We start from the raw sequence: 144179 nt of genomic DNA on the forward strand, positions 1-144179 counted from the left end.
TTTAGGAAGAAACTTGAGATGATAAATTTGATAGCCAGAGTAGAAACTCATTTCCGAGCCAAATGGGAGAAAGGCCGCGTGGTATAGAGGAAAGCTGTGAACTTCAGCTTCCAAGGAACTTGGGATCAGAAGCCAGTTCTTCCCATTAAAGTCACATGGTAGTTATGACAGAGCAATGTCTCTGGAACTCAGTTTCCTTATCTCAAACAAAAAGGATGGCATATACCTTGCCAGGATGTTTTCAGGATTGAATAGAATCATGTACAATAAAATTCTGGCCCAGAGTAAGTAGTCAGTAAAGGACAGGTATTATTATTATTATTATTATTATTATTGTTTACATTTTACTAAGAAGAATTATCCTCATGTTTACAGTTTGATATCGTAAAAAACCAAAATGCTGGTTTTTAAATTTTCAACTATCTGTGATCCCGATTAAAATGATCTCATCTCTCTTTGTTTCAGGTGCTTAAACTACAAAATAATGACTTTGGGAAAACTGCTTTAAATCTCTGAAATTGAGATAGAAATTCTAAACTACTGTAGATGTCAACATTTGAATAGTAATCAAGAGTTTAGAAGAATTGGAGCAGACTGATATTACCTTTATGTAGAGAACTTGAAAAATGATTTCTAACTCTATAAATTGTGAAGATAATCTGGATTTGTGGAGAAAAAAATCACTCTAGGAATAAATATGTAAACAAATTTATCACAAGAAAATATTGTGAAGTACTGATTTTTGTGGCCCTCCTATGGGCAGAATGTGAATCACAGTAACCCTTTTAAAATATATATATACAGTATTGTGTTAGAAAGTATCATCTGAGTAGTCTAAGTTTTACCTTATCTGCACCCTTGTTTCAAAAGTTGACCTTTTTTGCCTATAATCTGGAACGTAACAAATTTTTTTCCATATAAGGAATGCTATATACCTATACTGTGGTTTATTTCCCAGTCAGTCCCACAGATTAATACCACAGTTAGACCTCAAATATATAACCCCACAAACAGGACTAGCCCAATTAGCATCATTGACAGTGATTACTTTGGAAATATCAAAAAACAATAGAATTTGGGGATTAGAAGAAATTTGAGCTCTCTATTCTAACTTCCAGTGAAGTATACCAAAAACACACCTTCCCCCAGTTTTGACCATAGCAATAGGAGCCAATAATCCCCTCCCCACCTAAGACAGATGTAGCTATCTTCTCCAATCAGTATTATAGGAACAGCAAGGCATGGGCTGACCTGGGTTCTAATTTCAGTCGTCAGTCTGTTATAGGAGAGGGAGTAGGGGCTGCGGCATAGTCATCCCAAAATCAAAGAGGGTTAAACAAAGGTCTGTTTTGTGCTCACATTAATGACCTTTGCAGGTTGGCTGTAGCTCTGTTCCAAATCTTCATCTGCAGTTCAGGCTATAGTAGCAGCCACTAACAGGGACATGCTCTGAGCAGAGGGGGGAAAAATTGACAAGTTAGATGACTCAATGTCTATATTCAGGGTTACAATGAAGATCAAGTAAGACTGAGTTATATTATATTAAATTATAACATATCATATCATATTTAAATTATATTAATGCTATGATATCTTTTACCAGAGATTCTGTCCAGAGATTTTTTTTAATGCTCCAGAATTGAGAGACACTGGGGGAAGGATAATTCTAGTCCTCTCGTCTGGCTGTGCCTGAAGCTAGCAAAGCCCCAAGACTTTTCGTTTTCCGTTTAGCTATTTGCCATTGGATTTCTGTCACTTGTAACCTAAAGAGTTCCAATTAATAATACACTCCCCTCAGGCATAGTCAGTTTTGTTGTTGTTGTTTGATACATAAAATTTGAAGAAGAACCAGGTTAACCTTGTTCAGAGTACTAGTCTAAAACAATTCATGCCATAACCCTGCAGCCCTTCATGTTGAGGCCTTTCAGTCACCTACAGTTTTTGTGGTACAGACTTCTAAGAAACAAAATCTCTCTTGATGTTCCAGGAAGATAAAAGGAAAACTCCTCCCTCCTATCCCTTTTGTCTATATTCTATTCACTTACTAATATACCCCATAGCTGGGCCCTTTATCTAGCTTCACTTTTCTCAAAGGTTCTTTAGACAGCATCAGCTCTACATGGGAAAATATGCCTTTCATTTAAAAAAAATTAAAAACAAAAATGGAATCTTAGCTAACCTCTGCTTCCATGCCTATAGTGGCAACGGTTGAGATGTAACAGTTCACATTTACAAGTTTTCTCGGTTGTCCTACATCCCTAACTCCTGATAAGTATTAGGTCTTCCAAGGAAGAAAATTACTGCTTTTCTTTGGCCACACACAGAATTTCAGAACTGATGGACCTGGATGCCAAATGTTGCTGTAGAGTTTAATATTTTTTCTTGCTCTAAATTTTAAAATGTCATTATAATATTTAGTTTACTTAGAATTTAACACTATCGTTTTTTAAAAATACATTTTCACTTTTTCAGGATAAAACATTAACACACGATCTCAAAATAGAATTAGTTTTAAGAACTCACTCACATATCCTACAAGTATATCTAATGTATGAATTAAATAATTTGTCCTGTTTTATAGTAACAGCACAAGAACTTCCCCTGTATTGATCATGGATTTTTATTTTCTGTATTTTATGATGCTTTAACATCTTGGGGCCTTGCTGATTATAGAGGGATTGCCCCTCTCAGGGTTAGCTAATTCCTAGAGGCAGCAAACAATTCATCCTAGAGTGCTTTTCAAAACCAACCAATCCAGAGCCTATAGCTTCCTCTATCTCCTTTAATGGACTGCCACATGCTGAGCAAGCCATTATCCCCTGCCCAAATCAGTCCAAGATCAGGTGCCAGACAACTAGAGACCTACCCTACACCCAAGTCCACTGAAATTATTCAAACAAGCTAATTCTAAGCCTGCTTACCCTGTGTTGTTATGCCTTTCCTATGGCTCTTACTTCCTGGCCAACCCTGGTGTGGCCCTGTGTAGAGTGCCATATTTCATGTTTCTAGGAATCTGAGAGTATAAACTTCTTCCTTCATGACAGTCATTTCTGTATCTATAGTTTATCATACCTGATTAAAACAAGTCCTGACTACAATTTAAAACTTTGGCAATTAACTATTCATCAAAATAGCTTCTATTAGTAAATAATATTATTAATCTAATATTTTATTAACTATTAGGGTCCCTCTGTGTGGCCTGTGGGGATCAGGCTGAAACCGTCAGTCCAACATCCCCCAAGAGATGTAGTAGTATGTGAAGCAGCAGGTGGCCGGGTAGGAGCCCAAGCCCAGGCTGGGTGCCATGCCGCTCCCGCTCATCCTGGCCCTGCTGTGCCTGCTGCTACCACTCGATAGGCTTGCTGCAGCTCCACTGCAGTCTTCGAGTGCCCATCCTAGGGCGATACTGGAGTGCCCATGACCGAAATGTGGGCTTGCACCCAGTCAGTTCCAATCCTGGTCCGGATCCAGATCAGTGAGGGGCACACAGGGGGAGTGATCGCAGGAGATGTTCGCACCGCAGCTGCACTTGCCAGGCGTAAGCCCAGCAGCGTCTGGCGCCCATCAGTTAGTTGAACAGGGCTCCCACTGTGGGAGCTCACTGACCACCAGGGGTCAGCTCATGTATTGAGCATCTGCCCCCTGGTGGTCAGTGCGCGTCATAGCGACCAGTCCAACAGTCAAATGGTCGAATGGTCACTTAGGCTTTTATATATACAGATTTGGCAAAATAGCTTTTCTTAGTAAATGTATTATTAATCTAATGTTTGTTTTTATAATATTCAGAGGTTTCCTTGAGATACTTTCTTTTTTAAGCAAGACTTCAGGAAAGAGGAAAATTCAATTCCATTGAGACTATTTAAGAATGAATCACTCCCATATTTTTTTTAGTAACACTTCAGTAATAAAGTTTATAAAGTTGGATTTGTGGTTTAGTAAAGTCTCTATAATCTGTTTTTGATATGGGTATAATACTGTGAGTCATCAAAGGGAAAGTAATTTTCCCTCTGTGGATTAGAAATGATTTCAGAGACCTTTACAAAACTCAAAGGAGAAAGGCATTGATTGCTTCAAACAACTTGACTAATTGTTCATTTAGATCTGTTATTTAATCTTGTTATTTATTTACAGAAGGAGCTATTAACAAACAAGTGGCCCCCACATGTGACTGGCTGATGTTTCCTTGCCTGGAGGAAATTACTCTGGTAACAAGTTATACCTTTTCTTTTAATTGATATTTAAATTAGAATGGAATTGATGGCCTGTTGGTGAACAAAATAGATGTATGAATGTTGGCTGTGTGACTAGGAGATTTTACACATCAGAGCCACAATAATGTAATCTTTAATAATTCATATTATGAAATAAAAACATCATTGTCCATAAGAAGTTATTTATCCTCCACTTAGAAGAGGAACTTTAAAATATTCTGTATATAAAAGCAACTAGGAATAGAGCCAGTGTCCACTACTTTAAGCAATGACCTCAAATTCTAATTTGAATAAAATCATGTGTAGTACTTGTTAAAATTGCATATTTTTGGGTCCTGCTTTCCAGAGATTCTGACTCAGTAGTCTGAAGAGAGGCTCAAGAATCTGCATTTTTAGATGACATGATACTGTACGTAGAAAGCCCTAAAGACTCCATCAAAAATTATACCCTGACCGGTTTGGCTCAGTGGATAGAGCGTCGGCCTGCAGACTGAAGGGTCCCAGTTTCGATTCCGGTCAAAGGCATGTACCCTGGTTGCGGGCACATCCCCAGTGGAGAGTGTGCAGGAGGCAGTTGATCGATGTTTCTCTCTCATCGATGTTTCTAACTCTCTGTCCCTCTCCCTTCCTCTCTGTAAAAAAATCAATAAAATATATTTTAAAAAATTATTAGACTTAATAAATTGATTCAGCAATGTAGCAGGATACAAAATTAATGCCAAGAAATCTATGGCATTTCTATACACCAATGATGAACTTACAGAAAGAGAGACTAAAAGAGTAATCCCATTTATCATCACACCAAAAAAATTAAGAAACCTAGGAATAAACTTGACTAAGGAGGTAAAAGACCTATATGCAGAAAACTACAGGACACTGAAAAAAGAGATAGAGGAAGACATAAACAGATGGGAGAACATACTGTGTTCATGGATTGGTAGAATCAACATCATCAAGATGTCCATACTACCCAAAGCAATCTATAGATTCAATGCACTCCCCATTAAAATACCAACGGCATATTTCACAGACCTAGAACAAACTTTCCAAAAATTCATCTGGAATAAAAAAAGACCCCAAATAGCTGCAGCGATCCTGAAAAAGAAGAACAAAGTAGGTGGGATCTCAATACCAGATATCAAGCAGTATTACAAAGCCACTGTTCTCAAAACAGCATGATACTGGCACAAGAACAGATACATAGATCAATGGAATAGAATAGAGAACGCAGAAATCAACCCAAACCACTATGCTCAATTAATATTTGACAAAGGAGGCATGAACATACAATGGAGTCAAGACAGCCTCTTCAATAAATGGTGTTGGGAAAATTGGACAGAGACATGCAAAAAAATGAAACTAGACCACCAACTTACACCATACACAAAAATAAACTCAAAATGAATAAAGGACTTAAGCATAAGATGGGAAACCATAAAAAGACTAGAGGAATCCACAGGCAGCAAAATCTCAGACATATGCCGAAGCAATTTCTTCACTGATACTGCTCCTAAGGCAATGGAAACTAAGGAGAAAATAAACAAATGGGACTACATCAAAATAAAAAGCTTTTGCACAGCAAAGGAAACCATCAACAAAACAACAAGAAAGCCCACTGCATGGGAGAACATATTTGCAAATGTTATTACTGATAAGGGTTTAATCTCCAACATTTACAGGGAACTCATACAACTTAACAAAAGGAAGATAAACAACCCAATCAAAAAATAGGCAACAGACCTAAATAGATATTTTTCAAAAGAAGACAGAAGAAAGGCCAAAAGACATGAAAACATGCTCAAAGTCACTAATCATCCGAGAGATGCAAATCAAAACGACAATGCGGTACCATCTCACACCTGTCAGAATGGCTATCATCAACAAATCAACAAAGGACAAGTGCTGGTGACGATGTGGATAAAAAGGAACCCTCGTGCACTGCTGGTGGGAATGCAGACTGGTGCATTCACTATTGAGAAAACAGTATGGCGTTTCCTCCAAAAACTAAAAATGGAACTCCCATTTGACCCAGTGATCCCACTTCTAGGAATATAGCCCAAGAAACTAGGAATACCAATTAGAAAGGAAATATGCACCCCTATGTTCATAGCAGCACAATTCACCATAGCTAATATTTGGAAACACCCTAAGTGCCCATCAGTAGATGAGTGGATTAAAAAACTGTGGTACAGCTATACAATGGAATATTATGCTGCTATAAAAAGGAGTTCTTACCATTTGAACAGCATGGTTGGAACTGGAAAGCATTATGCTAAGTGAAATAAGCCAGTCAGAGAAAGGTAAATATCACATGATCTCACTCATTTATGGAATATAATGAACAACATAAACTGATGAACAAAAACAGATTCAGAGACAGAGAAGCATCGATCAGACCGTCAAACCTCAGAGGGAAGGTATGGGAGGGTGGGGGGGAGGGGGAGAGATCAAACAAAGGACTTATATGCAAGCATATAGGCCTAACCAATGGACACGGACAACGGGGATGAGGGCATGAGTGGGGGGGGATGGGGGGTAATGTGGGGATAAGGACACATGTAATCCTATTTAATAAAAGACAAAAAGGGTAATTAACCGTACCTCCGCTACGCTTCCCATTGGCTAATCAGGGAAATATGCAAATTAACTGCCAATGAAGATGGTGGCCGGCAGCCACGCAGCTGAAGTGATTAAGAGGTTTGCTTGCTCCAGTGATGGAGGAAGCCAAGGTTCCCCGCCTGCCACGGCCTGGCTCTGAGTTCCAGAAGCAACAATGTTTCAATTATAGAAGCTGAACAAATCCCAGATACCTGCTTTCAGCCAGCCGCTGCCTCAGAGCTGGGAGCGCCAGTGATGGCAACAGAGTTTCCATTATAGAAGGTAAATAAATCCCAGAATTTTTTTTTAAAAAAAAAAAAAAAGGAGAGGCTGGGAGCTTCAGTTGCAGGCCAGCCTGAAAACGGCCCTCAGCCCCTCACCTAGACAGGCCAGGCACCCCAGTGGGGACCCCCCACCCTGAAGGGGGTGTGGCCAGCCTGAAAACAGCCATCAGCCCCTCATCCAGGCTGGCCAGGCACCCCAGTGGGGACACCGACCCTGAAGGGGGTGTGACCAGCTGCAAACAGCCATCAGCCCCTCACCCAGGCTGGCCAGGCACCCAAGCGGGACCCCCACCCTGATCTGGGACACCCTTCAGGGCAAACCATCTGGCCCCCATCAGTGCACCAGGCCTCTATCCTATATAGTAAAAGGTTAATATGCAAACTGACCCTAACAGCAGAAAGACTGAGAATGACTGGTCACTATGACACACACTGACCACCAGGGGGCAGATGCTCAATGCAGGAGCTGCCCTCTGGTGGTCAGTGCGCTCCTACAGGGGGAGCTCTGCTCAGCCACAAGCCAGGCTGGCGGCTGCCGGTACAGCAGTGGTGGTGGAAGCCTCTCCTGCCTCCTCAGCAGCGCTAAGGGTGTCTGACTGCAGCTTAGGTCTGCACCCTGCTGGCAAGTGGACATCCCCCGAGGGCTGCCAGGCTGCCAGAGGGATGTCTGATTGCCAGCTTAGGCCCAATCCCCCAGGTGGTCATCCCCTGAGGGGTCCTACAGACTGCAAGAGAGCACAGGCTGGGCTGAGGGACCTCCCTCCCCGCTAAAAGTGCACAAATTTTTGTGCACTGGGCCTCTAGTAACTTAATAAAAAATTTTTTTTTAATCTGCATTTTTATTAAGTAGTGGCATCCTAACACAATAATCACAATTTAATAAACACAGAGAAACCAGTGGCCTACTTTCCCTGCTTCTAAAGACTCATTGTTGAGCCATGTGTGCAATCAGCTGTCAGCTTGGGTCCTAAAGTATATCCTAGTAGCAGCTTCTGTCTAAACATTGAGCTGATAATATTAATTTTATATAAATTATATAGATGATAGATAGATAGATAGATATAGATAGGTAGATAGACAGATATCTAGATATATATGTATACTGATTTTTTATTATGATTTCACCCTTTTCAGGTCCAGAAATAAATACGTAAAAATTTCAGGTTAGTCATTAAGTTTAACTTGCCCTATCTTAGCTAGGGCAAGTTAAACACTTTGAATCTCTGTTTCCTCATCTTGAAAATGGGATTACAATGCACCTTCATTGAATTATGGTGAGCATTGAAGGGGCAATGGTATATAATGCATTTAGCCCAATAACTAGCAAAGAGTAAGGGTTAAGTAAATAGTAGGTTTTGTTATTAAAAGATAGGGTAGAAGCACTACAACCCATTGATGCCTTATATTTGTAAGGAAATTGCTATATTGTTTCCAGAGCTCTTTCACACACATCGTTTCATTATATCCTCACTATGTGCATATGAGATAGAGGGTACAGGATATTATCCAGTTTACAAATGAGGTTCAACTTTGTCATTCGCTGTGAGCATTGACTCAGACTATGGGGGGGAAAATGAGCCTCAAAGCAGCTGAGAAGGTAGGAGTTTCTTTCACCTTTGAAACCAAGGAATTCGTGTACCCTAGAATGCTCCTGTAAACTTTAGAGCTCACAGTGGGTTTCAAATTTGTAGAATGGCAGAGTAGTATGGTGGCTAAAAGCAATAGGTTTGGGAGTAAACAAATCTGGCTTTGCCACTATACTGGTTGTCAACTTGACAATAATATTTAAGTTTTTAAGCCTGGATTGCCTCTGCATAATAGTAATACCTAATATTTATTGACTCTTCAATATGATATTTCTCAGATCACAGAAGAGTACTGCTCAGAATAGAGGTAGCAAATAAGAAACCCGCCACCTATACATGCTACAATTACTACTAATGTATGGGAGCTGTTATTACAATGGTTAACTTAAAGAGTAAAGTAATAAATTTTTCCTAATTTGAAGAGATAGCTAGTGGACAAATTATTTGCCACTATTATAATCACTTACATTATTAGGAAACAGAGTAAACATGAAGAGTCTGTGTACCTAGGCCCAGATCACAAAATGACTCCATGGCAGGGTCAAAGTTCTGCTTTGTCCAAGACCTTGTCTTTTCTCCAGAGATCACTGTGATCCTTTCATAGCATTCAAAAGGACTTCCACTTGGGGAATTTCCTTGTAGAGTTCCAAATGCTCTTGGGTCTGGAAAATTACTTTGTATTCTTATGTTTAATATTCTGAGTTTTGTTAAAGATGGAATTTTTGCTGAGTTGAAGGCCCACACAGTTCTTACAGGTTCCAACTTGGAGCCAATCTGAAATCTTTTGTGGCTTTGAGTTAGTCTTGGCAGAACACTTTCAGAGTGGGAGGATTTAATGGGTTTCTTTAAAGAGTCACTTTAAAGCATTCATTTAGGCTCAAACCAAAGTAAACTGACCACTCTATTCCCATGGTTTCAGAGTATTAAGGGTTAGAATTCAGGGGAAATGTGGTAACCAAGCCTATTGAGAATTTGGTTGATACTTTGGACCATAAACAGAAGCAAGTCCATGGTGTCACTAAAAGAAACTTTCTCACAAACACTTTTTTAAAAACTTTGTCCATTGACCAGTTGGGGGAGTTCTTCAGGCAAGGCATCCCCAACAGCTCATGAGTAGCCTTTCTGATGGAGTCCACCATAGGGTTAATAGGATCGACATTCCTTTGATATGTTCCATTCTGAGCCCTGGCTGGTCTTCTCCCAGCTGCTCCCTGCCCCTAGTCACAGCACACCTTATTGTTATGGGTAGGTTGTGAAAGAAATAGGTATCTTTAGTGGCTTCCCACCCAGTTTACCCTTTTCAATCCATTCAAATCGGAATTTTTGCTTCAATGGTGTGCTTGAATTTCTTTGCTGAACTCTTGGACTTCCACAAAGGCTGTGAGTGATTGTATAAATCAGTGTTCTTTGTGGGAGAAATGGTAGAAAGCTACTGTTTCTCCATTATGACCTCTGTCTAACTCTGACTTTGCTTCTTTTTTTTTTAAATAGTGATGTTTTACTCACATCTGGTATTACTTGATATGGCTCATTTGCCCTAAAATGACAAAAATGAAGCAAGTAGTTACATAATTCAAAAGAGGAAAATAGGCCTTATTGAGTTGTAGTCACTGTGCTTAGTATTATATAGTAAGGATTAAATGGCTTGCCCAAAATTATATGTATAATAAGTGGGGAATTCAGAATTTGAATTTAAACAAATTGACTCCAAGAACTGTGATTTCCAGTAAGATAGCCATTAGCCACATGTGGCTTTCTAGATTTAAATTAATTAAATTCTATAAAACTATAAATTTAGTTTCCTCACTAGCCACATTGCACATATTCACTAGATACATATGCCTAGTGGCTACCATTATCAGACAGTACAGAAATATCTGCATTTTTGCAGAAAGTTCTATAGAAGCAAAACTCTTAGCCTCTATACTACATCACTTCCCCTATACTTTTATATAACACTAGAGGCCCGGTGCACAAAAATTTGTGCACTCGGAAGGGCGGGGGTGGGGGGGTCCCTCAGCCCAGCCTGTGCCCTCTCGCAGTCTGGGACCCCTCGGGAGATAACGATCTGCTGGCTTAGGCCTGCTCCCGGGTGGCAGAGGGCAGGCCCAATCCCTAGGTGCAGCCCCTGGTTGGGCTCAGAGCAGGGCCGATTGGGGAGTTGGGGCACCACCCCCTGTCATGCACAGAGCAGGGCGGATTGGGAGGTTGCGATGCCACCCTCAGTCACGCTCAGGGTAGGGCCGATTGGGGGGTTGGGGCACTGCCCCCTGTCACACTCAAGGCAGGGTCGATGGGGAGGTTGTGGCGACACGCCTTGTCAGGCACAGAGCAGGGCCGATCAGGGGGTTGGGGCGCCTTCACCTGTCATGAACAGAGCAGGGCCGATAGGGAGGTTGTGGCCCCATACCCTGTCACACACAGAGCCTCAGGGTGATCAGGGGGTTTGGGTGCTGCCCCCTGTCATGCTGATCCCGGTGCCAGGAGGCCTCTCAGCTCCGCTGATCCGGGTGCTGGGAGGCATATTACCCTTTTACTATATAGAATAGAGGCCTGGTGCATGGGTGGGGCTGGCTGGTTTGCCCTGAAGGGTGTCCTGGATCAGGGTGGGGGTCCCCAATGGGGTGCCTGGCCAGCCTGGATGAGGGGATGATGGCTGTTTGCAGCTGGTCACACACCCTTCAGGGTGGGGGGTCCCCACTGGGGTGCCTGGCCAGTCTGGGTGAGGGGCTGAGGGCTGTTTTCAGGCTGGGACTGAAGCTCCCAACTGCTCCTTTTTTTCTTTTTTTTTATTCTGGGCCAGCTTTAGCTCTGAGGCTCCAGTTCTTAGGTCTCCGCTCCTGAAAGCAGGTATCTGGTTTGTTTAGGTTCTACAATCGAAACTCTGTATCAACTCCAGCTCTGAGATCCCAGCCGGCTGAAAGCTGGTTTCTGGGGTTTTGTTTAACGTCTATATTTGTTACAGTGTTTGAAACTGCAGGCTCAGAGGCCTGCAGCGGCAGGCGGGGAACGTTGGTTTCCTCCGTCACTGAAGCAAGCAAGCCTCATGTTAGTTTCAAGCTGCCTGGCTGCCGGCCGCCATCTTGGCTGACAGTTAATTTGCATATCTTGCTGATTAGCCAATGGGAAGGGTAGCGGTTGTACGCCAATTACCATGTTTCTCTTTTATTAGATAGGATTATTAGATTAGTAAAGCAAGTTTATTCTCAAATTTTTAATTATTCCTTTTGTGCAGGTGACCATTGCAAGCAATTTTCTTAATTATCAGTGCCATATTTTCATCTGTATGCCAGATATGTTCATTTGTACATTCGAATATCAATGCAAACATATATTTTTAAACTGAATGCCACCTTCTCTTCAAAATCAACTTTCTCTCTTAACTTCTCCATTTTCATCTTTGCTACTCCTTTATTTCCAGTTTCTGAAGGTTAGTCATTGAACTTTTTACTTTTTATTTCCTCGTTTTGTCCTCTAAATCTATATCCTGTCAACCTTCCTTTAGAAATATCTCTGAAATATGACTTTCTTACTGCTATCAAACTAGACCATGATGGTCTACCTGAATCTTACCTTTCCCAAATCCTTCCAGCTATTATGACATCAGGTTAATTGTATCAAACACCATTGGCCCTGTCCCTCATTCTCAGAAAATTACAGTAGTTAGAAAAAAAAGTTATGCCTTCTACAATCTTATCTACCTTATCTCTCTCTCCATTTCTGCATGAACTGTTTGTTCTAACCAGACTGGTCTTATTCCTCTATTGTGAGATACTTTACCTTTGCATTCCTGAGATTATGTTCTCATTCTTCTTCCACTCATTTCCACTTACTGAAATGTTAACTATTCTCCAAGGACTAACCTCAGGGCCCTCCTTATCTGTTGGGTGAAACCATTTTAGGTCATAATGTTCTTTTCAGATGCTAGACTAGTCAATCACTCTATGTGCTATTCATCACATAACTTCTTGTCTTGCTAGGTATATTAGACAAGGTTCTCCAGAGAAAGAGAAACAATATATTTATATATCCATATATCCTATTGTGTTTATTTACATCTTTATCTTTATACACTTATATAGATATGAGAGAATGGATAGATAGATAAATCTTGATTGATTGATTATCTTAAGGAATTTGCTCCCATGAGTGTGGTGGCTAGCAAGACCAAAATCCTCAGGGCAGGCTAGAAGGCTGGAAATTCTGGCAAGAAGTTGACATCTTGAGTCCGGAGGCAGAATTTTTTTCCTCATCACAGGACCTCAGTCTTTTCTCTTAAGGCTTTAACTAATTGGATGAGGCCTACCCACATTATGAAGGATAATCTGCCTTACTCAAAATCTATTGATTAAATGTTAATCACATCTAAAAAATTCCTTCACAACAATATGTAGACTGGTGTTTAATCAAACATCTGGGTGTCATTATCTATCCAAATTGATACATAAAATCCACCATCACATTGGGTATAGTATATTTTTAGAGCATATATATATATATATATATATATATACATATATATATATACATATACACACTCTGCAATCGAATAGCTTTATGGAGAAGACAAATAAAAATGTTTATGAAATTTGTCTATACTCAGCAATGATCTTCTTACTATTAGTTTGTTCACTTTGTAGCTTCTATAAAATTTATATCTTTCTTCATCTAATTAAAAAGTCCCATGTTTTCCATCCAACCTGTCTATCTTAACTAGGCATCATATTATTCTTATTAACCATGTTTCAGAATTAATGCCACTCAAAAAATTTCTTCCCAATTTCTCATCTGACTTCCCATCTTGGCACATAAACCCAGAACATTTTTTTAAGCAAGAGCCCTTGTAAACAAAATATCTCTTTCTAAGTTTGTATTTTTTGTATCCTCTATAATATTTGCTATGATAATCTACATAGTTATCAATCAGTAAGGATTGGCAGACTGATAGATTATTTAGGCCAAAAAAGAGTTCTATTCTCACATTACCTACTAACTGTTAGATATTACTACCTGATTATCTCATCAGTATCTCACATTTGACATGTTTCAAACCAAACTTCTTTTTCTTCCAAAACATTGGCTGATCTAGAGGAACAAGAAGTAGCCGTCATTGCCAACCTATATCTTCCTCTGTAATAACGACCTCTTCACTGTCCCATGCTCTTTCATCTTGTGTTCCTTTGTCTCATGCACTTTTATCTCCACCTGCCTGGGATACTCTTCTTGATCTTTATATGTCACTAGAGGACCGGTGCACAAATTTGTGCACAGGTGAGAACCAGCTGCCCCCCTGATGGGGGCCCATTGGACCAGGCTGGTGGGGGGGGGGGTGGGGGGAGGAGGAGGGCAGGGGCCTTGGAAAGTTGGCTGGCCAGCCCTGTCCTTGGTTGGGGTATTGGCGGCTGATTGGGGCCCGGATCAGGCTGGTTGGCTGCTGCAGTGCATGTCATAGCCATTCTGGTCGTTCTGCCGTTCTGGTCACTGGGCTTTTATATATATATATGTATATATTCTCTTTGTAGTTCCACTTTCACCTTAAACACTATCTTCTAGAAGAGGTTTTCCCAGACTGAACAGGAGAATCAAATCTATCTTTTTATTTTTATAAACTAATGGCTTACATATCATATAAGCTCAACACTTTTTCAATGAATTCCTGAAGGAATAGATTAAAGAAATATAATACAGTAACTAGGAATCTATAATAATAAAAGCATAATATGCTAATTAGACTGGACATCCTTCTGGATGAAACCAGGGCTGCGAGGGAAGCCCAGGTCCTGGGTGCCAGAGGGAAACCGGTGTTGGCAGCCAGGGGAAGGAAGGCCTATTCTTGCATGAATTTTATGCATTGGGCCTGTAGTTGTAATATAAGGCACAATGTATCAACGCACGTAATACAGATACGACCAAATCGCAAAAGGAGGTGATTATTTTCAGGTAGCAACAATGAAGTAATTGAATGAATGCCTTATTTACTGCGCCACTGACATATTAAAGGGATTAATTTTAGTTATTATAATTACTAATTCAGCTAACTAAAAATATTATGGGACTAAACAATAGAAAACTGGGCATACATAAACACTACAGATTTTTTTAAAAGAGTGTTTGTTTGGCTCAGTGAATTTTCTTTGCTCACCTTGTTTCCCGAGTGCAGTATGACATGAAGAACACAATGTGCTTTAGCTGGAAATTAACTGCTGTAATCAGATGTTACAGCATGATCAGAAAATAAGCTTTTTAAAGCATAGTTATGAAAGTGTAGTTAGTTATTTGTTGAGAAGAGAAACCACACATGACTTTGATGTAAATGAACGGATCATGCATTTAACACGGTGAGCCTCAGTTGTTTTTATTTCTTTTTTTGAATATGAATCTTATTATATAATTGTTAACTTCCATAAAATGCAAATGATTGATAGAGTATATTTTATTACTTTTCCTACACATATGTCAAAATAATGAAATGATATAAAGTCAGTGTGGTAATTATAAAGATTTCCTATTTGGAGTTATGACTATTGACTTCTAAAAAAGGAAGAGCATGCCTTCTTTCTCAGGCACTTAAAACTGACCCGTTAGGTCTTATTTCTTCATGAATAAACTTACTATTTCAAAGTGTTGGGGTTTTATTTCAGATGTTCGGGTAAGATTTAATTAGTACTTCTACTCTAGAGTTAAAATGCAGTTTCTCCATATTCTGTATAATGATCTCAATACATGAGGTTAACTCAAAACAAATGAGGTTCAGTCAAAACATCTCTATTACATTTGCATTGAGATGATAATTTATGTAAGTAATTTAGATCTTAAGACAAGCTAAGATTCTGAAGTGTCATCCAAAGGAAGATACATTATACTTAATATAATTATAATGATGAGTGGGTTTTCAAACTATTCTATTTTTTAATAACTTAATTTATATATGGCAGAACCTCTAAATTGCTTACATTTGGTGAACTAGAGAGGCCTTCTCCCTCAAACTACTCATAGGCACTTTTGCATTAATTTTTTAAAGAGAAAACTAAGCATATGATAGTTTAAAGTTTTCATCAATTACAATCAAACCAGTGGCAGAATAGAAATAAAATCCAATGTCCTAAAAAACTATGCATTGTCATGGAATTTTACATTCCTTCTTTTTTTCCATTTCTATCATTTTCATTAGCTTTACATCTAAGCCCAAATGAGACAAGCCATAAATTCAGTGATAAAATCTAAAGATACAAAACCAGAAACTTCAGTTGGGGTGGAGGGGTGAAGAGGCAGCATGATTTTTCAGAAGCTGTTAAGGATATAAATAATGCTTTATATCAGCTAAATGATAAAACTTCACATAGTCATGATATATTTGTTGATATTTTATTTCAGAATAATTAAGTTATAAAGAAGATGGCAGATTATGAAAAAACTGAAGAAATGCAAGAAAATTGCCAGAGAAATAGGTAAATTTTGCTCAAATCCTACATAAAAGTGTTCTACAACTTCATATACACCTTATCCTTTTCACAGCTGTAGCAAAAAATAATATAATTTTTTTCCAAAAATAACAATGCTATTTGCATTTTGCTGTGCTTCTACATAATCAGTGTTACAACTGGTTTAATAGTAATTTTAGGAAATGAATAGCTACAGGATTTATTGAGTTAGCACTTCAGATATCACGTCTTTGAATTTCTTGTAGCTTACCAGATACATAGAATTCCATTTTAGTTATCTATGGATCCTTCATTCCACTTGGTACATTTAATAAAATAAAATACTAAGTTTTGATTATTTTTTTTATTGAATGGATGTCTGTGTGTATGTGACTTACAAAATTTTTCTTCACCTATAATCCATTAATTTAGAGATTTAAAGTTGAAATGGTTTAAAATTTATTTCCACCTTTACCATAATAATTGGGTTAAATTTCAATGTATAAACTGTGAGCATCGGGTGGACACCTCTAGATTCTGTGGTTCATTAATGCAGGGCTGCAGTAGCCAGAAAGGAAGCTCCCACCATACCTGTACTCATCTTTACTTTCTTTTTTAAAAATTATTATCATTGTACAATCTTTATTTTTATTGAATTTATTGGGGTGACATTGGTTAAGAAAATTATATAGGTGTACAAGTCTATAATATATCATCTGTATATTGTATTGTGTGTTCACCACCCTAAGTCAAATCTCCTTCTATTACCATTTACCCCCCTATACCCTCTTCTGCCTCCCCACACCTACCTTCCCCTCTGGTAATTACCATACTGCTGTCTGTGTCTATGAATATTTTGTGTTTGTATCTTTGTTGTTTTTTACTTCCTCCCTTCATCTTTTTCACCCAGCCCCACAACAATCCCCCAAACTCCTCAGAAAGCTGTCAGTTTATTCTGTATCTATGAGTCTTCACTTTCAACTCTTGTCTTTTAAAAGACTACCTAAGGCACACCCATTTAGCTCAGTCGCTAAAACATGAGGTTCTTAAAAGACTACCCAACAGCTCCTTTCAAGGCTTTCCATGAAGGTCGATAGAGACAGAAATGTTTTCCTGAAACAAAATTTATCAAAGAGAGCTTACTGGGTCTTAAACTTTAAAGTCTGTGTTTGGAGTTGGTGAAGGTCTTTATGATCTTAAAGCACTTTTTGTCATCTATGAGACATTGCAGAGAAAATTGGCCTGTATATAAGTAAATTAACCTCAGGTGGAATAGAATTAAGTAGCTTCTCATTTATTTTATAATAAAATAAAACAGAAAATAATAAGTATTGGTGACTATGTGAAGAAACCTTGTTCATGATTGGTAGGAATGTAAAATGGTGCAGTTGCTATGGAAAACAGTATGATGGTTCCTTAAGAAGTTAAAAATAGAATTGAAAGCAGAAATTGAAGTTATATTTGTACAGCCATATTCATAGCAGCATTATTCACAGTAGCCAAAAAGTAGAAGTAACCCAAGTGCCCATTGATTAAGGAATGAATGAATTGGTTTAAAAAAAATGTGGTATATACATACAATGGAGTAATATTCAGACATAAAAAGGAGAATTCCAACATTTGCTACAACTTGAATGAACCCTAATGATATGCAAAGTGAAATAAGCCCATGAGAAAAGGACAAAATACTGTAGGATTCCACTTATATGAGGCTCCTAGAGATTCAAGAGACAAAAAGTAGAATGGGTCCACTGGTATGGCTCAGTGTTTGAGCACCAGGAGATCCTCGTTCAATTCCTGGTCAGGGCACTTGCCTGAGTTGATCGATGTTCCTCTCTCATGGATGTTTCTGTCTCCATTTCCCTTCCTATCTCTCTCAAATCAATAAAGACATTTTTAAAAAAAAAAGTAGAATGGTGGTGGGCAGAAGCTGGCAGAGTTTCTGTTTTTCATGATTCATGGTATTCTGTGGATGGTTAGTGGTGATGGTAACACAACAATATGGATGTACTTGATACCACTGAAAAGTACACTTAAAAAGAGTTGAGATGGTAAATTAAATGTTTATGTGTACCTTACCACAATAAAAAAATTCACTCCAGATGTATATCTTCAGTTGTTACTCTAATGTGGACTGCCAGTAACAATTTACTTTTCCAGGGATTATACTAAAAATCTTTGTATTGTCTATGCTTAAATTTGTTTTTAAAATTGCAGTGTTGGTATAATTTGCTACCCTGGGTAAAATTTGACTCTTCAGCACAATTATAACTAGAAAATGTTGCAAATTACATTCACATTGTAATGTTACCTTTTAAACATTTACTTTCCAGAAAACTGCAAGAACAACTGCCCAAAGTAAGAAACCAAGTTGTTGGACCTTTTGAGATAGTAAGTAACATCAGCTAGAAAGTATACATATAAGAAAATTTTAGGGAATTGTCAGTAGTGTATAGAATGTTTGTTTGATAGTTTACAACCCAACAGGTCCACAATAAGGCATGGAAAAAATCAACACAAGAACTAGACAGTAATTCCAATTTTGAGAGGAGGGAGTGTGTGCATGTGTGTATGTGTGATACATAAATGTTATCAGAGGATATTTCTGAGTGGTATCCTCTATAATAAAGGGCTAATATGCTAATTAGACCGAACAGCAGAACAACCATCCGGACGACCTTCCAGACGAAGCCAGGGCTGCGAGGGCCAAGCCCCTTGCACAAATTTCGTGCATCGGGCCTCTAATGGAATTATAAATGAATTTTACTATTTTGTTTACATTTCAGTATTTTCCAGTGATATTGACAAAAGTTGCTTTTATTTTTAAAGTGGTATAAATCCTTTTAAAATAAAAAATAATTATCAAAATATTTTCTAAAGGTTATGTATGCATCAGAGTATGTTTCAGCACAATTCTTCAGCATTATGATTAAGGAAAATTTTCAGAAATGCATTCTCAAAACACCTCCTCCACTTAATCTAATCTCTAAATCAACCTATCAGATCAATATCACTAAAAATACACTTGAAACTACCTATTTTTTCAGAAGTCCATTTTTTAAAAAATCTGGGAAGTAGCAGAACATGAGAAACTTTATCAAGGAGATAACACACTACTCTGGGGATGGTGGAGGAGCAGATACCCTCTTATCTGTAGTAATGAGTACAAAGGTATGGCAGTTAATTCATAAATATTTATTAGTGCATGAATGAAAGGAAAAACATTAAATTTTTTCAGTTTCCACTTATAAAATATGTACTAAGTTCCTGTTATTCAAATCTGATTTTATTTCAATAACATTATACATTTTATTTTGACCTCTCTCAGTAAGATACATAATCCACATTTTCAAGTTCATGTTTTGGCTTTGGAATAATGTTATGGGGACTTGCTATAGAATAGAATGTGAAGCAATCAATATTTGCCTTTCAGTTATTTCTTTCTTCTAAACAGCTTTGCGAATTATTGTAGACCTTAATTTACAGAATAGATGTTGTCCTAAGTAGAAAAAAATCTGAGGAATTTAAAATAAGAATGAAGAATATAATTTATTATATTTGGTGAACTGACTTTTACTAGTTAAGTACTGTTCATTGCACTTAGTTTTCATTGCTATGATGTTGATAAGCCTAGGGAATTGAAGATCATTGTTCATCAATCAAGATATTGTCATTGCAGTCTTTTGAAATATCTCAATTTATTCCAGAATTAACCAAATGGAAGGAAGTTTCTGATTCATATCCACATCTGACCTGACTTGTGTCACAGGTCTACAATTTTTACTGATTTTGCTACTTTATATTTTTCAATATACATTGTAATTCCTTAGAATTGGTGACTATTTTTTTTTTTACTTTATAAATATTTTTCCATTGTTTTATTCTTTTATTTAGTCAATTAATTTATAAAATGACATTTACTTGATGGCAAAAACTGTAGGTTGGGTTTGGGTTTTAATTTTTTACAGCAAAATGCTACCCTCTTATATTTTCCTCAGTTTCGCTTTGCTGAGGGGCTGGATATCACACTCATGATCCTGGGATTACTGGCATCAGTGGTAAATGGAGCATGTCTTCCTGTAATGTCACTGATTTTAGGAGAAATGAGTGATAACCTTCTTAGTGGATGTCTACTCAAAAGCAACACAAGTGAGTACAGTATTTACTTTTCTATATTGCTGGAGACTCAGAGGTGTTAAAACAGTGAGCTCATTATACAGATTATTGTATTGTCATACAATATCTACATGGTATGTATTAAAGTCATTCATTTTTCTATATTGCCAGGGATTAAAGAACAAAAATCTATATTCATCAATATTTTTCAAAGAAACAGAACCAACAGGATGAGTGTGTGTTTGTATACATACATACACACATTATATGTGTGTGTGTGTGTGTGTGTATAGAGACAGAGATACACATATGCACGCACACACACACACACAGGATGTCCCCCCAAAATGTATACATACTTCGAATGATTATAAAATCAGTATTTATTAGCATACAGTTCATTTTCAAAATTTAAAAGAATCTACAGATTTTAATAATTTTCTATCAATGCCTGTTTTCAAATTGATGACCATTTTAGTCCAGGCACTACTGATAACATGAAGCAATGTAATCAATTTATTCAGTATTTGTGCACCCTCAATTCATCAACTGTTGCTGGTTTTGTGCCATAATCTTTATCTTTTATGTATCCCTATAAAAAAAAATGTCTAGTCAAATCAGTTAAACCTGAAAAGGAGTGAAAATTAAGTGAGTTATCAGCTGCTAAAGTGTGTGCATACATTCTGGGGGGCACCCTATCCTATCTAATAAAAGAGAAACATGGTAATTAGCCGTACCTCCACTACCCTTCCCATTGGCTAATCAGGGTGATATGCAAATTAACTGCCAGCCAAGATGGCGGCCGGCAGCCAGGCAGCTTGAAGCGAACATGAGGCTTGTTTGCTTCAGTGACGGAGGACTCCAACGTTCCCCACCTGCTGCTGCTGGCCTCTGAGCTTGCAGTTTGAAACATTGTTACAAATATAGAAGCTAAACAAAACCCCAGAAACCTGCTTTCAGCCAGCTGGGATCTCAGAGCTGGAGTTGAAACAGTGTTTCGATTATAGAACCCAAACAAACCAGATACCTGCTTTCAGCAGCGGAGGCCTAAGAGCTGGAGCCAAGCCTTAGAACTAAAGCTGGCCCAGAATAAAAAAAAAAAAAAAAAAAAAAAAGGAGCGGTTGGGAGCTTCAGTCACCCGCCAGCCTGAAAACAGCCCTCAGCCCCTCACCCAGACTGGCCAGGCACCCCAGTGGGGACTCCCACCCTGAAGGGTGTGTGACCAGCTGAAAACAGCCATCATCCCCTCACCCAGGCTGGCCAGGCACCCCAGTGGGGACCCCAACCCTGATCAAGGACACCCTTCAGGGCAAACCAGCGGGCCCCCACCCGTGCACCAGGCCTCTATCCTATATAGTAAAAGGGTAATACGCCTCCCAGCACCGGGATCAGCGGAGCCACGAGGCCTCCCTGCACCGGGATCAGTGTGACAGGGGGCAGCGCCCAAACCCCCTGATCACCCTGCAGCTCTGTGTGTAACGGGGCGGGGCCACAGCCTCCCTATCTGCCCTGCTCTGTTCATGACAGGGAAAGGCACCCCAACCCCCTGATCAGCCCTGCTCTGTGCCTGATACAGGGGAGCTCCCCAACCCCCTAATCGCTCTGTGTCTCTGTGTGACAGGGTGCGGTGCCCCAACCCCCTGATCGGCCCTGCTCTGTGTGTGACGGGGTAGAGCCATAACCTCCCCATCGGCCCTGCCCTGAGTGGGACAGGGTGCGGTGCCCCAACCCCCTGATCGACCCTGCTCTGTGTGTGACAGGGGGCGGTGCCCCAACTCCCCTATTGGCCCTACTCTGTGAGTGACAGGGGGGAGCTCCCCAACCCCCTGATCGACCCTGCTCTGTGCATGACAGGGTATGGAGCCCCAACCCTCCTGATGGGCCCTGCTCTGTGAGTGACAGGGGGCAGCGCTCCAACCCCCTGATTGGCCCTGCTCTGTGCATGACAGGGGGTGGCGCGGCAACCTCCCCATTGAGCCTGCCTTGAGTGTGATGGGGCGGTGCCCCAACCCCCCAATAGGCCCTATCCTGAGTGTGACTGAGGGTGGCATCGCAACCTCCCAATCCGCCCTGCTCTGTGCATGACAGGGGGCGGCGCCCCAACTCCCCAATCAGCCCTGCTCTGAGCCTGACCAGGGGCTGCACCTAGGGATTGGGCCTGCCCTCTGCCACCCAGGAGCGGGCTTAAGCCAGCAGGTCATTATTTCCCAAGGGGTCCCAGACTGCGTAAGGGCACAGGCCCGGCTGAGGGACCCCCCTCCCCACCGAATGCACAAATTTTTGTGCACCGGGCCTCTAGTCTACACTAATAAAAGACAAACATGCAAACTGACCGTACCTTCGCTATACCTTAAGCCATGCCCACCAGCCAATCAGAGCGACTATATGCAAATTAACCCAACCAAGATGGCGGCCGGCAGCCACGAAGCTGGAGCGAGCTGGAGGCTTGGGTTGCCCCTGGTGATGGAGGAAGCCAAGCTTCCCGCCCCACCCTGGCCGGCTTGGAGCTCCACTCAAGGCTACAAAGTTTCAATTATAGAAGGTAAATAAATCCCAGAATAAAAAAAGAAAAAGAAAAAAAGGAGAGGCTGGGTGCCGGGAGCCGGTCCATGCTTGCTGTTTCAAGGGACCTGGCATATATGGCATACTGTTCTTAATATGTTTGCTCACCTTCTTGGCGCTGTGTTTTAACCAAGCTCACCTCTCCAAGAAAGGTTGAATCCCCAGGTAGGGATTTTCCCCTGAAGTTAGGGAGGGAATAAAACCCCTCAACTAAGTGCCAGGCGGGTAATTAATCACTTTAACTATGAACAATCATGCTTAAGCTACATAATCTTTACTCCCTGGAATGGAGATAAGAAACGCCCTAACCTTTGGAATAGAGATTGATAGGATTGAATCAACTGGTATAAATACAGATGTAACAAGACAGCAAGAGACAGAATTTAGAACACAGAACTTAGGAGACAGGACTTAGGAGACAGGACCAAGAGAGACAGAACCTAGGCACAGAACCTACACGGAACGTTCTCTAGAGACAGAAGGACTTCGCTGGAGAGAACATGGCAAAAGATCCTGGACTGAACCTGACTACAGAAATATGGCAAGAGAACCTCACTAGAACCTAGTGACCGAACCTGACTAGAGATCTCAGACAGAACCTGGCTGGAGAACCTAGTGAGGGAACATGGCCACAGAACCAGGCTGGAGATCCGAAGCAGAACCTCTCTGGAGATCCAGACCAGAACTTGGCTGGAGATCCTGGCTGGAGATCCTGGCTAGGCTGCTGATCAACTGAACACTGTCTCCGTGTCCTTCCTTCTTCGCCGACTCCGTCCACGCCTTTGGGGACCCCTGGACCTGCTGGGGCTGGACCCCGGCAGCTGGGAGCTTCCATCGCCGAGGGGCTTGGCCAGCCTGAAAACGGCCCTCAGCCCCTCACCCAGAATGGCCAGGCACCCCAGTGGGGACCCCCAACCCTAAAGGGGGTGTGGCCAGCCTGCAAACAGCCATCAGCCCCTCACCCAGGCTGGCCAGGCACCCCAGCAGGACCCCCACCCTGATCTGGGACACCCTTCAGGGCAAGCCAGCTGGACCCCACCCATGCACCAGGCCTCTATCCTATATAATAAAAGGGTAATATGCAAATTGACCCTAACAGCAGAGCGACTGGGACTGACTAGTCACTATGAAACACACTGACCTCCAGGGGGCAGATGCTCAATGCAGGAGCTGTCCCCTGGTGGTCAGTGCGCTCCTACAGGGGGAGCTCTGCTCAGCCACAAGCCAGGCTGATGGCTGCCAGCACAGTGGTGGTGGCGGGAGCCTCTCCTGCCTCCTCAGCAGCACTAAGGATGTCCGACTGCAGCTTAGGTCTGCTCCCTGCTTGTAAGTAGACATCCCCTGAGGGCTGCCGGGCTGCCAGAGGGATGTCTGACTGCCAGCTTGGGCCCGATCCCCCAGGGAGCGGGCCTAAGCCAGCAGGTGGACATCCTCCGAGGGGTCCCAGACTGCAAGAGGGCATAGGCTGAGCTGAGGGACCCCCCTCCCCCGAGTCCACAAATTTTTGTGCACCGGGCCTCTAGTATATATATATATACATATATATATATATATATATATATATATATATATATATACACACACACACACATATATATATATATATATATATATATATATATATACTAGATACATATCAACACTAATAAAAGAGAAAAATGGTAATTGGCATACGACGATACCCTTTTCATTGGCTAATCAGGGCTATATGCAAATTAACTGCCAACTAAGATTGGCAGTTAACTACCAACAAGATGGCGGTTAATTTGCATATGTAGGCACAATGCAGGGAGGCGAAAGGGAAAGCAGGAAGAAGCCCCCTGCCACTGACAGTGATCGGAAACCCAGGGGGAGCTAAGAGCTGGGGGGCAGGGCAAAGGCGGCCCTGGGGCCGCCTTTGCCCTGCCCCCCAGCCATGATCGGAGAATAAGGCGCCTTTGCCGCCCTGGCCAGTGCTAGCAGGAAGTAGGGGTGGAGCCAGCGATGGGAGCTGGCAGTCCCAGGAGCTAGGGGTCCCTTGCCTGGGCCTAAAGCGAAGCCCACGATCATGGGGCCGCTGCAGCTGAGGGTCCCCGCTGCCCGGGCCGGACGCCTCAGCCAGAGGCATCAGGCCTGGGCAAGGGGCCGATCCTGCGATTGGAGGGTGATGGGGGTCAACACCTGAGGGCTCCCAGTATGTGAGAGGGGGCAGGCTGGGCTGAGGGACACTCCCCCCCACACACACCCAGTGCACGAATTTCGTGCACCGGGCCCCTAGTATATATATATATATATATATGTGTGTAATAGTATACATATATACTAGATATATATATATACATATATATGTGTGTGTGTGTGTATATATATATATATATATATATATATATAGAGAGAGAGAGAGAGAGAGAGAGAGAGAGAGAGAGAGAGAGATGAGATTTTAAGGAATTGGTTCACTCAATAATGGAATCTGGCAGGTCCAAAATCTTCAGGGTGGGCCTGCAGGCTGGAGACTCATGAGAGAACCAGTGTTGCAGTTCAAGTCCAATGGTCATCTATCTGCTCATCCTATATAATAAAAGCCTAATATGCTAAGTGTCCCTCACCCAGTTGGCCGTTCAACCAAAGTGTAATATGCTAATGATATGTTAAGGCCGCTCAACTGCTTACTGTGACGTGCACTGACCACCAAGGGGCAGACAGTTGACCAGTCACTATGACATGCACTGACCACCAGGGGGCAGATGCTCCGACCAGTAGGTTAGCTTGCTGCTGGGGTCCTGCCGATTGGGACTGAGCAAGACAGGCTGGACATGCCCTGGAACCCTCCTGAGGTCCCTCCCCAGCTGGCTAACCTCCCACGTCTCTCCCCGGCCCCGATTGTGCACCGGTGGGGTCCCTTGGCCTGGCCTACACGCTCTCGCAATCTGGGACCCCTTGGGGGGATGTTGGAGAGCTGATTTCAGCCCAATGGTGGAACGACCGGTCACTATGATGCACACTGACCACCAGGAGGCAGACGCTCAACATAAGAGCTGGCCCCTGGTGGTCAGTGCACTCCCACAGTGGAAGCACCACTCAGCCAAATGTCAGGCTCACAGTTGGCAAGCGCAGTGGCGGTGGCAGGAGCCTCCCACCTTCACAGCAGCACTAAGGATATCTGACTGCTGCCCATGGGGAGCAGGCCTAAGCCATTGGTCAGACATCCCCTGAAAGCTCCCAGACTGCAAGAGGGTGCAGGCCGGGCTGAGGGACACCCTCCTCCTCAGTGCACGCGTTTTGTGCACCAGGCCTCTAGTGATATATAAAAATAATCTGAGACAGGGAGAAGGAGGTCTGGGGGGTGCGGGAACAGACTGGACAAAATCGTACACATATGGACAAGGACAGTGGGGGCGGATAAGGGCAGGGGGGGGGATAAGGTCTACACAGTTAATAATTTTTTGATATTTTAATGGGAACCAGGTGTAGGGGAGCTATGGGTGGAAAAAGAGGAACAACTGTAATAATCTTAACAATAAATATTTATTAAAAAAATAAAAAAAATAAAAGGGAAAAAACAGTGTTGATTATATCAGGATTTAATCAAAGGCTTGAGCCATTCCAGGCTATTTATCTGTAATTCAACCTTTAAAAAGAAAAAAAATCAAGAATGGCTAAGTCTTTTAGAGGTCTATTTAGAGTTTCATTAATAGTATATAGACATACATGGCACTATAGAAATACTATAGCAACGAAGCCGAAAAGAACATGCAGAAAAATTATAGTACTAGAAACAAAAAGCCTGAATAAAGATAGGAGGGGAATCTAGCAATCAGGTGTAGAAAAAGTGTTTTTGTGCTTCCTACAATTATAAATATCCTTCATGTATTGTTACCTTTGTAGCATCCTATTTTAGGTTCATGTACTTCAAGGTGACATTCTTTCGATGTAATTTCTATCAATTCTCCTATGCACCAATATAGTGAATATCCACTTTTTTTAATCTGGTGGATATTATAAACATTAATAATTCCCTGATATGTTTTCCCCAAATTATTCAGTAGGTAGTATCCTAATAGCTATTTATTATAACTAGGATAAATGTCTCATTAAAACCTGACTGTCTTTTAGACATAAGCCTAGTTTTATACAGTATACTTCCCTCTGTGCCCTATTTGACTTTAAATACTAATTATAGCCTCTTGTTTTCCACCTGAAGGCTAATCTTTCTAGTGTCCCAATCTTGTTTGAATGGAGTAAAGCCATTGCTTCTACCTCTGTCTTTGCATGTGATGATCTCCTGTCTACACAGTTAATAATTTTTTGATATTTTAATGATAGAAGCTAAATTAAGGATGTCATCCTGTTTGTTAAACAAAAGAAACAGCCAATTCACTGAGCAAATATTTATTGACTGCCAACTATGTCTCTCTCTCTCTCTCAAAATGAGTGTATGAAGGAGGAAAGGAAGGAAAAACCACGCAACCTAAGGCAGTATCCTTGAGAGTATTTCTTCTGTTAGCGCGACTCGATAATTGATCACCTTACCAACTTTAGATAGGCTAGGCTAGGCCAAACATATTGATATTGCTTGAATTTCAATTGTTGTTTTTGTTTAAGGTTTCTCCAGTTTTTCTGAGTTTCATTGTGGAATATACAGTAAACCTTCTAATATTGATTTTCTTGGGGATAATAGAGGAGGATTATTTGCTCCTACAAATGAAAATATAAATGTAGCTATAATTGATCAGGGACCCATTTTTGTGCCAACACTGAGCTTTTGTACATGCTACCTCTATTAATATAATCTCCAAAATGAGATGATGCCATTTTTATGTGATTCTGGATACCACTTCTAGAAATGTTTATTATTTTTATTAACTGTTAATCTCATTAAAACTTTATCCTAGGTTTTGATACTTCTGTGTCAATTCTGAAATTTGGAATAGCTGCTTTAAAATTGTTTCCTGCCATAACTTTATAAATAGATTGAGAGGAAAATGATTGTTTGCATATAAATAATGATCATAGACAAGCATTATTATATGTGAGATATTTTGGTTATGTAAGTGATGAAGAGTCATGATGTTTGTAATTCACTTTAAATTTTTATTATAGAGGTTTAAGAAAGAATATAATAATAGTAAATATTGACCACTGTTTTGTGCTGTTGATGAAATCATGATCTTGGTATATTAATGTTTGATATCTTTTTTACCAGATGATAGAAATAAAAGTTTATATAGAAAGTTGTAACTCAAGGAGTATTTTAAATACTGTTTTATTATGTTGCTATCCTTGTTATACTCAACATATTTCAATGAACTTTATTTACATTTTTCCCATGACTACTGCTTCTAGAACTACTGCTTCTAGTTCTTGATTTTCTTGGACTTTCTAAATCATTCCTTATGGTATCTCAAACTGAATTCTAAATGCATGTTCTCAGCAATAAAGGAGAGCTTTATTACTATTAATTACACAATTCTTGCCTGAAATCAAAGATGTCCTAAAGAATTCTTTCCAAGTATGAGTTTCATGGTTAATATCAACTCATAATTTTTCACATTGCATGAGCACTTCTTGAGACTAGAGGTAATTATTTCAAATTTTATGTTAAAGTCATTAAGTTTCTTTTCTTAAGAATGCACTATATTTGGTTTGGAGAGTATGGCCAATTATAAATTAATTGCTTTTATAATTTGAAAAACTTTTTTACAGCAAATTATCGGAACTGTACCCAGTCTCAAGACAAGCTGAATAAAGATATGATTGTGTAAGTCAAAAAGAAATGTTAATATCATGGACATTGCATGCTGCTTTATTCAATATTTATGAGGAGAACTGAAAAGTTTGATCATCAACATGACATATAAGGGATTAAAGCAAACATATCCTCTGATTTTGTTAGGCATATAAAATATTATTACATTTTTTTTCTATTTGAAAGTTATGTAGGTTCATATGCTTTAAGTTTTATTTGACAAAATTACCATCAATAGAAAAGTTGTTTTAGTATTTGCATTTTTACACAACTTTTGCCTCCTAGAATGGAAGGTACATATCCTAGAGACTAAAGGACTTGTTTTTCCTTTTTTTAAATTATTTTTCTTAAAGATCTTATAGAAAAAAATGCCACTTCTATAGAGTTTAAAAAACAAAAATAAGTGTGCAAAAAATAGTAAAAATAGTTGTAAAATGGTAAAATTGTATTGACTAATTTTAGAAACTATTTCAGATTATTATAGTTCTTTTTAGACTAAAAATTGTAAAGACTGAAATAAGTAACTTATAAGGACATTTTTTGTTAGTAGTTTTATGTATTAAACAGCATGCTTTCCTCTCTCACATACACGGTGTCCAAAAAGTGTATACACACTTTGAATGATTATAAAGTCAGTGTTTATTAACATATAGTTCATTCTCAATATTTAAAATGCCTGTTTTCAAACTGATGATCATTCTGGTCCAGGCACTGCTGATAACTCAACGCAATGGAATCGTAAACATCAATAATCATTTTGTCTGTATTTGCAAGCCCTCAGTTCATCAACTGTTGCCATAAACTTTATCTTTTATGTATCCCCATAAAAAAAGCCTAGTGGCACTTTAGGATAAATTTTCTTTGCTCAAAGCTTAGTCTGGTTTCATTCATTATTTCAAATCAGTTAAACCTGAAAAGGAATGAAAATTAAGTGAATTATCAGCTGTTAAAATGTGTTTACATTTTTGGGGGGCGGGGGAGACACATCATATTGAGTTTGTTAGTTAAAGAGACACTACTGTACAGGGTATATTCACTGGATTTCAGTAGTATCTCACTAAAACTATGAGTCCTTCCTATATAGACCAAGGTGATTTTTTTCATGTTTTCACCCAAGGGTGAAGCCTCTATGTTGCACGATCCCAGGGGATACCTATCACATCACAGTGACAACCTCTAGGCCATCATTCCTTTTTTTAATTTTTAAAAACATTTTTTTAATGATTTTAGAGAGAGAGGAAGGGAGAGGGATAGAGAGATGGAAACATCAATGAGAGAGAAACTTCATCAATTGGCTGACTCCTCCACACCCCCTACTGGGGATTGAGTTCGAAACCCGGGCTGACCAGGAATTAAGCCAGTGATATCTTGGTTCATGGGTCAATGCTCAACCACTGAGCAACACTGGCCTGGCATGGCTACATCCACGTTAGCTAGGCATGTTATCACTCTATCTCTGTCTCCATCTCTGGAATGCCAGTATAACTTTTTCAAATGAAAGTATTAAACAATTCTGAAAGGAGATATGTTTAAAAATACTAATTTCTGCCCTGGCCAAGGTGGCTCAGTTGATTGGAGCATCATCCTGTGCACCAAAAGTTTGTGGGTTTGATCCCCAGTCAGGGCACATACCTAGGGTGTGGGTTTGATCCTGGGTTAGGGACCTATGGAAGGCAAACAATTGATGTTTCTCTCTCTCTCTCTTTTTTCCTCCCTCCCTTCTTCCCTCCCTCCCTTTCCCTCTCTCTAAAATCAAGAAAACCTATCCTTGGAAGAGGATTTTTAAAAATACTAATTTCTGCTAATAATGTAAGAGCCATACTCTAGATTTCTTATTAGGGAAACCTAAATTTTTACATTTAGTGCACTTCATTTTTTCTCATGGAGGCTTAATTTTGATTATTTTATAGGTTTTAGCAAAAATTCTCTCAGTTGAGAAGCATCAATTAGACCATCAATCCTCAGAGGGAAGGTAGGGGAGGGTGGGGGTAAGGGGGTGAGATCAACCAAAGGACTTGTATGCATACATATAAGCCTAACCAATGGACATAGACACCGGGGGGTGAGGGCATGAGTGGGGGATAAAGACACATGTAATACCTTAATCAATAAAGAAAAAATAAAATAAATTTTCTCAGTCAAATATTGTGATAGGATATATATATATATATATATATATATATATATATATATATATATATATTTTAATTCCAATTTAATAAATTTTGGAAAAGCAAATGTAAAACGACTTGGGCTTATAAAACCAGAATTTGCAATTATCTCTGAATAGTCAAAGACAAATCATAAAACCATTTTGATTACAAATCCAAAGCAATTATAACTGTTACCGAACCACTTTTATTCCCCCAGTGAGATTACAGTTGTTAAATTGTAACCATTCCCACTGTTACTCACACTCCTTCAGCTCCTTCTCCTAAGACAGTGTTTTCACACCCAAGTCATATTGCATAGACCAGGCACATTTTTCCTTTCCCAAAGCTTAGCAAGATCTCTCCTTTTGACTTAGACCAACACCTTCTATTTAAAAATAACTCCTCTTCCCCCAGTGCCTAAATCCACCCAAGTCTTCATCCTCCATAGGTTGTCTCCCCTTAGTCCCAGTTCCAGTAGGACAGGTCCTCCTCTAAAAGCATCAGTGAGGCCCCACCAGTCACACATTGGCTCCTGCCTACACCAATGCCGACTGGGTTCCTAGTTGTCCAGCACCTTTATGCCCAAGAAAGTTATTGTGTTCTCCTCTCTCTCTTCCTCATTTCTTGCCACTATTCTCCTGCCTTTTCATGACATCTATGACAACAAAATATCTGGTTATTCCTAGTCCTTCCTGTCTTGCACAACCCTTCATTGATAACCAAGAGACTGTAACTATCATTGCAATGCTGAAAATCTCTTGGTCTTTTCCCCTCTCAATCTGTATCTACCTCAATGAAACAGAGTCTCTTCTAAGAGTCAGGAGTCTTAAAGCAGTGACTCCTCTCTGCACACGCTCTGCCTCCTAACAGACCTACTTAATAAGAATCTGTAACTTTAAGATGTCCGCTGTTCTGTAAGATCTAGTCAGAACACCACAGCCTCTATCAATTGCAAGCCTGAGGGAAGATGCCAGGCACATCAATTCTCACCAGTCATTTTGGGTTGAATTAAATTAACATAGTACCACACTCTGCTCTTTACTACACTTCTTAACACACATATAACATCCACTTTAGTAGTTTGAGTCCAAAGCTCTTGAGAGCTCTCTTTCCCCCTTCTTTCAATATGCCTAGACACCATCCCACTGGGCCGATGAAGCCTGTGCAGGCCTTCTGAGGATCTCTTAGAACTAAGTATCTAACTGGTTCAGTGTTACCCACAACTAGTTATATTTTATGACCTCCGTATAACATGTGTTGCAGCATCACTCCATTTGCAATCAGTGAAATTTATCAGGGATCTTTGTTCTCTTAAATCTGATTGTAAGTGCTAACCTCTTATTAGCATTAAAAATGCTCCACTTTTAGTATGTCTCTGCTAAATGCTCAATGTAGACATGCTACTGAGAGAAAACATGGAAGATTTCTGTAAGAAAGGAACATGCTTTCCTTTCCAGCACAGCCAATGGGCTGAAGGCCTGTCTCTATTCTCCTCCCCAGTCTTTCAGCACAAATGTGATAGGCTCTTTTTGGTTTGGGGGTGTAGTAAGTAGGTGATGGGGGTTTTTTGGTATCAAGGGAAAAGTTGTTCTTGTGTCTCACTAACATTTCTAATCATCTTTTTTCAGGTTGACCTTATATTATGTTGGAATAGGAGTTACTGCCTTGGTTTTTGGCTACATGCAAATTTCCTTTTGGGTTATGACAGCAGCACGACAGACCAAGAGAATTCGAAAAGAGTTTTTTCATTCCATTTTGGCACAGGACATCAGCTGGTTTGACAGCTGTGACATCAGTGAACTGAACACTCGAATAACTGAGTAAGAGTATTCATGAATAGTATATCAACTTTGTTTTCATATCTGACATATAAACAACTTTGCTGCATTTATTTGTTTCAGTGACATCAACAAAATCAATGATGGTATTGGAGACAAGATTGCTCTGTTGTTTCAAAACCTGTCTACATTTTCTATTGGTCTGGTGATTGGCTTGGTGAAGGGCTGGAAACTCACCCTAGTGACTCTGTCTACATCTCCTCTTATAATTGCTTCAGCAGCCATGTGTTCTAGGGTAGGTAAGATGGCTAATGTGGTGTTGACTAGAAGTGGGAATGTGAATGAGGTGTTTTACTGAGTTTGTCAGAAAGGCATTTCTGTTCATTTTTTATGTCTCAAATAGAAAGGGACAGTATACATCAAAATTACTTTTTATTTTGTTTACAGTTAATCACCATTCTATCCTCAAGTTATTCGGCTATGGTGAGGCTGGTTTTAGTATATTACTAACATTAAAAAATATTCATCTTCACTTAGTAGCCTAATGCAACTTCAGATGATAGCATGGATAAAGTATTGTGCCTGGATACATCAGATGCTGGGAGTGCCTTATCTGTTCTAAATTCCCAGATAAATGTGTTGCAGTTTATTTCACTAGAAAAAAATGATAAAATCCTAAAACAGTAAATATTCAAATACTTTTTTATGTCAACCATTTAAAGTTTAAAATGTTAAGTCTCTACATTATATTTAAAATGTTTGCTAATGCTATTTCTATGTACTATGTAAAGCTCTTTAAATTTTTAATAAATTATGTATGTGCATTTTAAATTATAGTTTTAGCACTGTTACACTGTGAGTATACCACAAGATATTAACCTATTTACAGCCAAATTTTGAAACCAGTGTTATTTGTGAAGTCTAAAAACAACCAATATATCCCTAATAGCTCTCTCCAAATCATGTTTTTGGCAATTCTACCAATGTACATACTCATCTCCTAGATTTGAGGCACAGTGTACTCTTAAGGGATGGATAAAGTTTTTTAATTTTGCAAAGTTAATTCTTTATTATGAAAATCAACACCACAAAATTCACTGAGTGTATTTGCTAGCAATATACAAAGTGAACCACACAAGAATTTTTAGCAATGATAATATTTTGTGGTTGAATAACTCCTTAACAATAGATCCAAGTATTTACACAGCAAATCATTATTTAGTGTGACTTCGAGTGTTGACCTGGTAACCCTTGTCAATATCTTATTGAAATTAGAGCCTCTCAGGAGAAAGATTACCCACAGTATGTTACTAAGATCAAATATTTAACTTAACTGCTCAGGGAAGTGATGTAGACAAGTTGTTTAAAAGGAACAGTAGTGGGGAATCTAAGTTCTGCTATTGTATTAACTGATTATGAAGAGGAAGCAAGTAAAAGTAAAAGTTACTTAATTGACTAAAGAAGTCAGGTGGATAGTTTCTAGCTTCCTTCAATTTAATTTATTTAGCAAATATTTATTAAATCAATATGATACCCAAGGCTTTTTGCTACTTCCCTTCTAGTGATATATTATAGAAATTATAATCTTTTACAGTAATTCATAAAGTAATGGGTATTACTCAGTTTATGCTACCTTCTGAGTTTAACAACTATCCAAGCATGTCTTACATAAAATCAGCTCCAATGATGTGAAATGTACTTTGAAAGTGGATAGATCTGTTATGTGAGTAGGTAGTAGTTAGACTCAGACTCACAGCACAGAGAACAAATTTCGTTGTTCCCTTTCATTGTGCCAATTACTAAATTAAATCCTTTACCAATTAAAGGAGTAATAAGTGCATATAATAGAGAAAAGAGCCCATTCTGATTTTAAAATTTTGAGAAATCACATAAACCTCCCTAATATCACAAAGAGTGAAATTCTCCCCTCTTTGTCTCTAGAATCTCACCTCTTAGTGTTTGGAGATAACAGCATTTTCTAGGAAACATTTTATAGATAACAAATCAAATCAAGTTAAATTAAGCTTATTAATTTCCAGAGTATACCCAAAAGAACTGTATTCCTAATATCCTTCTCCAAATCAAGCCTTTATCAATTGTATTATATAAACACACACTTTCTAAGTTTTTAAAAATACAGAGAAAAAACAGTAAAGCTCTACTAGTAGAAAGCAAAAAGAGAGATTTAGATTCTAGGTTATGTTAGGTTAAGATCTTTCACTACCGTGAGACTTTAAAATTCAATTAAGCCTGGACAGTGTGGCTCAATGGTTGAGTACTGACCAATGAACCAGGAGGTCACTGTTTGATTCCTGGTCGGGGGACATGCCTGGGTTGTGGGATCAATCCTCAGTAGAGGGCATGCAGGAGGCATCCAGTCAATGATTCTCTCTCATCATTGATGTTTCTCTTCCTCTCCCTTCCTCTCTGAAGTCAGTTTTTAAAAATCAGTTAATATATCTGGCCATTGGTTTCCTCATTTGTAAACCAACAAGGTTATATTGATATTAAGTACCTTTGCAATAATCTATATATATAAAAGGCTAATATGCAAAGTGTCCTTTCAGGAGTTTGACTGAGACAACAGGAGTTCAATCGCTTGCTATGACATGAGCTGACCACCAGGGGCAGCGTAGAACATGATGGGCAACCAGCAGTGTCAGGGTGCTGAGGGAATGAGGGAAGGAGGAGGTGGGAAGGTGGGGAGGTGGGGTGGGAACTGTGTGGTGGTGGCAGCGTGCAGGTGGCAAGGGAAGGAGGAGGCGGGGAGGCAGGGAGGTGGTGAACCTGATCGGCCCTGATCGCCGGCCAGGCCTACCCGTGCACGAATTTTATGCACCGGGCTTCTAGTCCTATATAATAAAAGGCTAATATGCAAATCGACAAAACAGCAGAAAGATAGGTCGCCATGATGCACACTGACCACCAGGGGCAGACACTCAATGCAGGAGCTTCCCCCTTGTGGTCAGTGCGCTCCCACAGGAGGAGTGCCATTCAGCCAGAAGCTGGGCTCACAGCTGGCAAGTGCAGCGGTGGTGGCGGAAGCCTCTCTCTCCTCTGCAGCAATGCTAAGGAACTGCAAGCTGGCAGGTGGACATCCCCCAAGGGGTCCCGGACTGCAAGAGGGTGCAGGCCGGGCTGAGGGACCCCCCTCCCCACCCAGTACACAAATTTGGTGCACCAGGCCTCTAATAAAATTATGTTATTCTAGATTCTACCTGAATTAAATGCACTACCCTCGGGTCATTCTTTGGTTAACTGTGGTTATGGTTTATTACAGATAGTCATCTCATTGACTAATAAGGAATTAAATGCCTATTCCAAAGCTGGAGCTGTGGCAGAAGAAGTTTTGTCATCAATCCGAACAGTTGTAGCCTTTGGGGCCCAAGAGAAAGAAATTCAAAGGTCTGTTCCTTTAATTATGACAATATACACTTGGTTTTATTTTTTTACCCAAAGGCTATTATATTATGTTTTGTCTTTTAAAGATATACATACAATCTAAAAGATGCAAAGGATGTTGGCATTAAAAAGACTATAGCTTCAAAACTCTCTCTTGGTGCTGTGTACTTCTTTATGAATGGAACCTATGGACTCACTTTCTGGTATGGAACCTACTTGATTCTGAGTGGAGAACCTGGTTATACCATTGGAACTGTCCTTGCTGTAAGTTGTATGTGAGAACAAAAGTAACTGGCCTAGATACATTTTTTCTTACTTAAGAGTATAGTAAAAATTTCTCTTTGAATAATATTTAATATTCAAATATGAATATCTTTAATAAACATAGGAGTATTTGTTTCCTTCAAATGATTTGTATATATCTTTAAATTTTAGTTATGACTGGCAGGATATATTCATCCAGCCTATCTTCTAAAAGCATCACACTTTTAGAAAAACCATAATTTAATTTTCCACTGGGAGATAGAGTTTTCTTAATCTAGTAGTCAAAAAGGCCAGTGTCTAGTGAGACTTCTTCCTTTCAGTCTTGCTGAGATGGCACTCTAAAATGGCACTCTACATTCACCTTGCTAAATGTCTTCCCTCTGGAAATATTCTATAGATTGGACTCTTCTGTCCTTCTCTGTTCTTTCCACATATAGACATGTTTAAAACAAACTAGTCCCAGCCAGTGGCTCAGTTGGTTAAAGCATTGTCCCGTACACGAAGAAGGTTGCAGTCTCGATTCCCAGTCATAGCACATTCCTAGGTTGTGGTTTGATCCCTAGTTGGGGCGCATATGGGAGGCAACTGATAGATGTTTCTCACTTTGATGTTTCTCTCTCTCTCTAAAATCAATGACTATATCCTGTGAGCATTTAAACAAACAAACAAATAAAATCATACTATATAAATAATTCTAAATTGTCCATATCACAATTTAGAATTATTTAAACTCTTAGGTTTATGCATTAAATTTGAATTTACTCAGTTACCCTCCCAAGTTTCAACAATCAACAGATCATTTCAGGATTAAGAACTATTTGCCTTGCTAACTGAATTGATCTGGCCTATATATTTCAATTTATGTATGGCTCTCCTATTCTATATAGATTTCTATTTTCCTCAGCTAAAATCATCTTCTGAATTTGAGACTTCCATAGTAAAGACTTTAAGCTATTCATTTATTTCATATAAATGAAACTTCAGCATGAAGAATTTATATGTGACTTGGGCAAATGACTTGCTATACCTCAGTTTCCTCATCTATAAGTAGGGAAAATAGTACCTAGCTTGTGGGGTTCTTTCCTTATTTGAATTTTTGCAGAGAGGTGTCTGTCTGAAAATGCACAGGTGTTCAATAAGGCAAGAGTTCATAAGAGTTTGGACAGAAATAGTACAATGTCTCTAAGTTAGTAAAATCAAACACATCCTTCTCTTTAAAGATCAAGGGGTCGACCAACAAGGAGGGGATGCAACTCACCTCCTCACTTAACCAGGTTCAGGTATGGCAGGCACTCCTCTGTAAGCCAGTTTTTCTGCTCAGATTTCCCAGGTAATAATGACAGGACTATGGGACAACCAAAAGTTGTTCCACATCAGGAGAAGGCCAAATATACTTGGATTGACTTGTTTCCTTTATATTTGACAGCAGCTTCTATTCTCTCCTACATATTTTTTCTAATATCTGTCTGAGTCTTAACCAACTATATACTTTATTCTGTTGTCTCTCTTATATAACTGAGGAAAGATAAATATTATTTTTTTTCTTTTAGGTTTTCTTTAGTGTAATTCATAGTAGTTATTGCATTGGAACAGCAGCCCCTAACTTTGAAACCTTCACTATAGCCCGAGGAGCTGCCTTTAATATTTTTCAGGTTATTGACAAGGTAAGACTTCTGATTGCTTTGAATATAACTAGCATTGCTGCAAGAAGGAAACAAAACAAAAAGATGGGGAAAATTCATGTTGGGCAAATGACTATGGAAATTTGTTTTAATTCTTCTACAAGGAGATTATGTTTTATTAAAACCTCCAATGCCTAATCAATGCCCTTCAAGCAAAAAGGAAAACATTATAAAGGGAAATCAACTTTAAACTATACTGTAGAAAGTAGAGATTTGTCAACTTATTCCCTTGAAGATTTATAGCATTCTCTTTGTTTTTCCAAGGAACCTGCTATAGATAATTTTTCAACAACAGGTTATAAACCGGAATGCATAGAAGGAACTGTGGAATTTAAAAATGTTTCTTTCAGTTATCCATCAAGACAATCTGTCAAGGTGGGTTAAAATTAATTACAGAATTGTACAGTTTTCTTATATTACCACCTACTGGCTAAGATCTCCTCTTATAAAATAATCTGGGATCAGTTTGGCCAAGATTAGCCACTTTGTTCAGAGACTTGGAAAGAGAGACAGAGAGAAAGAGGAAAGAGGTAATGGTGGGGAGGAAGGAGAGAACGATCAGTAACGGACAGATAACTCTGGGTGAGCTAGTTACATTTTGCAGCCTCTTTTCTATACTCAGCTGACTAAAGCATTTTCAGCTCCCTGGGATTCCTTCACTCTGGGTTTGAGTGCACACCAAAATATCTTGGATTGATGGTGCCACCTATTGGTGGTCCCTGGATGTTATCCCACCCAGCATAACTCATTTTAATCTACTTTCTAACCTCGGAGAATTATGCACAGGTTGTGCCTTTCACTTTTCCCTTTCCTAGGACTTTTACTGCACCAGCATATGTGCCTCAGTTACTTTCCCGCTCACTTTCACACACACACAAACACACTCATGTGTGCACACGCAGCAGTCTATCCTTCTGTCATTCAGCCTTTGACGCGTTCTTGAGAAAATATGTCTCTTCTATTGTCTTCCTCCTTTCATTTATTGTGTATTTCCCCAAAAAAGTAGTTAAAGAATGCAAAGAGTAACTACTAACAAATACTGTTTCATAGAAAAAGGACATGATTTCAAATGCAATTAATAAAATTGCTTATTATCAAACTATAATGCCTTTTAAAGTATATATACAAATGCCCCCTGTATAATTTGCATCAAAAAAAGATCTACCTACTCCTGTTTCCTTATTTTTCTCTAAGTCTTTGATTGAAATTCTTTTTTCAACGCTCTTTTTTTTTAAATTTCTTCTTACTTAATTACCATTATTACAGTAGTACTGTCTTCTCCCATCTTTCTTAACATAACTAGAAGATTAACTCCATTTTGCAACTATGCTTGGGTTGTCTTCCTGGAAACAAGCACCAACTGTGCTATTATATTGCAGAGTAAAGTGCTCTCTGGGTTTTAAACAACTATTTTTGAAATGAACTTTTGAAACATAGCTCTGTTTGTTAAGCTGGAGAATTTTTAAAAAGAAAAAAGTTCACTTATTTTAAATAAAACACAAACTCTTCTACGGAAAGAACAGAAACCCAGAAACCTACTCTAGAGTAAAAGTGCAGGTGGGGCAGGAGGTCCTCCCACTGGGGGTCCTGATTTCTCACCTCCTTTAAAGAATTTTTCTCTGCTTGGCCCTTTGAAGGTTTTATGTTTGGCTATTTAAAGGGTCTGTTTCTTTACAAATGGGGAGATCAAAGTGAGGGAATCCAAAGAAAGATTCCCATACTTGGGGCTAAATACATACAAATGCAAGCAAAGATAGGTGAGAATTTCTCAACAGGATTGCTATTGTCATTTGGGAGGTTTCTCTCACTTTGCAGGTTCTTGGAACACTAAATACTGGTTTCAACCCCCAGTTGAAAATTTTAAAGTGCTTCCCCTAAGCTGAAATGTCTCCATGGGATCCACCACTAGGAGAAGGAAGGTTTCTATTGGTGGAATCTCATTCAGGGGAGTCCCTAAGAAGTTTCAACAGTTGTTTTACTTTGGAATATATTTTGCAATAATGTTAAATATATTCTAAAAAAGAAATTTCTTAAGTAGCTCACCAAGATATCTGGCAAGATTTCATTCAGTTGTTGCAAATTAAAGGTAAAATTTTCACTAACTTGGTAGTCATGAAATTCATATAAAGTATTTCAGCTGAAAATGTAGTTTGCTGTGGCTATTAATATTTAATAAGTAATCTTAATTTATATTTCTTCTTTATATAGAGAAATGATGAGAGATTCTTTTACTATTATTTTCCAGAATTATGTAGGTTATTATTATATATCTATGTGAAACAAACAAGATCTAAATTTGTTTTTAATAGCTACTGAAGAATTTGTTTTATGTTAAATTACATTAAATTTCTGAAAATATTAAACCATATTTTCATTTAACCTAGTTTTATGGAATTTCTTCCCATACATTCCAATAGATTCTGAAAGGTCTGAATCTCAAGATTAATTCTGGAGAGACAGTAGCCTTGGTTGGCCCCAATGGCAGTGGGAAGAGTACAGCAGTCCAACTTCTGCAGAGGTTATATGATCCCGAAGACGGCTTTGTAAGTGCACCTACCAATATTATGCAGAGTCTGCATAGTGAGATTTGGAAATACCACCTATTACAAAGATCTTATAGCTATGTTAACTTTTAAATTTTAACAGTGGAGCTCCAAGAGAAACAATATTGTTTTCTTTCCTACATATGCATTCATTCAATAAATATTTCTGAGCACTTATTATGTGCCAGTCACTGTTCTAGGTCTTGGGAATACATTGATGAACAAAGCACAAAAACCTCTGCCTTCATCAAGTTTACATTCTAATAAGTAGAGACAGACAATAAATAAAATAAGTTATATAGTAGGTATTAACTGCTGTAGAGAAAAATAGCATAGTACTTTGTAGTACCCAGAACTTACCAAGAATTTCAGTTTCTCAAAACATCCCAGAAGGATGACATCTGTAGAGAATATGCTCTCTCATTTTTTTTCTGTCACCCATAATGTTGCACTTAATTTTCTCACCCTTGTACATGGCATATAGAATGAGACTATGACAGTCACAGAACCATAATTTTTAATGCTTCTATTCAATTTCAACTGTTCTTTTTAAAAGAAAATCTACTCTCCAATAACCTGATTTCATTTAAATTTGACTTCCTAAGTAAGTTTTCATTTGGAGTCTTTAACACCCCACTCATGTATCCATGCTAATGTTGAGTAAATTATTGGATAATCATTCTGTATATAAAGCAGTTGCACAAAATACCCTTGCTTAAACAAAATACCAGAGTTGGTAACAAAGAGAGACTCTATAAGTTATATTTATCAAACATTGGCTTCTGTCATTGGAGTATGTTGTGGTAATAAGTAATGGTACTATCTCTGGAGAAGACAATTTACTATCCTATCTAATAATAGACAAGCATGGTAATTGACTGTACCTTCGCTACGCCTCCCATTGGCTAATCAGCGAGATATGCAAATTAACTGCCAACAAAGATGGTGGTTAATTTGCATATGTAGGTGCGAAGCGGTGGAGCAAAGACTGAAGGTGGCTCCAGCCAGAGCAAAGGCCTGGGTCCTGGGTGCCAGAGGAAAACCAGTGCCGGCAGCCAGGGGAAGGGAAGGCCTATTGCATGAATCTTTTCGTTCAACAGGCCTCTAGTTATTTATAGCAATGGATGGAGTGTTGAAGAGAAGTAAGGAAGGATATTTCCTAGAAAAAAATGAAAGATCACATCAATCTTAAAATAACAAAACTGAAGTTTGTTACATGTATCTACACCGGGGTGGGCAAGCTTTTTGACTCGAGGGCCACAATGGGCTCTTAAACTGGACCGGAGGGCCGGAACAAAAGCATGGATGGAGTGTTTGTGTGAACTAATATAAATTCAAAGTAAACATCATTACATAAAAGGGTACTGTCTTTTTTTTTTTTAGTTTTATTCATTTCAAACGGGCCGGATCCGGCCCGCGGGCCGTAGTTTGCCCACGGCTGATCTACACAATGACAGGGTATATATCTTTATAACACCTAGTTTGTGGATCTTAGAATAAAGATATTTAGATGACATAGCGAGATTTGAAGCCAGTTTTTGTTGTTTTTTAATATTCTGTTTGTTCTTATCTATCAGAACAAGTCTTTTAACAATATAAATGCTATAAATATTTTATCAAAATATAGTCAGTCTTTGACCCCTGAAACCGTGCTTCTCAGCTTATGTTTTGCACTACTTAAAAAAGACTGAAAACAGTGAAGTAAAAGGCATCACCACATGACTCATTCCTTTGGATTGGCAGATCACAGTGGATGGGAATGACATCAGAACTTTAAATGTGCAGCATTATCGAGAACACATTGGAGTGGTCAGCCAAGAGCCTGTTTTATTTGGGACTACCATTAATAACAATATTAAATATGGACGAGAAGGCGTGACTGATGAAGAGATTGAAAAAGCAGCAAAGGAAGCAAATGCTTATGATTTTATAATGGAATTTCCCAATGTAAGTACACTATGTAGCCTGTATCCTTAGCATAGAGCTAAAGCACTATAATATTCCAAAATGAAATGAAAAAGCAGTAACTTCTCCAGAGCAGGAGGATGTGATTAATTTTTGAGTTGTCCTAAATGAAACATCTATAAATGAGAGAGCCTGGTAACAATAAAAAAATGCATAATTGAAAGATAAATTTTAAAAATCATATTTAGTTCTAATTGGTTCTCATTGTAAATGAAAAAAATAAAATAAAGATTATATGAGACAAAGCAGAGAAATTATGTCTCAAAAATGTTGATTTGCAAGGCCATCTTGTGGCTAAAAGTGGGAATGTCACACAAAATGTTCAGATTTGTTCTGTGATTAGGCAAAAGAATAACTATGATTGTTTTTTAGAAGCACATAGAGCTAATATTGGACATAAAATGTGAAATCATACTTGGAAATAGACATAATAAACTAATATCTTGGTATTAGGACATTTCCTAATGGGTATTTAAAACTGATTGCTGTAAAACCACTTATTTGCATTTTCAAAGTATTTGTTCATCAGTATCACTGAAATTGTTTTGGGGAGTACCCTGTGAAATATGAAAGGATAAGATTTGAAATTAAAATACAGACAAAATTCCACCATCCCTGAAGGAAACAATAACAAAAAAGTTCATTTTAATCAATATGTTTTACAAACTGCCCTCCATGAAGCATCATAATTTTGTTCATTTTTTTTAATAAAAATTTGTTTTGCTAGTAAATACTTCCTATCCCCATTACCTAGTATCATAATTAAGACAGAAAACTCATTGAAGACTTGAGGTCATTCTTTGTCTTATGGTTCAGGAAAACACAGATTTCCTTTCTTTGACTTTTTGAGACTTACAATGACTTCCTTTTCTCAAAACACCAGTTATCTTCAGTTTCCCACTTGGAATTAGGGAGCTTTCTGGTGCCTCTGAAATTAAACCCTTAAGTTACTACTGTTTTTTACTAAAAGTCTTATAGTTATACAAAAATGTCCCTTGCTATAAATAGAATAATTCAAAGAACAAATCAAAGATATTGGCTTATGATGATGGAAACTAAATTTCACAGCCATGTTAATCCAGAGAAATAAGGATAAGCACAATAATAAACAAAAATTCCAAAAGTGGTTAATTTAGATAGGTGAAATATTTGAAAAAGCTATGTTCAAAATAAGACCACCTTACTTTTGTGATACCTCTATGATATACATATATTTTTAATTATTATATTAGGATTAACTAATACTTGCTAGCCTTTTCCAATAAACAACCATAAGTCTGGCTAAAACAGGACAATTGTTACCAAGCAGTGGATAAAAGGTAGCATAAAACTGTGATTCCTGAGAGAAAGGAAGCTCATGAATAAAGTCCAGGAATTTGCAGCATTCTGCCTGGGAACAAATTTCTGACCCATCTCTGGGAAGTGGAATCCAGACGGAACATGGTCGTCCCACGGAGCTGAAAGACAGAATTACAGAGCAGCTTACGCAAAGGTAGAGGAAGTGAGAGAGCTGTGGAGTTGAGGTGGGGTCAGAGGTCCATGTAGATATCACTGGGGAATCTTTGAGTATAAGACTATCCAAGGCTTACCAGAGAGAAGCTGATACAAAGCTGAGAGGAGAATGGAGATGCTAGAAGTTGAGCAGGATGGTGGGGATGTTGAAAGCACAACCCAGCCAGAATGGAGAGATCACATTAACACCTTTTAAATACCTCAGGCATGTAGCTGAGACACCAATAAAAGCTACACGTTAGGAGTAAAGACCACACCTTAGAGTAAGGCTGGCTCTAGACCTGCCCTAACAAATTCTAAAACCAAGCCATAACAAGATCCCCAGAGTAGACATAACTTGGAGGTTGGGTCCTGCCAAGTTTCAAGACTTACTACAGATTTACTCCCAACAAATCATAGAACCAAGATTACACACGTTCAGGGTGCTAAGTCAATATCTGAATTACCTACTAGAATGAAAATCAACATTTTTTTCACAAGAAAAAAAATTCAGAGTCTCTCCAACATATGCACAGAATTGAGTACATGTTCTAAAATAACTAGACATGCAAAGAAATAGAAAACTATGATCAACAGGCAAGAAAACATAATTTAAATGTTTGTGCACCTCAGAAAAATTCAAAATGAAGGAGGACAAAAACAGAAAGAAAAAAGATACATCTGAAAGGAGAAATAGACAAATCCACAATTTTAGCTGAAGTCTCTAGTACTTAATAGAACAAATAGGCAAAAGGCAAGGATATAGAATGACTGGAACAATACTGTCAACCAAATAGATCTAACTGACATTTATAGAATACTCTAATAATTATGGAATGCATTCTTCTCAAATGAACATGAAATGTTCACTGAGATAAACAATATTCTGGGTCATTAAAATAAAAATAGCTTTGCAATTTCAAAGAAAATATATAAAAATATGCCCATAAAAGGATTAATAATACAAATCCACAAATATTTGAATTTAAATAGGCCACCTCTAAATAATCTGTAGCTCAAAGAGGAAATTTTTTTTAATATATTTTTTATTGATTAAGATATTACATATGTGTCCTTGTCCCCACGTTACCCTCTACCCGCCCCCCGCCCCCCCCCCCCCCGCTCATGCCCTCACCCCCCCGTTGTCCGTGTCCATTGGTTAGGCCTATATGCTTGCATATAAGTCCTTTGGTTGATCTTTCCCCCTTACCCCCACCCTCCCCTACCTTCCCTCCAAGGCCCGACAGTCCAATCAATGCCTCTCCATCTCTGGATCAGTCCTTGTTCATCAGTTTATGTTGTTCATTATATTCCACAAATGAGTGAGATCCTGTGGTATTTATCCGCTCTCCAGTTCCATCCATGCTGTGGCAAATGGTAAGAGTTCCTTTTTCTTCTTCCTCTTCTTAAAGAATACCTTTCAGCATTTCATATAATGCTGGTTTGGTGGTAATGAACTCCTTTAGCTTTTTCTTATCCGTGAAGCTCTTTATCTGACCTTCTATTCTGAATGATAGCTTTGCTGGATAAAGTAATCTTGGTTGCAGGTTCTTGCTATTCATCACTTTGAATATTTCTTGCCACTCTCTTCTGGCCTGCATGGTTTCTGTTGAGAAATCAGCTGACAGTCGTATGGGTATTCCCTTGTAGGTAACTGACTGTCTTTCTCTTGCTGCTTTTAAGATTCTCTCTTTATCTTTTGCTCTTAGCATTTTAATTATGATGTGTCTTGGTGTGGTCCTCTTTGGATTCCTTTTGTTTGGGGTTCTCTGCGCTTCCTGGACTTGTAAGTCCATTTCTTTCACCAGGTAGGGGAAGTTTTCTGTCATTATTTCTTCAAAAAGGTTTTCAATATCTTGCCCTCTCTCTCCTCCTGGTACCCCTATAATTCTGATGTTGGTACGCTTGAAGTTGTCCCAGAGGTTCCTTACACTATCTTCATATTTTTGGAATCTCTTTTCTTTTTTCTTTTTCAGTGGGGTATTTTTTGTTTCTTTGTATTTCAAATCTTTGACTTGATTCTTGGGATCCTCTTGTCTGCTGTTGGATCTCTGTAAATTATTCTTTATTTCAGTCAGTGTATGCTTAATTTCTAGTTGGTCCTTTTTCATGTCCTCCATGGTCTCATTATACTTATTGAGGGATTCATTAAATTTATCGGCGGTTTCCATAAAATTCTTGAAAAACCTTATAAACGTGGCCTTGAACTCTATATCCAGTCGTTTGCTTTCCTCCATTTCTGCCATTTGTGACCTGTTTCTTTGTCTCCACATTTTGGCTGCTTTCCTGTGTTGATAGAGTGGCCCTGCGCACCAGGTGTCCTGTAGGGCCCAGTGGCTCAGCCTCCCCAGTTACCTGAGGTGGACACTCTTGGTGCACTCTTGGTGCCTTGGTTGTTGTAGGATCACTGGGAGGAATTGACCTCCAGGCCAATTGGCTGTGAGAATCAGCTGTCTGAAGTGGAAGAACTTCTGTGCTGAAGACACCCTTCTGGGGCAAGACTTGCTTCAGTGGGGCTTTGGTGCTCACTGAGTCTGCTCCCTGAGTGTGTCCCTTATGGATCTGAGGAGTTGCAATCTGGATGGTCCCCCTCTGACCACTGGGTACAGTGGCTCCTGGATCTAAGGAGGTGCTAATTCAGCCTCTGCCTGAGGCCACACAGCAGGAGCCATGAAGAGGCTCAGCTGTGAAGCAATGCAAGCCGCTGCAGGGCCTTGGGCCTTCTCTTGGAAGTTCCGGGTCTGCCTGGCTCGGCTGCAGTTAGGTACATTCACATGCAAAAGCCTCTGCCACAGCCTGGGTGGGGCGGGGTCTCAGGGAATCAAAGGGCAGAGCAAGCAGCTATGGCTGATTCTCCGCCCAGCCCTAAGGAGTCGCGTCTCAGTGACCCGATAATTGCTGCAAGCACCTCTGAGGGAAAGCTGCCCTCAAGTTCGCCCGCTGCCCGACAGTCCAGCTTCTCCCTGTATGAGTCCTGGGTCCCCAGAGACTTCCCGGAACCGGAGTTCAGAGCAGTCGGGAGCTTGTGATTCAAAAAGACAGCCGCGTCCTCAGGTGCCACCCCCTTCCCGCGCGCGCGCGCGCGTGAGCCGCCGTACCTCTGCACTTCACCTCCGCAGCTCCTCTGGCTCTCAGTGTGCTTTTCTTTCCTTCTAGTTGTAGAATTTACACTCAGCCAGTCTTCCTGTTGTTCTGGATGATGTCCGCTCTGTCCTTTGCGGTATTTTTCAATTGTTGTGGGAGGCGGCAATTTCCCAGTGTTTATCTATGCCGCCATCTTAGTTTCTCCACTTTGCTCATTCTTCTCAAAGAGGAAATTTAAAGGAAAATTTAAAAAATCTTTTTATCTAAATAAAAATGAAAATGCAGTGTATCAATAGTGGGATACAGTTAAAGCACTGCCTTAGGAGAAACGTAGCATTAAATACTTATTTTATGAAAGAAAAAAAAATCTAAAATCTACAAACTCAGTTTTCACTTGAGAAGCTAGAGTAAAAGAAGCAAGTCAAACCCCAAGCAAGCAGAAGGAGGGAAATAATAAAGATTAGAGCAGCAATTAGTAAAATAAAAAATGGAGAAACATTAGAAGGAATCATTGAAACCAAAAGCTGTTACTATGATAAGATGAATAAAATCAGTAAAACTATAGCAGGGCTGATGAAGAAATAACAAAAAAGAACAGTAACTACCAATCTTGCCAAATTTAATATGTATATACCAAAAAAAAGTAAAAGAAGACCTAAATTGAAAAAAGTTTTGAGGGGAAGTTTATTTTGCAGTAAACCTTTTCATACTCTTTTTCAGAATATCCAGGACAGAGATTGTATGTAATGCATCAAATTGCTAATAAACATTTTTAATAGTAGTTAGGTATGTTTTTGTATTGCATACTTTTAATGTGTTCTTTTAAAGATAGCAACATATTCTAAAAATTACCTAAAAACTTTGAAAATTCAAATTATTAAAAATCCTTGATATATCATATATTCTCATTTCTTTTATCCATAGCCAAATTTTTCTTAGGTCCTCTCTTTACTCGACTTTTTAATTTAATAGTTGTTTATTGTTATAAAGAATAAATCAAAGGTCAAAACCAGCCAGACTGGTTATTAAGCTGGTATTAAAACAACTGATTATTTTTCATTTCCTTTTCTAATCATTTGATCATGCTATCCTCTGTTTCTATACTTTCCTATTTTCCATTAGAAATTTAATACCTTAGTAGGGGAAAAAGGAACTCAAATGAGTGGAGGACAGAAACAGAGAATCGCGATTGCTCGAGCTTTAGTTCGAAACCCAAAGATACTGATCTTAGATGAAGCTACCTCTGCCCTAGATACAGAAAGCGAATCTGTTGTTCAAACTGCACTGGAAAAGGTAAGTGAGCAGACATATTTCTAATTTTTATATTCCTTATTCAGCATTGTTTTTAAATACAAGAAAGTACAGTACCATAGTACACTATTCATTAAGTTTAGTACCCTCCTTAACATATGCATGTAGTTTGTTCACCCCTTTAAACAGTTATGTGATGGTTATAGGAAATGATATGGAGAAGAGAAGAAGATGTTATAATTGGTACTAAAAATATATTTGAGACTGATATCCAAGCAGTCATCCTATATAAATCTTCATTCCAATGGGTCTGCATTTCCACCTCCCCATAGTAACCCCACACCACTACTACCATCATGGTTATAACTATGTTCACCTTTGCCTTTTCCATACACAGCTATGGGATTCTCTCCTCTGACAGCTTTTCTTCTTTAGGGCAGCCCTGGAGTATCATTTTAATTTAATTTCACCTCAAGTAGAGAAGCATACAGTGTGGTTTGACCTGCACTTGAACTATCCTACCCCTACAGTCCTGGGCCCTCAAACCTCATACTGACCTGCTTACTGCAAGCTGCTGCACATGCTTCATGGCCACAGTGCAGTCATGACACTTGACCAAATTGTACTGCATCTGGAAGGGTGGTTGGCGGTGGTGGTATGAAGCCATCAGATACTTTTTCAATGGCCAAACCCTCTTTTTAATCATGGCCTCCAAACCCTTCAGAAGGCTTAATGTCACGTTTTACTTTGACCTTGTTTGAAAATATGCTGGGGTTTTTTTTCTCAAGAAAAGGATAAACTTTTAAAATATTGACTTTGTGGGATCAGAAATGGTTGTTGGCAGCCAGAGTGCTCACTGCTTATTGAAAAATTTATTACTTACTATTATCAACTTGCAAATCAGATTGTATATGTTTTTACCCTTGTTTCCATCACATGATGAGTATGTCACATGTTGCATGTGATATTTTTTATTTTCATAAAATAAACAAGTGATAAGGAAATTCATGTTTATTGTGGACACTTTGCTCATTTGGTTCACTTGGGTGAAGAAGAAACAGTGAGTCCCTCAAGGGCATGACTAATGCTTATTCATTTTTTATACTTATTATCTAGGACAGGACTCTTATCTATAGAATGCACTCAAATTATGTTCAGAATTGTTGATGTTTCATTCCTTAGGGCTTGAATGTACTAAAAAGGATTACACTTAACATAACTATCTCTTAAGTTACATAAGACTTTTTTCCAGGTGTATTGAGGTATAGCTAACATACGTATATAAGATTTTTAAAAACATATTATAATAGGCTCAGGAATTGTTTAAAGCAGTGGTTGGCAAACTGCGGCTCGCGAGCCACATGCGGCTCTTTGGCCCCTTGAGTGTGGCTCTTCCACAAAATACCGACTTCTGCGCATGGGCCACGATGTTTCAATCGCACTGTACGTGCACGCCCGCACGTGGTATTTTGTGGAAGAGCCACAATCAAGGGGCCAAAGAGCCGCAGTTTGCCAACCACTGGTTTAAAGGTTAAATATCTCCATTGTGTTTTCATCCAGTATATTAATCACTTCAGGCAATCAAAACTTATTTAAACTTTAGCCCTGGTCTGTCTGTGTTCTAAGTAGTTAGAGCATCAGCCCTTTAATCAAAGGGCCATGGGTTCAATTCTGGGTCAAGGGCACATCCCTGGGTTGCAGGTTCCATCCCCAGCCCTGGTTGGGGTGTGCAGGAGGCAACCAATTGACATGTCTCACATCAATGTTTCTCTCTTCCTTTTTCTCTCTCTCCCTTCCACTCTCTCTAAAAATCAATGGAAAAAATTTCTTCTGGTGAGGATTTAAAAAACAGCAACACTTGTTTAAACTTTAAAAATAAATAGTTGCTTGGCAACATGATAAACTAATACACAATTTTTTTCCTGGTTAAAATGAAATCTACATCTTAAGTAAAAAGAGAATAATGCAAAATATTTGTAAACTATGATTCCAATTACATAAAAATAGTTGTATAAGTGAATAAAAATGAAGGCAACATATATGAAAGTAATAAAAGTTGTGTGGCAGAATTATGGGTTTTCTTAAGGTTTTAAAAAAATTCATTGCTATTACTGTTTTTTCAGTTTATAAAGCAGAGTATTAAATCAACATTGTAGAGATGTATACATGTGAAACTGCTTTAAGCAGTATTTGTTCTTTTGTGGGGTAATGGTAAATGGTAACAAATGGGGTGATGTAGCACAGTAAATTGGTTTCAATTAATTATATATGCCTCAATTTATTGGAAAATGACTCATGGTGAAGAGGAGAGTTAAAATATAGGTAAGTTAAAATATTTCTTCTTACTGATGGATCTCTCCATGCCCAGCCTTCACATATTCCTCCAAAGCCTTTCTCTCCAGTACCCCATTGTCTTCCTTTTATATGAAGTTCTAGAACCAGTAAAACTAATCTGTAATGACTTTTAAAAATCATATCAATAGTTTCCTGGAGCAGGAGATGGGTTTTGATTAAAAAGGGACATAAGGGAACTATCACTCTAGATCTCACTAGGATTACTGCAATATGTAACTCCCTGCTTCAGCGCATGCCCACTTCAATCTTTTCTCAACACAGAGCCATGTAACGCTATTAATGTGAAAATTTGATCATGACATGCTTCTGCTTCAAATCCTCCAGTGACTTCTTATCTCACTCTTCACTCTAAATAAAAACCTAACTCCTTACAGTAAGCTACTGTAAGTTCTTTGGAATTAGGTACCAAACTCCTTCTGGAATCTCATATCCCTCCACTCTCCCCCACATTGGCTGTTCCTTAAACATGTCATAGCACTTTTCATCAGCTAACATACTGTGCATGTATGTATGTATTTATTTATTTATTTTGTTGTCTCTCTTTCCCCACTGGAATGTCAACTCCCTGGTGGCAAAGGCTTTGATTCATTAACTGTAGTGTCCCCAGCACTAGAACCATGACTGGCCCTTAGTAAATAGGTAATAAATATTTGTTAAAATATTTTGGATGAGTATGATACAGAATAGTTCCAAGACCTGAAGGGCCCTTTTCGGGATTTCTTAATTGCCCAAAACTAGTTTTGATTCATTAATCTTGTTCAAGAAGAGAATCTAGGGCCCATGGATAAAGGTTAATGCCACAGGCTATGGGGTTCCACTCTGCTACTGGTTTGGACCTGGCATGCCAATGCAGCAAGCTTCCAGGCTGTCCCACTGTGAGGAGGCACAGCATGTACATCTTGAGGTCACTAGGGAAGCAGAGGAAGCCCACACTGGTTTTGGAATAAGACCTGTAAAAGCTCTTTGAAATGTTAGAAGTGGAATGCAAATCTAAGGAATAATTATTATTAAGAGAGGTTCAGCTATACCACATCAGTGGAGAACCTTTAAAAAGGCCCTTTACTAATTATGAGCGAAGTGTTTCCATCACGGTTTTATTCTTAGAAGAGATAGAACTGCTTCTATGTAAACTTCTTGGGCTTTTCTTTATCATCACTGTTCTTTTCCATTATGATGCATTTGGTTGGTGTTCCTCCAAGGGCCTTTATATTTATATTACCTGGAGAACTGAACAATAAGAAAACTGGTATATTACAGTAAGCGGTGGGTTACTTTATTAAATTAAGCCCCAAGAAATGGTTATCCAAAGTTAAAATTAGGTTAATTATTGCACACACAGAGAGACATATTTTGGTGTATCTATGTCAGTTACATATCTTGCTATCTATGATATTGAGGATTTTTTTTTCTTTTTTATCTTTTAACCATTTGTAGCAACACTATAGTAATTGGGAACAGAAGGGGATTTCTTCAAGGGAATTTCCTTGGCTGGAATTTAGCCAGGAGAACAAAAGTAATAAAGGAACTACCTCATTCCCAAAGCATCATGGCATATTTTATAAATCTGCTTATTCAAGCTCACATTTGTAAGGCTTGGTGTTAAATTATAGGCCACTAACTTCTTTTAGGGTAGTGCTTCTTCCCTTTTAATAGATCAGTGCCCCATTGAGACTCTTCAGAAAAATCTACAAATGCACTTATACATAAAGATTTACAATAATATCGAAGGGTTCATAGGTTCCCCGAAGCCATTCATATATCATTATTTTAGGTGTAATACAGGAATAAATGGATAATAATAGCTAAGAATCCAATGAGCCCAGTTGGTGTGGCTCAGTGATTGAGTGTTGACCTATGAACCAGGAGGTGACAGTTCGGTTCCCAGTCAGGGTATATGCCCAGGTTGTGGGCTCGATCCCCAGTAGGGGGCATGCAGGGGATAGCCAATAAATGATTCTCTTTCTTTCATCATTGATGTTTCTACCTCCCTCTCCCTCTCCCTCTCTGAGAACAATAAAAATATATTTTATAAAAAGAATCCAATGAGATAGGAACATTTATTCTCCTGCTTTACTGGTGTACACACTGAAGTACATTTGGGCAATAGTGAAGTCAGATCCTGGACCGAGACATTCAGCCTTCATTCACATAACTTCCATGCTGTACTGCATCAAAATTATACATCTGCCAGGGACTGAAGCAAAATCTGAATACAGATCACTGTTCAAAACTAGCCTCTTATTATATACTAGTGGCCTGGTGCACGGATTCGTGCACATTGAGAGGAAATTTATTAGAAGAAATATTTTAATATTGTTATTTGCCCTTTCTCTATAAAAGAAGTGTCAGAGATGAAAGAAAATTAGTAAAATGTATATTAAAATAATATATAAATTGATTAATAAACAATAACATGATATAACAATAACAAAGACATGATATAAAAACAACAAAAACATATAACAACAAAAACATGATATAAAAACAACATTGATAAAAACAATGACTGATAAATTGATTAAACTTATTCTAATAGCTCCCTGTATACCACATTAAGAGTAAAAACACTTTCAGAGTGTTTGACTAATTTACCTTGTGATGAAGAAGTATTTACAACTTTAACGTCACACACTCTTCGAACTCGAGAGAAAGCAACATATAATTGACCATGTCTAAAAACGGGTTCAGGTAGGAATATTCCTACTCTGTCTAGAGTTTGTCCTTGTGATTTATTAATAGTAATCGCAAATGATGGCATCACAGGAAGCTGTCTTCAAATTAATTTAAATGGGAGACCAGTGTCAGACAGAGATAAATCGATTCTTGTAATCAGAACAATCTCTCCTTCTGCAGATCCTGTTAATACTTCAGCTTCGATTATGTTAGGTCATGACCTTTTAATAATAAACCTAGTACCATTACAAAGATCCCATTTACTATGAAGATTTCTCAGTAGCATGATGATGGCACCTACTTTCAATTTTAATTTATGACACAGCATTCCCAAAGGAGTAACACTATTAAGAAATTCGATGGGAAAATTTTCTTTTTCAGTATCATCCATTGAATTGATGGAATCATCACTCAAATAGGTGTGAAAATCTCCACCGAGTATATCCAAAATTTCTCAGAATGTCAACAAAAACAACCAAATTCACGATCAACAATAACAGATCAAAACACACTCGTGTGATTGGTGCCAGCAAGAGCTTTATATGTATTATGCATGTGCGAGTCAACGGTTATTTTTAAATTGTCAGTGCATGTCCTATGTACCAACCAATCAGTCGGTCAGATGCTTGGACCGACGGTCGGTCACTTAGCCTTTTATATATATAGATAGAATTACTATATGAACAACAATTCTTTTTCTGGACATATACCACAAAAAAATTGAAAGTAGTGACTCAAACAGGTATTTGTATAGCAATATTCACAGTAGCATCATTTACAATAGCCAAAAGGTAGTACAAACAACCCAAATGTCCATCAACAGATGAATGGATAAACAAAATTTGGTGTACACATATAATATAATGAAATTCTGACGCATGCTACAACATGGATGGATCTTGAGGGCATTATGCTAATTGAAATAAGAGGGATGAAGAAAAACAAGTTTGTATGATTATACTTAATGAGATAGAATAGTCAAATGTATAGTCAGAAATAAAATAGAGGTTACCAGGGGCTGAGAGAAAGGGGGAATAGAGCGTTATGGTATGAAGGGTACAGAGTTTCAGTAAGGGATGAAGAAAAAGTTCTTAAGATGGTAGTGGTGAATAAACTTAATTATACCCTTAAAAATGGTTAAAATTTTATGTTATGTGTATTTTACTACAGGAAAAAAAAATAGCTATCTAAGCCTGAGTATAAAAGAAAAGTGATACAAAAGAAATTAATCTCTCAGATCTGGAAGGACCCTACCATTAAAAATGTTTAGAATCAGAAATTTCATGTTATACATATTTTACCAGCATTTAAAAACAACAATCTAGTCTCTTCCCAAAACCACTCTGCCCTTTTGGGAGAGAAACTCAAGCCATACCCCAAACTAGGCTCTCATGTAGGCTTATAATAGATGCATTTTTTTATTCCCTTAAACTGCATATATATATATTGGATTTTTCTTTTATAAATGAATTTAAATTATTAATTAGCAGGATATTTCTAAGTCTTAAAAATAAAACGAAAAGCTTTAAAAATATAGCAAAATATTTTTCATAATATGGATAAGTATAAATTTAAATTATTCCTAAGTTTTGTCCTCCCTCACAAATAAGGAAAACTTCTATATATAAGATATTGATTTTATATAATTGCTACCAAATAAGATTATTAATAGTGTATTATTTCTTGGTCATCATTCTGGCATAAGTATGATATTACTAAAAGAAAGATGAGCTACTTTAGCATTTTTCTCTTCTTGCCTACTACTTCATCATTTACTTTTTCTTGGAAATTTATCCACAAATATTAGTTTGTTAATAAAGTTAAATGAAGGAGAAAGGTATTAAATGACTATAAATTATTTTTATTATTGCCAATTGCTAACTTATTAACTAACTTATTGCTAAGTTATTTAGAAGTGAGAAGTGAGATTTCAGGTTATAAAAAGAACTACAGAATATTATTCTTTGTACACATGGTCTCATCTCAGCAAAGAGTGTAGATATTGAATGTGTTTTCCTTTCTAAAGGCATACATATATTCACATGAGTAGATTCCTAGAAGTTGAAAGGAAGGGTTCGAGGAATAGATGAGTCACTTAAGTATGGTGGCTTTAAGTGCCTGACATTTTGCTTTTTGTCATCCCATTTTACAAAAGAGAAAGCATTCTTGGAAAGGTATAGTGACCTGACATTGGAACCAGTGTTGACCAAGCCAATTGGCTTTTGACATCATAGTGAGGTAGTTAAAACACCAGAAATTCCATGTTTCCCATATAACTACCATAGAGACCTTCTCCCCACAGATGATCAATTTAAATTTGGTAGCTAAAAGAGGTGGAAAATTGTAAAAAACAAAAAATAGTGAGAGGTTTTTCAGACTGTATTCTTAGAGTAGTGGGGACTAGGGTTTTCCAGGAGCCTCTTGAGGAGTAGAAGAAGGTGGGGAGATGGAGTTAGTTCCCCCACAGTCTGTTCCCAGAGCAGCCACCATTAATTGGTTTGGTTTATTTAAATATATCAAGTTTCCACATGTTCTTTCACTTGCTAAAAGGGTTTTGCTGCATGGGGCGACCAGACCGGCCGGGGGGCCTTGAGGGGCGACCAGGCCGGCAGGGTGGGGCAGTTGGGGGCGACCAGGCCAGCACGCAGAGGCAGTGAGGGGCGATCAGGCCAGCAGGGGGTGGCAGTTAGGAGTGACCAGGCTGGCGGGGGGGGGGCAATTGGGGGCGATTAGGCTGGCAGAGGGGCAGTTGGGGGCAACCAGGCTGGCATGGGGGGGGCCAGTTACGGATGACCAGGCCAGCCGAGGGGGCAGTTGGGGGTGACCAAGCCAGTAGGGGGGACAGTAAGGGGTGACCAGGCTGGCAACGGGGGGGGGGCAGTTAGGAGCGACCAGACTGGCAGGGAGGGGGCAGATGGGAGCGATCTGGCTAGCAGCGGGGGGCAGCTAGGGGTGATCAGGCAGGCAGGCAGGTGATCAGTTAGGAGCCAGCACTCCAGGATTGAGAGAGGGATGTCTGACTGCTAGCCAAGGGGTCCTGGATTGGAGATGGTGCAGGCTGGGCTGAGGGGACCCCTTCCCCCCCTTTGCATGAATTTCATTCACTGGGCCTCTAGTACTTGTAATAAAGTTTAATTTATATTAGGCACAGTACGAGATTAATAACAATGACTAATAATAAAATAAAACAGTTACAACAATGTAATAAAAGTAATATGAGTCATATTACTCACATATAATATGAGTCAACTGTAATAAAAGTCATATGAATGCAATCTCTCCCAAAATGTCTTTTGAATTGTTTATTTCTGGATTTTCCACTTAATATATTTAGACCACAGTTGACTCAGGGTAACTGAAATCATAAAAAGTGAAACCTTCAATAAGGGGTACCACTGTATGGGGAAAATGTACATTGATTCCTACTTGACATCACATACAATTCATTTCCAATGAAGTATAGATCTAAATATGAAACACAAATGATAAAGATTGTAAGGTAAAAGATAGAAAAACATCCACATGACATTGGAGTAAAGATTTCTTAAATAGGACACAAAAAATCATAAACTGATCACTAAAATTTTTTAATTATATTCATAAAAAGCACCATTAAGAAAGTGAAAAGACAACCATTTACAGGGGAAACATAAGTGTAAAACATAGAATCTGACAAAGTACTCATATATAGAATATATAAAGAATCCTGAAAACCGATGAGAAAAAGACAGTTCCTATAGAAAAAAATGAGCAAAAATCTACAATTTACAATCCAAATTGCCACTAACCAAAAAAAATGTTGTTCAACTTTATCAGTCAAAGGGGAAATGCAAATAAAAGCCACAATATGATAGCACTCATCTACCAGACAAAGACAGAAATTACTAAGTGTTATGAGAATATGGAATAACCAAAATTCTCCTGCACTTTTGGAGGTTTATAAATTGGGACAACCACTTTGGAAAGCTGTTTGGCAGAACCTTAAAAAGCTAAGCATATGACTCATTAATTCTTCTTCTAGGTATATAACTAGTAAAATATGTTCACCAAATAAACATGTATAAGAACCTATTACGGGAAGAAATCTGAAACTACCCAAATGTCAATCAACATAGGATGGGTAAATAAATTGTGGTATATTTGCACAATAGAATTCAGCAATAAGAATGAATGATTCACAATTATATACAACAAAATAGATGAATCTCAAAAACATAATCTTAAACAAAAACACCCTGTTTTATACCCTTCTATGACTGGGTATTTTTGTTTAACATTACGTTTCCATTTATATAAAACACCAAAAGAAATCAAAATAAATCTATGCTGTTAGAAGTGAGGATCGTGATTACCATTGGTGTGTGTGAGCTGGGCAACAGTGATTGGAAGAGAGCCTGAGAGAGGCTCAGCTTATCTGCTTCTTAATCTGGGTACTATACATCTGGATCTATTCAGTTTGTGAACATGCATTGACTTATTTATACACGTACGTATACTTTTCCATATGTATATTATACTTGTAAAAAAGTTATGTAACACATTACCTTAAATCTGCACCCACCTAATTAAGAAATATCCCCATTCTGGTGATGAAGAGCATGAGAAATAGAGTTTAAATTAATTAGTTACTTTTTAAATTTTTAAAAAATATATTTTTATTGATTTCAGAAAGGAAGGGAGAGGGAGAGAGAGATAGAAACATTAATGATGAGAGAGAATCATTGATCAGCTGCTTCCTGAACACCCCCTACAGGGGATCAAGCCCACAACCTGGCAGCATGTGCCCTGACCAGGCATCGAACCGGTCAACTCTTGGTGCATGGGATGATACTCAATCCCCTGAGCCACACTGCTCAGGCTACTTAGTTACTGTTAGTTACTAATAACCAGAGAGCTGTTAGGCGACTCAGATTAAATGGTTTTTAGTTTCCTTTCTAATTCTAAGATACTATGGTTTTATAAATCCACCAATTTGGAATCTAATTAACTTTATGACTTCCTTCTTATTTTAATTTTCATTGGCCTTCCTAATGCATCAGTGTTTCCAAATTTCTATATCCAAAGTAACATTCTCCGACATTTAAAATATATGACAAATAGTTTTCTTGAATATTGAAGAGTTTGTTCTATTAATTTTATATTTTTTCTGTATTTATTGTTTTGTAGGCAAGCAAAGGTCGGACTACAATTGTGGTAGCACACCGACTTTCCACTATTCGAACTGCAGATCTGATTGTGACCATAAAAGATGGGGTGGTGGTGGAAAAAGGAACACATGCGGAACTAATGGCAAAACAAAGTTTATATTATTCACTTGCAATGTCACAGGTAATGTTTACGTGACATGTTAGCAGCGTTGTTTTTTAATCATTTTAGTCCTCGACTAAGTTATTTAAAAAAAAATTTTGCCTCAGTTTTCTAATCTCTAATGGGGAAAATAATAGTAACTTATTCATGAATTCCTGTGAGTACTAAATTGATTCATTCATATACAGTGCTTTGAATTATTATTGGCACAAATTTTATTATATTATAATTACTAGCATTAGCATTATCCAATGAAACTTTTCAGAAAAGTTCAAACCATGGAGATTAATGCTGTAGTTATTTGTCTTGAACATGCATGATTATTTGCAGACATATTTATTTAGTGAGTTTCCACATGAAAATGAAATAAAAACAGATAGACATACCAAAACTTATTTTGTCTAGCAGCCTTCTCAGGAAAAGAAGTTGTCTTTGTCCTGTTAGAGCACCTTTTTAGAAAAATTTATTATTAAAAGAGGTCAAAATGTTACTTTAAACTTGTCACAAAGTAAATATCTCCTGAAGAAAAAAAAAAGCCAAATAAAAGATTTCTTTCTTAGTACAGAAATTTATAGGGGACGAAAGAAAGTGATAGCACAAAAGAATGTCTGATTAAAGATGTTAGGATAGTATAGGACTGGTTAAAGTTCATTGTACTTTGAAATGACTGATTAACAGTTGTTAAGCTTGTCAAAGAATCAGTGTCCCTGGGAAGCCTTTCATGTGTATATTCTCCTTTGTACCTAAATCCACCTATGTCTTTCATCTCTGCTCCCCACCCTGATCTGGGCCACAATCACCCTGACTAGGCTCCTCAGTTCTGTCCCATTTCCCTTCCTCTCCTCTCTTCTCAGGGAAGTCAAATTTATTTACTCACACCACTCAGATGAGCAGACAATATCTAGCTTCTAACTTCATTAAAGCTGGTTTCATTTCCTGAGTAGCAAGAAAAACAAAACTAGACTTAGAGCATTCTGGTTTAGAACTTCATCCTGTCCTATGGATTAAACAGTTCCATTAAGTTTAACTTGATATTTTTGGAACTCCTTATTGTTTATGAACTGGCCCCACCACTTTTGCTTTTTAATCAGTTTGGAATGGGCAGCAGTGACAGGCTTGGAACGTATTATTCTCCTGAGATCTTCCTGAGACTCAGGACCGGCCTCACATTTAAGTGCCTAGCTACATGTTAGAAAATTATAAGCTCCCCAAAAAGCTAGGAAGAAGGGATCAGAAAGAGTATCTTTGAGTTATCTCCCTCACAAAGTTCCTTTAACTAAGATCTGCCCCTGCTGGTGGAATAATTGTTTTGGATTAAGGCATTGTTTTCTCCAGTTAATTATACAGATCTTTAGGGAGAGGCAGGGGGTGTGGGGAAGGCACAGTAAGTCATTGTCACTCACTAACATTTTAGTATGAGTTGGACTTGCTCTTTATGAAGCCTGAAAACTTCAGCAAAACCTGCATAAGAATATACCACTTTCAATAACAGAGGCAATATTGTTTAGAGCAGCAGTTCTCAACCTGTGGGTCGTGACCCCTTTGGCAGTCGAACAACCCTTTCACATGGGTCACCTAAGACCATCCTGCATATCAGATATTTACATTATAAATTCATAACAGTTACAACATTACAGTGATGAAGTAGCAACGAAAATAATTTTATGGTTGGATCACAACATGAGGAACTATATTTAAAGGGCCAGAAGGTTGAGAACCACTGGTTTAGAGGGAAGTTTAATAAAGTTTCTTTGAATTTTTAAGGCATTAGTCTAATGGTAACTTGTATGTCGTCATTTAAGGATATTAAAAAGGCTGATGAACAGATGGAATCAGTGGCATATTCTGAAAAAAATACCAGTTCAGCTCCTCTGTGCTCCATGAATAGCATCAAGTCACAGTTTACTGACAAGTCTGAGGAATCTACTCAACATAAAGAGGTAATGGTTCAACTATCAACAAGTTTACCCACATGTTCTCCAATGAATTTTTATTTGATCTGTACAATATTTAGAATGCATTTATGATAAAATGTTACTATAGCACCAAATTTATAAAACAAACTCTTTCCCAAACTTTACTGTAGCATCACTATGACACTGTAAGAAAGAGGCCCTCAAATAAGCCAGCACTTTTGTCAGAAGCCATTATGCAGACAAGAAAGCTCACGAGAATGTTATATTATTCTTTCTTTCCTATGAGGCAAGCTGTGGGTTAAAACAGTGGCTCAGGAATTGTGGTACAGATACTACCAGTGATGTTCAGAATCAATTTGGGTCATATAAAGACCCAGATATACCCCACTACCAGGACAGATAAGCACCAGCAAATACAGGGTCTAGTCCTCTAATTCCAGGGCACAACCAGAGAGAGTGAGGAAAATGTTCAGAGTGTGCACTGAGGCCCAAAGTGCATTCTGGACATGTTAAGAGAAGGGAGGCTGAAATGAGTGAGGTAAATTGGAAATTGAATAGAGTAGTACTGAGTGGTATGAGATGTAAAGAGGGTTACAGCAGGGTGATCTGGACTAGCGGAGAGCCTGGGGGTAGGAGTGGGGAAGCAAGCATGAGAAAAAGTACTCCTTGCCCAAGTAAGCAAAGCTGTGTGCAGGAGGTTGCAGGCATCAATGATCTGGCTGAAACAGGCCCGTGCTATCTGGTCCCCATGGTTACACCTTTATTGGCCAAGCGAAGAACTGGAGAAAGCACTTGGTATCCAAACACATGAGAAAACAGGCACCTAGCTCTCAGAAAACTGTAGGCAGAACAACGGAGAAAAGAGCTCACCTGCAGGAATGTTCTCGGTGAGCCATCAGAAAGAGCAGGAAGAAAAAATGGAAGTATACTATTTACATGTTCTTAAATGATATATATCAGTTGAAGACAGAGTGTGATTTTAATGTCAGTCAAAGTAAATTTCAGAGCAAAAAGATCAGTTTACCAAGAACTGAAGAGAGAAATAGATAAATTTGCAATTATATTCAGAGATTTTAAAAGCACCCCTCTTTTAAATATTGATGGAACAAATAAACAGTAGTTCAATAGAGATAAAGATGGTGTTAATAGTACTGTCAACCAACTTGACCTACTAGACATTTATAAAAGTCTAGACCTATCAGTAGAAGAATACACATTCTTTTCAAATTTACCTGAAACATTTACCAAGATAGGCCATATTCTGGACCATAACACAAGTTTCAATAAATTTTTTAAAATTCAGGTAATTCAAAGTATATTACCTGACCAAAATAGAATTAAATAAAAAATCAAGAACAGAAAGTAGATAGGGATTTTTGGAAGTTAAATAACTCAGTTTTAAATAATGCATGGATCAAAGAAAAAATCAAGAGAAATTCAAAAGTATTTTTAACTGAACAAAATGAAAATTTCAAATGAAGCACAAAAGGATATTAAGAAATGTATACTACTAAACACCTGTATTATATATAAAAAAGATCTCAAATTAATAAACTTCCCCCTTAAAACACTAAAAGGAAAAGAATAACTACAAAGAAGAAGAAAATCAATGAATTCCAAAGCTGGTTCTTTGACAACATCAATAAACTGAAAAACCTCTGGACTGACTAAGCAAGTAAAACTTAGGAAGAAGACACACATTACCAATATTAAGAATTAGAGTGATGATATTACCACAGAAACTACAGATATTAAAATAATAATATACAATCATATGAAAACATTTCTGCAAACAAATACTACAACTCCAATGAAATGGACAAATTCTTTGAAGGACACAAACTACCAAAGCCTACTCAAAAAAATGTAATAGCTTAAATAATATTATATCTATTAAAACGAAATTAAATTTGTAGTTAAAACCTTTTTTATAAAGAAAACTCCATGCCCAGGTGGCTTTACTAGTGAATTATGCCACACAGAAAATTGAAGAGGAAGGAATTCCTATTCTATGAGAATAACAGTCATACAGTTTAATAGGAGTAAAGAAAAATATACATATTATTTCCTCTATGAGTCTTAGCTATCAAAACATGTGGGTTAATTTGTACTTTTTAATGGTAGCAACTGAGTGAAATGCCAAAAGGAGAAGTTGCACAAATAGTCACTATTAAGCAAGATTCCTTTGTTTTGAGGTCATCACCAGTAATATGGGCAGCGAAATCTTTCTAAGAAAAATTATTTCCACTGATTCACCTGTTGTATTTGATATTTTACATTATCGGTCTGTTTAAGATTGCTAACTTCTCTAGGTTCCATTATGCTCTCAAACTGGGGTTTTAACCAAGGTATTTTATTTATAGACAGGTCTCCCTGAAGTTTCACTATTAAAAATTTTAAAATTAAACAAGTCTGAATGGCCTTCTGTAGTTCTGGGGACATTGGCTTCTGTTCTAAATGGAACTATTCATCCAATATTTTCCATCATCTTTGCAAAAATCATAACTGTAAGTAAAACTAATTTGCTAATTGTCTCAACAATTATGAACAAAGTGTGGCCTGAGAGAACAGACCTGTTGTACTCTGATCCAGCAAGAGGAAAATTGGGGTCCCCTCTACTGTGGGATCCATGACAAAAAGGTTAACTAATGCTCTCAGGGAACAAACCAGCCACTATTGTGACGTTTTTGGCTGGGACTTGTTGACTGGGCAATCAGTAAATAAATTGCTTTGTGTTCTAATTTTGACTCCAGTGGTGTATCAGCATTCCAAAGCATTGAAGCAATAACAGACAAATACGACTGCTCTTCTTTCAACTGTTCAAAACAACGGCCATTTTTTATTAACAGCCAGATCAGGGAGAGGAAAAAAGAGTTTTAGATTGTGCTGAGGGACCTAGGAAAGATGATGGATTCAAGGATTTTACTAGAGTTATGTTAAGTTTTCAATCTCCCAGATTTGCACAGTTATGTCTTAATCAACATAGATGCCAATATGTACATGTATAATTACCAATTTTAGGAACAATTTCTAGGGACATGTGCAAAGTTCTCATATTGCAGGTAGTGCTCTAAATAGAGGAATACTAAGAGATCTGACTTATTGAAAATTATTGGAAATAATTCAAGCTGGTAGTTTCTTTGACAATACACTGTGAAAATAACAGGTAGAGGACTCATTTGTCTGATTTCATATATATATATACATATCATCAACACTAATAAAAGAGAAAAATGGTAATTGGCATACGAGCTACCCTTTTCATTGGCTAATCAGGGCTATATGCAAATTAACTGACAACTAAGATTGGCAGTTAACTGACAACAAGATGGCGGTTAATTTGCATATGTAGGCACAATGCAGGGAGGCGAAAGGGAAAGCAGGAAGAAGCCCCCTGCCACTGACAGTGATCGGAAACCCAGGGGGGAGCTAAGTGGTGGGGGGCAGATCGGAGAATCAGGTGCCTTTTCCGCCCTGGCCAGTGATAGCAGGAAGTAGGGGTGGAGCCAGCGATGGGAGCTGGGCACGGTCAAAGCTGGCAGTCCCAGGAGCTAGGGGTCCCTTGCCTGGGCCTAAAGCGAAGCCCACGATCGTGGGGCCGCTGCAGCTGCAGGTCCCCGCTGCCGGGGCCGGACGCCTCAGCCAGAGGCGTCAGGCCTGGGCAAGGGGCCGATCCTGTGATTGGAGGGTGATGGGGGTCAACGCCTGAGGGCTCCCAGTATGTGAGAGGGGGCAGGCTGGGCTGAGGGACACTCCCACACACACACACACACACACACACACACACACACACACAGTGCACGAATTTCGTGCACCGGGCCCCTAATATATATATATATGTGTGTGTGTGTATATATATATATATTCTTAAGTGAGAGAATTAACAGCAAATTATGCTTTTATCCCATTTAATAAACATAGAGAATAAAACAATGGTACACCTTATTATGTTGAAATTCATTTTTTAAAATCCTGATGAATAGACATTTTAGTTTTTTCTCTCTTTCATATTTTCTTCCAATCACCTGATTTTAAAAAAAATCTATTCTTTTTCAGATGTTTGAAAAAGATGATAAAACCACATTAAAGCGTGACGCAGAAATTTATTCCATGGTATTTATCATTTTGGGTGTTATTTGCTTTGTCAGTTATTTCATTCAGGTAAGATTTCAATGAATTAAACAAGTTTTAATGTGATTACTTATTTATGCTATCTTCTCTATTTGAGATAAAAATAAATATAATAACTAAATAAAATATAAATAAGTAAATATAGTATCTGATACAAAGAAATAGGAAAGAGTTAAGAATAAATGTAGATTTTCTTTTTGTTTCCAGGGATTCTTTTATGGCAGAGCAGGGGAAATTTTGACCATGAGATTAAGGCACTTGGCATTTAAAACCATGTTATATCAGGTCAGTGTTTAGTGGATTTTTTCTTATTTTATTTAAAATGTTCTTTTTAAATATTCTAGCTTTAAGTCAATTTCTTCAAGTCAATTTCTTGACATAACCTTTCTTTTGCTTATTGCAAAGCATGCTTTTTGTGTTCCAAGTGGCATCTGATGTCAGAATTCTTAAATTTCTGTAAGAGAAGCAAGTTCAAAATTGTATTCAAAAATACAACTTATAGAAAGCAGGATTTAGAGTCTGCTCCTCATTCCTTGCATATTTCTTAACAAATCTTCAACGTATAATGTAGTGTTCTAGGATCAGAATGGAAGCTCAAATTAAAACTAAAAAGGAAAGTTAAGAGCTACAATATCTTGAATAACATATATGAAAAGGAGTTAATTTCCCTTGTTCTCACCCATGTGCACAGCTTAAGTTTTTTTACTTCGTACTTTTTTATTTATATTTAAAAATCTTTATTGTTGAGAGTACTACAGATGTACCCCTTTTCTCTCCCATTGCCCCCCTCCACCCCGTTTCTACCTTGCCCCAAGCCTTCACGACCTTTTGTCTCTGTCCAGTGGTAATGCATATATGCATAAACTAAACAAACAAGGAATCTAATGAACAAAATAAACTGATGAGTAAATAGAACCAGAGGCATGGAAACAATCACTTCATATGTCTTAAAGCAGCCAAACTCTCCTTCCTCAGAAGAGTTCAGAATTCAGATAACATCAGTCTAGCTGGCAGATCGGCCTGCTGAACACTGGTGATCAATCACACTTGTGAAATAAATAAAACTAGGTGGATTAAGTAATAATCTTGAGAAGTGAGTCTTGGGGGCAAATGACAGGAATGTCTCCGTTTGGCACCTCAAAAATTCTTTCAGGAGGCTGAGGTGTATTGGGTTACCCTGAAAGCAATAATCACTTGGAGCCCTTCACCACACTTTCAGTCACCAGAACTCACTGTGCAGGAACAAATAGCTTCCTGCCAGGTCATTTCTTTTCAGAAATAGTGTTTCTGTCACTCCAGCCAAGTCATCAAAACCAGATTTTACATCTTGTGACTTTTAGCAGTAGCGTTTGGAGGGCTGCTGTGTAACAAAACTCCTTCACTTTTGTGCACTTAGGGAACTAGGAGATACAAAATGAAACAAAACAAATGGGAGGTTGCCCGGAGCAACCTGATGCTCCAAAGCAGTTGGTGCCTGACACCCTCTGCTCAAAAAGGTCCAGAGACTGGAGACTCTCCTTAATCCAGAAAAAGGAAAATCTAAGGGATCATAAAACCATATAGTGCCTGCATGTCTGGCTCATGTCAAACTTGGAACTTTAGTTTTGTTTTTGTTTTTTTATTTATGAACACAATGTCTTTACTGCAAATTTCTGACGATATAAGGTGGAGTTTTAATTAACTAATACTATGTTTCACACAAGTTGACAACATTTGCTCATTTTTGTTTTTTCCTCATGATTTATGTTTTTTCATGTTCGAGGATTTTCAGTTTCTGGAAATTTTTGAAAATGTTCCCTGATTGAATGTTTTAAACAAAAAGGGTATACATTTTAACCTTTAAAGTATTACTTTGAAATTCCTCTATAGAGGTTCACAGTATGCTTTTAGTAGAAGAGTCTCAAGGTCACAAGCCACTTTAACTTGTAGATATTATTAATCCAATATCCTGATTGTTAATAATGGACACTGATGCTTGGCCTAGCATTAGCCTTGTGAACATAAAGACAGTAGCATTCATGGATAAAGTAGCTTCTGCTCATAAGAATGCACCAATCTCTAAGCCATAAACTCTGGTCCTTCAAAAAACATGCATGTACAGAGATACACACAGAATCTCTATATTATTCATGTTTTTAAAATTCCCTCTTAAATTTAACTCAGCCCTTTCAGCTTAGTGTTTGTTTTCCCTTTTCATCCTTCAGCATTCTTTTTTGCTTATTTTTGGTGTGTGTGTGTGTGTGTGTGTGTGTGTGTAATTGGAGGAAAAGAAAATATTAGTAATTTGGGTTTCTTTATAAATATCTTCCCAATTTCACTTTTGTCTACAGTGAGGGAAGTTCCTAATGTTTAGTTTTGCCTAACTCTTATTACCTGGTTTTTGTCCCAAGTGAAGACTTTTTAAGGCTTAGAAAGCATGCTGAGACTTGCAGTGCTTTTTATAACCATTTTGAAACCTCATTTGAGGTAGAGGTATTTATGGAATCAGGTGTGTCTTTTTATAGGTATAAACTCCATATTTTATTTGATTACTTGCGCTCCTTCCAGTTAAAAAGAATGTTCTAATTGTTGCTGACTTTAGTGGTTGTAAATAATGCATTGCTAATTGTGTTTCAAAGCTAAATTTATACAGGGTGTCCCAAAAAATGTGTATACACTTTCACAGCTGAGAGCTCAATTTTGAAAATGAAATGTATTTTAATAAACACTGCCTTTATAATTATTCAAAGTGTGGATATACATTTTTGGGATACCCTATATTTCTTAATGATAAATATTGACCTATAGATCTATTGGGTTTTTGAACAGATTTGAACTTTATTTTTGCCCATTACCTTCTAAATTAGATTGGCTAAGTCTTCTGTGGGAATGTCTCTAAATCATAGGATGATAGCATTAAATGGTGATCCCTAAGGGATCTCAAAGGGCTAATTCCAAAAGGATTTGAGGTAACAAGTACTGAAGCAGGAGAAATAATTAATGAAACTCAACTATAATGCTTCAGTTAGATGGGAGGTAGTTGTTTAAAATCTCTGGCATCTAGTTGCCTAAGTTCAAATCCTGGCCTCAGCACTGGCCAGGTATGTAGCCTGGGGCAAGTCATATTTAATTTCTCTGTACCTCAGTTTCCTCATTTATAAAATATGGATAATAATAATATCTACCTCACAGAGGTGTGATAATTAAATGAAAAGTACATACTAAGTACTTACATCGTGTTATTTATTTCTAGTAAAATTTTTGCAGGAAAAAATGGATTTGTTAGTATAAAAAAAAAAAACCTGATAGCCTTACTTATCAGAAATAGAAGAAGCAAGCTAATTTTTACTCAACACCAGCTATGTTCTAGAAACTAAGCGTTTGAAAATATATATTGCCTATGCTGGAAAACAGTCTCTAGAGCAGTGATGGCGAACCTATGACACGCATGAACTCATTTTTTTGGTTAATTTTTCTTTGTTAAATGGCATTTAAATATATAAAATAAATATCAAAAATATAAGTGTTTGTTTTACTATGGTTGCAAGTATCAAAAAATGTCTGTATGTGACACAGCACCAGAGTGAAGTTAGGGTTTTTCAAAATGCTGACACACCGAACTCAAAAGGTTCGCGATCACTGCCCTAGAGTGTACAGCTGCTGACTTGAAAAGCAATTCTTGCTGATTGAACACCAGATAATGACTAAGACTAGTCACATATGAATCCTATGCTTTGTGTTACTATAGAATCAAGAATGGAATATTCAGTAATGAATTCTCTTTCTACATTTTAAAATCCTATTGTATATAAAAATTCTCTATGCAACTCATGTCATATTGCAATATAAAAATAATTAGAAAATGTACAGTATATCTTAAATTTTTGTGTCTACAATAAAAAACAGGCAATGTCTTCCAGTTCAAGAGTACTGTAGTAACACTGTTGCTGATGTGAGTTCCCAATATGTTAGGCTCTTGACTGGGGTTGTTTTCAAAGTGACTGTGTAGTGCAGATAATGATCTCCACAGGATGCCCTCTGGGTATCTAGAACCCTAAACTCTTTGGGACACTTTCCCATTCAAGGGCTTAGAGAGTAGTGCTGTCATGACAGGATTGTACACACTCTGGCTCCTGCCTTATTATTCCCTCTTGGGAGCTTTATTTTCACGTGACTTCATGATTAATGCACAGCCTTCTATCTGTTATGCTTTTGTTTCCTTAGTTGGCAAAAATCTGTATGTACTAGTAACCTAGGCACCAGGTTCCTGGCTGGGCTGCTGTAAGTCCAGTTATTGAACTCACTAAAAACAAATCACTTTTCAGAGACAGTCTCCTGTAGTTTTAACCCACAAGAGATATGTGGTTTGAGTGAGTGGGAGGAAACACTCAATAGCTAATAAAATCAGAATTCCTTGGATTGAGAAGTTCTAAGAGCTGTCTCTATTTGCTGTTGAGAATGAAATTGGTTATAACACGTTGCTTTTATAGCTTATATTTTTATTACCTGTCTCCTTCTTCAGATTGCATGCTTCTTGGCTGCAGGGGTTTCATAGCAGCCTTTCTGCCTCCGTAGCTTCTCACAATGGTCAGTGCTTATAAAATGTAGGGGGTAATACGAAGTGTCAGAGAAAGCCTTGCTTATGTAGGTCCTAAAGACAAAAAGGTAGTTTATTACTAATTGGCTTAAGTAGAAATGTCTGGAAATATTTCTAATTTCTGTGGTGCATTAGCTTGCTTTTTAAATAGGGTCTGCTCTCCACAAATTACTTGTGGAGTAAAATTACAAATTACTTGTGGTTCAAATGGATCATTTTTAACATTGATTATTCTAACAATACTAGAGGCCCAGTGCACAAATTCATGCACCAGTGGGGTCCCTCAGCCTGGCCTGCGGGATCAGGTTGAAACCGGATCTCTGACATCCCCTGAGGGGCCTCGGATTGTGAGAGGGTGCAGGCCAGGCCGAGGGACCCCACCGGTGCATGATTGGGGCCGGGAAGGGACTTGGGAGGTTGGCCAGCCAGCTGGGGAGGGACCACGAGAGGGCTCCAGGTCATGTCCGGCCCATCTCGCTCAGTCCCATTTGGCTGGACGCCAGCAGCAAGCTAACCTACCAGTCGGAGCGTCTTCCCCCTGGTGGTCAGTGCATGTCGTAGTGAGCAGTTGAGCAGTCTTAGCATATCATTAGCATATTATGCTTTGATTGGTTGAACAGAAAACTGGACACTTAGCATACTAGGCTTTTATTATATAGGATTGTAACATGGCAATAAGTCCAAGCTGTTGGACTTAAGTTTTCAGTTTATATCTAAGTATAGATCTTTGTGAAATAAGAAACAAAAGTCATTTGATCCATGATATTTACAAAAATTAAGGACATGTGAGTAAGGAGGCAGGTAAATGCCTTCTGACATACTATAGCAAAATAATAACTGAGAATCTTTTTGATACTTGTATGTTAATTCCCTTTTTTCTCTAGGATATTTCCTGGTTTGATGATAAGGAAAACAGCACAGGAGCCTTGACAACAATATTAGCCACGGATATAGCACAAATTCAAGGAGTATGTATATTGCTTTTATTTTTTTAAATGGTATATGTATGTGGTATGCATGTATGCACATGTGTCTGTGCATATACATGAGCTATACTGAGATGACCCACATCTTTAAGGAGACCAGGTAAGTCCCCAGGCTAAAAAGAGATCTCAGTAAAAGGTGTAAGGAAGTTTTAATAAAAGAAGAAAATTTAGCCCAGCCAGTGTAGTTCAGTGGTTGAGTGTCAACTCAAGAACCAGGAGGTCACGGTTTGATTCCCAGTCAGGGCACATGCCTGGGTTGCGGGCTCGATCCCCAGTAGGAGGCATGCAGGAGGCAACTGATTGATGATTCTCTGTCATCACTGATGTTTCTACCTCTCTCTCCCTCTCCATTTCTCTCTCTGAAATCAATAAAAACATTTTTTAATTTAAAAAGAAGATCATTTAGTTTTTTCTTCTCCCCAATAAATAAGACCTTACTTACCATAATGTCTAACAAATTAGATTCATGTGCACATCTGGGAATGATTCTGTACTAGTTGTTATACAGATCAAGTTAGAGATATGTGTAATAATGACTGGTCATGTTATATATAAACAAAATATTTATGCACCATATTCAAAAGTGATGACAGAATGACCAGTATAATGTATGTCAAAGTGATGCTTAAATAAGCATAGGGAGTACAGTAGTATGGAAGAGATAAATAATAATTAATTAATTTTCTTCCAGTTATTTTAGAAAATTAACCTTTGATCACAAGTGGGATTTCAACTATAATTGAGAAAATGAGTGCAAAACAAGTTTTCACACTTTTAACTTAAATGAGGTAAAGCTTCTAATCTCTTTGTTAAAACAAGAACTCTAGCAGTTATAGTCTCCTTTTTCCTTATCATCAATGTGGGAGAAAAGGAAAGTTAATAATGCACCTCTCTCTGAATGACAAAATCTTAAAAGTATTTTTATTTACAAATATTAAAATGTCAATTTCAGCATTGCTGCCAGAACAACAAATTATCAGCTGAAACAGCCCGTCAAAATTGCATTTTTATGGAGGCTATTTCCACAGGATATAGCCATTATTCTAACTTATGTAACTTCCTCAAGACCTCGTTCAATATATAGATACAAGACCAGATTTCTATTACCAGAGAATAGAACAAGTTGGTTACAGCTGTGAATATTCCAGTGCATCCATATTGGTTTGGAAAAGTATTTTAATCATTTAGAAAGAGCTCAAGAGGAAAGGGGCATCACCTTCATCTTTTCCCAAAACTCTCTTTGATAATTTTGAAGCCAAGGCTCTAAATTTCATTAGATAGTATTTAAATATTAAAATAGGGTTGAGCAGTTAAATTTAACTGGCATAAGTGGGGAAAATAATAGGTAGAATTTCACGTACTAAAGTAATGGGCATAGCATTAATAGCAAAAATAGAATTATGTAAATGACAATGTCTTTTTTTAGAAATTCCAGGGTTCACCTCTTTAGACAGAAATATTAGTCTCTATAATTCCATTTGAATCCCCATTCTACACAATTTGCTGTTTTCTTCTTTACTGTGGGAATATTTTTTTTCTTACTATCTATCATTTAGATCTTTTAAGAATTCAGTGAAAAGGCATTCTTACTGGCAGCTGTATTTTATATGTGAGCCATCTTCTCTTTTAGCAAGTATTTACTTTAACAAAAGAACAGATTGGGATTGAAAGACCAGCATTGTTTTCCTTAAATTAATTAGTTGTTTCTAATAAATAGTGTTGTCTCTCATCAAGAGGAATTAATGAGAATATGTGTGAGCCTAATTCCTTATAAGCATCTGACTAATACAATTTGATCACTTGAAACTTGGTTGCAATTGTAAATGTTGGTCTCATAATAACATTTGGACAGATCATTTTCATTGAATGAGAAGAAGTAGCTAAAGAAAAATGGTTAGAATACTGATGGTAGATTTTAAAATTACTGAATTTAACAAGCAAAACAGCCAATGAAGGATTTCAAGAGTGAGACTGTGTCTACTAGCATGTAATCCACATAAGTCCTTGCTTTGCCATATAAAGATAAATTCATATCTAACATGAATGGATACTCTTTTTATCTAAAGAGGAATTATTTATCAGTCCTATTTGTCCACTATTTCTTTTCTCACAAAGGCACACTACCCTATGAAATAATTCAGGGTCATATTTCCTATCATAGCAATTTAAGACATATTCATCTCAGTTTCTTCATCATGTAATTTCAGTTACATTTTATTTTTATCAAATGTGTTAGGGGGAATGTTGATAAAATAGTTCCTTAATAATAATAAATATTATTTTGAAATCTTTACTAATGACCAAAAAATATATGCCCCTGGCCATTTTTCGAAACTCTGATATTTTGAGAGCCATGAAAAACACATGTTAGTAAACATGATTCCTGAAATAGTTCAACAAATACAACTAATTTAGCTGTTCTTATTTCAGCCTGAGGTCATAGTGTATTTCCAGTATATCTGTCAAGAGAGTATTTTCTGTGTAAAATGTAGTTTTACTAAAGGTATAAGGCCATTTTAGATCCTTTGGAAGACTAGATTCCACAAAATTACGAAGATATTATTGCTGTATCTTTTAGCAACCCCTTTTCATCAACCAAAAGTCTTATCTCATTTTTGTCCACAAGGAAGTATATTATTGACACTACACTTGATGTAATACTGACAGACACAAATATAAGTTACAAGAATTCTTCTCATCATAAATATGATTATACTGCCCAAAGAAATAAAAATAAAACTCATTAATTCCAAAAGCCCAATGAATTGATTAAGTATAACTAGGTCAGTGGTCGGCAAACTCATTAGTCAACAGAGCCAAATATCAATAGTACAACAATTGAAATTTCTTTTGAGAGCCAAATTTTTTAAACTTAAATTATATAGGTAGGTACATTGTTATTAACTTAATTAGGGTACTCCTAAGCTGGCCTTTGCTAAAAATGGATGCGACTAGCACTAACCACTGCACAATGAGACTGCTGGCTGACTGGCTCACTCAACTCCTGCATGAATCATGTGTGCCTCCCCCACGCCTCGTCTCCCGTCACCGGCCCGACTGACCGACCGACCGACACCCCTCACTTCTTCTAACGCCACTTCTTCAAAATAGACTTGCCCAGGCCGAAAACCGACCTCTGCGCATGGGCCACGAAGTTTCAATCGCACAGTACATGCGTGCCCGCACGTGGTATTTTGTGGAAGAGCCACACTCGTGGGGCCAAAGAGCCGCATGTGGCTCACGAGCCGCGGTTTGCCGACCACTGAACTAGGTTATCATTACATGGACAATAGTGACCTCATTTCTTGACTTAACATTTTGACATGGGAAATACATAAAACAGCTTGTCATTATTTGTGATTCAAAGAATGTTAGTAGGGTGGAGGGGGATGGGAGAGGGCAATGGGGGGGAAACGGGACATGTGTAATACTTTCAACAATAAAGATTTATAAAAAAATTTTAGTAATCATCAAAATAACTTTACTATAGTATAAGTGTGGCATATAATCAAAATGACTTTATCATAGCATAAATTAGACATAATTTCTGCCTTCATTTAGAGGCATTATCAAATCTATAGCAGCAGAAGCTAATATCCAAAGCTATAATGGTTAAAGGTGGTTCTTCTTGTAAAGAAAAATTTTAATCTCAGCTCTGAACTCAAAATATTGCAATGAAACTATCACTGCTAACCCCTCAAACTATTGTGTGGTAAGGCAAGTCAAGATAGTCAGCTTCTGTTTTTGACAAAAATGGAAATAAAGATGTCTAAGTTTATAAGAGCAAATGAACATCATCATCAGACTGGTCCAATAATGTGTGATAAATTCAATGATTTTCCACTAAATACTTGCTGATGATAATACGGTGAATAACAATATTAAACACCTTCTATTTTCACATATAGTTGTCCAAATAAGTCTTTTTTTCTGCTCTACAAATATTTTCATCACCATCAGTTACAATACATCTTAGCAGATTCCACTTCAGGTGTACTGACTTAGTTTTTTCTCAACTTCTTTGAAAATATTCTCACCTGTAGTTGTTCCATGCAGATTACTCATTGCAGTTAACTTTTCAGTCACTTCAAACTCAGCATTGGCTCCTCAAAAAACCCACAGTTGAGCAACATCAGTAACATATGTCAACCCATCAAGAGCCAGGTAAAGCTAATCAAAATAATCCACCTTGGTTTTTAATTGACTATTGTTATTGCTGACAAATTTCTCAGCTTTTTGAGCAACTTTTCTCACCAAAACACTAATCATCTGATGTAAGTTTGTGCTCTCTAAACAAATTTTTTCCACTGCAGCAAACACGGTTTAATTAACTCATTATCCATAAATGACTTTATTTGCTTAGCTAACAAATGAGCCACTCAGAAACTTAATTTCAGCCTCATTTTCACTTTTTAGTTTTATGAAGAAATTATGCTAAGATAAGATACTTCACTTAAATTTTCTAATTTTTCTGAATGTTGCTTTTCTATGAATTGGGAATATTGTGATGAGTGCTTAGTCTGGTAATGTTTATGTATTTTGTACATTTTTAGTACTATCTAGTGTCATGACATCATAAACACAATGCTATGGCATCTAATTATAACACAAAGTAACCCACAGTCCATTGTTCCTTAAAAGCAGGACATTCAAAGTCTTTTCTCTTCCTTTCTTTTTTTGAGATGTTGAAAATGCACTAGTAATTTTTAAAAATTAAGATAAAATGTCAGTATAGCAATACATGTGGCACTCAACATGCTGTCAAATTGTAATCACGTCACAGATTTGTCACACGCTGAGCAGCAGTACAAAGTAAGGAGAGTGACACATAAGGTTTCTCTAGCAACTACTCAACTCCATCATTATAGCACTAAGACAGTCACAGACAACAGGTTCCAGTGCAAGGTTATTCCTAGACACTGAAATTTTCATTTGTAGAATTTGATATGGGTCTTTCTGATATCTGCATTATCTCTTAACTTTGAAGTATATATTATCTAAATATATAAAAGCCTAAGCGACCAAACAACTGAATGACCGGTGGACCAGTCACTATGATGCACACTGGCCACCAGGGGACAGACACTCAATGCACAGGATTGGGCTCCCTCCTGTCTGGATCGGGCCTGTGGGGATCAGGCCAAACCCGGCTATCTAACATCCCCTGAGGAATCCCAGATTGCGAAAGGGCGCAGGCCAGGCCCGAGGGACCCCACCAGTGCATGAATCCATGCACCAGGCCTCTAGTACAATAATAATAACTTTTAACATTATTGTCTGCTAACTCTAACATTTGTGTCAATTTTGGGTCAGTTTTAATTTATTGCTTTTTATGCTCATTGTGGGTTTTATTTTACTGCTTTTTGCATACCTGCAATTTTGACACACTAAATTTAACATTTTTGAGTGCTGTATATTTTTGTATTTTTATATACCTGGTTTTGTTCTGAGATGCAATTACGTTACCTTAGAAACAGTTTGATCCACTTGGGTCTTGATTTTAAGGTTTATTAGGCAGGACTACAGCCTACTATTGAAGCAAAATCCTTCTACATATTCTATTCAACATTGTGAATCATGAGGTTTTCTGGTCTAGATGGTATGACAGACACCATTCCCAGCCCTCACACATATATTACTCAGCTGAGTATTGAAGGAGGACCTTCTGCAGATATCCATATTTCTCTTTTCGTATACCTCTCTCTGGTGTTCTGTGCAACATATTCTAGCTTTTTTCCGTGACCTCTCCAGAGCTCAGCTACATTTACTCAAGTTAGGGCTCTACTCTGTTGGGCTCTGTCATAATTAACCACTTCTAATCTGAAGCCTGACTGCTCTTTCAAGGGGTAAGCTAGGATAATCATAGACCTCACCTACCTTGTTCCCCATCTCTACCCTTGACTGCCTTAAGTTCAGTACCTTGAAAACCACTGGTTCATAGTTTTGTCTATTTTTTGTTTGTTTTAGATGGGAGCATAAAACCATTCCAAAACTCCATGTTAGCTAAAAGCAGAAATCCGATATATAGAACTTTATTTCTACAATTGTGTATGGAGTTTCCTTCCCTTTATTTTCTTACAAATTTTTCTTAGAAAATTTTCTTAGAAAAGTTGTATTCCTCACATTTAGCACAGTACCTAAGAATTGAAATATACTCTATAATTATCTAAAGAATTATTTAATCATGATTTTCTGCTCCTAATTTCCAAGAAAAAAACAACAACTGTATTTTTGTGCATGTTTCTAAAGGATCTAAGGAAGTTTCATCACACTTATTCTGATTCCAGTTCTAAATTCATTTAAGAGGTACATTATTTCTCTAGATCTTTAAGACCATTTTCCATTAGTTCTTACAGCATTTTTCAAAGCCAAATGTCTGTTATTTTCTATTTATTCTTCATGGAACAGGACAAATATATTCAGACTTTTTTTGTCCTACCTCCATCACCAAAAGGCAAGGTTTGTGGCCTGTTCTTAGCTGAAATGACTAAACATTTCAAGAAGTTTCTGGTAGCTTAAACTAAAATACCATATAAAAAGGTATATAATCTTATTTTTAAGCAGCAGATTAGTACACAAATGGAAACCAAAATGCAAAGATATGCAAGTGCAAGTCACTTCGTAGAAAAGTATGTGCCAACAAACACTCAAGTAGAGGACTATCTCACCAAAAATTAGTCAGATTTACATTTAAATGTTTTGAGAAATGAGGTTGATATGCATGGTCTTTAAACTAATTTTAAGTGACCATCAAATGTTTATTTTGTCTGACTCAATTAGTACCTCTACCTCTTTCTCTAACACACTGCATAATTTAATACATAAAAACATTTATCTCCTCATCCTTAAACTCTCAGAGACATAAGTCAGCACTAAGTACCAAATGATACTCCTACTTCAGCCTCATAGGCTTAGAGCTCATGTTTAATACCCTAAGACACTTAAAATAGGTTTCTGTCTACCTTAATTTTTAATATTTAGTGATTGGTTTGCTATTTGCTGTTGTTGGAGTTTTCTTTGATAGCTTAGTGAGAAATTGGGAAATAGTGAATCGTTGTCAAATGCAGTCTTGAAACTGAAGCCACACAAGATTTTTTAGGAATGAGGCAGAGCCCTGGGTGGAGAAAGGGCTCTTTTATTATTGTTTTTTTTAATGACAATACTAACTTGGGAATACTTGAGTGAAAATTTATATGACCATTTTTTAAAATATGTATATGTTTTATTGATTTCAGAGAGGAAGGGAGAGGGTGCCAGGAGCCGGTCCATCCTTGCTGTTTCAAGGGACCTGGCATATATGGCATACGGTTCTTAATATGTTTGCTCACCTTCTTGGCGCTGTGTTTTAACCAAGGTCACCTCTCCGAGAAAGGTTGAATCCCCAGGTAGGGATTTTCCCCTGAAGTTAAGGAGGGAATAAAACCTCTTAACTAAGTGCCAGGTGGGTAATTAATCATTTTAACTACGAACAATCATGCTTAAGCTACATAATCTTTACTCCCTGGAATGGAGATAAGAAACGCCCTAACCTTTGGAATAGAGATTGATAGGATTGGAATCAACTGGTATAAATACAGATGCAACAAGACAGCAAGAGACAGAACTCAGAAGACAGAACCTACACAGAACCTAGAGACAGAACTTCGCTGGAGAGAACATGGCAAAAGATCCTGGACTGAACCTGACTACAGAAATTGGCAAGAGAACCTGACTAGAACCTGGTGACTGAACCTGGCTGGGGAACCTGGACAGAACCTGGCTGGAGAACCTAGCGAGGGAACATGGCTACAGAACCTGGCTGGAGAATCTGGAGAACCTAGCAAGAGAACATGGACACAGAACCTGGCTGGGCATCCTAAGCAGAACCTCTCTGGAGATCCAGACCAGAACTTGGCTGGAGATCCTGGCTAGGCTGCTGATCAACTGAACGCTGTCCCCGTGTCATTCCTTCTTCGCCGACTCCGTCCACACCTTTGGGGACACCTGGACCTGCTGGGGTTGGACCCCAGCAAGAGGGAAAGAGAGAAACATTAATGATGAGAGAGAATCATTGATCGGCTTGCCTCCTGCACACCCCCTGCTGGGGATCTGCAACCCTGGCATGTGCCCTTGACTGGAATCAAACCTGGGACCTTTCATTCTGCAGGCCAGCACTCTATCCACTGAGCCAAACTAGCTAAGGCTGATATGATCTTTTAGAGAAGCAATTTGACACTAGCTACCAAGAATGTAAGAACACATACTGTTTTACATATGACTTCAGACTAAGAATTTAACAGTAGAAAATAAAATATAAGCACAAAGACTTCACACAAAGGTTCTCATTATATCTTTATCATTAATAGTGAAAACTAGGAAACAACCTAAATATTTTTGAATACTAATTATAATGATTCAGGAAAAAGCTTGTAGTATAATGTAAAGGGATAAAAGCAGGATAGAAAAAGCTACATACATATAATAATCCTAACTTGAATATGTATCTATGTCTAGAGGGATGTAAGTTTTAGCATTATCTAAATCTTTTCCAATTGTCATACTTACATGATCAGAGCAAAATATGTTTTAAAATGTGATTTGAGCCCTGGCCAGGTAGTGCAGTTGCTTAGAACATAGTCCCAATAGGCCAAGGTTGCAGGTTTGATCCCTGTCAGGGCACCAAAAAAAGAAGGGGAAAAAAAGTGAATTGATATCTTGGTTGATTATAGTTGTGTTTCTATGTAAATAAGGGTCTCATTTTTTTCAGAAGAATTTAACATTTTGTTAATTATGTTTCACATGTCCTATTGAAAGTTGATTCATAAGGCATGTAGTTCCTAGAAAACAGTTGTAAAGATATTTCTATTTAAATTTTTTAAAACTTTCTTTTGTTACCTTGTACCATGATGTTTCCAACTCCTTTTCTACTTTGATATTGTTTCTTTAGACTGTGCATAGTGAGACCAAGTTGTAAAGTGCAGAAAGGGAATGTAAGACATCATATCCAAAGTGTACATTTTAATGAATGTCCTCCAATTATTCCATCCAACTCCACCATGGCATAGTGGCTAAGAGTGTCAGCCTTCCATCAGTGCAGGGGAGGGCAGGACTGGGGTTATAGCCCACATACCGTGCGTGGGCATCCATGTGTGGCAGCAGCCTGGTGTGGGAATGCCGAGCCAGAGCAGAGTGAGGCAGATGCCCATGCAGGGCAGAAGCAGCGGCCATGATAGCAGAATGGTTATATACAGAGGGATTGATCACATGAGTCTATTAAAGAAAATGAGAGCCAGGTTTCTCACTGTTGAAAGGGGGACAACAAATGTTGGAAGGAAGAATGCTGAAAATAACCTTGTGGTGTTGGATTGGAACTGTAGATATTGATGTGAACTCACACATTTCAAAAATATAACTAGAGAAATAAATGTAGATTTCAATGTGTGCATGCATCTGTACACACACACACACACACACACACACACAGACACACACACACAGTCTCCAGTTCTAGCCACTGACATTTCACTAATAATGAGCACAATTGGCACCATATATTGACTTCTAAATCACATTCTCCACTAAAAAGAACCAAGACTCCTTGGAGAAGACAGATTCCAGGACTAGGGACTGGAAAATCTTTTTGTGTCAGAAAGTATTTAAAGCATGATAGGAATATGTCAAAGAACAACAATATTGGACATAAGGTAGATAAATAAAGCATAATGAGTCCATAGCACAGGACATTTTTAAAATATGGGTATTACTTAATCCCTAAGTATAAATTCAAAGTTAAAATCTAAGTATAAATCCTAAAAAAGAAAGTCTACCTTGTTTTTCAAGAAACTATAATAGCAATTCTTACAAATTTTAGATTAACTGACTTTTTTTTTTTTTTTTTTTTTTTACAAAATATGTCTGATTATAGGCAACAGGTTCGAGGATTGGTGTCTTAACACAAAATGCAACTAACATGGGACTGTCCATTATTGTGTCCTTCATATATGGATGGGAGATGACACTCTTGATTCTGAGTATTGCTCCAGTACTTGCTCTGACAGGAATGATTGAAACCTCAGCAATGGTTGGATTTGCCAACAAGGATAAACAAGATTTTAAGCATGCTGGAAAGGTAAAACAAAGACTGTTATTATCATCATAACATTTTTTTAAGAGAAAACAATCAGAGCTCCCATCTTTATAATATGCTAATTTCTTTCCTTAGGAATCTGTAAAGTGGTATAGATGTATTGAAATGCACACATACAAGTCAAAGATGGGGTATAGACCTTTTATAGCAATAGGGTACATGATTTAGACCATGAACTCTGGAGTCAAATTGGTTGAATTAGAATTCACGTTCTATCACTAACAAATGTGTGATACAAGCAAGTATGTCAACATTTCTGGACTTCAATTTCTTCATCTGTAAAGTGAGAATAATAGTATCCACTCATACATTTTTAAATTACACAAAACACTTACCATTGTTATATGCAGAACACTTAGAATAGTATCTGGACCCAGCATGTCAAACTCACGGCCTATTTGCATGTGGCCCACAACAAATATTTTGCGGCCTAGCCAATATAACGATATGTAAGAAATGTTTTAATAAAAATTTTGTAACTTAATTTTTACAATATCCTGTTATGTGTAATTATTAATAACAAACTACAAAATTCACTAATGACTGATTACTATAATCGTGTTGCATTCATTTCCCTTATGCAACGCACTGTCTCACCATTTCTCTCCACTAATAATAGCAGCAAATATTTTAGCAGCTGATTGCTACGTCATTAGTCTTGTACTGCAAGCATGTCAAACTCAAAGGCTAACACGGTCCAAATAAACAAGGTTTAAGTTTATATGGGCCACAAAAAAACAAAAGCTTCAATTTTCATAGAAATGTAGGTTTATTTCGATAGAGACATGCTGAACATAAAGGGCTGAAATAAATGAGTAATCATTAACATAAAATAATAGAAAATTTTAATAAAAATTAATATTCTTTCTTGAACATTAACTTACCAGACACGGAATAACCACACAAATTAATAAGTGTATTGCAAATAAACCTATTTTTCTTGTTCTCTGAAAGCGAAATATTTCCTGTTGCGCACACCAAACAAGTCAGTACAAGACTAATGACGTGGCAATCAGCTGCTAAAATATTCGCTGCTAGTATTAGTGGAGAGAAATGGTGTGCCTGCGTGTAAGGCGCGTAAGGGAAATGAATGCAACACGATTATAGTAATCAGTCATTAGTGAACATTCTAGTTTGTTATTAACAATGTATAACAGGATATTGTAAAAATTAAGTTATGAAATTTTTATTAAAACATTTTTTACATACTATTATATTGGCTGGGCCGCAATAATATTTGTTGTGGGCCACATACACCCGTGGGCCATGAGTTTGACACGCTTGTTGTACTGACTTGTTTGGTGTGCACAACAGGAAATATTTTGCTTTTGGAGAACAAAAAAAATAGGTTTATTTGTGTTACGCTTATTAATTTGTGCAGTTATTCAGTGTCTGGTAAGTTAATGTTCAAGGAAAAATATTAATTTTTATTAAAATGTTCTATTGTTTTATATTAATGATTACTCATTTATTTTACCCTTTGTAGTCAGCATGTCTCTATTAAAATAAACCTATGTTTCTATGAAAATTGAAACTTTTGGTTTTTTGCGGCCCAAATGAATTTAAACCTTGTTTATTTGGCCCATATTAGCCTTTGAGTTTGACATGCTTGATGTGGACAGTAAGTATTCAGTAATGTCAGCCATTGTTACTGTTACAATCTCATGGGGGATTGCTAACATATGATTCCTTATTCTCTGATTACTGAATAATTACATTTTCTTGAACAATTATGGGTATTTTATTTTTCAAAAGAAAGAAGAAATATAAGATTTATTGCATAAAAGTGGTGCACTTTTTTTAATTGATAGTGACTAAGACAAGGTTTTAGACAAGAACTATTTTTATGCTGATCAAAATGAGCAATTTAATTTCTTGAAAAATGCTTTGATATATTTAAGCTTTCAGGATCAATTATATCCATAAAAATAATAATTATATTGGGGATTGAGGGAAACATTAGCACTGTATCATTACATCTAACAACTGAAAGGGGTGTCATTTGATTTAATCAGGCACCCAAAGTAGGACTCCCTGTCAACCTGTCAAGTGTCCATCCATCTCTACCCACCCATTCTCTCCAGGGGCAGGCAAGGCAGTACATTACTTTCCCAGTTCTTTTTTTCTTTCTTCTTTTTTCTTTATCTTTTTTTCTTTTTCTTTTTCTTTTTTTGTGGCCTTCTATCCTACTCTCCTTGACTTTCATTTTGGTACAGGTCCAAAGCCTGTTTCTTATGACTGCCTTTTGGATGATGCATCAGATAAACAAGGAGTCTTATCTTGGCTATCCATCCCCAAGTCTTTAAGCTGTTCTCAAGATATGGTTGCAGAGATCTTTAAAACACTGGTAAACATCCTCTGAATATGAAAATGATTTTAATATCACTTATGGTTGCCCAACCAGTGTGGCTCAGTGGTTGAGTTTTGACCTATGAACCAGGAGGTCACAGTTCAATTCCTGGTCAGGGCACATGCCCAGGTTGTGGGCTTGATCCCCAGTAGGGGGCATGCAGGAGGCAGCTGATTACTAATTCTCATCATTGATGTTTCTATCTCCCTCTCCCGTCCTCTCTAAAATCAATAAAAATGTATTTATAAAAAAATACATATTACTTACACTCTGTAAAACTGACTGTGTTGCAGTTGGCACATTATAAATAGCATGAATATTCATGAAGATGGATGCCAAGCACATGACTCATTGAAATCTGGTTTGTATGACCCTGAGGCTTTTCCACCTTTCTTGTATTAGATAAGGACCTTCCTTTGGTATGTATGCTTGGGCAGTACAGACTGAAATACTTACTATATATTTGCCTCAGACATAGTGAAAAGTTGTTTGCTTAACTCTGCCTGTATGCAAATGATCACAACTTCCAAATCAATGGGACCCTAATTAATTATATTTTACTCATCTTAATTTTTATGTCATGAACTTTAGTTGTATCTGTGCCTTTTGACTTGTCCTTTTTATATTATTAGAGTAACCACAGAATATACAATCAATAACTTCAATAAAAAAAGGCAGTAGCATATGTAATACTCTTTGCAATACTTTAAGCAATAAAACAAAATTTAAAAAAAAAAGGCAGTAGCTTTCCCAGTACCTTTAAATCAGTCAATTTACCAAACATTAAAACTTCAAATATGGGCAATAAAACATGTTGCTCCTTCTTTGGTTGCATGTATAGATTTTGACAAATCACCAAATGTTTTATTTTCAGATTTAAAATGGCCATATTAGTGTTTTTTTTAAAGACTATTTTCTAAGGTTCTAAATTGATAATAGTCCTTTCTCCATTGTGAAAAATGATCACAGATTTTTAAAAATCATTTCTATTATTTTTCTCAAGGTTTCAGCATTCTTCTCCATTTATCTTGCATACCACAGAACGTTACAAACTGAGGTTTCTTTGAGTTCATTTTGAAATTAATGACAATTTCGAACAAAACATCAAAATTGAGAGTAGAATCCAGGTTTCCTGACTACAGTCCAGAAACCTAGTCCTTTCCTGTAACCCAAATTCTCCTTCAAAGACCATTTGGTGTCCACCTAAATCTTGCTCAGTCCCATAGCCCCCTCTGCCAATATGGAAACAGAATGTAAAAGTAGGAAGGTTCCTTTCCAGTCAACATGTGTTCTCATGTTCCAGAGTGAGTCTAAGTAAAACGTCTCCTCCATTTTGGATCCCACATAATTACTCCTTTTTAAAAACTGTATAAATATGGGAAAGCATTCATTATATTTTAATTAAATATTTTTTTAAGTTCACAGATATCAAAATGAGAAATGACTATAGCTTATAAAGAATTCTGTAGCCATACCCATGTTCCTTTACTGCAATGTTCCTGAGCTTTTTGGTTGCTATTTGCCTTTCTGTGCTAGAATAAAATATTTACTTGATTCTCTCTACTGTCTTCTCCTTGAATTATCTCGTAATTCATAGGGCAGTTCCTTTGCATAATTACATATGAACATAATGCTCACTGATGTTTGATCCTATCCTTCTGCCTATGGAACCAATTTAATAGAAATTCAGTGAAGATTTGACAGGAACTAAATTTAGGACAGTGGACTAAATCTTTAAAAATTTTCCTTGAGGCTGTTATCCTGAAATGTTATTTTCTTATCTTATTTTGGGGAAAGAAAAAAGGAAGCTAAAAAAACTCATTAGGAAAACTTACTGAGTTGATGTACTCAATATATCCCCTGTATAAATGACTGAAATTCACAACCAGGAGAATTTTACCATTATTAATTTTATTTCTCTCTTTTACTGTCCTATTTTATAAGATAGCAACTGAAGCTGTGGAGAATATACGTACAATAGTATCATTGACAAGAGAAAAAGCTTTTGAGCAAAAGTATGAGGAGACGCTTCAGACTCAGCACAGGTGATTGTAGATCCATACTGACTCCATTAACTATAGTTTGGTCCTGTAAAGCCTGTACTCCTGATGACCCTGGTGATTTGCCTGCCAATCCATTTTCTCTGGAATCTTTCCTAATAATGCCATATCATAATTTCTCATTGGCTTCACCAAGAGGAGACTAAAAGAGGAATCAAAAGCAAGCACTGTTAGAATATGTTTTAGGTCCTCCCACATTGCCATGTGCTTTTACTAAGTGTGTAAAAGCACCTTTTCTTATTTTCCTAAAGTATGACTGGAGAAATATATTCAAGAAAAAAAAAGTGCTCAGCCTTTTAAATTGAATCTCTAAAATGGTTCATATTTTTAAAACTAATATATACATAATAAACGTGATCACCCCTTTTAATTTTAAACTGGTCATCCTCATCACGTTTACTCAGTGATACTTTTTGTATTACTTTATCAGAGAGGTAGTTTTGTACTCTGTTATGCACATGCTTGTGGTTGGTACTGACCTTTAATTTCACTATTTAATCTCCTCGTGAAAGATTGGGATAGAACATATTTTAAATACTTCTAAACCAAATCTCTTTCATTAACTCTTTCATTAACTGTCCTCTGACAGACTTACCTATTCATTTGAAAGTAAATAGAGGCAATTTGTTATACTGAATTAAGTGTATAGCTATAAGCCCTGGCCGGGTAGCTCAGTTGGCTAGAGCATCATCCCAATACACCAAGGTTGTGGGTCTGATTCCCGGAAAGGGCACATACATGAAGCAACCAATGACTGCATAAATAAGTGGAATAATAAATAAATGTTTCTCTCTCAAATCAGTTTTTTTTTTAAATTTTAAATGTATAGCTATAGAGAAAGTCATTACATTTTCTGTTTTCTCTATAATAATTTTTAGTAGTTAAAAAATAACTAATTCTTAGAAAAATGTATGTCCCCTTAGTAACATGTCTAATCTTCTATATTCATTACTCTACATTTATTAAAATGTTCTTGGTATACCTTATGACCCATTACTTAGTAAACTTTGTCCATTTCAGAAATACCCTGAAGAAAGCACAGATCATTGGAATCTGTTATGCATTCAGCCATGCTTTTGTATATTTTGCCTATGCAGTGGGGTTTCGATTTGGAGTCTATTTAATTCAAGCTGGACGAATGACCCCAGAGGGCATGTTCATGTAAGTTGTACAAAAATATAAACCCTGTAAATGAGTCATGTACTTAAATTGACCAGAAATGTGTCTAGTTTATAGCATTATGATTTGAATCATATATGTGGGGAAAGCATGCTGGGGAAACTTTTTAATGTTTCTCTGTTTTTTTATATATGTAAATGTAGACTAGCTGGTAAAATACTGATAGTGATATAATCTGAATTCAGTTCCTAACTAAATTGCTCCTGTTTCAGTTTATTAGAATTTGGGAATGTAGGGAGGGGTAAACTATGCCTTCTGGTCATCCATTCCTCTGGAATCTGTGAGGCTTCATGGAACTCTCAAAGTGGAGATGGTTTTATCAAATACTAGAGGCCCAGTGCATGAAATTCATGCACGGGTAGGGTCCCTAGGCCTGGCTGGTGATCAGGGCCAATCAGGTTCCCCGCCTCCCTCTGCCTCCTCCTTCCCTCGCTCCCTCAGCGCCCTGCCACCACCACTGGTCACCCGACATGTTCCACGCCACCCCCTGATGGTCAATGCACACCATAGCAAGCAATCAAACTCCCGTTCTCCCTGTCAAACTCCCAAAGGGACACTTTGTATATTAGCCTTTTATCTATATATATAAAACCGTAATATGCAAATAGGCGAAACTGTGGAACAACCGAACAACCAGTTGCTATGACATGCACTGACTACCAGGGGGTGCGTGTGGAACATGGTGGGCATTGGCCGTGGCGGGATGGTAGAGCAGGTGAGTGGGGGTGCCAGACCAAGGCAGGGCACCGGTTGCTGTCATCAGGGCAAGCCTCTCATGATTACTAAAAATTCTTTGCTCCCACATGCCACAGTCCCACCCAGCTTTCACACTCACTGCCAGCACCAGCCCCGCTTGCACCCACAGCTGGCACCAGAACCACTGCTCACACCTGCTGCTGGCTCCCAGTGCCAGTCCTGATCTCTCAGCGCCATCAGTGGTGCGAGCGGCGGCTGCTGCTGGCCCCGATCACCCCTGAGGGCTTCTCCATCTCCCCCTGCTCCTGAGAAGCAATTGGGGTGGCAGCCACTGCTTGCACCCACTGATGGTGCTGGCCCTGCTCGCACTTGCTGCTGGCACTGGCCCCAGTCGCTCTGCGCCGTCAGTGGGTACAAGCGGGGCTGGTGCCATCAGCATGTGAGAACAGTGGTGGTGGGAGCAGGGCTGCCGGCAGACAGGGGACCAGGGGCCATGGCAGCCGGGGCCGGGCGGTGGCGTGGAGGATGGGCCAAGACCCACCCCTGTGCCCACTGCAGCTTCGCGGCCCACAGTTCCTTTCAAGGTGCACGAATTCATGCACTGGGCCCTTAGTGTATATATCAGGCGTGGGCAAACTACGGCCCGCGGGCCGGATCCGGCCCATTTGAAATGAATAAAACTATTGAAAAAAAAAAGACCGTACCCTTTTATGTAATGATGTTTACTTTGAATTTATATTAGTTCACACAAACACTCCATCCATGCTTTTGTTCCGGCCCTCCAGTCCAGTTTAAGAACCCATTGTGGCCCTCGAGTCAAAAAGTTTGCCCACCCCTGGTATATATAGATGGCTGTAAATCAGTCTTCCTTCTGTCTCGTACAATCATTTCCCAGGTCTCTGCCAAGTTGCCTCTTTCTCACCATCCAGGCCTCTGCCCCTAAGTGCATTCTTCAGAGAGACTTATGCTGATGGCCCAACGTAGTCCCCTTGCCTCTCCTCATCATCATTCTCTATTCTATTACCATGTTTTATGTAAAACACTTACCACTATATAAAATTACCTTTTTTGTTCCTTATTTATTGACTGCATAGACTGTAAGCTCAGGGAGAGCAGAGCTTAACCTGTTTTGGTCACTAATGACCAAATGTTGCCCTAGAACCAAAAACAAAAGCTTGGCACATAGTAGGCACATAATAAATATTTATTGAATGAATGACTAAATCAAAAATAAAAGAGGAAAAATGGACTGCATAATTAAGCAGTCTAGTCATTCCTGTAAATGTGCTTCCAGAGTCAATGTTTTCACATTACTCCTGTTTTTCAGATTCTTCTATTTTTCTTCCCTTCTATATCCACACATCTAACACCAGGTACTTTGGTAGCAGGACTGGGTCTAAGTCAAAGACAACTATTTATATAAAAATAGAATATTTGTAATTGGGAGTCTACTTCTACATACTGAGATTTGTTTAGATTAAAACTAAGTAAAGAATGTTCTTAGTTAAAGGATGATACAACCTTGCCCTGGCTGATATGTTCAGTGGTTAGAGCATTGGCTGAGTGCCCCAGTTGCCAATTGATGTATCTCTATTGATACATCTTTGTCTCTGTTTCCCTCTCTCTCCTCTCCTCTCTCTTTCCCTCCCTCCCTCCCTCCCTCTCTCCTTCCCCCCCTCCTCCTCCCTAGGGCTCTCCCTCTCCCACTCCTGCCACTCTCTCTAAAAAAAAAAAAAAAATCAATGGGAAAAATATCCTTGGGTGAGGATTAACAAAAAAATACCACCTCAACATCATGCTGATCACTATCATGCCTGCAAGTGAAATCAGGCAGGATGTTTCTTGAAAAGGGCCTATGAAGATGCCAACCATTCTGTTCATATGGTAATCACGATAACAACAAACCTTACTCAAGTATCAAGGATTTTTCATGCATTATATGACTCGTCTTCTCAACTACCTTGTGAAATGTTATAATGCCCATTTTACAGACGGAGAAAATTAAGACTCAAGAAGGAAATTACCTAACTTGCCCAAAGTCACTTAATCAGCAAGTGGCAGAGCACAGACTTTAGTTCATGATTCAACATGGCAGAGGCTTTGCTTGGTAGACATTTTTTATTATTATCATCATTATGATTACTATTGTTACTAATTCTGTAGACAGTTTTGCATAGAATCTTTCTGTAAAATTATATTTTTAAAAACTTCTTGCTTAGTTTTCTGAACAATTTGAATATCTAGGACTGGACTGATTCTTAACATAATGGAACAAGTAACTTGTTTAATGTTATTTTATGACCCTAAAATAGAAGAGAATCAAAAGGCCCCAATACAAAAATTTCTTCTTCTTCTGGTGTACCACATTTCATGAATTACTTTCATTAAATTCATAAAAAGGTTAATTTCTGGAGACAAGCATTTTAGCTCTCAGAACATACATAGAATGTTAACATAAGAGTAATGGTTAATGAACACTATCACATTGGTATTTCCCAGTGTCCTGAGGAAAGAAACAGGGGGCTATCTGAGCTAAGGCAACTAATATCACATTTTGAGTTTCAGACAACCAGTCTACAGACAAAGTAAGGATACCCATACTTTTATAGTATGGGCAAAGGAGAGAGTCTCTGGGAAATATGGGTACATGGCTATGCAAAAAAATGTGCACAGATGAGGTTTGTCTTCAACATCAAAGTCTCCAATCTTCTTAGAAACCCAATGTAGCCCCCAACTACCATGAATAAGTCACAAGTGTCTCGTTAGATACACTAAATTACACCTGGCCTATTAGACTGTGCCTTCCAGAATCTAGGGTGATAGACAGCTTTCTATCTAATCAACTAACTGAATGGAAGAGATAACAAAGAAACCCCCTCCTACGAGAATCCTCCTTAAGTAAAAAGAACTTTGTGTCATTCTCTAAATCAACAGTGTCCTAACTCACCAATCATGGAGCTGATTAAAATGCAGTCATCTGAAGCTCCCCACACAAATCTAACCCAGATATCTGTAGATCTGGTATAGGGCCAGGAATCTACATTTTACCAAATATTCCAGATTATTCTGAGGCACAGAATCTGAGGATCACACTTTCTTTAAGAAATAGGGGTATGGGACCCTAGCCAGTTTGGCTCAGTAGATAGAGTGTCAGCCTGTGGACTGAAGGGTCCCTGGTTCAATTCCAGTCAAGGACATATGCCTTGGTTGTGGGCCCGATCCCCAGTGGGGCATGCAGGAGGCAGCTGATCAATGATTCTCTCTCATCATTGATGTTTCTATCTCTCTCTCCCTATCCCATCCTCTCTGAAATCAATAAAAATATATTTTAAAAACATTTTTTTAAAGAAAGAAATAGGCCCTAACCAGTTTGGCTCAGTGGATAGAGCGTCGGCCTGCAGACTGAAGGGTCCCAGGTTCAATTTCAGTCAAGGGCATGTACCTTGGTTGTGGGCACATCCCCAGTAGGGGGTATGCAGGAGGCAACTGATTGATGTTTCTCTCTCATCGGTGTTTCTAACTCTCTATCCCTCTCCCTTCCTCTCTGTAAAATATCAATTATATATTAAAAAAAATAAGTTATAGGATAGAGCACCAAAAAAAAAAATGAAAAAAAGAAAGAAAGAAAGAAAGAAATAGGGGTACGGGGACTGAATCCCAGCCTGCTCTCCATAGTTGCTTAAAACCTTAGGGTTTTCTTTTGGACACTACCAGAAACCTCCTAGAATTATATAAAAATTTGGGAAGTCATATTCTAGTTTATTGTTAAATATAAAGATGTGTTATTCACCCTATAAAATGAGAATGTATTTTCATGATTTATAGCTTTAAGGATGGATAAGTTGTCTCTCTTTCAGAAATAATAGTGTGCCTTAAAGGGAGATGCATAAAGGGAGTTTTAACAGCAGAATCCCTTGATGTGCTCATAATATGTTTATCAGCATGGCTAATATCAGCCTTAACTTTTTCCTCCAAAAAAAAAAAAAAAAAAGGTGGGGCAACATACATTTTCTATGGTAGAAGCTCTCTTTACCTCTGTTGTTATAGAAGTTTCTCTCAGACGAGCATTTTTTAAAAGGTGATTCCATTTTCACTCTGCTGCCTTGCAACAAATGCACAGGCATTTAGACAATGTCTTGTTTAGGTTCTCATACACATATATGTTAGGTAAAACTCTCCCCTCTGCCTCTGTTAGCCCAGGTAACACTTTTGACTCACTTCCTTATAATTGTGCACACTTTGAAAAATACAAAATAATTTTCTCCTCTCTGATTTTTAGTTTCTAACTGACTTGCCCTTTGCAATATAGGTTAGAAACCATTATTGCCTAGCAGAGGTTTCTGTAACTCTTCATACCCCCACTACTGAGCTTTCCTCTCTGTTTCTCCTTTGCTATACGTATTAGCAGGAAGCTAAGTAGAGCACATGGCTAAGAAAGAATCAAGGCCAAGACAGCCTTCAGTATAGTAAGAATAAAAGCCACAGCTTTGAAAACTGCCTGAGAGACAGAGCCAGGCCGCTTTTGTATTGTGGCCTCGTCCTCCAAAAATCCAAGTGCAGTTCCTGACAGGAAATCATATAAGACTTTGAATAGTCAAAGTCTTTACTGACCCAAACAGGCAGGTTTTCAATAAATATTGATAGTTGGTTGATAGCTTGAAATAATAAGGGGTAAAGATGCAAAGGAGGCCTTCACCACCATCTTTGCTCTGCTAGGCTGGGAAGCCCTGGAAGAACTGTGAGTTATCATTGCAATCAGGAAAGCAACCTTAGTTAGCTAAAACCAGGAGAACAGGAAAGCCTTCTTTTAGTGTTCACTGCAATGGCAGCCACCCAACTCCTGCCCTCCCCAGAGATTATCCAGAGGAGAGGAGGACAAGATAAGAAGTCTAAATAGAGGGATCAATGACTGAAGGGATATAAAGGAGACAAATCAAGGGAGATTTGATATTTAGGGCCTTCTGAAGATGCTAATATGGGAAACGAGTGATAACAAACTCCAACAAGCAGACATTTAGAGTTCAGGCCAGCTTTCCATTCCAAACAGCACCATGTAAGGGAAAACAATGGACAAGGAAGTTCAAGTTCCAGTCCTACAGTTTCACAGTTATGTGACCCTAGGCAAATGGCTCCATTTCTTTAGGCTAGAGTCTCTTCATTTGTTAAAAAGTTATATGAGTTCCTGCCCTCCTTATCTCCTAGGTGATCAGATGGCATCACTTATATGAAAACATTCACTAGTTAGGACCTTTGATCTGTGTCTCTTATCTGGAAGAGAAACTTTTAAGATTACCTGAACTTCAAAGGTTATTGTGGTGTACAAAGCACGGGACAATAACCAGGTGGTAGAAAATTACAAGAAAGATCATTATTGGGCCTTCAGCATTAGTGGTGTTGTCTGGGTCAAAAGGTGATATTCCTGTGCCTGCTTTTTCCTTTACTTTTAGAGCTCCATTGTTTGAAATGAACCTAACTAGATTCAAATGCTTTGTCTTTTGATAGAGTTTTTACTGCAATTGCATATGGAGCTATGGCCATTGGAGAAACACTTGCTTTGGCACCTGAATATTCGAGAGCCAAATCCGGGGCTGCACATCTGTTTGCTTTATTGGAAAAGAAACCAACTATAGAAAGCTATAGTCAAGAAGGGAAAAAACCAGTAAGCACAACTGTGATTTTAAATGTCCACTTATTGTTCATTGTCCATATTAAGCTAATCTCTAGACTGGACTGTGTCTGGGTAGTGAAGCTGAAGGAAACCTCGGCTTTTAAGCAACTTTGTGAAGTCCAGTAGTGAAGACAACAAGAAGCACAGATGTAAAAATCTAAACAAAAGTAACAGAAACCAGTGTGCGGTCAGCAGGTCCACAGAGAGGAATATGATGTTTAAAATTAAAGTAGTGTGGAAACATGTTCAGTTTTCAGAAGGTGCTAAGTCAATGTGCTATAATGTGTTACAACTTTTCTAAACACTGCCAACTTTCTTCACAGGACATATGTGAAGGGAATATAGAGTTCCGGGAAGTCTCTTTCTTCTATCCATGTCGCCCAGATGTTCTCATCCTCCGTGGCTTATCCCTCAGTATTGAGAAAGGGAAGACAGTAGCATTTGTTGGGAGCAGTGGCTGTGGGAAAAGCACTTCTGTCCAACTTCTGCAGAGATTTTATGATCCCATGAGAGGACAAATAGTAAGACTTAATTTAAATACAACTTATCTGGGGATTAATGGTGCTATTCTTAAACATTCTCTTGGGCTTAAGTATCATCACTGGTTTGGGTAGGGCAAACAGTACAGTAGTTAAAAGAAAAAAAAACTATCCCTTAACTAAAAGGACAAGCAAACCAATAATAGGAATGATGGATAGGACTTTGATGCTAAGTGTAAAGACCCAAAGATTCTTCAGCCATTATGGCGGTAGAAATTTTCATCTTATACGCCATGGAATTCTTTTAAAATACAGGTGTTAGAGGACCTAATATCCATGCCCGGGCTCTTTATTCGGTTCTGGTTTAAGACAGAGATAATAGTTTCCTCTGCCTCCCTGGCTCAGGCGTTTTGCTGTTCCCACTGACCATCTTCAACCCTTCAACCTCCAATTCCCAAAACTTTGTGCATGATTAGGGCTAATCTGAATCAGATCTATTAAATCCTGCAATCTGATCTAAAAAAAAAAAAAAAAAATGCAACCTCTCCCTCCTTTGAACTCCAAAGACTGTTTTTCTCACCTGGGACTTTTCTTCCTCACAGTATATTCACGTTTTCACTAATCCTCTCCCCGCAACCACCACCACATTACACACATACACAAACACAACCTCCTGTTCTGCCTCTTTCTTCTCACAACAAAGCATAAGCCTCTAAAAGTCAGACTTCTATCAGTCCTTATTAGTCCTTATTCTCTTGCAATTTACAGTCTTTTCCCCACCACAGATTCTCAATGACTGTTTGCAAAATTGAATGGTCTAAAATGGCTCCCTTTTTACCAATAATAAGTCCACAATGAGTACTAGTATTAGGTACCACTCATCTGTCTGCACATAGCACATGACACGCCCTCCTTTAAAACCCCCAATGGTTTCCCATCACAGTTAGAGTAACCCATAGTCCATAGCATCAATCAAGGTCCTTCATGATCTGGCACCTGACTGTCTCTCCAAACTCCTTCCCTATTACCCCCCCTCCCCCCGCAGCCCCCGCCCCAGCTCATCATTGTACACTGAGTGTCTATGTTCTTTAAACTTACTTATGGGTCTTTGATCTTCCATGTTAGAATGTTTTTACTCTTCTGTGCTGGCTCCTTCTCATCATTCATGTCTCATTATAAATGCTACTTTTAGGTAGGGCTTTTACATAACCCCATAGAAAATAATGCATCCACCCACACTCATCCCACATCCCCAGTCATTCTCTCTCCCATTATCCCTTCTTTATGACACTTTCTTTTTCTGGTTTGAGTTGTTTTAGTGTGTTTATTGCCTGCCTCTCTCCACCAGAATATAAGGTGCAGGAGGGCAAGAGCTTTGTCTTACTTACCACTATTTCCCTGTGCCTAAAGAGCCCCTCACAGAGTAGGTTGATTGATGTTATATGGACATATAAACAAACATGGCTGTGTGCAAAATGACATGTTTCTACCTGTGGGCTACTATATCAGTCATACTCTCCTTCTGGGCCTCAATAAAGTGGGGTCCTGTTACGGTGGAGGTTGGTCATTTTCCACATGACTTTAGTACAGAGCAGCAGGCTCTACTCTAGACTCTGGGTAGGTCTCTAGAATATATGGCCATACCTAGAAATGTCAAGTAAGTTTAGGAGTTGGCATTTTAGTCATTTACTCGCTGTCCGCTTGTATAAGACATATGATTTATGAGCTTTCCTTGGGTAACATTATACTACTAAATAGCTTGAATGCCTAACCTTCTTGTTATGATTTGTGTGTTTGAATACAGTGAACTGTAACATGATACAGTGTTGGATCTTCACATACCATTCTCCATTCTGGTTTTGGCAGCTATTTGATGGTGTGGATGCAAAGGAATTGAACATACAATGGCTTCGTTCCCAAATAGCAATCGTTTCTCAAGAGCCTGTGCTCTTCAACTGTAGCATTGCTGAGAACATCGCCTATGGTGATAACAGCCGTGTTGTGCCATTAGATGAGATAAAAGAAGTAGCAAGTGCAGCAAATATCCATTCTTTTATTGAGGGTCTCCCTGAGGTAAGAAAATATCTGAAATCTTGAACTTCAAAGCTGCCAAATTAGCCTTAGTAGTTCAGTGAGGTTAAATGGTTATTTTACGTGCTCCTTGTGTTATACAATGTATTTATTACCAGCATCTAATGTAAAGTTATATGTAAAAGCAAAGTTTGAAATTTTTATGTGACTGTTTTTCCAAGACCAAACTATTTTAATATTCACTGAATTAATATGTATTATTATTCTTCCTCACAGCAACTAGAGGGATCCTTTTAAAACATTAGTTTTTATGTTGAAAACAATCCTGGTTGAAAGCTTCTTAATGGTATCCCATAGCACTTACAATAAAGTCCAAATTCTTCATGTGACTGTTGAGGCTTTCTGTGACCTGGCCTCTCCAGCTCCTTCCTCACCATGTGCTGGCTCTGCTCTAACCACACTGGCCTCTTTTCTGTCTCATGAACACGTCAAGTTCTTTCCTACCTCAGGACATTTGCACTTGTTTTTTCTTCAGCTGGGACCTCCCTTCCTCTGGCTCTCTGCAGAACCAGCTGCTTAACTTTCAAGCTCTTTCAAATGTCACCTTTGTAGACACCTTCCTGGACACCTTATATAACCTTTGGGGATCCAGGAGGGTGAATACCAGGGAGTTGATTTGAAGCATGCTAAGGGTAATACACCTGTGGTGTATGCCATGCAGATGACCTGTAGGCATTTGGAAATATCAACCTGGAGCATGGGAGTTGAGTTGCAACACCACCTTGATCTTAAGGCTCCTATGAGAAATAGACCAGGTGTAGATGCCCCATAGTCCCCACAATAATATACAGTGTCAGCTCAGCGAAGCCACATCATGGCTTCTTGAATAGGACTTTGACCACTGGAACCACCCTGCAATTCCACCCCAGGGCCCCCGGGGACTTTCCAGAATGCAACTGATTTAGGATTAGATCTTTTTTATGTTCCCACCAGGACCCAAGTAGCTTTAAGCCCCAGGTCCGTATTAAGAAGCCATTGCCCCTTCATCTCATAAAACAGGTGATTTCAGGGCATTCACCATCTCAGTGTTTGACAGAGAATTGATTTGTGTTTTCGGTTTAAACAGGAAAGAATGGAACTCTATGATTCTTCATTAAAGAACAAAACCGTCAGTTTAAGTTTCTGAAAATGTTTTTGGATATCTACCTTTATATCTACATTTATAATCTGTTCTGCCTATGATAGGCAAAAGCATCTGAATTTGATTTTCATCCAATTCATTCTTGAGACTTACATTTTCCTATAATCCAGAGAAGGCCAAGAATGCAAAGTGATTTCTAAGCTAGTCTTGTACCTTCCTCAGCTACATGGAAAAATCCATGTACAATTTAAGTGAGACTAGTTAAAAGGGCTACAACCCCATTATCATTCCCCAGTCTCTGTTTTTGGTTTGAGGTTAGATCTCTCATTTAGGTGGGGATTTTGAAGTGCGTGGAAATTAATGACACCGTTTTTTCAGATTACCCTACCCTATAATTCCAAATTTTACAAAATACATTTCAGGAGGAAGGGGTCCAGCCTGCTGGCACTCCCAGATAACATCTCAGAGGAGATCGTCGAAGTCTGTGTTCTTTGTACAGCATTTCACTTCAGAAAAACACTTTCACTGAGCTTTAGCAATTCAGACATCCATTGTTTGATATAAAGAAAGCAACTGTGCATTTTAAATTAAAAAAATGAGTTTTGAATGAAGTAGACACATTTGTCATAAGGCTGTGACATAGGCTCTCTCAATACCAGCTTTGCCCCAGTCAGATGTGAATGGAAAGGCAATTGATTGAAGCATCGCCATGGTACCAAGACAAAATGAACAGCATATAATCACAGGTTGCATCTTCTCTGTGGTGCAACTACAGGATCCACCTTTAGAAGGCTGTACACTTGGACTTGCCTTCCAGTAGAACAGATCCATCCTCCCATTGAGTACCATAGGCGTGCATTTGTTAGATAAATGGCAACCACTACTAGAAAGCAGTGTGAAACCCTGGAGGGAAGAAGAACCAAAAGGACAATCTAGAAAGCAAGCAGGAGGCTGCTTTCACCAACTGAACTGACCACTCGTGACTTAGCAGACTCCAAAGGCTGCAGGATATGAGAAATTCCCTTTGCCCATCTATAGAGGGAAACACTAGAGAAGGGTAATTCATTAGTAAGTGGGAGAGCTGTGGAAACACTGTGAAGTGCTAAATGTCACTATCAACATGCCAACCTAACTTATTGCCAGGCAGCACCCTGACACTGAGTACAGCACCCTGGCATCTGAAGAGATATATATGCCTGTAGAGATTTAACAAGAGCTAAAATGAAGGGACCCAATAATTTCCTTGTGTTTAGATACTTTAAATCAGGGGTCCTCAAACTACGGCCCGCGGGCCACATGCAAATACAAATATTGTATTTGTTCCCGTTTTGTTTTTTTACTTCAAAATAAGATATGTGCAGTGTGCATAGGAATTTGTTCATAGTTTTTTTTTTAAACTATAGTCCGGCCTCCAACGGTCTGAGGGACAGTGAACTGGCCCCATGTTTAAAAAGTTTGAGGACCCCTGCTTTAAATCATGTTGACCTGAAAATAGAAGGTAATGTAACTTAATGGAAAAAGATTTGTGTGTGCTTGGAACTTTTTTTTGCCAATTGTTTTTTCTCTTATGCTTTAATTCAAACAATTCCTTTGTAGGAGCATAATGGCAAAGGTCTGTTGCCTGTGACTAGATTTGATATGTAAATGAAATGGTAGTGTTTATTGCTGGTTTAGCATTCATTTGCAACAAAGCACAAGAATATATTTCAGTACTTGTTGGGACACAAATTTTACAGAGTAGCAAAATTTGAAATATTTAGATGGTTCTCACCCACAGTTGCCATGCTAATTTAAATAACCAAGCCTTACTTTCTTAATTGCATGTTCCTGTAATAGAAATACAACACACAAGTTGGACTGAAAGGAACACAGCTTTCTGGCGGCCAAAAACAAAGACTAGCTATTGCAAGGGCTCTTCTCCGAAAGCCAAAAATTTTATTGTTGGATGAGGCCACTTCATCCCTTGACAATGAGAATGAAAAGGTAACATCCTCTTTATTCATCTCAGAATATAATATCACATATGAGAGTGAAAAATCATGGGAAAAAATAAAGGTCAGGTTAGAGAAAGAAAGGCCTGGAGATAATTGTAGTCATAGGGTCACCAGTTCTAATTATGGTTAGAGGCTGGTGAAGAGATGGGGGGAGTGGGAGGGAGTTGGGACACAGGGCAGGCATCTCATGTTCTAGAAAGGTGTTCTCTCTTGAATTTGTCTCATTATCAAAAAGAGGGTCCCGATACTTGAAATGTTTCTCCATTCAAAGAAAAAGCACAAGAAAATTAACTCTTCTATTTTGTTATTAGTCCCATAAAGCCAAACAAATTAATAAGGCAATCTACCTGTGTAACAGTGCTCTACACTGCAGTGTGCAAGCCTGCTAGTTACTCCACCTTCTATAATTAGCTTAGTTTGGGAAGGAAACAAGGAAGCAAACACATGTGACAGACCCATACTGCGAACTCCTTCAGATGTTTAATTTTGCTATGTACTTGTCCCCTAGTAGTTTCTTACACCTACTAGGCACTTATTTGTTAAATGAACATTGGTCAAATAAGAGATAATCATTAATACAGGGTAAGGCAAAAGTAGGCTTACCGTTGTTCATATGGAAAATAATACAAGAATAAACTGTGTTTCCCATACTCACACCTGTAAACCTATGTTTGTCCTACCTTGTATTTATTGAGTACTCATTATTATATGCTGTCATCTCAAGCCTCATAGCAATTCAATGAATTAGATTATTTTATCATCATACTCATTTTACAGATTAGAATACTGAGGCTTAGAAAAGTTAAGTGACTTCCCTAAATTCTAATAGAGGCTGCCTGATCTAAGAACTCATGTGGTTAACCCCACTCAAATGCTGTTTGTAGATTATTATCATTCTTGATTTCCAAGGAGACCATGTGTGATGAAAGAAAAACTTTTTTTATCAGATATCTAGGCTGTGATCTTGGATTCATCAGTTACTGGCAGTGTGACCTTGGTCAAGTGACCAGGGCTTTTCAAATCTCAGTTTACTCATCAGAAAAGTAAAAATACCCCCACCTTACAGGCTTATTGCAAAGATTTAAATAAGCTATCCATCATTTGAACATTTTATATATTCAACAAATATTGCTTTTTACCCTCCAGTCTCATTTCCTTTACACAGCCTTATAACCTCTTTGCAGCTAAGATGCTGTTTTAGTCAGGAAAGTTTTACAGATAAATTTGACCCCCCAAAAAAAATATATATACTATGAGAAGAAAGTAAATTAGATAATTCTACTTCCATAGAAATACACTTTCTGACTTTGAATTTGGACCACTTACTTTTATATACAGATAACCATTTCATTTTTATTTATTGTCACAAAACCTTGTCCAATTAAGTCTTAAAATGTCCATAATTGTTTTTTCTAGATTTCTATTGAGTAGGGTGACTATTTATCAAAGTGGGGCAACTTCCTTGGGAATAAGCAAATAAACCAAGAATGTTATTAGATTTCCTTAATTGGTTTGATTTGGGCGAGTTTGCTAGCATCTAATCTGAGCTGGTGATCACAAGTCCTTCTCTCTTCCAGGTGGTTCAGCAGGCCCTTGATCAGGCCAGTAAGGGGAGGACGTGCCTAGTGGTGGCTCACAGACTCTCCACAATACAGAATGCAGATCTGATAGTGGTTCTGCACAATGGAAAAGTAAAGGAGTGGGGAACTCATCAAGAGCTCCTGAGAAACCAAGACATATATTTTAAATTAGTAAATGCACAGTCGGTGCAGTGATGCTACTGGAGTTAGCACATGTTTTGATCTTTGTGTAATGCAAAGAGAGAGTACTTAGTAATCACGTGGCATGCTTTGATCTCTTTGACTGTATATATCATACCTAGAATCATGCTCTTCAAGTACAGACATGTTCTGTTTACATACCATCTTCCCTTCAGGTTTGTAAAAGCAAACAAGAATGTTCTAAACCCGTCTGAGTGAGACAGTGCCTGTATGCTTCACTTGATAAAAATGCTCTAGCATCCCTGCTTGCAAAGCAGCTTCTGCAAAGCAAATCTATTTCCCATTGACTTCTGCATAAAACCGGGAATATGTTCCAAGAGGGAAAACTTACCCAGTTAACTAAGCTGAAAGATTTTAGCAAAGAAAGTGTAAGATGTAGTTGGGCCTGTGGCATTACAGGAAAAAATGACTTTAATTTGGAATGTTCAGCATTTTGTAACACATATTAGAATACTTTGAACTAATCCTTTTCTTCAGATCTTAGAAATTCTCTCATAATATCTCAGTGTTTCTCTCTTAATGAATGTCCACTGTTTCCAAAAAGTATTTCCCTTTGTTAGGGGGATAGGAGGATTGCAATGTAAAATTTCTGACAAATTAGGTAGCTATTTCCACTTCATCAGTAAGTGAAAGGCCTCACATGATCCACCCTGAATATTCCATTATCCTGAGCTTTGGGTTTGGCAGAATAAGTCACAAGCCTACCAGTGTATTAACACTTATTTACTTAAAATGAGAGCTACTTTTATTATGGGTGAACGATTAAAAATGCCTTTATTATTACTGAATCAAGTAAATTTGTTTAAATTTTATACATACCTTATTTTATGTATATATGATTTAAAAGTTCTGTATAAATAACAATATTGGTCATCCGAGTCGTGTTTTCCATTTACCTAAATATATAATTTCATCTAGTGACTTTATTTCTATTCTTAATTCTATTTCTTTTCATTTATAGTAACACTGCAGCCAGCCTCTCTAGAGTGCACTCTGTCAGTCATCCACAATCTTGTGGAGAAAATTAAAATGATGTATGTATCATGCCACTTTTTTTTTTGTGGGGTTAATACATAAATATTTTTCTTTTTTTATTGCTTAAAGTATTACAAAGGGTATTACATATGTGTCCTTTTTTCCCCCCTGCCCTTGACAGTCCCCTGGCCTCCCCTACCCCCCAGTGTCTTATGTCCATTGGTTATGCTTATATGCATGCATACAAGTCCTTCGGTTGATCTCTTACCCGCCTCCCTCCCCGGCCTTCCCGCTGCAGTTTGACAATCTGTTTGAGGCAGCTCTGCCTCTGTATCTATTATCGTTCAAAAGTTTATAATGGTCTCTATTATCCATGAATGAGTGAGATCATGTGGTATTTTTCCTTCATTGACTGTATGCCACTTTTTAAAATGCAAAACAAAGATAGGGTTGGGAGTTTGAGAACCAGATGTAGTGTTCAGAGGCATCGGCACTGAAAGCCTTATGGCCACTGTGCTATACATGGTGGTTTCTCTTCCCAGAGAGGGTGAAAGTGCTGTTCGATATGATGTGCAGAAAGCCTCCGCAGGGGAACTGGGCTCCGGGTTCTAATCCCTACACTCTCCATCTAATTCATAGCCCTACTTAATTTTGATTAGCATTTTATTTAAAAAGATTCTAAAGGATGTTCTACAGGCAGCATTCTCTTAAATGAAGTCACTGCCTTCACTGGAATAAGCAAATATGCTGAGAATTGGGGTCCCAACAGCTTACCAGGATCTGTGGGGCTATCAGCTGATAAAGGCAGAAAGTAAGTGGAGGCCAGCTGCTTTTTAGGGACTGCCATTTTTAACAGTTTAAATGCCGTAATGTTCTTAAATGGTTTTAAAATATGTTCTAATTAAAACATTGGTCTTAATGGAATAAAGCACCTATCCCTAAAGTTATTTCAACCAGCTATGGAATTATTTTGATGAGCTCAGAGTTTGAGAAAAACTTGTAATAATATTTTCAAAATGAACAATCATTTACACACACTTTATTGGTTTTATAAGTCTGACTTCTTAATCTTTATACTTTTTCTTAAAGGAGGGTATTCTATAACTGAAAAAGAATCTAAATTAAGAATTGACATTTTTATCTCTAAAAACAACAAAGAAAATAGCAGATTTAAATCTAGGTTTTAAATTTTAAATCACTCATTAAAACACTTATAAGTTAATTATTAAATAATAATACATTAGGTTTGTAGTTCACAACTTGGTATTTCCTAAGGGCATTAAGCAATAAAGGCCAGATTATTCAGGGCACCAAGTCAATAAATTAAAAATATGTTGTCTTCTTAAAGGGCCTTGGATATAGTAGATGTTCAATACTAAATACTATGAGATTCAACTCAAAAAAACAACTATCATAGCAAGTGAAATTATTGATACGAAAATGAGGCACCCACATTTACTGAAAAGCAAACCTGGTGAGCTGCAAATTGTTTTTGCTTCAACAATCACATATAGATTTCTCCACTATCCTAGTAAGCCAAAATGACATAAAGCAAATAAGTAGCATTCATTTATATGGAAAAATCAGACCCAACAATAACGTACCAATTCATACCAAATGCGCTTAATTACATTCAGTTTTACACTAAGCATAACACCCTTATGAGCTCTCTTAGGCTTTTCTAGTACCTTAGGACATATCTTGCTAACAGATGCACAAAATAAATCAAAATAATGCCCAGATCACAGGCAGTTCAAAGCCCTGGCCACTTGATGCGGAGATGCTGAGTGTGGTTCCGGAGCTTGGTGGTGCCACTCTCACTGCTCAATAAATGCTGAACACTAATTTTACTTTAAACCTTTTTTTTTTTGTAAAATTGAAAAACCTTTTCAGGTTTCTTTTGGAGCGAGAAAACTTACTAATGTAGGTCTTTCCTAAAAAAAAAAAAAAAAAAAAAAAAAAAAAGTGGCACAAGAGGAGATTTCAGAAAGCAGGGATACCTGTATCACCATCTCCCTGATCATTGTATGATCAGTCATTGTCGACCATTGGATAATATACTTCTATTCTTGGCTAGTTTAAGTCCATAAAAACTTTTTCTGTCCATTCACATAGTAAATGTAATTTTAATTAACTTAGTTTTCATTTAATTTTTAGTCTTATCATAGTTCAAGTTGGTTTTATTTAATTTTGAAATAATTTGGTACTAGAGCATACATTAACGAATTCACATATTGTCTTATTTCCCACAGGGCTTATCTAAATTATAATCCCCTAATCTTGAATACTTCCTGGTCTCAGGAAAACACTGATTTCTGCCAGTTATGATTCACGGCCTAATACTTATCCAGGTTGAACTCAATTTAAACTCATCTAAGTATTCTTGCCCCCCGCTTCTCCTTTGCCTTTGAGTTTGGATATACAGTAGTAGCAATGGACACGAATGAAGCACCAGTTTAAAAAGAAAGTGGGGGGTGGGGAGTAAGGGGACCTGTAAATACCTGGCCTAGAAAACCCTAAATTCAACAAAAGGTAGTTCACCAGAGAGGTCAGAATCTATTGAACAGTCATCCTCTACATGTTAGCGGGTTACAGTAGCCTTCAACCATCACATCACATCTTATCCTTTGCACCACCTTCCTTCCTGGGAGGGGGGGTGGGTTGTTCAGTGAGTCTAAAATAATTGCAACACCAATGAAAGTACCAGGGGAATAGAAAACATTAGGTAAGGATAAGGCATGGCACAGGTATTAGTGAAAAGAATAAAAAACAAACCCTACCATGTCACACCTGTTTTATAACTAACCCAGCCAGCCTACTTGACATCTTGCCACTCCTTAAAATAAGCTGTGCTGTGTTTTCATGTTAAGTCAACTTAGGTTATAGCTAATAACCTGGTTTTTAGTCACTATTATATGCATAGAGTGGCTTTACATAGAGTAAAGCATAGAGTATGCACAGGTGCTTTGCACATGACCTATTGTATAAAAATATTTCCTGTTAGCGTTGAGCTATGTATTCATTGTTTTAGTTTTGAGTTCTTATTCCAAGTGGGTTTGTGAAGTGGAATCATAAGAATTAGTCAAGGGAGGAAACTGGGAAAACTGAAGTAGAAGAATGAGGATAGAGTGATTGGGAGACATAGCTTTCAAGCCTTATTTCCTTACTATTAGCAATAATTACCAGAAATTCAAAAGTTTATTTAAAAGCCATTTCTTAAAATTAAAGCACAAATCACCAAACATCTCTACATAGTACCTCAAGTAACACAACGTTATCTCTTTCTAGCACAGCCACACTGATGAGACACGTCTTACGTCCCTATTGTTGCTCTAACAAATTACCACAGACTTAGTGGATTAAAGCAACACAAATTTATCTTACAGTCTGGAGGTTCAGAAGTTTAAGTCAGTCTCTGCAGGCCCTGGGACCCAGTCTCTTCCTTGTTCTTCCCGAACTTCTAGAAGCTGCCGTTGTTCTTGGCCTGCATCCCTCTGATCTCTGCTGCCATCATCACGTCTCCATCTCTCTCTGGCCATGACTCAGCCTACTGCAAAGTCTACCCACTGGAACTCTTATTCCAGAGAGAAGACAAGACAATGTTTCACACATTTGCATTGAGTAAAAGCTCAGAGAGAACCCTGAAAACACCCAGTCCAATGTCATCATGATAGGTTGATGAGAGAGCAAAAACCCACATTTCCTGCCTCCAAGTCCTGTACATTTCCATTGCAACCTTCTATCCTCATTGCTAAGCAAGGATTTATAATGCAATTGTCTTTTTTTTTTATTGCTTAAAGTATTACAAAGGGTATTACATATGTGTCCTTTTTTCCCCCGAGCGATTGTCTTTCTCTCTTTACTTTTGCTGTTGGATGTGCTATTTTCTTTTGTTCTGAGACTAGATTTATTAAGTAAAAGTTTATACTGAGTTCTACTTTCCTAACCTTAGTCTCTTTCCACTAAATAACTTTATGTGCAAGCAAGTAAAAACAGTATCCTTAGTATTATAAATATATGTGTTTCACACACTTCTGATTTTTGAATTTCACATACTTTTTAATTTTTCTGAAACCATTTTAAACTACTGCTTTTAATGAGAGCTAACATTTTTTCGGTAAAATTTTCCACACAGGCTTGAGATAAGCATTTTATGTACATTATTTCTTCAGTCCTCACATCAACTTTATAATGGCACATGTTAATATTATCTTCTTTAAAGAGAAGAAAACTGAGGCTTAAGGAAATTAAGTAACTTGTTGAGACTTGGACTCTGGGATGCATATCCTTGTCTAACTCCGAAGCCTTCATTCTCCATCATAGCATCAAGGACCTCTTTCTAAAATTTATTCAGAAAGATGGCTGGTTGAATTGAGAGCACAGTCACTGCTCACAGGACTACAACAGGTCAATGTGAAGATAAAACCAAACTTTGACAGCAGTTACAAAGTCTAATAAAATTAATCAGCCACACCCTAAAAATACTCTCTAGAGTCACACCATTAGTACAAGAATGCATTCAGCCCAAGGTATGAGATCTGTTTTTTAGAGTTTACTACCTGTGTAAGTGTTGTGGATTTGAACATTTTTTACATGGACAAAATTGCAGAAATATGAGAATTCCAAGCTAAACAAATTTTTTAAAGAGGCATACTTTTTAGACAAAAAACATAGTATCTGTGATTATTATGTCTATGGAAACATGCTGAAATATTTTAATTATTTGGGCATGTTATCTTAATAATTTATAATTATCAAGGTCAATTTTAATCCTACAAAATACCATGCGCGGGTGTGCACATACAGTGCGATTGAAACTTCGTGGCCCATGCACAGAAGTCGGTATTTTGTGGAAGAGCCACACTCAAGGGGCCAAAGAGCCGTATGTGGCTCGCGAGCCGTGGTTTGTCAAGCCGCAGTTTGCTGACCACAGGTCTAGTAGATGGGTCTGTGTTTTTGTAAATGATGGAATGATGGAATGCTATTCTTTATAAGCCAAGAAAATTTTGCTATTGAATGGAGGTATTTGGTTTGACCATCATCAACTCTGTTATATCACAATAATCTATACATATAAAAGCCTAAGTGACAGGCTGACCATTTGACCAGTAGCTATGACACATACTGACCACCAGGGGGCAGATGCTCAACGCAGGAGCAGAAACCATAGGCATGGAAACATGGAACAGATTGAATCTCAGAGGGAAGGAGGGTGGGGAGAGGGTGGGAAGAGATTAACCAAAGATCTTATATGCATACTAGAGGCCCGGTGCACAGATTCATGCACAGGTGGGGTCCCTCTGCCTGGCCTGTGTCCTCTCACAATCCAGGACCCCTCGGGGATGTTGGAAAGCCAGTTTCGGCCCAATCTCTGCAGGCCAGGTCGAGGGATTCGTGCACGGGACCTCTAGTCTACACTAATAAAAGAGAAACATGGTAATTGGCGTACGACCGCTACCCTTTTCATTGGCTAATCAGCGAGATATGCAAATTAACTGTCAGCCAAGATGGCGGCCGGCAGCCAGGCAGCTTGAAACTAACATGAGGCTTGTTTGCCTCAGTGACGGAGGAAACCAACGTTCCCCGCCTGCGGCTGCAGGCCTCTGAGCAGGCAGTTTACGAAACTCTGTTGTAACAAATACCGCCGGACTTTAGCCAGCAGATTCGCAACATTGTAAGCAAAGGCCAGAAACCTACTTTCAGCAGCGGAGGGAGGCCTAAGAGCTGGAGCCAAGCCTCAAGGTAAAGCTGGCCCAGAATAAAAAAAAGAAAAAGAAAAAAAGGAGTAGTTGGGAACTTCAGTCACTCCCAGCCTGAAAACAGCCCTCAGCCCCTCACCCAGGCTGGCCAGGCACCCCAGTGGGGACCCCCACCCTGATCCAGGACACCCTTCAGGGCAAACCAGCCAGCCCCACCCATGCACCAGGCCTCTACCCTATATAGTAAAAGGGTAATATGCCTCCCAGCACCGGGATCAGTGTGACAGGGGGCAGCGCCCAAACCCCCTGATCGCCCTGTGGCTCTGTGTGACAGGGGGTGGGGACCCAACCCCCTGAGCAGCCCTGCTCTGTGCCTGATATGGGGGAGCTCCCCAACACCCCCCCTCCACGGGCCCTGCTCTGTGTGTGATGGGGTAGAGCCATAACCTCCCCATAGGCCCTGCCCTGAGTGTGAGAGTGGCGGCGCCCCAACCCCCTGATCGGCCCTGCTCTGTGGGTGATAGAGGGCGGTGCCCCAACCCCCTGATGGGCCCTGCTCTGTGTGTGACGGGGGCAGTGCCCCAACCCCCCAATTGGCCCTACCCTGAGCGTGACTGAGGGTGGCATCACAACCTCCCAATCTGCCCTGCTCTGTGCGTGACAGGGCGGCGCCCCAACTCCCCAATTGGCCCTGCTCTGAGCCCGACCAGGGGCTGCACCTAGGGATTGGGCCTGCCCTCTGCCACCCGGGAGCAGGCCTAAGCCAGCAGGTCGTTATCTCCCGAGGGGTCCCAGACTGCAAGAGGGCACAGGCCAGGCTGAGGGACCCCCCCCCTTCCTCCTGAGTGCACAAATTTTTGTGCACCGGGCCTCTAGTATATATAATAAATGGCTAAAATATTTTCTGCCCAATTGAGAGTCAAGAAGAGATTGTATAAAAAAAGATTGAAGTTGATTACCAAAGCATTGTGAATAATTGGAGAGAGAGAAAGAGAGAGAGAAGAAGAAAATATTTGAAAACAACAAAATGTAATACACTACAGCAGGGGTGGGCAAACTTTTTGACTCGAGGGCCACAATGGGTTCTTAAACTGGACCGGAGGGCCGGAACAAAAGCATGGATGGAGTGTTTGTGTGAACTAATATAAATTCAAAGTAAACATCATTACATAAAAGGGTACGGTCTTTTTTTTAGTTTTATTCATTTCAAACGGGCCGGATGCGGCCCGCGGGCCGTGGTTTGCCCACGGCTGCACTACAGCAATCAATCAGCTTAGTACTGGAAGAAAAAAAAATATTCCACCATCAAATCTTCAGAAAACCTAAGAAAAGAGGTACAAATTTAAATTCCTAGTCCCATGGCCCCAATTCAGGTAGAATTACACCTTTGCCTACATTGGTTTCATAAATTCCTTTAGTCCCCAATTTCTTAGAGCTAAGTCCCCTGAAAGGAAAGGGGTTAATGAGTGATATTCTAGCCAAAAAGGAAGAGAAGGTCATGGAGATTTAGAACAAGGTCAACAGGGCTCCCAAAAGTGGAGAAAGGAGAAAACCTCCAAAGATAACAAAGATAAATTCCTTCCATTATAAAATGGTATTTTCCTGGTATTAGTTGTAGCAATAATAAGATTAATAATATTAAATAAGCTAGAACTGCTAAAAATAATTCTTATTCACTGAGCCCTCATCTATCAGACACTGTGATTGAGACCTATAGGTATTAACTTACTGACAATGGGACACATCCCATTATTTTTCATATTTTACTAAATGGGAAAACTGAAGTACAGAGTAATGAAGGAACTATCCCAAGGTCAAACACCAAGGAAATGACAGAATGGGGCTACAACCCAGAAAATCTGACTCCATTGCCCACACTCAGCTGATCCATTCTCCCTCTATGATGGAATAGGAAATGCTAGGGTGCTTTGGAGTTGTTCACTTAGAAAGCAACTTGCTGTTTGCTTCCTCCTTACTCTGGAAAAATACAAAGGTGGATAGTTCCTCTTTGGTTAACATTCTGGTGTGAAGCTGGATTTTTTTTCTCTGCCCACACACATTCTGAAAAAATTCTCATACAAAACCCAAGTACAACTTGAAAGGGTTAGAAATGCAGCTGGTCTGGCAGTTAGCAATTTTCCCCACTACTCTTCAGCCTCCCCTCTCTTCAGACACACACATACAAGTGTAGGGGGAGATTAGGCCCCGGTATCAACATAGGTTGTCTCTCACTGTTGAATCATCCCTGTTATCTTTATTTTCAGGGTGTTTATCATAACGCTTTTGTTCTATTTGCATCCCACTTGCTGGTGCATCATTCCTCTCTCTGGTTAAGATAAAAAAGAATCTTGATAGCTGTCTCATGCTGAAACAAAGACAGATTCACAAATGTAGCTGAAGAAAAGTAGTGACATGTGCATTGGGCAAGTGTTGACTAAGGTAGAGTCATCGAAACTGGTTCAGGTTTACTTAACTATTCCGAGGCTCCTATTCATACCAATGACTTTGGGAATACTGTGAAATAATGCCTCAAGTAAAGCAATGAAAGTGGGGTGTTTAATGATAGACTATAACATTTTATGTATTGTCAGAAAGCCAGTAAGTAATCTAGACAAAATTAAAACATTTGGCATGACCACTAGTAAACTATATCCCAGAGCCAGCATATACAAAATAAGCAACAGAAGTACAAACATAACATTTTGATTATACACTTCTGAAATGTGAGGGGCAACAGCCTCATGTTGTTCTCTTAGGTTACATATTTCAAGTTGCTCCTTTAGTAAGAATGGAATCTTCACAGAAACTCCAATCCGTCAGACAAGAGTTACCTCTTCTTCTTTCTCCACGTTCATTATTATCAAGGTAGATGATAGAGCCAAAGATAAGATACTTTCTTTTATTTACTCCAGTAAAATTTTTCTAAAATGTGTGACATTTTAGTAGAAATACAAAATAAGGACTCAGAGGGCCTCTAGCTCTAAATCTAGGGTCCAGCTACAGGTGGCAGGTGCTGATTGAAATGAATATATTTTTTAAGAACGATAGTCTGTATCAGAGTCTCAAAGGCACTTGTTAACGACAACAAAAAGGTTGAGAAGCATTGTTACAGACCAAATAAAAAACCTGTCTCTAAACCAAGTCACTTTATATATAGAATTCTTGAATAAAAGTTGTAAACAGCCCTAACCGGTTTGGCTCAGTGGAGAGTGTCAGCCTGCAGACTGAAGGGTCCCAAGTTCGATTCCGGTCAAGGGCATGTACCTTGGTTGGAGGCACAACCCCAGTAGGGGGTGTGCAGGAGGCAGCTGATCGATGTTTCTCTCTCATCGATGTCTCTAACTCTCTATCCCTCTCCCTTTCTCTCTGTAAAAATTCAATAAAATATGTTTTTAAAAAAAGTTGTAAATATGAGCATGGATAGAAATATTAATCAAGATTAGTAAGTGGTAACTTAAAACTTATTTTCTCTTTCACAGTATAGTTTTTGAAAGGCATAGGCTCTTGTCTCTTTTTTTTGGTGGGGGGAGTCTCTGTAGTTTCAGTGTGTTAAGAATTTCTTGTATATGATTAAAAGAAGAAAGAACTTTTCTAAACCTCTATTTACCACCATCAGTGAGCTCTGGTGAAAAAAAATTTATTGATTTTAGAAAGAGAGGGACATGGGGACAGAGAAAGAAACATTAATGTGAGAGAAACAAGGATCAGTTGTGGCACACACACACCCAGACAGGGACTGAACCCACGACCAGAGCATGTGCTCCTACCAGCCAGGCCATCAGTGAGCTCTCTTAGTTTGTTATACACAATAGAATATTTAAATTTACTTAATAATTGAGTAACTTTATTTGGAAGACAAACTAAATTAACCCCTGTCCAATTGTAACAATTTGAGATAAAAATAGATTAGTCTTAATTCCCAGTAAATATATTTACACTTAAAGGCCAGGCTTTAAATTATTTTAACACACTTTGAACATTTTAAAACTATAATACTATAATGCCTGCATATTGTTAAATATTTAGTTAATTTTAGAGTCATAAGGGCAGGATGAGAGGGTGATTTTTATTTTTTTTCAAACAATATTTGTTCCTTAAAGAAAGAATGCTAGAAATAACTTCTATTTTACAATTATAAGTTCTCAAATTATGACTGTGATTCATGATCATGCTCAAGGCTTATTTTTAAAAAAGTAGATAATTCAGTATTTGTTGATTTGATTTTTTAAATTTTTGAACAAAAGCAAGTATTTAATGTAAAATAGCACTGTAAGTTAAACTTTTATCTCTACGACACTTCAGCTGAAGCTATATTAAAGATATGACCTAATGTGATATGATCTAATGAGTCCAATCTGCTCGTATTTGTCAAATCATATTACCTTTATCCTAATCCAAAAACTTTTTATTCTAAGAAACTATATTTTAAAGACATATCCCTGAGGACTAGCTTTCCAGTAACTTACTAATTTAGTGCATAGTCTCTGCATAGACAAGCTGACCATAAGAAGTTGGCCAAAAAGAGGTCAACATTTTGCTAAGCTACACTCTACCACTGACGGATGTACAGTGCAACATTTATTGCATTAACTATTTTTAAAATTATATACCAATGTTGATATCTTAGGGTTGACAAACATACCATTGTAATATAGGATGTTGACAATAGGGAAAACTACTAGAACTCCCTGTACTATTTTTACAACTTTTCGGTAACTCTAAAATTATTTCAAAATGAAAAGTTTATTTTTTAAAATATGAAGTAAAAGAAAAAAAACATGTCACTACTTTTAGAGTGTTAAGTAATAAGAGTAGTTCCAAAACTACCTCACAGACATAAATACCATTTCTGTAACAGGGGTTACTATTACTTGTATATCCTTCTTTTGAAACAAAAATTTTCTCTGGAAAACAACAGGTGAAATTTTGGAACACTTCACTGACTCTGACTTTCCTGGGTGTACATATGAAAACATTCCTGTGAACATGTCACTAAGCAGAATATGTTCACATTCAATGATTACGCCATATACTAAGTAAATTAAATCATATGCTTCCTGCAAAGTATATTCAACTAAAGAATATATAATGCCCAAGGTTGTTTACCACTCTCTATTCATATTACCACATTTGCTTGTAATAATAAACTAAAATATGTCACTATTGAGGGCATGGGAAGTATATATGTACCTACTAGAACCGTTGCAGTTTTAAGCCAAATATGTATTTATTGGGAGAAAGAACAAAACTTAGTTTGCTTAATAATGCCTACAAGAAGCTTATTTTCTTAAAGTTTGGAAATGTGATTTAATATTATGAAAATGATTGTTTTCCCCTAAATAGAGAATTCATATATGTATAAATTCTGTTAAAATGTATGTAATTTGTTGACATTTTTTAAACATCATTAAATTGATGCAAATGTCTTATAAATGCATTCCCACCTGCCACTGGGTTCCCTGCCCCCCATCCCCACCACTGCCGCTTGCAAAGACCATTGTTCCTTAAATTGAAAGGGGAAAGAAACTGCTTATGCAAAAAAGAAAGAAAGGAAGCCAAAATAAGGACTAAGTATGTAAGAGAGAAATGAAGCATTGATCAGTGTAGAAGAATGAGCACAAAACTTCCTGAAGTGATGGGAAACCTGATGATAGGTTACCTGCATAATTAGGGACATTAAATTGGGTGCAAAATTGAGTAGTACAAATCCTTTAATTTCAGTTGAACTAGACAATCACCTGAACTTTTGAGGGGGGAGGTGAGTGGGGGGTGGACATCGACTTTCTTCTATTTCTGTGCTTAAAATGGAGTGGCTAAAAAACTTAAAGCTGGAAGGATTGGTTATCCTCAAGAACATAAGGATAACCCCAGGTGAATTAGTGAGGTTTTTTTCCCAACATTCTCTTAGAGTGGCAAGGTGAAATGAACATAATGTTGTAAATCAACTCATTGTTTGGCCCTTTCAAATTAGTTGCCAAGAGAGGAGTGAAAACTTGATAAGCAGGCTCCAGTTTCTATGTGTTGATTTAGAAATCTTAAAGCTGTGGGAGCTCAATTTATTTAATGGAAGAAATTTAAAGGGAAGAAAAGTAAACAAGGAAAATGCTATGCAATGAAACTGATGTAAGCGGAGTATAAAGGGTTTTCTTTAAAAAGCAAAACAATAGAGTTCCACTGTGCTTTCAAATTAAACATGTAGATTTCTTTGATTTAAGTTAAGAGTCTGACTTCCTTTTGAGTTTCAAGATGTCATGCATGACCCATTGAAATATTCAAACTGTTGATGCTGTTTCTTATCTGTCTGGGGGGGGGGGAATGAAATATAAATAAAAATCTTAAAGGGTTAAGTGGACATTTCTCTAATAGATGACTATTTTGAATGAAACAGCAAATGCATTTTTTTTTCCTTTTCCTTTTAACCTCATCCCCATGGAAAGTCTATTCTGAACTGCAAACTAGCTAAGTTCCAAACACTGATCGCTTCAGCTTCAGGTCTTGACCCTTTTATTCAGGAATCAAGCAAGAGAAGTAATTCACCAAAATAAGTGAAGAGAGGTGGCAAGGCTAAGTCCAGGTATTTGGAGGCAAATCCCAGGAGATGTCTTTTTTTTTCCGGGAAAACAGGGCCCCAGCTTTCATCAATGTATACTTTGTCCTGATAGGAATGCATACTTAAGCACCAGAGCAAATGTTGTTTTGCCCTCAAACAAGGTTCTTTAGTAGAGATTTTTAAAGTATTTCAAAACACAAATAAAACTTAAATGAAAAAAGTAACGCTAAACTGCTTTGAGGGGTCAAGAAAGATGAGAGCAGGGAAGGACTAGCTCATCTGCACCGAGATCTGACACTTGTAGCTTACATGGGAAGCTTCATTTAGCATTGAGCGACCAGGAAATTCTGTTCCTACTGATGGCGCAGTGGGAATTCCCACTCCAACAACCCATGAAATGTTACTGCATAATTATTCACCTTCGGAGGCCCATTAGAACTTATCAGCAGAGAAAGAAATTTAATTTAAACTCACCCTTCTGTGCTAAAGAATGACTGGGACAGAAGATCAAAGCGGGGAAACTTTGTCCTCCAGTGGTTTGCAACACCTAGGCCCAACAGGGTGAGAAAACAGGCATTCCAGCGCTCCCCGGCCTTCCGGACCTGGGGAGCGGGGTGGGGGCAGGGCTCCAGTCACCAGCAGAATTGAGGGAGGAGGGCCCTGGTGGCCCAGGAGCTCCGGGAGGCCTTCGTGCTTCTGAGCAGCTGCAGAGGCTTCGCATGAGAGGCCCTCACTTCAGACCAGAGAGGTCATACCCCTGACTTCCCCGCTACGGGGATACCAGGCAGGGGAGTCTGTGGACTGGAGCCATGGCAGACGCAGGTGTGCAACTCAGAACACCCTGGACTCAGGTGTTGAAGATGTTTATGCTCCTGCTCATCACAGGGTGCCTTAAATGCATACAGCTGGTGCAGGCACCACCATGATAAGTGCCGAGTTTAATCTTTGGCACACCTCGAAGTACAAGTGAGACCATAGATCCACCCTGCACGATGAGCTGCTTCTAGGAGAGGGCCTACCTCCTAGAGGCGCCTGAGACAGGCACCGGAGAGAGCTTCACAGGAGCTAGCTTCTTCCTCACCTTCCTTCCTGAGCTCTAAAGGGAACCTTTAAAGGGAATATGGCGCTTATTTAAGACGGAGTTAATCCACCTCTCCTCAGACTGTCACCAGAATATAGGGCCTGGACAATGCTGCTAGCACCAGCACCCTCCCCCCCCCCCATGCCCAGCTTCCCGCAGGGTCCCGAGGCAAGGAGGGAGAAGAGGGAGGCTTCCTAAGAGAGGTTATTGGGGTTTAGGTACAACGTGGTAAAGAAAAGTTGAGTTCTATTCAACAGGTCCAGTGATCATACAGCTACAGTTATAAAATGCTCCGAGGTGGCTAGAGTGTTCTTTGATTCCCGAAATCAAAAAAGGGCAAAGATTTTCCACAGCCAATCATCCTTGATTTCACTTCCTTTATAATAACAGCGCAGGAAAAGGTGTGCAAGTCCCTTCCTTCGAATCTGGCAAACCCATAATAAAATGACAATAAAACTTCCCACCGATGGAGGACGCAGCACTTCGTTGAAGGCCTTGCGGGAGGGGAGGCAGACGCCAGTGAATTCCGCCGTTTGGACAGGAAGTTAGGGAGGGCAGGCAGTGGTCACTCAGGCCAAGAGAAGAGTCCAAACAAATTTGGGAAGAACAACCTTGGCCAGTCTACACCAGCAAGATGCAACGTGGGGCGTGGCACCCTGACAGGGTGAGACGGCGCCGCAGGTCCAGGCGCTCACAGGATGGCCGAGGGCAGCGGCAGATGCTGGGGATTTGGAGAACCTGGGAAGGGAAGAGAAGGGAACCCTCCACCCGAGTCCCGCCCCGGGAGGCTCCCTGCAGGGATCCCCAGGGTGGGATCGCGCGGGGCCAGAGGCTGGGGAAGCAGGCTGGCCCGCATTGCCCGCCCAGGGCAGGCTGCAGAGCAGGCGCGGGGCACAGGGTGGCGCTCGCTGTCCGCGGCGCCTTTGTGTGCGCAGGGAGCTGGCCCCAGCAGCACAAGGTGGACCGCGAAGACCCCAGACCGCTCCCCCGCACTTCTCTGCAAACCGGGGCGGGCGGGTGCGCGGGCAGTGCGCATCGCCTACTCGGAGCCCTTCCCGGGGGCCTCGGGGGTCCTTCTGGGAGCAGCCTGCTTGGCACGTCGAGGAGCGGGGCGGGAAAAGGAGCAAAGAAGAGGCAGCGTTTTGAAAGGCTGGGAGCTCCCCTGGGCTCAAAAGCTCCCCCTGAATTCACTGACAAGGAAAATGAGGGAACTTCGGGCAGTCCAGACAGACCTCAGCTAGGAGCGCCGCTAGAGAAGCAGAGGGCGCCGCCGCTGGCCCCGCCGCGCGGCAGGAGTGCTGGCCTGAGAAGCAAAGTTAGGGAGTGGGGGGCTTAAAAGAAGCCCCGGGAAAAGGACTTAAAAGAACGGCCTTCGAACCGCAGTGGAAAGCGGCAGCTTGGCGCCGGCGCTTGAGTCCTGCTTTCTCAGTCACCCCCACGCTCCCCGCGGTCCCCAGAGCTCTTAAAGCCCGGCCGTCGTTAGGAGCCGCAGCAAAATGTAGATGGCTGCTTCCTCGCCGCCAGGAGTCTCCGCAGAAAATTAAATTAAATTAAACACGCGCCCAGGGACCAGAGAAAATAGACCCCCCTCCCCCCGACTAGAGCAAATCAACACTTGTGTGCACAGGGAGTGCAGCGAACCTACAGCGATGCCCACTGGCGCGCATCACCTTAAGCGGCAGCCGGAGCCCAGGAGAGCGAGGAATTACCGGCTCCCCTTTAATCCGGAAACAGGGAATAAATAGGACACAAGCACATTCTGAATCTTATTTTTTTTTTTTCAACAACAGCATCAATTGTGTGTGGAGCAAAGTCTTCAAAAGATGCCACCCAGAACAACAGTCCTAACTTAAAAACGAGCAAAGCTTTAGTCCACCCCTCACGCCTTTTGCTTCTTAACATGATTTTCTTTCAATGCAGTGACAGAATTAACTACTGGGCTATTTTTTTTTAGAAGAGCAGACAACTGTAGAAATCATGTTTTTAAAAAGAGACTTGATCATACCTAAATTTTTCTTAAGAGTATAGGGAGAAATAATAATGCCCGTTTGGATAGAAGCAAGAAAAACTCAGCAGGAAAATAAAACCTTTTTCCCCCCAAATTACCTGCACCAAATCAACCCCCCTTTGAGGCTATTTGTATGAAAAATTGAGCAAAAATGCAGAACTTCTTTCATTATAATATTTACCTCTACCATTTTAGGTGAGAGGAGAAAAATCAAATCCATACTTCTTTCTTCTAAAGTCCCTACCTTAATTTACCAACCTAAAGGATCATCTGACCCTTTAGCTAGTCCTCTAAAATAAAATATTTACTTTAAAGAAATTCCTCCACAGGCCTGCTGTAACATTGCATTTGGAATCTCACCAAAAGATCTGAGGGGGGCTGAAAATTTTGATGGCAGGATTATCAATCTGCCCACTCAGGAGTCCCGTCTCATCACCTGCTTGTCTTTAATTCTTAATTTCAGCAGTCTCTCCATCAGGGAAACTCAGTTGAGAAGTTATACCAAGATTGGAGTAAGAGGACAGTGGAAGAAAAGCAAATCCATCCAGGAACTTTTTCAAAGAGCAGTTGATAATAGGAGAGTAAGTAACTCATCACATTTGCTTAAATTAAATTTCTATCATAAAATATGTTCCTTGACAGTCCAGCCTCAACAAATCAGTCATGTACGTCCCAAAGGGAAAGAGAACATCCTCAGAGAAGTTGAGCCAGAAAAGGAGAAAGCAGAATGAGGAAGAAACACTGAAGTTGGGGGAAGAAATGAGACAGGTCAACAGAAAGGCTGGATTGAGACTGGACTGATATACGCTGGCCTGACCTCTGGGTCAACAAGTAGTTTAACTCTACCTTGATCCGCAAGACTGGAAGCTTGTCCCTTGGTTCAAAGTGAAACCCAGCATTTGGTTTCATGTGAGTGAGCCTCCAAGGCACTGTTAGAGGTGCTTTATCACCGACAAGGCAGGGAGAAATCACAATTCTGCATTCACCCACCATCCATCCCCAAAAGGGAACCCAGCCCACCCTGCAGAACAGCAATCCAGAAAAACTGTTCAATAGTCATCACAACAAAATACACCAACACTAGAAGGGAAAGGAGGAGCGGAAGAAAGTGAAAGTTTTCCACTTACACTACAGAAAAATCCTCCCCCATCAACCACCCCCAAGAAATCATCTTCTAGAGACAATACCTTTGCCATCATCCACCTCTTAAATCAAATGTGATCTGTATGTAATGCAACTGATATTATAAATGCACCAAGCAGCTTTCCTTACCTGCCACTACATTTAACTCCTTCAGAACCGTTTCCTCCTCAGCACTGCAACTTTCAATAAAAAAGAAACAACACTTAAATTGTGTTCTGCATGTTATTCCTAGGAAGAAAGTGACAGAAAGAGACTATTTTACTTAAAACCAAAGAATCAGAGCAGCTTGCTTTCCTAAAACCATAGGGATTGAAGATCACAAATATTTGCAAAACAGCAGGATCAAGACAGTCTGCTACTGAAGCCCAAACTGCACTGTCCTCAAATATTTTACCCCTCATTGATTTTTCCTTCTAAATTTACAATATTCATAGCACTCTGTATTTCCACTTGTTTATATGGGTAATAAGGACTTAATATACCTTTCAATGGAAGGTTTTCAGTTTGAGATATACACCAAGACTGAACTTGGGGTGAGGGGAATGCAAACGGAAAGAAAGAAGCTAAACTGAAAAGAATCTGAACACACTAACTTTTTATTCAATTTGATTCAAAATAATATTACTCTAATAGTGAAATAGTTTGATATAACAATCAACATTTAAAGTAATTTTTTTATGTTTCAAAGTATGGCTCAAGGAACTCATTGCTTAAATGCACTTAGACATAACAAGACAATTTTTTATTGGCATCATTGACACCTGTGAACAATAGCCTAGTAAATAGATTAAGGTTTAACCTTCCTTTTCTTTGGTGGCTGTTTAGAGACTTTAAAAGAACAGATAACTCATTTCAGCAGGAATCTACTACTGATATTTACCTCTACATAATCTTTAGCTAAGACATGGAATGCCAAAAACAAGCTTTTGTTAGCTTGACCTCCTCCACCCCCTAACAACAGAAGTTATCCCCGAACCCATGTTTTTATTTTAGATGTATTGATCTTCCAGTGTAAGTCTTGCCCTTTTAAATACCAAATGCGATCAACCTGAGTCCTTCTGGAGGATGAGAAGGAAGCAAAAACGGGAAATTTCTTTGAATTGTTTGTTGAATTAGTCCAAATTTTAAGAGGTCAGTAAATCCTGATGCTTTGAGCTAAATCTACTGGTAAATAATTAATTACATTTCTTAGACACTATAATCTTCATCTTGGTAAATAGAGAAAACAGTTTTGCCAAATAAATCATTCTAAGTAATATTAAAGGCGATTATTTAAATATTACCACAAAACAGGATTATATTTTGTTTAAATAGACATTTAACTGAAAACAAAATGCAAATGTCCATAGTTTAAACAGGAAAAAATACAAATTAACTGGCCTAGTCTTTTATCTGAGTTTATTAATACCATTTAAAATATTACAAATAAATCAGTTACATCTCATGCATTTAAAATGCAAGTCTAAAATGTTCTAGAGAAAGGCTTTTCATTTCAATGTGAAATATCCAAATTATTTCAACATTACAATGAGCAATTAGTTTGCAGAATTTGCAAACATTTAAATGTAGTGTCAGGAGTGTTTGTTAACAGTTAACAATATTACCTTCAGGAAATACACAAAGGCCAAACTTAGTTGAGTTTCACTTGGACAATTTATTTAATACATGGGTTTTGGCAAACCCAGTTATGAAATATAGGAGAACTCTCACTTTAACTATACCTGAACTGCCAGCAAATGCAAATAAGTACATGCTCCATTAAATTAAATGTCACCCCACATTTATCAAATATTGTCTTAATTACAGTTTGATCGCTATCTAAATTAATATTCGAGCAACACTAGGCCCTGAAAGTGCGTTTGTGGCTCTGCACCTCCAGAAGTGAGTTCAAAAACCCTGCAGTCTTCAGAACTGCAACAATAACTCTTAATATTTTCTTGTAACCAAAAAAATCAAGTTTACTTCGATATATTTTCAAATATTTACTGGAAGTAATGTACAAGAAAAATACTATACAAAATCGTCTCCTGGACAGCTGCACCTCGCACCCATACGCTGGTGGGGTTATAGTTAATTGGTAACTAATCTAGAACGATTCTCCTGGGGTACAAACCATTAGGTTCAGATATATTTTACAAAGGTGTTTCCCCTCCCCCTACTTTCCCTCTTTGGGCATTTAAATTTAAACTACAGCCTCGTCTGATATCAACGATAGCTTCTTCACTTGTTTATAAGTTTAAATCACACAAAAAAGTTTCCAATGGATTGCAAGGATTTACAGATATGGGTTCTATACAAATTGATGTCTGGACTAGCAAAAAAAAGGGGGGGGATTAGGCTCGGGGGTAGTGAAAAACGAGGTAGAAAAGGACAAACATGGAGATAGAGAATCTGTTCTCACCGGAAAGGGGTATTTTTGCATAAGAAAGACACCTACCCTCACCCCACCCCCACCCCATAAGTTAAATTAATTCGATCAAAATAACTTTGGGATCAGTATTAGCACAGTTTTGAGAGAAAGACTTGCTCACTGCTAGAGGAAAAGCTATCTAGGCGGGAAACCAAGTGAAGGGATGCCTTTTTTTCTTTTTTCCTTTAGGTTTTTAGTTTTAAAAATGTTATAGAGATGAAAGAAGGCTGCTGTAGGATTCACCAGACTGCCCTTAGTTGAAAGTTAAATCGGTTCCAACTCAGGGAACAAAGAAAAAGGGGCAGAGCTGAAGCGGGGGCAGAACTGAAGGTGGGACACTGAATTCAGCAAACTCCGCGTCTCGGCGCGGACGGAAGGGCGCCCGCACAGAGCTCGCACCGCGCGGCGCAGGGCGGGCGTTCGGGCGCCGAGTCCGCGGCCGCCCCGGCGGGGATGCCCCGCGCGGGCCTCCTGCCTCGCCCTCCCCAGCCCGAGCTCAACCTGGTTCCACCGAACTGCTCCGGCCCCGGCGCAGGCCTGTCTCCCAGGCCCTTGGAATCGTTCAGCTCTCCATCCAGGGCGCTTCCCTCCAGAAGGCCCTTCACACAAGGGGATGGAGGGAGGGAGGGAGGGAGGGGGACAAAGGGAGGACGAGGATTAAGGCCGGACGAGGCGCGCGTTCGGGCTGTGCGGGCCTCCGACGGTGTCCCCGGGTGGAGAGGGAAAGCCAGGGCCCCGGCCGGCAATGCGTGTTACTTACATGTCCACATGCCCTTTACAGAGTTAGGTCCCAGGGGGAGTTAGACTAGAGGGACAGAGAGGCTGGCGCGGAGGCCGGGACAGACGGGACCAGGCGGAGCGGGGTGGGAGGAGGTCAAGGGGAGGGACCGGCGCGGGGTGCGCGTCACTCCAGGCCGTTGCGGTGCCCGGGCTCGGGGGGCTGCAGCAGCTCCGGGGAGTGGCAGGGCGGGCTGCCCGCGGCGCTGTGCTCGCTGTCGGTGTCGCTGCCCTTCTTGCCGCCGCTGCCGGAGCCCGCGGAGCCGCCGCCGCCGCTGTGCGTCTTCACGTGCTTGCTGAGGTGGTCGCTGCGCATGAAGCGCTTGTTGCAGACGGGGCAGGCGAAGCGCTTCTCGCCCGTGTGGGTCCGCAGGTGCCGCTGCAGCTCGTCGGAGCGCGTGAAGCGCTTGCCGCAGAAGAGCCAGTTGCACACGAAGGGCCGCTCGCCCGTGTGCCAGCGCAGGTGCGCCTTGAGGTGCGACGTCTTGCCGTACACCTTGCCGCAGCCCGGGATGTGGCAGCTGTGCAGGCCCTTGCGCCGCAGGCTCGCCCCCGCCGGGCCCAGCCGCTCCGCCTCCTGGCAGTTGGGGCAGTCGCAGGTGGCGCGGCCCGAGTAGCGGCGGGCGGAGGAGCGGGGGGAGCCCCCGAGCGGCGCCGACGGCCCCGCGCTCAGCATGGAGCCCCCCGCGCCGGCCAGCGGCGACGGGGCCGAGTCGGGGTAGGAGCCGGGCAGCACCGGCTTGAAGCCGTCCATGAGGTGCTGCCCGGCGGGGCTGAGCAGGTGCGAGGAGGCGCCGCTGCTGAAGGCGGAGTGGCTCAGGCCCGAGTAATCCGAGTTGTAGCCCCCGAGGGGCGAATGCAGCGAGGTTTGGAGCCCCCCGGCGGCCGGGTGCAGCGAGCCCGGCAACGCCGCCGCGCCGTTCGGGTTCTGCACGTCGATCCAGCCCGCGCCCACGTCCCACCAGCTGGAGGCGCCGGCCGAGCCCACGTCGCCGGCGGCGCCCAGGCCCGGGTGCGAGGGCTTGAACCACGACTCGTAAGGGTGCGCCATGCCCACGCGCGGGTAGATGCCCTGCAGCCCGTCCACCGAGGTGTGCACCTTGGAGATGAACACGGGCTGGTGGGAGCCGTCCTGCGAGTGCGCCGAGGAGCCGCCGCCGCCGCCGCCGCCCCCGCCGCCGCTGCCCCCGGAGACGCCCGGGGCTGGGAAAACCGAGTAGTCGTTGGCGAAGGGCGAGGTGGAGGCGGCGGCCGCGGCGGCGGCGGCGGCGGCGGCGGCGCTGCTGGAGGTCAGGGAGAAGGCGCTGGAGCCCGGCGAGCCGCCGCAGCTGAACGAGTCCGACACCAGGGCCGCGGCCGCAGCCGCCGCCGCCGCCGCCGCCGCCGCGGCCGAGGACGAGCCGCCGTTCCGGGAGGCCCCCGACACGCCGAAGCTCGAGAGGCTGGAACCCACTACATTGCAGCTGCCGGAGGAGGACGACGAGGAACGTTTCCAGGGGTGGAAGCCCTTGCCGAAGGAAGAGGAGCTGTCCGAGAGGGAGGAGGGCGACGGGCTGGGGCTGCCGATCTTGTTACAGGTAGCCGCGAGCATGGCCAGAGGAGTCGATCCCAACCGCGGTTCTTCCTGCGGGAAGGGGGAGAGGGAGAGGGAGAGGGTGGGGGAGGGGTGGCGGGCAGAGGGCCGGTGGGGGAGGGAGGAAAGACAGCGGCATCAGCTCTCCGGGAGCCCTCCGAACGCCCCGCTGCACCCCGTGCCTCGCTGCGGCGCGCCGCCACCAACTCACCTGGCTCCCCCAACAGCCCCGGCGCCCGGCTGCTTCCTACTCTACGGGAGGGGACAAGTTTGGCTGCCGGCGTCCGATCCGGGAGCAAAGCGCCATGCTAAAGAAGAGTCGGACAGAGAGGCTCACCTAAACGACACTCCCGTGCCCCCGAGGCCCCGGGCGCTTCGAAACAAGCAAGCGAGCCAAAGTCCAGATTCGGGCGAGAGGAGCTTCCTTCGCCGAGAAGCCCGGGGGGGATGATCGCATTGCTTTTTAAAGCGCTCCCCGTGTAATCCAGAAAGAGTCTCGAAAATCCCGTCCCGGCCCCCAGACACCCCTCCTGGGCTGTGTCTCCCGGGCCCAAAGCGGTCAAGCTAGAAGGCTGGCTCACTTGCTCTTCCCGCTGTTCTTTTAATTTTCTTTATTTTAAAAAAATAATTATCTACAATAGTAAAAAAAAAAAAAAAAAATGAGACGGGTTCAACGTACCTGGAAGGCAAGGCGGACTGCGGGATTTTTTAAGGGGACGAGGGAAAATCTGCAGTCTGCCCAGGAGGAAAAGCTCGCTCTCTGTACCCCCGAGACCGTCGCCTGTAAAATGGGCAGGGCGCAGGTCTCCCGGGCGGGGAGAGACCGGGCGCGGCGCGGCGGCTCGTCTAAATGCCCTGCGAACCTTTTCCTGCGCCGAAAAAAGTGGCTCTGCCCCCCTCTCCCCCTCTTTCTTTTCTCCAAACTCACTTGTATTTAAAGAAGAAGAAGGGGGGGGGGGTTGGAAAAAACTCTCAATAGAGACTGATAGCCCGTGGCCTGGCCGGGGCGACTTCCACCCCCTCCGATCGGCAATCAAAGGAAACTAATGAAACCAGCAAGAGAAAACCCTGAGACTCACCCCTAGAAGTGAAGTTGCCATCACACAAAAGTGCCCTCCTCCTCTCAGAGGATCTTTTTTATATTGATAAATCAGAGGCAGTGTTTTTTTTAGAGGTGTGCAATACAATGATCAGTTCCGCCCATTCCGCCACAATTGTAGCTCCCTCTCCGGCTTTGAAGTGCCGCGAAGGCGCGGCCAGCCAATCTGCAGCCTCGCCGGGCCGCGCCGCGCGCGCGCCGTGAGGTCATCGGCGCCGCCGCCCGCCCGCCGGCCGCCCGGGGAGGGGGGTGGGGGGGCCCGGCGGGAGGGGCGCGGGGGCGGCGCGTGAGTGTGTAACAGTGCAGTCGTGTGCGTGTGTGACCGAGCTGGGAGGCAGTGAGCCCCGGGAGGAGGGTAGGGAATGTGAGTGTGGCAGTGGAACAGTGGTGAAGGAGGGGTGCGGGAAGGGGAGGGACAGTGCCGAGAAGGGGGTGGGGGTGACAGTATCCCTGCGTGTGACCAAGGGGGGGAGGGGAGAGGGACAGATCCATAAAGTGGTGAGGGGAAAGGTGTGAGTGTGCTCTAGGGTACCCGAGTGACAAACCCAGGGAGGGCAGGGGAGGTGGGTGTGAGTGTGTTTGGTGGGGGAGAGGGAGGAGTGTGAAGCTGTGTGTGTGAAAGAGGAGGGAGGGTGGATGCGTGTGCGCGCTGGGTGTGGGGGAGAGGAAGGCTGTTTGAACGTGTGTGTGTGTGTGTGTGTGTGTGTGTGTGTGTGTGTGTGTAAAGCCGGGGGTGGAGAACAGGAACAGTGCAGGAAAGTGCTCGTACGCAAGAGAGCGTAGAGCTGGACGGTTTGAAGAGGGCATCTTCGAAGTTGAGCGAGGGCGGCTGGGTCCACAGATACGCACCAGCGCCATCCCTGTCGCCACCCTCCTTGGTTCCTTGTACCTAACATCTCGAGCGATCGTTTTCTTAACTTCTTAGACACCGTCACTGTGTCTGTTGAAGAAAACCGCACGGATTCCTACCCTTCCTTTCCCGACTCCGTAGCGGAGGGGTGGAAGGTGGGGAGGCTGGGGATGTTTTTAGGGGTGAGCGAGGGCGCGTGAGCGCCTGCGTCCAGGAGTTGTTACTTTGATGCGGTGGTTTTCTTGTCCTTTTTTTCCTCCCGAGGTGGGTTCATCTTTGGAAGTGCCAGTGTCACTCTAGGGGACGGGGTGTGTTGGTCCCGTGGCGATGAGTAAATTTCAATACAAAAGGATTAGGTAGAGAAAGGGGCCAGAGAGCATTGTTTTTCCTTGGGGTGAGAAACTGAGGAGCGTTTTGTGGAATTTAGGAGTCTTCACAGGAAATCACCACTGCCTCTTTCTGAGGGGAAGAATTAGGATTTTGATTGATATGTGTGGGTTTTATTTATCTGAGAATAGAGACAAGGTTTTGACAAATCTTGGACCACATATATGGAGGTGTCTGTGTCTGATAGTGTTTGAGCCAGATATCTGTGAATGCGTGTGCATGTTAATAGGTGCACTCAGTTCAAATTCAGTGGGTTTTAGTCACTTGCTTCCATTTGTGTTACTAGTTGCCTTCAGAAATGTCATTACAATTTCACTGCCACCACAAGGAAACATCTTAAACCACAGAAAGCACCACACCAGTGTAGCAAAAAGTCCACAGCCCTTGGCGCCCTATTGAATATTCATTTGGTGTTTTTTTTAAGTAATTCATATTTCTAAGCAGTTATAAATGCTCTCAGAAATCTAATTTTAAAGCAGAATTGATTAAAATGTTACTAGGTGGGAGAATTGTTTGGTTTTTACTGGATAAACATTTTTTTAACACTCAGAGCTTCTAGAGATGTAAAAAAAAAAAAAAATGGAAAAGAAAAAAGCCCTCCTGGGGTTTACCGAAATCCAAAGTCAGGTAGTAATTTGTGTAAGTTTCATTGAACAGAGTTGAGGCTGATGTTGTGGTGTAAGAGTGTGTGTTTCTGACCCCTTTTCAACATTGTTGGGATATTGACTGTACATCATATCTATTGATTAAGGGGGTAAGGTACACTCTCCGACTTTGAAGTAAGTGTGAAGTAAATTAATGAACTGCTTTCTTTCTCTGAAGGCTGACGCTTACCATAAATGTCGTGTTTCTCCCTGCAAGCCACTCTGAATGATTTTAGCGTGTTGAGAAGGCGTGACAGGCCAGCCCAGAAGGAGGAAGGGGTGGGGGAAGGAGGGAACTCCGTTTAACAAATAAAAGAGAATTAACTTCATTGCTTTGGTCTTCTTCTATAATGATATTCATTTTAAGGACCTAATACACAGTTGTTCAAATTTAGGGCTTAATTCTAATCAATACCGGCACCCTCCAAGGTGGGGAGGGGGGGCTTTGAGGGAAGACTCCCTTTATGAATAGTTATTTAATCTTTTTATCTTCCTATCTTCTGGAAGGAAGTGAGGCAGGACTGTCAAAAAGTTAAATGCTGATTCTGAGAGTAAACAGAGGCATTAACCACTGTTTCTTGAAAAATTACTGTGTTGAGATACCTACTTATAAGTCTTTTATTTCTATAAATTCACTTTAGAATCATGAATTCTTCCTATGACAATGGGTCACAAAGTATGTGTGGATTCTTCAATTCACATAAGGTTGGCTTGCATTTGGGAGGTTTTCACAGGGGGTTATATGTGGATCTTTCTTCATAAGAAGATTATATAACTATATATTTATTCCACTTACTCCCATTTTAAAAGGTAGGTATTTATTTCATAGTACTAGTATTGGTCAAAGGGCATTTTTTTTCTTAGACTACCCTCCCAATAAGTGGTTAGTGCTTGTCCTACAAGGTAAGACAGCCAGAGTAAAAAAGGAAAGATAAAGAAAATTGTATAATTGACCAAACATTAAAACAGCAATAATGTTGCTTCTGGTTCCAGTGAAACTAGTCTAATGGTACCTCTTTCTCTACGTTCCACAAGTGACTCCATCATTTTACCCTGCCCCTCCACCCCCCACATAAGGGAACGTCTGAAATTCATTGTAGATACAGCCTGTCTAGCAAAACATTTCACATTGCATAGAACTCAGTTTACCTTTTGATATTGATCCTTACTCCTGAGTATTATACCATGATACTATAGAGGTCTGGACGGGAAAGGGGGAGGAAGGTAACTGCAGGCTTTCTAGCAAATTAAAAGTTTCCCCCACTCCATATGAAGTTTAATGTGCTGGCAGGGAGGGGTAGATGGCTATTCCGCTGTTTCTTACAAACCTGTGGGATCCACTTCCAATAAAGCTAAAATCTATTAGCATTCTGTATGCATCTGCAGCATAAATTTCATTTGAATTTCAAATTTAATAAACCAGGAGGTTTTTAATCATCCCTGGTTTTATTTGTTTGATATTAACATGCTTATTGACCGGGTCTGGTGACCAGTTTGATCATTACAGGACAGCAAAAAGTTAATTAAAACGACCACAGCCCCTTAATCATATCATCTGTCTCATCCATGTCCTTCTCTTTATTACCGGTGATGATGGATAGTCTCCCAGATTAATTTCTCTGTTTCTTCGATTTGGACAACAGCTTTTGGGACCTAATTTACATCCCGGGAACAACTTGCTCAAGTATATCTAACACCTTGCAGCTACAATATACATCAACATCTCCTTAGATGGAGCAGAAAAGGAGAGAGAGAGAGAGAGAGAGAGAGAGAGAGAGAGAGAGAGAGAGTGTTTCAGGCGGGTTTGAAGACTAGTCAATGTTGCGACTTGGAGCGGCTTATGCTTTCGAAGCCAAAGACATAGAAGGTCCTAAAGCAAATTAGAGGCCTCGATCCCTGCTTTTCCTTTTCAGGGAGTGGGGAGTGAAATATGCCTCTGCTGTTGGGTTAAATAGATTAAAATGTGTAGGCACAGCGACAAGTAAATAAAGCTATTTGCAACCATTCAAGTACAATTAGGGATTTATAGTCGAAAACATCAAAGTTCTCCAGGCTTTCAAGTGTCCGGCATCACATCTCCATCAAATACGGTTTTCAACGTAAGTGTGGTCCGGTCCGGTCCGGTACCTACAGAGCACTGAAAAAATAAATAAATCGGTGTGTGTGTGGCGGGGCGTGGGGGGGGGGGCGTGCACATGAACTACATAGGCGCTACCTCTGCTGGGTACGCGTAAGCCGGGCTCCGCGCAGCCGGCTTCCCGAGAGTTGGCACCGACGCGCAAGCTCTGAAAGCAGACGGGCGAGCCGACCGAGTGGATGCGGTGCTACCCCGCATCCCTGCCGGGCGCCTCCCCGCCCCCCCCCCCAATAAGGAAACGACCCCCAATCCCTGGCCACTGTGCGGGGACCTCGCGCGCGGACGCGTTGGCTTCTAAGTAAAGCGGGAGGAGGGGCAGGGAGCCAGCCCAGCGCCGCCGGCGCCTGCGGAGAGGAGCGGGCCGGGCCGGGTTAGGGGTGTCTCCTGGTGCGGAGCTCACTGGACAGTTTCTTTCCGGATGAAAAGGACCTGCGGGTTCCTGAGGGGGTGCCCCTTGCCGTCCACGCCCGCTTGCGGGCGGCTCGACTAGGGAGTTGCCTAACGTTTCCTGGGAAGGGAGGCAATAAAAGCTCTCGCTGGTGGTAGACTGTGGAGCGGTAGGAGGGAAGGGATCAGGCGGCAGAGCCCAGAGCGGGCTGTGTTTTCCTGATTGGAAAATGGGAACTTCCACGCTGAACAATAGCCCCTATTAGTGAGGTTATTTGGTTTCAAACTGTCCGGCCAGTTTTACAGCCGAGCCCTTCCTTCCCTGGTCCTGCTTAATTGGATGCATTTGTTGACCACAGCAAAGCCATCGTGACTTGATCTGTCCCACGGGCTCTCCCAGTGGGCGCAAAGCCTTGCCTTGGAGACTCTTTTTGAGTACCCGGGACCACTCAAAAAAGCATCCTTTTTTTTCTTAATTGGCTCTATATTTTTCTTCCACATCCCACTGCTTAATATTTTTTATTCTCTGCCACTTCAAAAAATCCCAGAGTTAGAGATGGCGTTAACTAAGAGACTGTCTCATCTCACTTAGGCTAGCCCCTGTTTTGTGCTTTGATTCACTGGGGCATTCAAATTCAGAAGACAAGGAGGACTTTCTCCACGCATCAATCCTATGAATATGTAGGTTCATTCATAGATATCCGTAGGGACAATGGTATCTAAACTGGTATCTCTCTCCAGTAAAGGAAGAAAAAATGTATTTCCTTACTTGTTCTCTACATGCATAATTTCATGTCCTCATAGTATGTTGATATGACTGAGTGCTAGTTCTGCAGGCAGGCGTGTACTCTATGGTCTATTTCATATTCATCTCTGCCAGCCCACAGATGAAATTGATAATGAATTCCACAGCACTTCATAGTCCCCCTTCATCGGGCAAATGAAGAAAACGTGTGAGGAAAAGAGAGTTTGCCCCTTTGGGGAGGCTGAGGCATTCGGACCAGTTCCTCTGACTGTTTTCCTAGAATGGATTTGTTTAGGCTGTTTTCTCTTCTGTTGTTATATATCACTTTCTCACAGCTAACATGCAGAGTTAAAAACTACTAAATTCTTATCCTCAGCGCTATTGATTTCTTTTCATTCTGTTCTGTTACTAGGGGAGGTAATGCTCCCAGATTACCCCGTCGTCTCCTCCAGACGGTTGACAATTGCAATCGCAGTTTCGGGAAGATAAATGTTACTTTGGGAATTGTGTTTAATTACAAATAATCTAGGCGCTGCACCGGGTCTCTGGCTTTAACCACACATGTGTTCACGTCATTGTACAAGGCTTACAAACGGGTGATATATATATATATATTTGGGGGGGGGTGGTGGTGATAGTTTTGAAAGGGGGTACAGTTCGCTTTTCTAAAACCAGGGAACAAACTAGGATGCGCCCACTTGGGGTTTTTCAAGGGACCCTGAGAGGTAACCCGGATCAAAATAACACCAACAACGAAAAGTGTTGGGCCTACGAATACTTGAAAGCTTAAGAAAGAAAGAAAAACTGCCACTGGCATTTACCTTTAGGTCAATTTTACGAAAATAAAAACCTGAAAATAAACCACTCTTTGTTGAGTTCTTAAAATCCCTTCTACAAACCCATTTCTGTAGAGAGCATTTTTGAGCGCACGTATTCCTTTTCTGTTTCTGACAGAAGTTATGTCGATTTCCCCTGAAATGGCCCAATGGGTGTTTTTTACAGTTCCTCTTGTAACTCAGCTGCTACCTTTGTGTGTCTCATTCTTTGCTGAGATGGCAGCTCAGTTAGTGCTGTTTGTGTGTGCTCGCGTTTTTCCTCTAATAGTCTTATTAACACGAGAAAAGGTGGCGAACAGGTTATTCTCTTAACCTGACCTGGCTGTAAGAGTAAGATGAGCAGCACTGAACAGATGTCCCCATTTAAGCCGTCCTTTTCCCACATGCCTGCTGGATATTGCAGGCGCGCAGGAAGCTCGCTGCAAACCTGGCCCATTTCAGGCCATAATGGCCACGTTATTTCGGCCCAGTGAACACGAACAAAATCGCGTGCTTTAGAATCATTCGACTCTGAGTCCAGGAAAAAGCGGGGGGTGTGGTGGCAGTGGGGGTGGCTAGGGAGGGGTACGTCTGTGGTGGTGGGGGGGAGAGGGTGGGGAGCCGATTTCACCTCGGATCGCAGGAAGAGAACTTGCTCAAAAGAATTTTCCCCCAGCAAAGATGGTATAATTTACAGCGCAATTTAATAATCCGAGGGGCAATGCAAAAGCCCTTTGCGTTGTAAACCGCTTCTAATTACCTGCCAGAGCAATTAGCTGACTATCACGAAGAAATTAGATCGCTCAATGTAGCATAAATAATGTGAATAATTTTGTAAGAAGAATGGAAAGCGAGACCTGGTGTTTCTTTATAAGGAAATAACACCTCGTACTGTACGAGCCCTCCATGAACACATATTAATGTCTAGGCATGCATGGCAATGAGTCCGAGCAGGGCCCCTGGCTGCGGTTCAGCACTTCCCCGTTTACTATGCGGGGTGAAAGTCGGCTTCCAGGCCTCGGTCTCCAGCCTTCCAGCTCACAGTAATTAACACGTAGCGACTTCAATGGGAAAACCTGTTTTCCAGATGATTTTTACAATGCAGCTTTATGTCTCATTTGGCAGTTTAAATAGCTGGAGTTGTTTTCTGGCTGCATCCCTGCTATCATCTGTTGAGCATATTTTGCTTAGAATATTGAATCCCAACCAAAACTTGGGTGCAGGGCTTTCACTAAGTTGTTTTTTTTCTTAAGAAGTAGTGATGGCAGAAGCCACTCTGAGGACAGGAGGGCAAGGCATTCCCGTGGGGACGTGAAAGATACTTGCTTCCTTGAAAGAGGTTGCCAAGTATATCGGAATGTTTTTGTGTGCTTCGCTGTGACTTTATTTCAAAAAACGACGCCACGCGAATTCTATATGTAACTCATATCACTTGACTTGGTGTCTCCTAGAAGGGGGGTGCATGGGGAGTTCACCCAGGCTAGCGAAGCGTTGTGAGAGTAAAGCAGCTAATTTTGGAGAGAAACTGCCAGTGCATTTAGGGATCTGATAACGCCACCAAGCTCCTTGTAATTTAGTGGGTTTGTAAATTACAAATGAGAAGACAACTTCAAAAGATGTTTGGAAATCGAATGTGTGCTCCAACACCTACACACACACACACACACACACACACACACACACACACACACACACACACGCTGTTGCCCACAGCTCCCCACACTTGCCAGTGCCTCCAAAATGAAGGGAGTCCCGGCCCCAGTCTCCTGGGGAAATGAGATGAATCACACGTTGGGTCAAGTTGAGTCAGCCCGCAGAGTTTCCCTGGGAACCAAACTGGACTGGACCTGTGTGTTGGCCACAGCAAAAGGTGTGGTGCGGGTCCCGCATTTGCTTGGTCCTGCACAGCCTGTGGGGTGAGTCCTGCCCCAGCAGCCCTCCTAGTTTAGGGTTAGCGTCCCCACACCCCACTCATCCCTACACACGAACGCTGCAGCCAGGTCATTTCTAAACATCTTCCATGCCTGGTGGCAGGGAGTTTTGCAGGACTTCGCCATGGTCCCGGCCGACTGGCTGCACACGCCCAGTTTCCTTCTCCAGAAAAGACAGAGAGGATTTTGCTGGGGACTGGGGAGTTCTAGATGGAAACAGAAGGCATCACAGTGATTGATTTCGACAACCCAGGCTACGAAATGGATCACTGCTGTTTATGGCCTCACGTCTATGCACCACCTTAGCCCCCCCCCACCCCCGCCTTTAAATAGACGGGCAGGAGTTCAGGGCCACTGTTATAAGGGGCAGGATATAAGCCTACAGAGAGTGGGACACACGGGACAGATGCCGCCCCCACTTTGGACGGTGTTTAAAATATCCACATCAGCTCTAGGAAATTCGAGACGTGGTGCCCTAATCACTGGGTTCAAGGGCATCTGCCATACCCTATTCGAAGTCCCTCTTCCAAGTCCAGACAGAAACGCCCATCTTAGACGGTACAGGGGACACGTTTTTATTTAAGGATTGACAAGTATCGACTCCAGTACTCAGCAGAGGTTATTTAAGAGGAAATAAAATCTTGATTTTGCTTATGGACTCTGGAGAAGCAATAAATGTTGCTCAGATACTGAGGAGGCATTTTCCTACAACCCTTACCCACAGCTAGAGTGTCTCCCCAACCCTTAGCACCACCCCTCCCCCAATGCTGCCTTGAGGATTCCCCATCTTAAATAACAGGGACCCTGCTGGCCATCAAAGGAGGCTGCCCCATTTTAATTCAAAACAAGACCCGGGATTGCAGGACTTCAGGGGGTAGGAGAGTAAGGATCAGACCTTTTCCTCTTGAGGTGTCTGCACTTACTCCCCCATAGTCAATGTAGTGTCCCCTCCCCTTTGTCTTTATTTAAAGGATTCCTTTCACATTTTTTTTGCGATGCTCCTTCAGGTGAAGGAAATAAGATGAACTGATGACGAAGATGCCTGTAATTGCTCTAAAAACATTTTCCAATGGGGCCTGGTAAAGCAAACAGCTGGGTCTTTGATGGGCACTGAAGAAAGCAAACATTGGAAGAACCAAAGCCTGCCACTTTGCAGTCTACACTAAGCATTTACAGCCCTGAAATGGACCGCTCACGGCCGCCCAACCGGCAGCGATTAAGGACAGAAAGTTCTCGTTTTTTCTGTAGATGGTGCTTCAGACAATTTTGTAGATTATGTCTATTTTAACGTAGGTGAGCCCTCCAACCCCCATCCCCACGAAGCTGGAAAAAGCGGTTGTTGCAAAAATGGGACCATTTGATAGTATTATCCAGGGTCAGTTTACTCGAAGCTTTCTAGATAAAAATGTTGGAAGGGCTTATGGATCCACTTCAAAACCTTGTCTCCTTTGGTTCAAGAAGTCCTCTAAGCTTAGAGACAAAAGTCAGTGATTTCTACAATTCTGGCATACTAATCAAACTCTAAGAAGAGGTGTGCAGCAAACTATTTAAGAGCTAAAGTCAAACCAAAAGCAGCATTTTGTTGTTGCTAAAAGACACCTGCACTATTGATATTATCGACCTACTGATATTAGGTCATTAAGGAGTATTTGGTTCAAATTTCAGTCTTGTAACAGATTTTAGCAGATTTAACTGAAAACAAGCCAATTAACATGTAGTATTAAAGTTTCAAGATAAGTTTCAAGATACTAGTTTTATCAGGTGATTTGCTGTTGACTTACCAACAAATCAAAACTATTTCTTAAATTCAAGCTTCCGTGATTGGAATTTCTTTCTCCTTTGGCTAGCTACCTAATATTTAAGAACAGGAATCCCCACGCGGCTAGACACAGGTGGGAACATTGCTTAAAAGTCTGCGGAAGGAAATAACCACCCGGTGTTAACGTGAAAAAGCCCAGATATGGCCCCGTTTGTACCGCAGTTGGAGGTAACACCTGGGGGCCCGACTGCCCCAGAATCACCGAAAGCATCAGCACCCGCCAGGCTCCGCGCACGAGCAGGCGGGCCGAGGCCGCCGGGAGCCCGGGGACCCGCGCGTGCCCGCCGCGGGCTGTCCAGGCACCTTCCGAGGCTCCACGCGCCCCGTGCTGTTTTGCGCTACAGAGTTTACCAAAGGCCTTGAGTCCCTTTTCTGGGCCAGGCGCGGCTAAGGGGTCAGCCAGGAGCCGAGGGCTGGATGCGGGCAGAGAAGGAAGAGGCGGGACAGGCGCCCTCACGCCGCCTCCCACGGGCCCGACGCCCGCGCCCTCCGGACAGAAGCCTCCCCAGACCTCGGCGTGGCCGCTCTCCTGCCCCGGGGGCTCTAGGATAAGAGGTGAGTGCGCCGTGGCCAACTTCCCACCCGTCGCAGGGCCGGGAAGAGACTGAGCGACGGTGTCTGGGTCGCCTCGGGAAGGCGTCCCAAGCCCGGGCGGCGGGGCGCGCAGGGCGTCTCCCGGGGCCGGAGCGCGGCTTCGCCCAGCCCCGCGCGCACGCCCCGCGCCCAGCAGCCACACTATTCGCCCGCCCCTTCCTTCCCGCTCGTCCCTCCTCCCCTCCGGCCTCCCTCCCTCCTCCCCCCGCCCCACCCGCGACGGCCGCCGTCCCAGGTCCCCGCGCCCCCCAAGGCTGGCCCCGAGCGCAGGCCCGCGCCGCCTCGCACCTTCTGCCCCGGGCGCCGCCCGCCCGCGGGGGGCGGAGGCAGCGGGCGCGGGAGGCGGGAGGCGGGAGGCGGAGGCGCGGGCGCCCGGCTCCGCCGCGGCCCGGCCCAGCCCCGCCCCGCCCCACCCCCGGCCCTCCCCTCCGCTTAGCCGCGCTCCCCCTGCCGAGCGCCGCCCGCTCCGCTCCCGCCCGGCTCGGACCCCGCAGGCCCGGCGGCTCCAGGGCCGGGAAGCCGCGTGGGCCCCCGCCAAGGGGGAGGCGCCACTCCGCCCCGGGGCGGGGGCTCCGCGCGGACTCGCGGGCCGGCCACACCAGCCCCTGCCCGCCTGCCGGGCGGGACGGCAGTCGGTGTGCGGCGGGTCCCCACCCCGGCGCTCAGCCGCCCGCCCCGCTCCGCCTCTCCCCTCCCCGTCCCTCCTCCTCCCCACCCCCCGAGGGCTCACACAGCCGGCGGGCGGGAAGGTGCCGCCCTCGGGGCGGACGGGGGCCGGCCGGGCGGGAGGGAGAGGCTGCGGCCGCCGGAGGGGCCCGCGCGCCCCGGCCGCTGACCCAAGTCCTGCTGGGCGGCCTGCGCGGCGCGGGGCGGAGGAGGCGGCGGCCGCGAGCGCCGGGGCGTGTGGACCGGAGGGGGTCGCGGGCAGGTCAGGCGGCCGGGGACCACCCCGCCGGGCCATAGTTGAATCTCCCGCCCTGCCGGTCTCCCCTCCAGATGTTGCCGGCCTGCACGGCTAAGGCATCCTGGGGAAATGTATACGCTCGTTTCTCTGTCGGCGATAACCCGTCAGAACCACCCAAAGGCTCGTTAACGTGCACATGGCTGGGCCTGGCCCCGAGTTTCTGCTCAAGTCGGTCCGGGGTGGGAGCCGGTGCTTTGCGTCTCTAACTCGTGCCCACGCGGTGCCGAGGCTGGTACCGCACTTTGGAGTCGTGGCTCCCCCGCCCCTCGCTCCGCTCCCTGACTGTGGGGAGAGGGTCGCCCCGGGATCTCAGGCGCACTCACTGCCAAGGTGGTTTTACCTCTTTGGAAGGTCACCTCTCTATTGAATGCCGACTGGATTTTCTGGGCGGAAGCTCACAGTTTGAGACTGACGCCAGGCTGGAGCGTAGTTCCCGGGCTGGTGGTGCTTGAGAAAGCGAGGCTGGATAGACGGGGACCAAGAAAGCCCTCGCCTCTCATTCACAGCCGACCTGGGCAGGTGGGTCTCGCTGCTCCCGCCCAAATTCAAAAGGGAATCAAAGATACAATGACAGTTTCCTGTCTTACAGGGTTTTAGGTACTTTTTTGTTCAATTCTCTGAATATTTTTGCATGTTTTATATTTTACTGAGGGTTGTAAATCATTTTAAAGCAGTGCAAAACAAACAAACCAACACCTAGGTTTCAGGGAAGATATTTGAATGAAACTATTTTTAAAAGTCACATTACTGTTGAAAAAGTCTCTCTCTCTCTCTCTCTCTCTCTCTCTCTCTCTCTCTCTCTCTCTCTCTCTCTTAAAAAGCATATCTATGTATTTAAAGGCAACTTAATTAATTTTAACACTTTAAACATCTCCCCCGTCCTCTGAAATCTGGTTCCTCAAAAAAAAACACAAAACATTTTTTTTTTTAAATTCTAGTGTGAAATATATTTTCACATTTCAATCCAGTTAGTTGAGGAAAGTTGAGAGTTAGTTGAGGAACACTACCCAAAAAGAGACCCACTAAACGTTTCTTATTCCCAGTGGGCGGTGTTAATCATCTGGTTTGAACCTTGTAGTTTCCATTGTCAAATACTTGGGTTCTCTCAAAGGGAAGAAAGTTGGGGACTTGCATTCACTGTTTTTCAAGAGGAGATTAAACACAAAATCGATTTAATGGAGCATCTGTAATCTTAAATACAAGAAGTCAAGAGCGAAGGCTATAATAGAAAGGTTAGCTTTCCTCCATTGTTCACACAATCTAACTCATATTTTTGGAACTTAATTATCAATGAAAGCTACTGCATCAATGCAATACCGTATAGGCAAATTACAAGAACCTTTTACTTTTCCCAATTGGGTTTAAATTGCAAATCTTAACACTGAACAGTGTGCTTCTGGCACTGAATATTCAATACAGTGAAATGTGTTTTAAGTGAACCACCCAAGGGCCCAGGAACATTTGCTTAATAATGATACTTTGCAATTCTATAGGGCCTTTCAGGCAAGGATCTCAAGTGGAATGCTCTTTAACTATACCCTGCATGGGAAACCTTGGGAATATTTTAAAGTGCTCACTTAAGGCCTACTGGAAAGAATCTTTAGTATAGATTTCACAGTATGGTTTTAAGAAATGAGGTACCACAGAATTTTCAGTCTCAGGGGTATCAAATTCATGGGTGTTTGCTGGGTACTGAATATTTATTAGTTATTCTATGTAAAGCTGAAAAATGTGTATTTCCCCCAACTATTTATTTTGAAAATTTTCAACTTTTAGAAAAGTTGAAATAATATTACAACGACACATTTAATTTCAGTGAACATCTACAGTCCTTTCATTTATGTTAACATTGTTACCATTTTGTGCTTAGGTTCTCTAACTGTAGATAGATAAATAGATAGATAGATATTGACATAGTATATCTAAATAGATGGGTAGATATAGGATATAATTGTTTGCTTGTTTGTTTAGTCATGCACATACATATACTTCTCTCCCACTCATTTAGTAAATTATGAACATCATTGCACTTCTAAATTGCTTCAGCTCACTTCTCCTGGTTGAAGGGCATTCCTCTACCCAACTATAATGCCAATAAAAAGAATATATTCTCATCATTTAAAAAAAATTCAGTGACTCTTTTTTAATTCAGAATGTCCATAAAACTTAAAAAAAAAATTTTATCGATTTTTTACAGAGAGGAAGGGACAGGGATAGAGAGTTAGAAACATCGATGAGAGAGAAACATCCATCAGCTGCCTCCTGCACACCCCTACTGGGAATGTGCCGGCAACCAAGGTACATGCCCTTGACTGGAATCGAACCTGGGACCCTTCAGTCCGCAGGCCAACGCTCTGTCCGCTGAGCCAAACCGGTCAGGGCATGTCCATAAATCTTATGAGTATTGTCTGTGAACTTAGAAAATGAGATCTAAGTCAATGCTAGTATAAATAATTCTAAAATGCTATTCTATTACCTAGGCAACTTGGGAATTTGAAGATCCTGAGGTTCTGATTAAGGAATTGCTATAGAAATAACATATATTAAGTGTTTTGAAATCAGATTTCAAAAACAATACAAGAAACCAAAAATCGTTTTTTAAAAATATATTTTATTGATTTTTTACAGAGAGGAAGGGAGAGGGATAGAGAGTCAAAAACATCAATGAGAGAGAAGCATCAATCAGCTGCCTCCTGCACATCCCCTACTGGGGATGGGCCCGCAACCAAGGTACATGCCCTTGTCCGGAATCGAACCTGGGACCCTTCAGTCCCCAGGCCGACGCTCTAGCCAGTGAGCCAAACCAGCCAGGACCCGAAAATCTTTTTGACATGCTTATGGAACACAAAAGAAACATTTATATTCCAATTCAAGTTCCCCTCCCCCCCATTAATCTGCTTTTACCTTAATTAATGTTTGATCTAAATTATCAGAATAGTTGTCTTAATTATCCACTTCATTTTGGTAGCCAGTGTAGACTTGACCAAAGTGAAAATAGCATTGGCAGTTATGTACTTTGAGAAGTGTATGTAGATAATTTACATAATTTAGCTAAAATGGCCAATGAATGGGTATCATTATGAATGTCTAGACTTAGCTTTTATGGGCAGGCAGAAGAACTAAACCTCTCCTTTTTCCAGTGGTTGCCCTCCTCCAGCTTTAAAGATTCGTATTTTTCCTGTATTGAATAAAATAGTCTCATATTTTTAATAATATAGGCATGTTAATTAAAAGTAATTATCCAAAGACTGTCAAGTATATCTTATTGCTTCTTATAAGTCCTTGAATTATGACATAACTTAATGTGTGATTTATCCCACTTTTAGAAATATATATAATTACATATTTACCTCTGTAGTGTTAGCAGTGCCTTATACTTAACATTTACTCATTAGCCTTATTCTCTCTTCTATAGAAAGTCAACTTCTAACTGCATGAAATTCCTGGGGCTTAAAGCCATCTTTCAAATAAATGTGGGTAGGGTTTTAGGTGTGATATTCACAAAGCTTTATGTAATAATGAGTGGGGACATTAAATTTGATGCATACATTTACCTCCTTGGGTCAGAATCACTGTTACTTTGACTATTTAAATGTAATTTTATGTTTTATTTTACTCTTATGTAGTTCACATTTTTAAGCATGTTTTTCTACACTATTTCAATAAAGTCTTCATCTTCTAAAGCTATTTGTCAAGGCAAAGCAAATGTGTTGATGGTTGAGTCCATTCTATTAAAGAACTGCGATATGAATAGTCATCAGAACTTAACCTTCAGAAATGTATGGCTTAGATATAATACCAAGTTTTTGACAACTACTTACAGTTATTGTCTTTGTCCCTGGGACATTTGTTTCTACTGATCTCTGAAAGAAATTGAGAATAAAAATACTTCTATAATTGATATGCCTTTCCATACATTTGGAGAAGCTGTAAATATAATGACTGAACTACAAATCAGGAAAACTGATTTCTGTTTTCAATTTGACTGATTCTCTGTATGAGGTTAGATAACATATCACTTAAGCTGCTGGAGCCTCAGTTTGTCCATTAATAAAATAGGGATATTACTTGCCCTGTCAACTACATAAGATAGCTCTGAGGATCCAGTGAGATAAGATTTGCGAATTATCCTATTTATCAAGTACCTGCTCCAGACAAACATAAGCAGTAGATGCCTATTTCAAGATATTTGTAGTCCCTGAGTAGGAGAGCAAAAGTGCAGGGTGTCACCAACACAACATATGGTTGAGAATTGAATATGTGTTTAATGAGTTGTACAAATCATTACTTTGGATCCATTGGGAGTTGCGTGAACACACAACTAGACATGTAACAGAGGTGGAACATTTTGAGGATTACAATTTTTACTTTTCAGATTTTTGATGGGTAAACCTACGACACACACAGAGCAGCCCTTATTATTAGACACATTTGATAAGGCTAAAAATGGAGCAGTAGCATACAATACATTTCTAGTAAAATGTAGGTGGAAGTAAAAGGTAATACTAATGAGTTAAGGAAAAACGAGTTGTAGGTGTTTTGCTTGGATTATCAGGTAAAATGATGTTCTGAGACCTAATCAGTAAATACTGCCTTGTACCAGTATCTTATATATAAAGACAGCTGGCTTCAATTTTTTTTTTTAATTGAAGTAAATGGGGCTCCAAGTCTGTCATCCTCTTTTGTTTGTCAGGGATGAGGTCCTGCCCACTTTGGGGCTCTGGCTCTACATCTGTCATTCCATTCACCAATGAGTCTCAAAGTCGGGACACTACAGCTGTCCTATTCTTTTCAGCCTTTTCTGGGATGGAAGAGATGAGACAACTGGCTGGCTGGTCAAGGCCTCATCACATATTCAGCAAGTCTGTAAGAGCACTCTCGTGTAATTGCATTGTTCTTCCCTTTATTTGTAGAGCAGAACTTTTCGATTTAAAAGGTCATTGGAATGTTTATTTTACTGTGTGTCCCTTTTTAATTATTTTGCTATGAATTGCATTTGTTAATAAAACAATGGTGTCAAACTGTTAGCCATAGTTTATGTTCTACCATGCTCATGTGAGCATTTGCACAGACAGAAGTAGTGAGTGAATGGAAGAGGAAAGGAGGATCCAGTTGGAAGGTTCTGGTTAGGTTTCTTTCCAAATAAGGACTATGCTTTTGACTTTCCAAAAAAAAAAAGACCTGTAGCAAATAGTCTTTTGTGTTTGGAAGTAGCATATTCTATTAATTTGGTATTAAAGGCTTGGATCTGTCGCAGGAACTAGAATATACTAGTAGAGAAGCAAATGGTTTACCTATTAGTTGGTGACTGGGCTGGTTCTGGCTAAACTCTACAGCTTTCAGTTGGATGGAGTTGGCGGAGACAAGATTAAAGTTCACTTGGGCTTTCTTTTCACTGCCTTTTGAGTGTGCGTGTGTTTGAATTAATCTTCAATCATCCCAATAATCCTGATGGAAAAGTGCTAATCCTAAGGTCACTCCACAGGTGGGTTTGAGCAGTCCCGTCGGAACAACCTTTAGAGCCAACAAACAGCAAACCAAGTTTCAAGGAAGATATTCCAAACACAAATTGTGGGAGCGACAGATTAATTCTGATGATAGTTTCTATTTGGAAATTCAAGTTTATTTTCTATATCTAAGAGTATTTTGCCAAAGAATTCCATGCCCAACTAAACTTACCATTGGAAACTTAATGGCATAAATAATCAAGAATATAAGCTTTCTGCACATACTAATACATTAATACACAGAAGTTGAGCATAGTAGCTGGTATTAAAGCTAAATCAGAAAAAAATGGAAGATTTTTCTTTTTAATTACTGGGGGGTTAGAAGTCCTTTCGTCATTTGGAAGATTAGTCAACTATGAGTGCTGTACTGTAGATTTTAGCAAGATGGGAGTCATTACATCTAAATTTGGCTGTGTCTGCATCAGAACTTGAGCTTCGTATAATTCTTAGGTTTGCCCATTCTTTTTCTTTCAACTTTGTTCCCATTTTAAACTGTTAAATGTTCAACAGCAGAAAAAAAATCAGAAAAATGCCTTACTCCATTATGTTCTACCCAAATACCCAGGAAGCATTGTACTGAGGCATCTCTAAGGGTGCTGTCTGGTAGTCCTTGCTCAGCTGCCATGAAGTTAAATGCATCATCTTGACACACGGTCATTACATCCTTTGGCTTCTCCCTTGAGTCTCATTCGTTTTTAACCCTGGCTGTGCTTTTCACATTCTCTTGAGAAGGTCTCAGAAATCCTGTTATCTGGGCCCAACAGTCAGAGATTGATTTCATTGGTCTGGGATGTGGCCTGGGCATTCGGATTTTGAAAGTTCCCCAAAAGACTTTGGAGAAGTGATTCTAACCTGCAGCTGTGGTTAAAGAACCATTGACTCAAGGGTGCGCTATTTTGAGTGTGCTCAGATTTCACAGTTTAGCAGTTCCTCTCCAGGTCTTCCCTGCATGTCTTCAGTAAGGGGCGGAGCAGGTAGGGTAGGTTACATGAATCCTGAATGGGACCAAAGTAAACAGGATTCAGAGCCCTGTACTATAGAATATCTTTTCTTATTTAATGACTTCAATATCCTATACTAAATGCCAACATTGCTGTCAGAGATTTTTAAACTCTTTTAAAGGGCATTATTATTTCCTAATGTAATGCCATGTACCTAGAAGCACTTAGTAGATTTATTTAAATAATAGCTAATTTATCATTCTTTCTTTATACCCATCCCTCATGTACAGTAGACTCAATTTTATTATTAAGAGGAAAAGGCATAAGTTCACATTTTTTCACTAATAGTTATAGGGAATCTTCTCTCAAACTTTTACCTGCAGAAACTAAAAGCCTCCTCGTGTATTGGTGATTCTTATATTTTGCTTTATCTTTTTTTAAAAAGTAACTTTCCTACTATAACTTCCTAGTTAATTTCTCTGAGGTTTTCTAGGCAGAAAATCTACAGGTAATCATAATTTGATCTTTTCTGTAATTATAGTTCACAATCTCTTACCTGCAATCCAGTTTGAAAATGGAAAGTGTAAGATTGGCACTAAAACCTGACTTGAATAAATGTGAGGCTGTTTACAGTCTTTATGCTTCCATTTTGTGTTAATGTTCATACATTTTAATGTAGAAATATTATGGAGTATAGAATGCTAAATCAGTTTCTGTTATTACATGATATACAGTAAATTAACTTTTCTAAAATATGAAAACTTCTAAATTCTGTAACACATCTAATTCCAGAGGAATGTGGAATGCTTTATCTTGATATGTTCAATTTTTGACCTCTGTATCCAGTCATATTTAATGTCTTACTCCCTATTTGATTTTTTGATCAAACATATAATGTAAAATTATAACTATTTTGTGAGTGCATACGTCATTAAGTTCTTTTTTAGTAATGATGAGGTTGATTCTGCCATATTTCTTGAGCAAAAGAAACAGCCATTGATTGCAACAAAAGTTTTATGTGTTGAAGGGAAAAAATTGTATTGGAGTGAAGTTGACTAGAGCTTAAAATGCTGACACAGATTCTGAAAAGTAGCGTGGAATACTTTGTCTTCATTTCACCTAAATGCAGGCCACTGGGAAGTTATATAACTGAATATCGGGTAGATATAATGATCAGATTATATACATAAGCTATTCAGTTACATATTAACTGCTGGTGGTGATTATTTTAAATTGCAGTATACTCACTATGGTGTTTGTGTGTGTGTTTAATAAAGACAGCTCTATTGTCAAAAGCTACATCAATGTAAGTAGTCTCTGAAGAAAATACGATTTGGAAACTTCTAGTTAAATATAGCAGATTGAACATGCATATTTTTCTGTCCTCTTGCCAGAAACTTATCAAAATCATAATGAAAGAATATAAGAGAGCAAAGTAGAACCAGAAAGTAAACTAAGAAACAAGTATTCATGGAGTCCAGGAAACAATGCAACCAAAGAGAGAAGTGAAGGTATTTGGTTTAGAGAGAGCAATCAATCCAGATTGAAACAAGAAGCTCTGGGAGGGAGGAGAAAACGAACTAAATGAAATTGAGGTAAGCAAGCTACCAGATACAGAGTTCAAAACAATTGTTATAAGGATGATCAAGGAAATTAGTGAGAACTTCAACCAAGAGAAAGCAACCATAAAAAAAGGACAGGGACCATACAATGAACTAGTCAGAAATGGAGAATATCTGAAATGAAGAATGCACCAGAAGTAATCAACATTAGGCTAGATGAAGCAGAGGACTTGAATCAGAGATTTTGAAAAGTTAGCAGAAAACACCCAATCAGAGAAGCAAAATGAAAAAATAATTTTTGAAATGAGGAGAGCCTAAGGGACCTCTGGGACAACATCAAGCGTAGCAATATCCAAATCATAAGGGGTACCTGAAGGAGAAGAGAGAGAGCAAGGAATTGAGAACCTATGTCAAGAAATAATGACTGAAAGAAACTTTGGAGGTAGGACTTCAAGAGAAAAAAAAACACTCAAAAGTAAGATTATTTTGATGCCCATAAAAATTGATGAGTTTTGACAAATCTGTTACAGCATTTGGAGAAAAAATAGCCAGAAGTATATAAACCAGTGTTAAATCAATGAAATTAACAACTTTAGGCAAAACAAAAAGGTTAGTGAGAGGGGAAACATAATCAGAATATAACTGTTGCCCAGCCAGCGTGGCTCAGTGATTGCATGTTGACCTATGAACCTGGAGATCACATTTTGATTCCTGGTCAGGGCATATGCCTGGGTTGCGGGCTCGATCCCCATTGGGGGCATGCAGGTGGCAGCCGATCAGTGATTCTCTCTCATCAGTGATGTTTCTGACTCTCCCTCTTCCTCTCTGAACTCAATAAAATAATAATTTTTTTAAAAGATATAACTTGTCTTAATAGTAAAAAATATTTACTAATTATTGCTCTAAGTAAAAATTTTGATATACTATATTGGTAAATGAGGAAGATATATGTGTATTTTTTTTGAAAGAGATGAGATGGTATAAGATAGCTTAATCATTATTCATATCATCCATAATAGGAAATCAATAGGTAACATTAAAAATATGTATTTATAATTTGAAAATATGTACTTAATTACTGAAAAGTGGTCACTTTGAGCTGCAGGATTTGGTGTGGGGGGTGGAGAGACATGGGAATGGAATGGGGAGCCCTTTAATAGTGTTCAATTTTTATATCATTTGCATGTATTACATAGATAAACATTAAAATTAATTTTAATGGGTACCTTAAAAGAAAACAACATGTGGTTTGAGGAAATATTCTCAAATTGTTATTTCACATCCAAAACAGTTAACAGATACATGTGTGATTTTTTTTTTTTTATAATTTTTTTTTATTGCTTAAAGTATTACAAAGGGTATTACATATGTATCCATTTTATCCCCCCACCCTAGACAGTCCCCTAGCCTCCCCTATCCCCCAGTGTCTTATGTCCATTGGTTATGCTTATATGCATGCATACAAGTCCTTTAGTTGATCTCTTACCCCCCTACCTCCTGCCCCCCAACCCTCCCCGGCCTTCCCGCTGCAGTTTGACAATCTGTTTGAGGCAGCTCTGCCTCTGTATCTATTATTGTTCAAAAGTTTATAATGGTCTCTATTGTCCATGAATGAGTGAGATCATGTGGTATTTTTCCTTTATTGACTGGCTTATTTCACTTAGCATAATGCTCTCCAGTTCCATCCATGACGTTGCAAATGGTAAGAGTTCCTTCCTTTTTAGAGCAGCATAGTATTCCATCGTGTAGATGTACCACAGTTTTCTAATCCATTCATCTACTGATGGGCACTTAGGCTGTTTCCAGATCTTAGCTATGGTGAATTGTGCTGCTATGAACATAGGGGTGCATATATCCTTTCTGATTGGTGTTTCTGGTTTCTTGGGATATATTCCTAGAAGTGGGATCACAGGGTCAAATGGGAGTTCCATTTTCAGTTTTTTAAGGAAACTCCATACTATCTTCCATAGTGGCTGCACCAGTCTGCATTCCCACCAGCAGTGCACAAGTGTTCC

General features: G+C 40.0%; 2 protein-coding genes across 9 annotated transcripts; one reads left to right on the forward strand and one right to left on the reverse strand.

The window, feature by feature from the left end:
- Positions 1-16074: 16074 nt before the first annotated feature.
- On the forward strand, positions 16075-99560 carry ABCB5 (ATP binding cassette subfamily B member 5). Its single transcript, XM_059712509.1, has 27 exons — positions 16075-16127; positions 18434-18491; positions 20099-20249; positions 28462-28516; positions 32286-32477; positions 32559-32730; positions 35716-35840; positions 35924-36101; positions 37652-37765; positions 38048-38158; positions 40201-40326; positions 42070-42273; positions 47989-48159; positions 58312-58473; positions 60255-60392; positions 62732-62875; positions 64425-64529; positions 64707-64784; positions 69960-70043; positions 79966-80169; positions 84482-84582; positions 85618-85758; positions 91975-92131; positions 92464-92661; positions 94486-94692; positions 97628-97774; positions 99363-99560. Exons 1-27 carry the CDS (start codon positions 16075-16077, stop codon positions 99558-99560), a joined length of 3774 nt encoding a protein of 1257 aa, XP_059568492.1.
- A 15166-nt stretch (positions 99561-114726) lies between these two features.
- Positions 114727-122993, reverse strand: SP8 (Sp8 transcription factor). 8 transcript variants are annotated; one of them, XM_059712510.1, is made up of 3 exons: positions 122862-122988; positions 121994-122090; positions 114727-121829 (listed from the first exon to the last, which is right to left on the reverse strand). In XM_059712510.1, exons 1-3 carry the CDS (start codon positions 122880-122882, stop codon positions 120337-120339), a joined length of 1611 nt encoding a protein of 536 aa, XP_059568493.1. In that variant the 5' UTR covers positions 122883-122988; the 3' UTR covers positions 114727-120336. The 8 variants fall into 8 exon arrangements, with proteins under 8 accessions (XP_059568493.1, XP_059568502.1, XP_059568501.1 ...); XM_059712519.1 differs by lacking the exon at positions 122862-122988 and adding an exon at positions 122462-122708 and having other exon boundaries at positions 114729-121829; XM_059712517.1 differs by having other exon boundaries at positions 114730-121833; positions 122862-122878.
- Between the last annotated feature and the right edge of the window lie 21186 nt (positions 122994-144179).

This window comes from Myotis daubentonii, chromosome 10, assembly GCF_963259705.1.
Source record: "Myotis daubentonii chromosome 10, mMyoDau2.1, whole genome shotgun sequence".
Classification (NCBI taxonomy): Eukaryota; Metazoa; Chordata; class Mammalia; order Chiroptera; family Vespertilionidae; genus Myotis; species Myotis daubentonii.

What these genes read in the sequence shown, in the direction of transcription:
- ABCB5 (XM_059712509.1), top strand. Translation starts at nt 16,075, where the DNA reads ATGGCAGATTATGAAAAAACTGAAGAAATGCAAGAAAATTGCCAGAGA. An exon ending in CTGAACACTCGAATAACTGA is followed by an intron (nt 32,478 to 32,558) that starts GTAAGAGTATTC and finishes TATTTGTTTCAG; the next exon opens with TGACATCAACAAAATCAATG. An exon ending in ATTCACTTGCAATGTCACAG is followed by an intron (nt 58,474 to 60,254) that starts GTAATGTTTACG and finishes TCGTCATTTAAG; the next exon opens with GATATTAAAAAGGCTGATGA.
- SP8 (XM_059712510.1), bottom strand. Translation starts at nt 122,882, where the DNA reads ATGGCAACTTCACTTCTAGGG. An exon ending in TGGCAACTTCACTTCTAGGG is followed by an intron (nt 122,091 to 122,861) that starts GTGAGTCTCAGG and finishes ACTCTTCTTTAG; the next exon opens with CATGGCGCTTTGCTCCCGGA. An exon ending in GGGGCTGTTGGGGGAGCCAG is followed by an intron (nt 121,830 to 121,993) that starts GTGAGTTGGTGG and finishes TCCCGCAGGAAG; the next exon opens with AACCGCGGTTGGGATCGACT.